At 44.2% G+C, this 144179-nt stretch overlaps 2 protein-coding genes across 5 annotated transcripts in view; both read right to left on the reverse strand.

Moving 5' to 3' along the window:
* Positions 1 to 8210: 8210 nt before the first annotated feature.
* On the reverse strand, positions 8211 to 85460 carry LOC147624662 (YbaK/aminoacyl-tRNA synthetase-associated domain-containing protein). 3 transcript variants are annotated; one of them, XM_086819682.1, is made up of 14 exons: positions 85341 to 85460; positions 85131 to 85240; positions 65930 to 65989; positions 65765 to 65818; positions 50092 to 50152; positions 49809 to 49885; positions 49674 to 49723; positions 49356 to 49438; positions 45570 to 45640; positions 45346 to 45484; positions 9221 to 9372; positions 8928 to 9026; positions 8747 to 8789; positions 8403 to 8582 (listed from the first exon to the last, which is right to left on the reverse strand). In XM_086819682.1, exons 2-14 carry the CDS (start codon positions 85170 to 85172, stop codon positions 8560 to 8562), a joined length of 954 nt encoding a protein of 317 aa, XP_086675808.1. In that variant the 5' UTR covers positions 85173 to 85240; positions 85341 to 85460; the 3' UTR covers positions 8403 to 8559. The 3 variants fall into 3 exon arrangements, with proteins under 3 accessions (XP_086675809.1, XP_086675808.1, XP_086675807.1); XM_086819683.1 differs by lacking the exon at positions 85341 to 85460 and having other exon boundaries at positions 8211 to 8613; positions 85131 to 85290; XM_086819681.1 differs by lacking the exon at positions 85341 to 85460 and having other exon boundaries at positions 85131 to 85291.
* Positions 85461 to 111350: 25890 nt separating this feature from the next.
* LOC147624663 (serine/threonine protein phosphatase 2A regulatory subunit B''beta-like) overlaps positions 111351 to 144179 on the reverse strand; it is a 44012-nt gene continuing 11183 nt past the window's right edge. Inside the window, exons 2-12 of one of the 2 annotated variants that reach the window (XM_086819685.1) lie at positions 121420 to 121671; positions 121228 to 121333; positions 120913 to 121012; positions 120596 to 120701; positions 120197 to 120287; positions 114810 to 114951; positions 112760 to 112907; positions 112465 to 112574; positions 112067 to 112223; positions 111766 to 111891; positions 111351 to 111667 (exon numbers count right to left, since the gene is read on the reverse strand). In XM_086819685.1, the coding sequence (XP_086675811.1) occupies positions 111524 to 111667; positions 111766 to 111891; positions 112067 to 112223; positions 112465 to 112574; positions 112760 to 112907; positions 114810 to 114951; positions 120197 to 120287; positions 120596 to 120701; positions 120913 to 121012; positions 121228 to 121333; positions 121420 to 121671 (1482 nt within the window). In that variant the 3' untranslated portion in view covers positions 111351 to 111523. Of the gene's footprint in view, positions 111668 to 111765; positions 111892 to 112066; positions 112224 to 112464; positions 112575 to 112759; positions 112908 to 114809; positions 114952 to 120196; positions 120288 to 120595; positions 120705 to 120912; positions 121013 to 121227; positions 121334 to 121419; positions 121672 to 144179 lie in introns of both variants that reach the window. The other variant, XM_086819684.1, reaches the window with a different exon arrangement.

The raw sequence follows: 144179 nt of genomic DNA on the forward strand, positions 1-144179 counted from the left end.
CCAAGATGTCATCAAAGAAGACAAGAACAAAATCATCCAAGTATTCTCTGAGAATATCCTGCATAAGACGATTAAACATCACCAAAGGCTGCCCAGGATAGACAAAAGCAGTATGCTGATAAGAAAAGAACGGAGAGAGTGTTTGAAGAATCAGATATGGTCTTCATTCGTGTACGATCGAAGAGAAGTTCTTTATCTCTAGGGAAGTATAAAAAACTGTCTCCTAGATACTGTGGTCCATACACCGTTACAAAGAAAATAGGAGATCTAGCCCATGAACTTCTTCTACCTCCCCATCTCAAGGTACATAATGTGTTCCACGTGGGTTTGCTTAAAAGGTATGTACCCAGCCCGAGTCATGTACTAGATGATGAACATTTGACTTCTTCGACTCAAGGTCAGATGGAACTCCAACCTAAAGAAATCCTAGATGTTCGAGAGAAGGCTCTCAGGAACAGAGTCCTTAGAGAGTTTTTGGTCAAGTGGAAGTTCTATCCTTTGGAGAGGACGCCACTTTGGGAAAAAGAAGATCAACTGCTGCTGGTAAAGGATTACCCCACTTTGCGAGATGAGGACATCTCACGTTTTTCAAGTAGGAGAGAATGTAAGGTTCTCCTTTCAGTCCCCTGTAATCATCCTCTATTTCAGAATGCAAGAAAATATTGTTTTCCTTTGTTTTTGATCTAGAGAGAGATAATATTCTAGAGAGAGATAATATTCTAGAGAGAGATAATATAATTTTGAGATATTTTTGGATATAAAGTTATCCTTTAAATTTAAGATGAATTTTTCTGAAATAGAAGTTTAAAAAGAGTTTTCCAATATGCATTAGAAATTAATTGAATATATGCATTTGGACACCTTAGCCTAAGGGTACCCATTTTCAAAAAATTATGGATTAAGATCCAAAGAGTATTCTAAAGGTCCAATGGAGTTAATTCAAGTGTTTGAATAACAAAAATTCAAGAATAAAAGAAAATCCACAAAAAATGAGCACATAAGATGAAGAGTTCTAGTATTGGCACTTAATAGTAAAAAAATGAGAATTTTGACACCTCAGGAGGGTGAGTGGAGCTCATGAAGGAGGCGCCTAGAATCCTCATCATTACCCCAATTTTTAATTCAAAAAAATGAGATATTTCATATCTCCTCTCTCCTCTTTCAAACTAGATCAGAAAAGTGAACCTAACTGGTCCAAAACTTGTCCAAATTGGATCAAACTGAAGCTGGAAGCCTCTAGATCCCAGTTGGACTTGGTTGGTGGCCTCCCTCGCCTATAAATAGAGCCCCATTCCTTTGTATTTTCATCTTAGTGTATTCACATGCTAGTGTAATTTTCAATTTAGTGTAATTCCATTATCCCTCTACCTTGCCTCTCCATTGTGAAGCTTTGGAGCTTCACTAATCCTCTTCTTCTCTTGGAGATTATCCTCTTCTTCTTGGTGGCCAAGCTTCTTCTTTGAGGGCTACACATCTCCCTAAAGAATCAAGCCAAAAACCAAGGGTAAGCTTAAAACAATGATGTTTTACTCTCTTCTTGGATGGTAATCTTCTTCGCAACCTCTCTACATGATTGGAAAGCTTTCTAATTAATGGTTTCTTCTTAAAACCATGTCCTTATTTATTTATGTTGTTTAAATGCATTAATGTTAATCTCTTATGCTTGAATGTATTATTTTTTATTTGTAATCTCTCTTTTTGAAAGAATACTCACTTTTATTGTTAAATCCTTCTTGGAAGGATAAGCTTTAATTCTAATCTCATTTTCTCTAGGCCTAACAAGCTATAGATAAAGATTAAACATTTTTATGATTTTTAATCTACTTAAAAATGAGATTAATTCATTTAACCTTGTTTTTATGTTAAGAAAATTCATATTAAGATGAAATAGAGCTTATGATAACATTCATATAATTATTTTCATATGAAAGTTATATTTGGGTATTTTTTTTTAATAAACAAGATGCTTAGATGCAATTATTCTTATAATTATGCTTAGGTTTATGCATAAAGAATTTTTATATTAAAAGAGGAAGTCCCACCATATTTTTATGTAATTATGTTTATACATAAACTTGATAATCAAAAGAGAAATTTTTATCATATTCTATGCATAAACATTTTAATACTAAAAGAATGATTTTTGTTACATTTTTAGAAAATACAATTTATAGTATGTATGCGTAAATGTCTAAATGTTAAAAAGATGAATTTTTGTTATATTTTAAAATGTATATTCATGGTAGGTATATACATGGATATTTTTATTTATCAAAAGAGATATTTTCATCGTATCTTTAAATAGAAATATGCATAATTAATTTTGGTATCAAAAAGAGAAAGTTTCATCAGATTTCTATGTAAATAATTATGGCATGTTGATGCCTAGGTTCAAAAGGAGGAGAATATTTAAGAATATTTCTATGTGAATATTTTAATAAAATGATGTATGCATATTTATTAAAGGATCATTTAGAAAAAGAAATATCCTTGTTAAATTCCATTATTCACGACGAAGTAAAATTATTTATAGTTCTTTTAGTAGAATGAATTTTCATATTATTGGATGTTTATCCTTACGATTAGAAATCACAGTTATTTTATAAGATAAATAGAGAAATATTCTTAGGAAATAAATCTAGGAATAAATTTAAGTAATTCTGTGCTAGACCATGACCACGTGAGAAAGGTGGATCAGTAAGATGCCTGCCCATCTCTTGAATCGTAAATTAAGCCAAACTTGTGACCATTTTCATTTCTTCAGTACGAAGAGGGATAACTGTCTGATTTAGAGAATTTCCCCTAAGACTTGAAATCGTCTAGAAATAAGTTAGAAATTCATTTTAAATTGTAATTTATGGATGGATCACCCGAGATACGAGATTCGTGATTTTCATTAAGGAAGTCTGGGTTTTGAAAAAAGGGTCTTGTGAAACCATACTAGAGATGTTTTCTCGTGAAATGGCTTTTCGTGTGAGAGGAAATCAAACTCAATGGAAAAATCTTACTTGCATAGAAACTCTATTTTTGTAAAGGACTGTCTTACGCCAGAATGCTAGAGGAAGCATTTGGTTTATTGTTTAAAGGAGAGTTTACATTGCAACAGTTGGCGGAGTCATCGAAGGACGTCTCTCGTGGGGCAAAGCCTACCAAGGTCTTGACCAACCTCGGTACGGTTAAAAATGGTGCGCTTCTGGTACAATGGGCCAGAGCCGAGGAAGCGGTCCCTGAGTGAAGTGTTAGGACACCTAAGGAGGATCCTAGAGGGTTCTGACTAAGCGATGCATGGGCTCGCGGGCGACTGCTAGGACACCCATGCATATTGTGAGGGAGATATTCATGGATTAGCGATAAATTATTTAAGTGAATTGGAAACTATGAAATTAGATCTCGTTGGTTGACTAGCTGGTCTTCAACGGAGAGTCCGGATGACACTTGTTTGTAAAAATAATGGAACTGGAACAGTGAGGATTATGATGAAAACACTGTGGTTTTATTCCAATTCTATCTTGAAGATAGTTGAATATGAGAAAAGGCAAATTCATATTGGGTGCGTAAGTGGTGTGTCTATTTAATATATTTGCATGAGTGCCGGCTAGGGGGCCTGGGAACTCTTTTCCTTGATACTCGAGGAAAAAAAAAAGAAACAAATTCTTATAGAGAGGGATCCCACCAATATAGTGGTTAGGCGGTTGGCTAATCCATGGACCGGTTGGCTGGATCGGTGGATTCCTACAATAAAGTTATGTTTAAATTACAATAGTTGAAGTAGGTCATAGGGTAATTCTTGTTCTATGGGAAAGAATCAACGACTGTGCCCCACTTCAGGGGAAAAAAGCGATGATCTCTATGAACCAAGTGCAAGTCCCTCCTTGATTCGGCCATGTGACCCGCGAGTTCAGTTGGAATACAAAGGATAGTTAAGGCTCTTGACCCCGTTAGATAAATTCTCGTTTTAGAAGATTTTCCTAGAGGAATCGCCCGTGCTTTTTGGGTGAGGAAAGTTTTGTCGATTTTGGTTTCGGGAGAACCGTCGGACTAGTCCCTTGCTCGGACATTCGTGGGCGAGGCCTCGAGTGCGAAGCTCTACCCTGTGCGAGAGGTTGCTACTTCCGCTACTAGCACTCCTAAGTTCGATGCACAGAGAGGGCAGGGGTCTCACACAAGGACTATCCACCTCACGTTGAGGCTTGGTTGTACCATTAGCAAGCATCATCACATGCTCCGACGGGACACCAAGTGTGCCGCAAGAGTACCATGTTGAGCCACATTTCTAGGTGCCTCCAAGGGTACAACCGATGCATGAACACGAGCTTGCCCACCACTCCCCTCATTACCATTATGCTGCCCCTCAAGACCATCTTGCACATTCAGAGGCAATTGATCTCGATTCTTAGGACAGACAAGAAATATCCCATCTCTCCACATTGGAAACAATGTCTGCAAAAGCACCGCATTTCAATTTGTACAAGAAAGTGCACATACAAACACCAACACTTGCCCAATAGATCCCATGAGCTCAGGAAGTTTGTACCACAACATGGGTGTGAAATCCACTACATCCACCCAAATAGGGCATGCTTGCCACAAAGCATCCTTATACTCTGCCACGGGCTTCCATGGAATGACATGAACCAACTAGCCATCTAGAAACAAAGGTACCCTTTGAAGGATAGCCTCGCGGGCATCAATAGAGCAAACAAAATCTCATAGAACCCACGAGGACCATCAACCTAACATCTCTGCCAGCCAAGACTTCATTCTCCACACAAAAGGCAGCTAACCAATAAAGAAAAAAACCGCAACTTGGGCATGAAACATGTTAGAGTAGTTGTTCTGCAAAAGCTCCATGTCATCCATTTCCACATCCATAACATCCGCATGATCCACTACAAACATTTTCTCTGCGGCGGTCGCCACCATCAGCATACTCTTTGAACAACTCATTCCCCAAAAGCACTTGACGCTGAATTTCTTCAGTAGAAATAGGATATGAATCCTATTTCTAAACAAATAAGAATAAAATTTTCATTTTTAATAAGGCACTTTCTTTATAAAGTTTAATAGTATAACTAGAGTTTGGAAAAATTTAACCAATTTTTTTTCCTTGACACTCACTTCAAACTTGTTAATTCAATTTCCAACTAGCCCAAGGTTAAACTAAGGAAAACAATTCTTGCACACTCGTCTCATCACCTAGCATGCCCATCTCTTCATTACGTCGCTACCGAGAGCAGTGTGAAAATGACCTAACTTCCTAATTTGGCTGAATACAACATCAAAGCAATTTTAAAAGAAGTTGCAAAATACAAATGGCAACCCCTATCGATAAAAATTAAAAATAAAGAAGATTTCAAGATAAAGTACAATTACTAGATGCATGCATGTGCATTCCACCCAGCAACCCTACAGGACTATCATGATTGGTCATACATTGGCCAAACTTTATGGCGCAGTGCTCGAGGCAGAGTTGAGCTCATATGCAGAGAAGGAGAGACTGCGAGCACCAGGGCAGGCCGGATTCTGACGAGCTTTCTCCACTATTGACCATATACACTCTGAGATGTGTGATTGACAAAGCTAGGGCGCGGGAGAAGAGATTATTCTGCTGCTTTGTGGATTTCCATAAAGCATTTGACACGGTGCCACGAGAGAGACTCTTCCAGCGCCTAAAGTCATTGGGAATCCCATCAGAGATGGTTTGGGGCATCTATGCTCTATATGAGCAGGTCTTCGGGTGCATACGATGCCCCGGGGGGCTATCTGATGTTATTACTAGCACCATAGGTGTGAAGCAAGGATGCCCACTCTCTCCTCCACTATTTGGGCTATACATCGATGAGGTGGTTGACTTCATTGGTAACGGTGGCGGGGACGGGGTAGACATCTCAGGTACCACAAACCACATTATGCTATATGCAGATGATATTATTCTGGTCTCTGAGTCGCAGATGGGACTACAGCACCATCTCCATGCACTCCATGACTTGTGCACACAAAGGGGGCTTACAGTGAACCTTGGGAAAACCGAGGCCATGATTTTCCACACCTCAAGGCCAGTTTGACGACAGGCCATCTTCACACTAGCAGGAGGACAAGTAGAGGTGGTAGACTCGTGTACCTGGGGATTACATTTACGACTCCGCCAGGAAGATTTACTATGGCACACACAGCCAAGGATACTCACACGAGAGTACGCAGCTTTGGCCATGCTAGAGAGACAGTGTCACCAGGCACACTTCCAGGAGCCCCGCATGAAGGGGTGGTTGTTTGACACACTAGTCACCCCTGCTTTGATGTATGCTGCAGCAGTATGGACAGCACCTGGGCTCGCCACCTCCACATGGTCTCAAATAGAGAGGCCTCAAATTCTCATGCTCTCACGGATGATCCGTAGCAAACCCTCCGTCCCACATGACATTGTCTGGACGGAGTTTGCTGCACCTCCTATGCTAGTAGAGGCCCTCTTCCAGACGATCTGCTTCATACAGAGGATCAGAGATGTCCCATCAGATCGACTCACATAGCTTTTGAGGCATCCAGGCAGCTCACAAAGAGTGGACATAGGAGATCATGGTATTCACAGATGATACAGTGGCTCACTTAGCATGGTCTTAACATAGATCACCTGCCACCTTTCCAGTAGGATATACATGCACCACATCCAGCTCTCTCACAGTGAGAGGAACAGAGTCCTTCGACAGGATTTATGGCAGCGATACACTCAAGAGACTTGGATTACATCCAGTCAGCCTCTACCGCCGAAGATGCTATACTACAGAGATCAGTTTATGCGTATCTCAGCGGATGGATTCATACAGAGACCCGGATACATGGATGTATACATGCCTCACAGTGCCCGAGTGGTGATTGACTAGCTCAAAGTGTCATCACACCAGCTTGAGATTAAGGCAAGTAGGGCAGCACGGATCCCTAGAGCAGCAGAGAGGATATGCAGTCCATGCCAAGAGCAGGTTGAGAGTGAGGAACATTATGTATGCAGATGCAGAGCATATAGTGTCATTAGAGAGAGATACACCACCATCTTCAGTGGACATCCCTCACTCCGCCAGATCATGGAGACCACAGACCAGCGTAAATTTGGCCAGTTCTTGCTAGAGACACAGTGCCACAGAGAGACCTTGCTACGGACTCATACCACAGGGAGAGGTGGGCGAAAGCTCTAGCTCACTGATTTCTTCCAGAGATCTATCCCAGTGCCTATTCTGACATAGGAGGGGGTTACACTTCAGCATGCTACGGACCTCCGAGCCAGATGGAGACCGAGAGCACCTGGCTATCAGACTCCCAAACTACATCAGAGGGAGATCACAGAGATACGGGCTCGACATCAGCACCATATCCAGGAGCGGCTAGCTCACTTACACACACCCAAAGATCATGCTCCGAGGTATTTTTGCCTCGCCATCGCCTATATTACATCCCCATTATGGTACTGGTTGGAGCTAGATAGATCTGCATTGCATTCTTGTATACCCTGCGCATATAGGTTGCATACTAAGCCTCTAGCAGTAGTGCTCCATCCATCACCCCCCCCCCCACTAGCTCAATACTTTCATAGTTTATTTCATGTTCATTTTGTCCTTTTTTTTTTCTGGACATCCAAAAGACATTGACAGTTGTACATTGATTTGTCTCATAGGTCGAGTTCGGCCTCTAGTAGACGTTAATACAACTTTCTTTCTCTCTCTCTCTCTCTTGGAAGTGGGTGCCAATTTCTAGTGTGCATAAAGGAAGTGGATTTTCAACAAAACCAATCCAAGAACTTGCATTTTAACTTGCTCTCTTGCCTCTCTAGCTCATGGAACAACTGACAAATGGATCCCTGACTGCTACTACCTAGCCCTTGGAATCCTACTCTTCTATTTCATGGATATCTACATGCAGAAAATTCTTTGGAGCATTTGTATCACCGACAATTTGATCAAAAGCTGATTTCTCTCAAAACCAAAAAATTCAACGGTAAGAACTTTCACAAATTCTCTCTACCTACTCTACATCCACGTATTAAGGTCTTCTATGGCAAGCTTGGCCTAGCACACACATGCTTGTGTATGGATGCCAATGGACATAGCTACTTGTGGCAAGACAGTGGGGATTGGGGAGTGAAATTCTTCGCGACAAAAACTGTGGAATCATCCTCTACTTCGACAGAACATGTTTGCAAATGTTTTCATTGCATGGATGTCATTGAAAATCTGACATGTGATTCCCATGAAGCTTGTATCTTGAGTAATCCTTGATAATACAAACATATTACAAGGGGGATCGGCCCTTTCCAACCCTATTGCAATGTCATTTAAATTTTAGCATTGCTATATCATTTGGTTTTGTGCCATTTCATCTTGTTTAATAGTATTACTAGTTTAAGTGTGACAAGATTGTGCTCACCCCTACTTGGGGCAATTACAATTGAGATAAAATTGAAACATTGAGTGTATTGACATAAAATTGAAGCATTCAAATTGCAAGCTCTTCTTACTTGGTTACTCTCTAAGCTAAAAGTAACCAAGATTTTAAATGTTGGCACTGAGCCCGCTAGTCCCCCCACGCAGCGCAACCTTTATAGCAGTTGGATTTACCTTGTCCTACCTGGACAAAGACGTAGTAAGTGCGGTCAGGTTCAATAAGATGTTTCCGCTTAACCTCTCAGCATAATTTCATATTCATCAAACACTTGCAAAAAGTGAAGAATTGGTAGAGATAAAGAGGAGGTTGAATTTACCAGCAGAAAAACCTTGTGTGTACACTGTGTTCTTGAACAACATCTGCAACATGGACATAGTTAGCTACTGCATATTTAATCCTTATCACAGCTTGAGAGGTGATAAGCTGCACAATATCTATAACAAGAAGTACAAGAGTAATAAAAATTAGAGATTCAACAGCCTGGGTTAGACACTTACAATTACGCTCTCCAAATCTGGTGCAATCTGCTCCCTTACTTTGCTTGATATGGACGACACTAAGTCCTTGCTTATTTGGTCCCCAATTTCGGCTTTGACCTACGCCCACAACTCAAAGTTTTACAATGTGATCGTGAATAGCAATCATGCATCTCCTTGAAATAATTTAAAGCTTTAAAACACCAGACTTTAGGTTAGAACTTCAAAAAAGCATATCTTTATACGATTAATTACATTTGAGTTTTTCCCATACACTTAATTTGAGCAAAACTAAAGGTAATCTTAACTCACACCTTTGCCATTGCTGTGGTTATCGTCTCATCAAGGATGTAGTTCAACAAGCTTTGAGGATCCCCTACCAATTTTCTCAAGCTTCCTCCCTCAGAAGCTCTCTCAATTGTTACGTGTTTGGGCTTTGAAACTGGCAAAGCTGCACCCACCGGTTCTGTAACATTTTTTAATGGACAAAGAAACAAGAAAATGTTAGTTTGCCGAGCCCACTTCTTTCTACTCTCAATAATGCAGAGACACAAAACAGTATGAAGTGTGTGAGTATAAAAACACAGAAAACATGGCACCCACATACAAACAGTTAGACTAATGACACTAACTAGATTGATACCCATCCTGCTGCAACACAGCTCCAACCAATAGCTGATTGTTGGTGAGCCAAAAATCACTAGAAATGGCTCGTCAGCCTACCCTTTTTTTTCCTAATAGCATTTCGGGCAGCCCTCTTTTTATTCAGCACATCCACCATTGCAGGCAGCAGGAATTGAACCCACTAAGTCACGCTTGGGACTTCAACCCTTTGACCCACTATGGGGACTTTGCCAGGCACAAGGTTAGTGTCACATACATCGAGCGTTTGATGCAAGATTCCTTTATATATGTACCTAGATGAATCCAGGAACAAGCCCAAATTCACCTTTTAGGAACGTGCATGTTATGTACTCATGGTAGTCAACCCACAAGACTACATAACTATCAACTCCATTATGCATAGTATGGACTAGATACTACGACATCCCCACTAACGTCATCAGTGCCCAATAGTGGGTGTAGAATTCTGTATCAAGATATGCTCTCACACACACACTCCACACACAAACACACACATAAGAGCATATATTCACACAAAGCCCTTCGTATTGAGTTTCTGTCAAACCTCCGGAGATGCAAGGCAGACTCAGCCATACTGGAGCCTAGCACTAAGGGAAGTAGCAAATAGAAAGAACTAGTACAGCAAGATTCATTAATGTCTGCAGAACGCCAAAGTACAGCAAATAGAAAGAATTAATACAGCAAGATTCATTAATGTATGCTGAACGCCAAAGTGGCTTAAGAGACCAAAATAATATAATGCATAGACAATCTGTAAAACAAAAATGTCAGGGCATCCCCTAGAATCAATAGACAATCAAAAATAAACTGTGATATTTGAGCCAACTGTCACATGATGAGTTAATGACTCGTGCACTAGGGTGGTTGCAAGATGAGGGTACTCACTTTCGTTCACTCTCTCCAAAATTGGGACATCCATCCATCTCGGGCGGAGTACCTCGATCGTGATAGTGCCGCGAATCAAAAGACGACACGTGGCTCCCGAGCCTAAATCGACATATCTCGATCGAGATGCCAACTAATGCCACGCTAGCAGGTCCGGCTTTCCAGGCGTCATCCATGTCACCAATACATGTCACCGCCACCACAATATCTCGATCGAGATATCTATGCCACTCGGATCCACATCAGGGCCACGCTGTATCCCCGTAGGCATATTTGACTAGCACATCTCCATCGTCCACGTATCTCGAACGAGAAATATACATCCAATCGCGACCATTCATTGTTCGAGGTAATCGGATACAATCTCCACCGTCCCCATATCTCGATCGAGATACTGAGTTCAAATCTCAGCCGTCCAAATATCTCGATCGTGATATAGAGATTCAATCTGCACCGTCCGAATATCTCGATCGAGATACGTAGATGCAATATCCACCGTCCAATTATCTCGATCGAGATAAGGAAACGCAATCTATACCGTCCATTCACGTACGCTGGAAGATGCGATCTCGGCCGTTTAAATATCTCGATCGAGGTATATAATGAATCTTGACCGTCGAGATACCTTTTCGTGGTAATGCCTCTAAATCGTGGCTGTCCAATTACCTCGATCGAGATATTAATATCAAATCTCAGCCGTCGATCCTTCCCCAACCCTAGAATTAGGTGTGTATCTTGGCCGTATGTTGCACTAACCCTAATATCCAGAGCGTTAATCTTGCAAACCCTAAATTGCATGATGTTACCGAACCTTGATCGAGGTTATAAAACCGGAAAACTTTTTTTTTTGGCTCATTTTCACAAGTCGTTTTCACTCCCTTGCTCTCTCTTGATTTGGATTAGTGTTAGTGAGCCCATTAGCTTTGTTTTTAGCTTCATTAGTGCTACTTAGCACTAAGCATTAGACCTTTCACATTAGACCCTTCACATTGGACCCTTCACATTGGGCTTAGGTTTTAGCATGGAGGGCCACGAGGAGGGCCACGAGGAGGGCCGCTCATCTATTGCGGACCTCATCGCGGAGATAGACCGTGAGCTAGCGGCTATCCGTAGGAGTGCTAGAGACACTCCGTCTACATTACATATCGTGGCAGACTTGGAGGCGATGCTTGCGTCCCTTCGTAGCCTTCACGATATTGTTTATGTAGATGAGTGGATAGCCCACCATCGCGCTGCTCCGGTGTCACATGGCCTGACATATCGTCAGGTCTGTGATCTTGCTCCTATTAGGGATGGGGCTTTCTTAGATCTTTTCCTCGATAGTCGTGGGATGAGGCCCGGGGCGGGGAAGCCCCTCACTATTTCGCGGTGTTCGCATCCTCGTATGGCGGCACATATCTATAGTCGATATGTTGCCGCATATGGGAGGATGCCGAACAACCGCCAGATCCCCATATACTTCGCAAAGCAGTTATATGCGGAGTTTGTCTTAGGGGAGGAGGTCGATTACACCAGCCATCGTCCGGGTGGTGGTGCTGGCCGAGGCCGTCTCCAGGACCAGGGTAGGCGGCCTCCACCAGCACTTCGTGTAGCACTTGCCGCCACAGATCCTTCATTTGTGTCATTGTCGACAGTAGAGGCTCTTGGCACGCAGGTCCGCATTGACGTACGGAGTACCACGGAGAGCATCCAGCACGTGGTGCGCCTATTCTCACGAGCTATACCGACGACAGATGTGGAGGTATTTACATATATATTACGTCTTAAGTTTTTTTGGTCATTTATCTTCATGTTTATATGTACTTTTCTATATTTTTACATGAGCAGCATGGTTGATTGTGTCACGCAGGTTCCCACACCTGCCACTCAGAGGCTCACTCAGGAGTTGGTAGAGGCGAGAGCGGAGATAGACCGCCTCCGAGCTGCATTACAGATGGCAGAGGCACAGCATCTGAGAGAGTCCGACATCCAGCAGGTAGGTTTCTCTTGCACGTTTAAGTTACAAATTTCTTTAAGTAATACCTAATGAGAGACTAATCAAATATTTTAATGCTTTACTTTTTTGCGTAGGCTCGGACCGAGGTAGAGAGCTCCAGAGCTGAGGCACAGCATCATCAGATCATGGAGCAGATTGCCCAGCACAGGGCAGAGCAGCTGATGCTGCATGTTCGAGAGTATCGTAGATCATCCGATGTGACAGTGCCTTACCTACCGTTATATCCACGGCCTATCACAGAGGTTTTTCGACGACCTCTCCCTCAGGATGCACCTCCCTTCCTACGGGATGCGTGCTGCTGTTTATGTATCGAGGACATTGATAGTACAGGAGGATATGCCCTAGGATGTGGACATATTTTCCACTTGTCTTGCATCACCCAGGAGCTCGTCCGGTTCTCAGCATGCCCATCCTGCCGTGCACGCGTCGACTTAGCGACGTACAGGGTATTGGGCATCGATGATCTTCACCCAGGCCTTGTACGAGTAGATGCCAGGACTGGGAGGCCTGTCGACTTTACATCAGCTATGGACTTGGGACTCGACGCCTTCGACGATAGAGCCCAGGAGCCTGAGGTGCCTCCTGAGATAGAGTGGAGCTCACATGAGTTCGACGCTTACCAGAGAGTGCTACATGAGAGCCAGGTGACAGCATTTGAGCGCGTGGGTGGTGCTGGCCCTAGTGGCACAGCGGGTGATGGTGCTAGCAGCAGTGCTGCTTCTCATGAGCAGCGTGTCCTTACAGCAGAGGAGCTTACACGAGCAGAGTGGCAGACACGCACCATTGCAGATTAAAGATTTTGGGTGTACAGACAGAGGCGTCTTGCATTAGCACGACGCAGAGAGAGAGAGAGGGCCATAGCAGCTTTTGGGACTCGTGAGCTCCCGAGTATACCGGCACCAGCTCACGATCCTTCCTTTGAGGCAGACCTCCCCGCAGACATTCGACGACCCCCGCAGCCGGCACAGCCTCCTCGACGTGCACAGCAGCCTCGACGCGCACGTCGACCGGCAGTTAGAGATGACGATTTTGATTGGGTTGCTGTTGATAGTGACTAAACTCAGACTAGCTGGGTTAGCTCACTTACATTGTACTTAGATTTTTGGGCAGTGACTAACCTCAGGCTAGCTGGGGTAGCTCATTTTCATTCTGATGTACTTATTTGATGTTTATATCATTATGAGTTTTCTCATTATTGAGTATCATTACATTTTAGTTGATGTTCTTGATTTTATTATATTTCTTAACACTTTTGCTATCATATTGTTTGTTGAAAATCTCCATGCCATCGTACCCAAACATGCTCCGATGGGGACCAAACTTTGCAAGCATGTGGGGGTGGGCCCCCCCCACATGCTTGCAAAGTTTGGTCCCCATCGGAGCATGTTTGGGTTGGCAATGGGCGCCCAGTGTGGTTTTTTCAAGTCTCTTGGTGCTTAAGAGGCCATGGAAAATCCGGGCCTTCCCCATACCATCGTACCCAAACATGCTCCGATGGGGACCAAACTTTGCAAGCGTGTGGGGGTGGGCCCCCCCCACATGCTTGCAAAGTTTGGTCACAATCAAAGCATGTTTGGGTTGGCAATCGGCGCCCAGTGCGGGTTTTTCAAGTCTCTTGGTGCTTAAGAGGCCATGGAAAATCCGGGCCTTCCCCATACCATCGTACCCAAACATGCTCCGATGGGGACCAAACTTTGCAAGCATGTGGGGGTGGACCCCCCCCACATGCTTGCAAAGTTTGGTCCCCATCGGAGCATGTTTGGATTGGCAATCGGCGCCCAGTGCGGGTTTTTCAAGTCTCTTGGTGCTTAAGAGGCCATGGAAAATCCGGGCCTTCCCCATACCATCGTACCCAAACATGCTCCGATGGAGACCAAACTTTGCAAGCATGTGGGGGTGGGCCCCCCCCACATGCTTGCAAAGTTTGGTCCCCATCGGAGCATGTTTGGGTTGGCAATCGGCGCCCAGTGCGGGTTTTTGAAGTCTCTTGGTGCCTAAGAGGCCATGGAAAATCCGGGCCTTCCCCATACCATCGTACCCAAACATTCTCCGATGGGGACCAAACTTTGCAAGGATGTGGGGGGGGGCCCACCCCCACATGCTTGCAAAGTTTGGTCACAATCAGAGCATGTTTGGGTTGGCAATGGGCGCCCAGTGCGGGTTTTTCAAGTCTCTTGGTGCTTAAGAGGCCATGGAAAATCCGGGCCTTCCCCATACCATCGTACCCAAACATTCTCCGATGGGGACCAAACTTTGCAAGGATGTGGGGGGGGCCACCCCCACATGCTTGCAAAGTTTGGTCACAATCAGAGCATGTTTGGGTTGGCAATCGGCGCCCAGTGCGGGTTTTTCAAGTCTCTTGGTGCCTAAGAGGCCATGGAAAATCCGGGCCTTCCCCATACCATCGTACCCAAACATTCTCCGATGGGGACCAAACTTTGCAAGGATGTGGGGGGGGCCCACCCCCACATGCTTGCAAAGTTTGGTCACAATCAGAGCATGTTTGGGTTGGCAATGGGCGCCCAGTGCGGGTTTTTCAAGTCTCTTGGTGCTTAAGAGGCCATGGAAAATCCGGGCCTTCCCCATACCATCGTACCCAAACATTCTCCGATGGGGACCAAACTTTGCAAGGATGTGGGGGGGGCCCACCCCCACATGCTTGCAAAGTTTGGTCACAATCAGAGCATGTTTGGGTTGGCAATGGGCGCCCAGTGCGGGTTTTTCAAGTCTCTTGGTGCTTAAGAGGCCATGGAAAATCCGGGCCTTCCCCATACCATCGTACCCAAACATGCTCCGATGGGGACCAAACTTTGCAAGCATGTGGGGGTGGGCCCCCCCCACATGCTTGCAAAGTTTGGTCCCCATCGGAGCATGTTTGGATTGGCAATCGGCGCCCAGTGCGGGTTTTTCAAGTCTCTTGGTGCCTAAGAGGCCATGGAAAATCCGGGCCTTCCCCATACCATCGTACCCAAACATTCTCCGATGGGGACCAAACTTTGCAAGCATGTGGGGGGGCCCACCCCCACATGCTTGCAAAGTTTGGTCCCCATCGGAGCATGTTTGGGTTGGCAATGGGCGCCCAGTGCGGGTTTTTCAAGTCTCTTGGTGCTTAAGAGGCCATGGAAAATCCGGGCCTTCCCCATACCATCGTACCCAAACATTCTCCGATGGGGACCAAACTTTGCAAGGATGTGGGGGGGGACCCACCCCCACATGCTTGCAAAGTTTGGTCACAATCAGAGCATGTTTGGGTTGGCAATCGGCGCCCAGTGCGGGTTTTTGAAGTCTCTTGGTGCCTAAGAGGCCATGGAAAATCCGGGCCTTCCCCATACCATCGTACCCAAACATGCTCCGATGGGGACCAAACTTTGCAAGCATGTGGGGGGGGCCCACCCCCACACGCTTGCAAAGTTTGGTCCCCATCGGAGCATGTTTGGGTACGATGGTACGGGGAAGGCCCGGATTTTCCATGGCCTCTTAAGCACCAAGAGACTTGAAAAAACCGCACTGGGCGCCCATTGCCAACCCAAACATGCTCCGATGGGGACCAAACTTTGCAAGCATGTGGGGGGGGCCCACCCCCACATGCTTGCAAAGTTTGGTCCCCATCGGAGCATGTTTGGGTACGATGGTATGGGGAAGGCCCGGATTTTCCATGGCCTCTTAAGCACCAAGAGACTTGAAAAACCCGCACTGGGCGCCCATTGCCAACCCAAACATGCTCTGATTGTGACCAAACTTTGCAAGCATGTGGGGGTGGGCCCCCCCCACATCCTTGCAAAGTTTGGTCCCCATCGGAGAATGTTTGGGTACGATGGTATGGGGAAGGCCCGGATTTTCCATGGCCTCTTAAGCACCAAGAGACTTGAAAAACCCGCACTGGGCGCCCATTGCCAACCCAAACATGCTCTGATTGTGACCAAACTTTGCAAGCATGTGGGGGTGGGCCCCCCCCACATCCTTGCAAAGTTTGGTCCCCATCGGAGAATGTTTAGGTACGATGGTATGGGGAAGGCCCGGATTTTCCATGGCCTCTTAGGCACCAAGAGACTTGAAAAACCCGCACTGGGCGCCGATTGCCAACCCAAACATGCTCCGATTGTGACCAAACTTTGCAAGCATGTGGGGGTGGGCCCCCCCCACATCCTTGCAAAGTTTGGTCCCCATCGGAGAATGTTTGGGTACGATGGTATGGGGAAGGCCCGGATTTTCCATGGCCTCTTAAGCACCAAGAGACTTGAAAAACCCGCACTGGGCGCCCATTGCCAACCCAAACATGCTCTGATTGTGACCAAACTTTGCAAGCACGTGGGGGTGGGCCCCCCCCACATGCTTGCAAAGTTTGGTCCCCATCGGAGCATGTTTGGGTACGATGGTATGGGGAAGGCCCGGATTTTCCATGGCCTCTTAAGCACCAAGAGACTGGAAAAAACCGCACTGGGCACCGATTGCCAACCCAAACATGCTCCGATGGGGACCAAACTTTGCAAGCATTTGGGGGGGGCCCACCCCCACACGCTTGCAAAGTTTGGTCCCCATCGGAGCATGTTTGGGTACGATGGTATGGGGAAGGCCCGGATTTTCCATGGCCTCTTAAGCACCAAGAGACTTGAAAAAACCGCACTGGGCGTCCATTGCCAACCCAAACATGCTCCGATGGGGACCAAACTTTGCAAGCATGTGGGGGGGGCCCACCCCCACATGCTTGCAAAGTTTGGTCCCCATCGGAGCATGTTTGGGTACGATGGCATGGAGATTTTCAACAAATAATATGATAGCCAAAGTGTTAAAAAATATAATAAAATCAAGAACATCAACTAAAATGTAATGATACTCAATAATGAGAAAACTCATAATGATATAAACATCAAATAAGTACATCAGAATGAAAATGAGCTACCCCAGCTAGTCTGAGGTTAGTCACTGCCCAAAAATCTAAGTACAATGTAAGTGAGCTAACCCAGCTAGTCTGAGTTTAGTCACTATCAAGATAGAGATCTAGTCAGCAGCACCCTCTCTAGCTCTCAACTGCTCTAGAATGCTCTCATGGTCATCCACTCGAAGCCGAAAACGAGGGTGAGAACTGTGTTTTCGGCTCTGTACTCGAACAAGAGTGAGCCTGGTAGCAACCACTAGATGAGAGAACTGAAATGCCTCTAACTCCCACTTCCACTGCTGGAACTCAAGACTCCCCCGATGAAGTCGAATCTGCTGGTAGAACCGGCCTGCCACAATCATGCTATGGGCGTCATAAGAAAACCCATGATCATCCACTGTATCCTGGTCAAGCATGCACTTTGGCCTAGTGCAACTCATCAGATAGTAGTCTACTCCCTCGCTGTTTCCCTCACTGGCAATAACAGCAAATACATCACCCTCCTGTAGCAAATCTGTCAGGTCATCATAACTGACCATGAACGCAGGACCTGTGTGCTCAACAGACACCACTGGATGTGAAGGATGCTCGGGGGAGAGGAATGTCTGTATCCATGCATCTGCCCATCCTCTCGAGGCACAATGTGACCAATCGCCATCCATACATGCTCCACAGAAGCATGCAAACCGTCGTGTGTAAATCGTGGGGGCCGCCATGCACGTGCTCCTGATGGAATGTAAGCCCAAGGTGCCAGGTACTGTGTCACAATCATGGGAGGCTCTGCGGTCAATCGTGCCACCATCCACATGCCAAAAAAATCTCCTGACAATCCGAGCATCACGTCTGGGGTACGATGATGCTGCACTCCCACACAAATGTTGGGAGCACCACTCGACTACGTGGCCCGCATCTCTAAACCGCTGAGCATCCTGTCGCAGCTGATGACGCCTCAAGGCACGTTTCACACACGCGCCTGCACCATCATGCTCACCCTTCCCGTGACCAGTCTCAAAGAATGACCAAATCACTGGGATACTAGACTGCACATGCCACCTATAAATCCATAAAAGATAGTCTTAGTTATTGTTTTCTTTAAGATGTTCTAGTGAATTTAGTTTAATTGAAAATGTAAGAAAGCCATAAGTACAACCTGTAGAGCCAATAGAATTGACGTGATGACTTGAACTGTGCGCCACAACCATCCGACCAAACCCATCGCTGGACATGTCTGATCCCACAATCTCCTAAAAAATCGTCATGGAGACGAAAGCAGTGTTGCACAAAATGTGCATCATGTGAACGATCATCACTGATATAGAAATGATACTCTCGAATAATGACACGGGTCTCGGGGGTACTCGCTATTCCATCTACATGAGCCTCTGCATGTCGATAGCTAATGTGGACCAAAATAGCAACCTGGTGAGGGAAGCAATACATACGTTTAGGACACAAAAAATCAATTAAGTAATGAAGCTCAAACATAAAACAAATAGTACAAAATATAACCATTACCTGCTCTGAGAAGTAATACTCAGATTGTATCTCCTGAAAAGGTGTGAAAGTGTAGTTCTCTGCAAAATCAATCACAGAGACGACCACACCAATAGGAAACTCTGCTAGGCATGCTCGGAACTGACGATCCTGCCACTTGGCACAATGACTGTGCCGTATGTAGGGGTAGATCTGCTCCCTAAATGTGGCTGTGAAGTGACAACGTGGTGTATGTTTGTCCACGAGCTGCAACTTCCTGGACTGTCCACCACTCTGGAGCTGGTGTGTCACATACTCATAACGTTGCCATGCCACTATCTCTTGGTCACTTGCATCAAGATCTACCATCTGTAGATGTGCAAGTGAACCACATGATGTGCAATTGCTCTCCACACAAGGCATCCTATGGAACTGGGCATCCTCCGTGCGTGCACACAAAAGAGAGTGGATGAAATCACGTGGACTACGAGGCAACTCTCTATGCCCACTAAGAGAACGGAACACATCATAAAAAAGATTGAACTCAACATGGTAGCGACAACAACATGTGTCACGCTGACGTGAGTACCTCACAAACCAAGGCTTACACCCCTCAAATGACCTTTGCCCAATTTTTTGCTCTGGATACGAAGCTACAAACTGAGAATACAACTCAGTTTGGGACATTTCAAGAAAGCAAGCACCGTGCTCAATGAACACTCCTCTTGTCACTCTCTTACGCAAAGCTTTCTTGAAAACTGGCGATGCACGACAATTCTCCTCCCAAAAACTTTCTATCAAGGTTCTAGTGGTTTCATCTAGTAGGCGATCATGCCTAGCTACACGACCACTACTCGCCCACATAGCACCAACCTCATTGGCATCTAAACTTTGTCGCCTAATAGACCCAACTCTAAGTGCGTGTGGTGCTATGGAAAGGATGCGAGATGTGGCACTAACCTTACCCTTCATTTGGGAGCTACTTATGGCTGCCACAATAGCCCGTCGAGCAGCCAAAGCGTCCGCAGAGTTCCTCTTCTTGTTAACTATATAGGAATGACGAACACTTTGTAGCACCGCCATGCCAGCTCTCCTCTCTCTTCGACCTCCAATGTCGGAAAGCGCCCTGCAGTTGGCCATGTTGGGCAGATCAATCAAAGCATCAAGCACACATGCCTGTGATGAAGATGTGAGGTCTTTGAAATAGGATTGGAAGATTGCATGGGCACGACGATGTGCCCCTGACTTTGATAGTTCTTTCCTATCCACACGAAGGGCGCCCAAAGGAGGGGGGGTGGGTTCTTGTAGAAGAGAGGACTCAAGAAGGGCGGGTTCATGTGGATTATCTAAACTAAGGGGTAGTGGGGGGGAAGAGGGCGAAGGGAGAGGAAGTGGAAGAGGAGGAGCAAGGCTTGGATCATCGCCAACGGAAGGTGTTGCTCGTTGACGTGCTCTCCACTCTCTCTTTCTCTCACGAGCTACCCTTCTCCTCTCCTCCTCTTGAACTTGGTGGATGGGGGGGAGTCTAGTCCTATCACGTTTCCGACTCCTACGGCTTTGAGAACCCATTCTCAAGGAAGCTAAGAGAGAAAATATTATAAGGGCTCAATGATGGGATAGTACTACAGATAAGTGTGGGATAGTACTAGAGATGTGTGATTATATAGGAAAAATAGGTTATCCACTTCAAATCTCACTGGATTTCCTATCTAAGATTGATTGGATAACTAAGATAAACATAAAGATATTTAAAGATAAACTATTATCCACTTAAAAATTAATATTATTTATAATATTTATTAACAAGTCTAAATATTTATCATTACCAGATATATAAATATATATAAATATATCTTTAAAGAAATCTTTTATTTTATAATTATATAACTGCTTTTTTTAAATAAAGTATTTTTTTCATATTTTATTCAAAGGTTTATTCTACATAAAAAATTTTCAAGAAATATAAAAATAAAAAATTTATTTTTTTAAAATTAATAATATGATCTTTAATAATATTTTTATTGATCTAATCCCAAAATATAATCCTTTTAAATTAGTGATTTTAAATTCTTTTATTTAATAAGTTACATATATTTTATTATTTAAATTTCTATATTCTATTTCTCTAAATTACTAAATTAACTTTTCCAAAAATATGTTTTTGAAAAAAGAGGGGAGGTGGGAAGGAGATGCCACGTGTCACAAGCGTGCATGACACGTGGCATTCTCTTGACATGTGGCACTATTATGGTTGATGTGGCAATTCCATGATGTGGCATGCCATGTCACCATGTGCGAGGTGGCATGCAAAGGTGGCAAGATGATGTGGCATTAATGATGACTAGGATGATGAGGTGGGGAGTCAACTAGGTTGACCATGTTGACATGGAAGGTGGAGGTGGCAAGCTGAGGTGGCAAGCTGCTTATGTGGATCCTCTCGATGCTCACGTGGACATAAAGTGGCATGCATGTATAAGGTTTGGGCCTACCCAAGCCTCACACATGGAATGAAACCTAAGCTGTGAAGTTTACCAAGCCTAGATTTCCAAACCTAACTAGGATTGGTTTTAGACTTGAAAAGGGGAGAGTGGACACAATATGGGAATTTTCACTTGGGAGGATTGAAAATGGACCTTCCCATACTCAAATCAAGCCAAATTTTTTTTGATAAATTCATGGCAACAAGAGTATTGATCCCATGAGTTTTTAGATTGAAAGATTCAATATTTAATTTTCTAGAATTAAATTACTATTGATTTAATGGGCCTCTGACAGTCATAATAAATTTTCCAAAGTAAATCTACAAAAATCAAACCGTTAGATTGTAATTTTATCTTATACCCACATTATACTAATCTTTCCCAATCTAATCATCACTAGATCCATACAATTTGAGCATTTTAAATGGTAGATGTGGTGGGAGGATAAAATAGTATGTTTTTTAACAATTCTAATATCTTTTAAATAATATAGAAAATAGTAGAACACATCAAAAATTACTCGATAAATCAAGTTAAGCTCTATGTTATTTGTATTTGTGAAATGCAAAGTGGGAACATCGTATGAGTAATAATGTAAAAGTTATAGGCAATTTACTCACATTCACTATACCTGTCTAAACCTAGGACAGGGCCTGTATACAAACTTGGTTCCCAAAGAAAAGGGGATTTGCAATTATTGGATATTCGATCAGATTATAGTTTTAGGTGCCCAACTTTGCATATGATGTTTCATTAGAAGACCTTGAAGTGAAACTCCTTGGCTAACTATGAGAGATTGGCTATTCTTCTTGAAAAAATGCCTGTTTTTCAGCTAAAGCCAAGGGCGCCCACGCCATGAAACTAGATAACCTCATCTTGCAACCACCCACTAGTACTCTATTACTGAGAAAGAAGAAAGAAAGTTATATTAAGATCTACAAGAGGCCAAAATGACCTATGAGACCAAAAGATTACATCATGTCCATGAAATACATCATCATGGGTACTAAAAATAAAAGAAAGGAAGAATAAAAAACAACAGAGCTGAGAGTGCCCCCACCCACCCCCCCCCCGCGCCCCCCCCGCGACCCGCGGTCCCCTTTGGCTTGTCTCTTCCTTCTCGCCTCTCCCCTTCCCTATTCAGCAGGCAGTTTTTCAGTTCGTGGGTTCCTTTATTTTCCGACAAGCTTCGGCCTCTCTTGGTCTTCGCCCCTCAGGAGGACTCCACGGCAGCCGCTCCGTCATCCCCGACTGAGGCTGCTGTCCATTGCCTATCCTTTTCATAAGCGGACCTCCAGCTCCTCACTTCGACCACAGTTGCAAGCCCCATAACAGTCAAAAACAGCCATAAACAGCCATTTTTTTCCCAAAAAAAAGGGTCAAAACAACGATAGTCAAAAGCAAAAAAGGGGGGACGAAGAGGGATAAAAATAATAATAATCGGTCTGCACGGTACCGTACGATATCGTATGGTGCCGCAACGTGAAACAATGTCGTACGACGTACGAGAGCAACTATGGCTTCGACAATCCCATCCCTAGAGACTACCACTCTAGTGTGCAAGATTGTTGGTAGTCGTCCGATGCACGGACAGCTTAGGGATCTTTTATAGGCTGGCCTCCTTGGAGCGCCTAGAAAGATTACTAATATTCACCCTTTAGGGCGTGGCTACCAAGTTGAGTTCGACTCACCAGCGGTGTCAAATAGAGTCATGCAGCTGAGCCCCGTCGCACTGCGTATAGCCCAGGCCTTCTTTGCAAGGTGGCAACACGGCTTCGACCCAGCATCCGACCCACTAGCTGGTGTTTCAGGCTTTCCCGTGACAATCTGCTTCCCAGGCCTCAGGAAGGAAAACCTTCCTCTTCTCCCGGTGATTGGTGAAGCTATAGGGAGAGTGCTGAAATGCCCCCCCCCCCCCCTGGACCCACCGCTTCGGCCCTCGCCCGGGTAGGCGAGATTCCATCTCTTCGCGTCTGTGTAGCCTCTCCAAAGACAATGCCGCACGTCATATCTCTTCCTTGTCTCCAAGGAGCCCCCATTCATTTGCAGGCAAGTGGGACATCTCGCTAGAGCTTGTCCTCATTGCCAGTCCAGGAGAGTGCCTCCGATGGTCCCCCCCTCTCGCGGTCCCAGCTCAGATCCTCCACAGGGAGTTGGGAGGGATATAGGCTCTCAGGCAGCAGAGCACCAAGATCCAGCTACTACAACCAACACTGTTGTTGGAGAGTGACGGACCGTCGGCCCCCACCAGAGCCGCCAGCCGACTTCTAGAGCTAAGTGGCACCACCGCCGTGTGCGCCAGGCTGGCAGAGCACAAGAGGATACGGTTCTATCAGAGAACTGTTTCGAGCATTTATTGCAGCAACCACTCGACGGCGATGTGTTGAAATATACAAGTGAATAGGGTGTGTGTGGGAACAAGCCCTTGGCTAGAGGCTGTAAAAGAGAAACTGTAAATGTGAGAGAACCTATGAAAAGGTGAGAAGAATCTACTGGGAGAGAATAAAGGATAGCATGAGAAGATTTAGGAAGTGTGGAGATATTCTGGGAGAGGTAGAGAGAATCAAGCAAAAGAGATGGAGTGAATCAAGGAGAAATCAGTGGGATTTGATGCTTGGATGTAAACTCTATAAATTGAGGCATTGGCCTAATGAGAATTAGCTGGTTTTTGATTATCCATGCCTACATTAAGCTATTAGTTAATTACTCACTAATCACGTCTTAATTATCGTCTAATCACTTTGTTAATGATATTCATTCTAGCATTTGATCCACCATAGCTCATCATATTGCTGTGATTTTAACATGGTATCAGAGCCGAGCCTAGAATTCATCAAGTTTATGAGCCCATTATCTAGTTAATTAGGATTAGTAGATAATTAAAAAATAATCAAATTTTTAGTTATTTTTCAACTAACCTCTGTACCCCCAGCTGGTGGAGGAGCTCTATCTCCTTGCACACATCGAATTAGGCCCATTGCTTCTAGCCACATACAGCCATCATCCCCACGATTCAGCCCATCAAGACGAAACGTTCAACCGCCGTGTAGAACTCTGAAAATTCGCTGATTTGCTGGCACCTATTTTCTGAGTGAAAAATGAGATTTCTTCATCAGTTGCAATGACTCTAATTCCTCTTAGCCCCGGGGGTTTTCAAGCATGCTCTACAAGCTGGTGAAGTCAGAATTTGATTTGATCAAGTCTACAGTGAGATCCAAGCTCTTCATCAAATCTGCAGAGCAGGTGACTTTGGTAAAACAGAGATTAAGCATTCAATGTTTGGTCAAATCTTGTGTTTCTTGGCTTAATCCTCTACTAGACTAATTGCTATTGATGGCCTTGAAAGGATTTGAGCCATGTGAAAATCTCTAAGAGAGAGAGAGAGAGAGAGAGCCCCCACAATCCAATGTAACCTGCCCCAACAAAGTAAAACCACCTCTGAGCCACGGATGATGTAGGCCACGTGGTAGATGTATGTGTGAGCACTTTAGTCAAGGTCGCGGGCACTTGTAGTAGCCTTGGACACATAGAGAGAGAGAGTGTCAAGGACTATGAGTTTAGGGACTTGAGGCACTAGTCGCGGACTATCAAGTAAGAGGGAAACTTGGTATAGGGTCCAGGTATGCTAGGAGTATTCACTTGAGGGGAGGTGTTGAAATATACAAGTGAATAGGATGTGTGCGGAAACAAGCCCTTGGCTAGAGGCTGTAAAAGAGAATCTGTAAATATGAGAGAACCTGTGAAAAGGTGAGAAGAATCTACTGGGAGAGAATAAAGGGTAGCATGAGAAGATTTAGGAAGTGTGGAAATATTCTGGGAGAGGTGGAGAGAATCAAGCAAAAGAGGTGGAGTGAATCAAGGAGAAATCAGTGGGATTTGATGCTTGGACGTAAACTCTATAAATTGAGGCATTGGCCTAATGAGAATTAGCTGGTTTTTTATTATCCATGCCTACATTAAGCTATTAGTTAATTACTCACTAATCACATCTTAATTATCGTCTAATCACTTTGTTAATGATGTTGATTCTAGCATTTGATCCACCATAGCTCATCACATTGCTGTAATTTTAACACGATGTCCCCCACCCCCCCAGGTTTGGAGGCCGTTACCCCGTCAAGATTCCTCTCAAAGTTCTCAGATTTTAGTCAGGCCAGTTGGGCCCACCGAGCCTTCGATGAGTCTCTTCTCACTCTAGAGGATTCCTCCCTCTGCTTCCCTCTCCCTCTTCCCCGTCATCCTCCGTCTCCTCCCCCACCCCCTCCGCATTCCCAACCCTCGCCGACTCTCCCCCCAAGAGCCCAATACCCCGTACGCTTCAAAGCTTGCACCCCCCTCCCTCCGCCTCTCCAGAGCATTCCTGCTGCCCTCCGACTGCATCGCGAAGACAGTCGGCAAGGTCAATCTGCCGTTTGATTCACTGCTTCTTGGAGCCGATAGAGATGACCATCGCCGCCTCCCCAGTGAGGGCTCTCCCGCCAAAGTCGCCAGGTGGCTCCCCAAGATCTTGGGGTAGCCAGTAGATTTCAGTTTCTTCCGATGTCTCCCTATCAAAGGAACTGAGATTTTTGAGGAGACGGTGGCTCCCATTCGGATCTATGTGGTGCTCCATCACTGCAAGCCATTCGTGCCAGAGAGTGGCATGATGACCTCCTTTCCCTTGCATGCAACCCCGGGGACGGATTGGGATCCGGAGTCCGTGTCTACTACCATCTAGTGGCAAGCGGTGGAGCTTTCGCACCATCTACATGATCTGCACATCACCGAGGTGCTTACACATCTTTGGCCCTTCGCTCGAATGGAGCTAAGAGGCTCAAGTCTAAAGATCAAGACAGGGAGCAAGTGTCCTCCACCTTAGAGGTGCTGCTCTTTGTGTTCCTTCATGTCTCCCCTTCCCCCCAACTACAGGTACCTGCATTGCGACAGGTGGAGTTAAGAGTATGCTTACTCTCGAGCTCGGACAGAGTGGCGACACATGGAGGACAGGATCCATGCCCACCTGGCACGCCTTCATCCTCGGACCGAATGTGACTACTCCCCGTTAAAACCTACGCCCAAGACTCTTCGCGTGGAGGGCAGTTCCGATAGCTCCGCCTCCCACAGAGATTGATATGCGGATTGCCTCATGGAACATTCAAGGTTTTTTTTGGGGGGGGGGGGGGGGCGGGGGGGGACTCGATGTTTTTAGAGGCGCGGCATCCTTAGAGGAGAGCTCCATAGAGCAACAAGGACCCATTGATATCCTTTTCCTCCAAGAGCACTATCTTTCCAAGAGCGCTATGGGGAGATTTTACCAGGCAGAGTCACACTTTCTAGTCCCCCTCTTTTGGCCCCTCCGAGACATAGGGGGGAGTTTGTATTTCTGTCAATGTACAGCTCTTCCCGGTAGTAGTAGACTCAGGTATCATAGACACTGGGCGGGCTAAGTGGGTTACCATTAGGATTGGTGAGGACTGTGTGGGCTTCCTTAATATTTATGCCCCGAAAGTCGCTTCAGGCAGAGCCACCTTCTAGAGTACAGTTCGTCAATTCCTCCCTCAAGCCGACTTTTGGTGCATGGGTGGGGACTTTAACATGATAGAGTCAACAGAGGATATACTCGGAGGAGGCATGGCTACAATTTCTGGCTTAGAGTACTCTACTTGGGAAGAGTTGATCCTCGCACTTACGGGACAGGATCCTTGGCACTTGCTAGAGTTTGGACGCAACCCCGGGAGTCTATGCTTCTTGTGGTCTGACAGGAAGAGCACCGGTCCCAATCTTTCTCGACTTAATAGATTCTATGTGGATGACTGGGCTTCCGATCACGGGGGTATGATTGGTATCTTGGCGAACACCACCCTTTGTGATCATGCTCCAGTTATTTTGTCCTTGGAGGTAGGACATACACGTGAGCACTAGGATTCCAGACAGCCTCATACAGGACTCTGAGATCTGCAGTAGGATAGAGTAGATATGGGCGGGACTAGATTTTCTCTCAGGTTTGCCCGCAAGCACCTTGAATGCAGGCCTCGGTGAGATTAGCAGTTTACTACAAGAGCCAGCACAAAGCAGATTGGCGAGATTCCGTGAGCAAGAAATGTTCGCTACAAGAGTCGGCACAGAGCAGACTGGCGGGATTCCGTGAGCAAGAAATGTTCATTCGCCACAGTCTTGCTTCTCTCTAGTGACTTCAAGATAGTTTTCCAAATAGCCCGTGGATTGAGAGTCAGCTAGCTACCGCCCATACAGAGCTCAGATCCATAGAGGAGAGGAGGGTGGGTGCAGATACCATGCCAGAGCTTCCTTCTAGACCCATGCCGAAGAGAGAGTCACTGGGGATTTTTACAAGATTGCCAACCCCCATAGGCAGAGAGAGGGTATTGGCAAGCTACGAGGCCAGGATGGAGATATCGTTTCCCCACCCCCACCCACCCCCCCCCCCCAATGTGAGAGCCATTGCCATGGATTTTTTCAAATCCCTCCTCACAGATACCCCAGTATCCTCACAGGTGGTGGATGCGCGAGAGAGAGTTTGGCGGCACATGGGAGAGGTGGTTCCCTCCACTCTCCGGACCTTCTTATTGACTCCCTTCATAGCAGAGGAGTTGACAGAGGCCTTGACGGCTCTTCCTAGGGACAAATGCCCGGGAGTAGATGGGCTTCTAGTTTCCTTTTTTCTTCACCATTGGGATCTCATGGAAGGCGGCCTTCGAGCAGCCTTCAATAACCACAAGCGACATGCCAGAGAGGCTCTCGGAGGGTTTGATTCACTTGATTCCTAAGGAGTGTGGTGGCAAATTGGAGATTTGGCAGTGGGGACTCATCACCCTCCTTGGGACCGCCTACAAGATTTTGGCCAAGGCCATCAGCCAAAGACTTTAGCCTTTCCTCTCCGATTTGATCCATGACACTCATACAAGTTTTGTTCAAGATCGGAGCATTCTTGACAACATCTTCACTTTCTCAGAGGCAACAACTTCGGCTAGGATGAGGCAACAGGATCTCATTGTGCTCCTTTTGAGCTTCGCGAAAGCCTATGATAGAGTTGACCAAGGCTTTCTAGAGGGCACGATGTACCGGATGGGTTTCCCAGTGGAGTGGATCCGAAGTGTTTCGGGACTTTACTCGGCCTCTCACACCCAAGTTCTCATTCAAGGAGAACGAGGTGATAGATTTATGTTTTCTTGCTCAGTCCGACAAGGGTGCCCACTAGCACCCTACCTCTTTCTATTTGTCGCCGAGGCCATGAGCTGTTTTCTCTCAGCTTAGGAGATTGGGCTCCAAGGATTGCGTCTCCTCATCCGTACTCACGAGGAGCTGCTAGACTCCAAGCAAATGACACAGCAGCATACTTTCCCGGAGATGTGGGGAATCTTAAGAGATTTGTAGAGGCGATAGAGATCTTATGTCGCGCATCAAGAGAGCAGATCATCTGCCACAACTCATGTGGTTTTTGGGTGGGCTCTCCACCCACCTCGACTTGGCGACCAGTTGAGGCTTTCCAGTCGATCCAAAGGGGCACTTCAATCCATTATCTAGGATGCCAGGTGGGCATCCATATCTCCCCAGAGCAACAACTAGCTCCTCTTCTTATGAGCATTCGGAAGAAGCTTCTATACTAAAGTTTAGCGAGGCTTTCCTTAGCCGGACAAGTGGTGGTGGCGAACCAAGTCCTTGCCACCATGTGATACATTACTTTTTGTTGGGCCTTCTCCCGAGCCTGCATCGGTCAGGTTCAACAATTGATCCGCAACTTTTTGTGGGCCGACAGCGATGGGAGGCCTGTCCGGGCCAAGGTGGCCTGGAGAGTAATCATACAGTCGTACCACAAAGGGGGCCTAGGCATACCTGGCATGATCCTGCAGATAGGGAGGAGACTCTAGGCACCCCTTCTTTGCATACACCGCACAGCTAGGCCGCAGGATCTAGATGCCTGAGGTTGAGGGCACCCCAACAGGACACTGGCAGTCTCAGGGCCTCTCACCGCGCGCGCTCTCAGATTTTTGGAAGAGGCCCTGGGACACTTTTCGACCTCGGAAGATCACTCTCTCTTTGTGGTTGCTGGCACACATGAGTTTGGTGGTTGGCACGTGGTTGGCCACTGGCGGTAGACCAACAGCTTGTCTAAGGTGTGGCCACCCTCAAGACTCTCAGCGACATTGTCTTTGGGATTTCCCAAAGGCTCAGCAAGTTTGGCCGCGAATTCTCTGCATTTTCAGCACAGGACCTCTACCCGTACTATTACATGGGCTTGTGCCACTGAGGCTGAGGTTGTCATGGCTCATGAGGAGGAAGGTGGGGAGCTAGCCCTTCAGGTCTCTCACGTTCGCATTTCGTCAATGTCACTCCCAGCCCCATCTACTTGTCAATCCAAGCCCCATCTACTACTAATCACTGGACTCTGGGTTCGTGCCCAAGATGGGAGATTTGTAGCAGCATTGCATCTTGGCACATCTGGAGAGCTCGATGCAGTGAAGTCATCGAAGGCGCACACACTCCGCCTGCGGAGTCCATCAAGAGCATCTGGCTCGACATCATTCATACCCTCTTCGGTCAGTGGGGGGAGCTGGAGGGTGGTTCTAAGCATATGCGGAAGCGTCGGGATGTCATCATTTGGTCCCTTCACCAATCTTGATCAATGTTTTGGGGCAAGCACCCACAGAGGAAAAGCTGAAGCATTCAGCTGGCAAAATTTGGCCTGAAAGATGGCCACACTGCATGAGCACCATGGGATTTTATTCATTAATGTGGCTTATAAGGTTTATGAGTCAATAGGTTCACACATCATTAAAGTTTGGCTAGACTTATTACTATTTGGGCATGGATTCCAATTTCCTGGACAAAAGAAGGTGCCTAGATAAAACTTGGGAAGCATGCTGGGAAAAGTAAAGTTTGGGATATTTTGGGCATACTCAGCCACTTTTGGCAAAAAGGAAAAGCACAAGGCCAAAAGAAGCTGGTCGATTCTATTTAAAAGCAGGCAGGGGGCTGTTTTTACAGATACGCGTATGCATCTTCTGGCTGTGTACAGCTGCTCTCTATCTCCTCTCAGCGCTAGCCATACAACAGTCATTCCCTGGTGGTTTTCTTGCGCTGGCTGTACACTGGACTGCAGCTGAACCCTATTCTCTCTCTTGGTTTGGGCTGCTCGACTGCAACAGTGGTGCTTTTGCTATCCTCTTTTCCGACTGGCTGCACACAGCACAGCAGCCGCCTGGAGTATCACTCTCTCTCCTTTGTGTGCTGGCCATACATAACAGCAGGAAGCCGATTTGCGTTCTCTCTCATCTCTTTCTTGTGCTGGTCGTACACTGCAGCAGTGATTCAGCAGCAGGAGTACAACAGCCGCACAGCACTACATAGTCGCCGTACAGCATCCTTACAGTCAGTCCCGTGCATGGTTTATCAGCTGCTGTTTTTCCCAGAGTCCTAGCAGGCGAAAGGCCGGTGTTTGAGGTTGATTTGTGGCCTGTCTTTTGCAAAGAGGGACAAGCTTGAGTATTGTATACGCTCTGTGAAGAGTTGATGATGCTTTGTGGAAAATCCAATGCAAGATTTGCACATGCACCTTGAGTTCTTGTAAAAGCTTCTATTGAATAAAGAAGTGGGCGTCGGCTGTTCCGGCTCAGCGCAGTATTGGATATTATTTGTGGTTCTTCCGTTATGTTTCAAAGCTCCGTTTTTTATTTGAAGTGTCTGTCTATTGTTCCAGATCCCCAGATCGGTTATAGTGGTATCACATCCTAGGCTTTCTTGGAAGCAAGAGGCTTTCTTCCAACAATGAGGAAGAGAAAAGATTAGAACTGGGGACCACAGTGACCAACGGTTTTGGCTATTAAGCTTGGTCAACTTATTATTAAGCTTATGGAAGCAATCATGTCTCAAGAGCATGAGCAGTAGACAGCTTGGTCTAAGAATTTATGGATTCACAGAATTTATCCACGAAGTATGGAGTTGGCTTTATGTGCATGTATTCACCACTCTTTTCATATGGATTATTGTGGATTATAAATCAAGTTTACAAGCAAGCTATATGGAGCTATATCTCAAGATATCTTATGTGTATGCTGGGGAGATATTTCTTTTGGCTTCATGACGGACCTAGCAAAGAAAAGCTAGGTATACTTTGAGTTTTGCAAAGTTGATGCTTTTTGCAATTTTTTTGTAGGTGTTTTGGACGCTTAACCCTTGTATACCCATTCAAGGAGAATTGTTTGTTGTTTGTTTGCCTTAAACTATTTCAAGTAAACAATATTCATGCTTGAAAAGCCTACTTTATATTGCTTTCATACGGATATGTCCAACGAATATGGACAGTTTTTGGCATACCTATGCTCAAAGATTTATACATATATGATGGTTTGGCGCATCTATATGGTTATCGTTGGCTCGGTGATTTCTTGGGCTTTATATACAACTCTATGGCTCCCTTTATTGGGATAGAGTATGTTTTTGGCTCCCTTTTATTCGGGATGCACTGGATTTATGAAATTCATGGATATCTCATGGATCGAGGATATCATCAGCCGAAATGCCTTTAATACTCTCTCTCGCAGACATGCTTATGGAGAACCAAGATCTCTATGAATGTGACTCATTCTTATCTTATCTGAACTCCTGGAAGAGTTGGTGACTCTGTCCAGTGAGTATGTAAGTAACTCATGGAAGGGTTGGTGACCCTAGTGAGTTATCTCAACTCATGTAAGAATTAGTGACTCTAGTGAGTGAGTATCTGAACTCATGGAAGAGTTGGTAACTTTGTCGAGTGAGTAGTGACTCTAATGAGTCAGAAGAGATGGTGACTCTATTCAGTAAGAAGAGTGGTAACTCTATTTACTGAGTATGTCAACTCATGATGGAAGGGTTGGTGACTCTAGTGAGTGACTAAGGGTTGGTGACCCTGTGAACTCATGTTAGAGTTGGTGACTCCAGTGAGTTAGTATCTGGACTCATGGAAGGGTTGGTGACCCTAGTGAGTGCAGTCCCACGCAAGGGGATACCCTCGCGAGCATGTATGGTTTCATCGAATGGTCCTTGCCCTGGTGAACCACATGGACATGTGAAATATGTTAAGCTTGGGCATATGTAGGGATCATAGGGGTGGTGTCCTTATGTAGTCCAATGGCATGGCAAGATGTTTTGTGGCTATGTATTCTGCTTATTTTCTTTTTGCACGTACTCAAGGCTACTTATGGATTTATAAATATTTGGGACAGAGTTGGCTCTTGTGCCTATATCTAACTTCGGATCATGGATTTGGACTTATGGCTTTGGCAGTGCATCTGCTATACTTGAAGAGTATTCCAATGGTATCAAACTTATACAATTGTGGACTACTGTTTTATAAGACACAGAGGATGTCACCATTTGGTCTCTTCACCAATCTTGATGAGTGTTTTGGGACAAGCACCCACACACACAACAGAACCAAGAAAAGAATGGGGATTTTCCACAGAAGAAAAGCTGAAGCATTATGTAACTTGGTTGAACATAATGCTACTCAATACACTTAAATACACGAAGATTCGATGGACACATGCTCAATACAAGAAGTAATTTGCTGAATTGACAAGAGACACACAATGAGCCGAAACGGCCGGCCCCTCCCTCAAATAAAGTATACTAATCTTGGGAGAATCAAGTACATAGTGTCATGGGCATTTCTCACCAAATTTCCATACCAATGCATAGGAATACAGAATGGCAAACAAGTGGTTTTCGGTGTAGACTTGCAACTCACTCTATCCTCTCAAGTGCCCATGTTCCCTACCATCTGCTCTCTATTGTTCCACTGACACATGGTAGCAATAATCTCCAAGAGAGCACGTAGGACAAGAGAACACTACACAGGATATGTGATCTTGTAATCCAGTTTCTCCCTCCTGCTACTTGCTTCCATATTTAATCATAAAAGCTTACCAATTGCGAGTAGAGTCGATGACAGCGGAAGTCTTTGCGATGGAAGTGCTTGGAGTGTTGAAATCTTCAATTTGTCACAATTCTTCACGACAAAAGTCTTCAAGAGAATGAAGGGAATCGTGGGAAAGCTTCCCCTATGGTTCAACTTGAGAAAGGAGGGCTGAAATCAGGGTTTTCAGCAAAAAGATCAGAAATTGCTGAATTTCAATCATTGGGAGTGTGTAGGAGAGTGATTAGCACCCGGAAACACTCTTGGAAGCTTGGGAAACACCTTCGCAAGCTTGGATATGGAGTTGGGAAGGAGAAAGTGCAAAAAATACAGCCCAAATGGCCTCATGATGGAGGCGCCTTCTTCTAGAGAGAGAGCGAAGAGTGAGGTGGTGAGTTGTCTACTCTAGGTGATAGACAGGTGCTTTGTGGAGCAAGCTAGAAAGGACACATGGCTGGTTACTCCCTTTGTACAAAGGGAATAAGGTCTAGGCGGTGGACATTTGGTTTTATCCACCTCGGGGCATCATTGGGTCATAATTTATAAGCGAGTTTTGGTCACCCAAAACTTAATGAAGTGTGTACACACTCACTTATAAATTAGTGTTAACTCCTAGGTTTATGACCAATACTTACCACATGTCACATGCCACATAACCATGTCAATAGAGAGTTTCACACGCACGGTTCGCGGGCGGGCGTCCCGGAACTACACATCGGTCAAGCAAGCATGAAAACAACATGCAATTTCAATTGCAAGCAAGCACATAAAGATGCTATGCAATGTAGCATGCAATTTCAATTGCAAGCGAGCACATAAAGATGCTATGCAATGCAGCATTGGTATGGACAATCCCCGTTCATAAGACTACCAAAATAGACGTGCTCCAGGCAAGTACACGAGGTACCAGACCCAATGAAACATCAATCCACCAGGCATTTCCGAGCATGTACACAGAGACAAGTCCCAACAGAAAGCCAAGTCCACAATATATACAACTGCCATGGACACCAGGCCAATGTACATACATGATGAGAAAGCACGGGTGGACCAATTGGGTGGCCAAATGGTGACATCCCCCCTCGGCTTCTAAACAATTGTCCGCACAGCTGAAAAGCATCCAAATATGTCTAAAGCACATGCGGGCAATCTCTGAAGAACTCTTCATCTACCCATTAAGCATCAATGGGAAGATAGTTCTTAAACTTCACAAGGTAACACCTAATAACTTTGCCTGCAGCAGCAGACAGCAAGCTTGCGTTCCTTGTGATACACAATTTGCTATGGCTACATGATCTCCTCAAGCTCATCCACTTCTGGTGGATCCTCAATGACCGTTTCACTAGGCTCCAATCATACATACTTGCGAAGGAGACTCACATGAAAAGCATTGTGTATGTGCCAATGACTAGGCAATGCCAATCTAAAAACCACTTCATTGATCTTCTCGATAACTCCAAAAGGCCCATAGAACCTGGTTGCAAGCTTAGAATATGCACCCTCTTTGCCATGCCTCTTTGCAAGTCTTGTTTTCTCAAATTTCAGCAATACCCAATCATTCTCTTTAACATCCAATTGCCTTCTATGCTTATTGGCAGCCTTTTTATGCTTGTCTTGTGACCTTGCAATGGCTGTCCGCACCTGAGCAAAAGCAAATATCCAAGTCTCTTACATACTCATCAGTTGCAAATATCTCATCCTTTGTGCTAAGGATGGATGGCAAAACCACCTTACCATAAACAATCTCAAAAGGGGCCTTTCCCATAGATGCATGCACCGTGTTGTTGTATGCAAATTCCACAAGAGATAAGTACTTCTCCCAAGAAGACTTCTGATCCGCCACATAACATTTCAAGAGATCCAATACGGTTGAATTTGCAGCCTCACTTTACCCATCCGTTTGAGGGTGATAAGCTAATGAGAAGTCCAATTTGGTGCCCATGTTATCAAATAACACCCGCCAAAAGAGACTTGTAGTCCTGGGATCTCTATCCCCAACAATGGACTTCGGCATTCCATGAGGCTTGAACACTTGTGCAAGATATATTTTAACCATATGCTCAAATGATGGTCTTTTTGATTGGCAAGAAATGAGCTTGCTTGCTAATCCTATCCACAATTGTCCAAATTGCATCATTATCCTGTTAGGTCCGTAGCAAGTCCATAATGAAATCCATTGTAATAGTTTCCCATGGCTGCGTGGGAATAGGCAATGGCTGAAGCAAACCTAGTGCCTTTTGCCTATAAAATTTCACCTTTTGACAGGTGATATACGCACGTACATGTGCCTCTATGTCCTTCCGCATACCTGGCCAAAAGAAATACCGCTTAATCATGTGCATAGTAGGCATTATGCCTCTATGACCAGCATATGGAGCAACATGGCACTCATCCAAAACCTTTTGCCTCATGTCAGACACCACACATAGGCAATTATCTTTCATGAGATAACCCTCTTTGATCACATAAGAGGCATGTGCATGACCAGCCCAAATAGTGGCAAAATCAGCATCCATCTGATACAAATCACGCATGGCAGACAAGTCCCCATGAGAGGCAAATGAGATAGCTGCTACATACGGCTTTCGTGACAATGCATCTGCCACTACATTCTTCTTTCCTGGGGTGAGCAAGATCTGAAAATGAAACATAGAGAGGAAATTGGCCATCCTCATATGCTTCTCTAATAATTTAGTTTGGGTAAGAAAATACCTCGAACTCTGGTGATCTGTTTTCACAGTGAAATCAACCCCAAGAAGGTAATGTTTCCATATAGTAAGTGTATGAATTACAGCAAAGAGCTCTTTCTCATAAATGCCAAGAGATAGCTCTGCATCATGCAATCTACGGCTCTCATAAGCCACGGCATGTCCCTCTTGATTTAGGACAGCTCCTATGCAATTTCCAGATGCATCACATTCCACACTAAAAGGCTTTTGTAAATCCAGAATTATCAACAGTGGACCATGAGTAGTTGCATCTTTCAATTTGAGGAATGCATCCCTCTCTACATTAGTCCATTTGAATGCGGCCTTCTTCTTTGTCAAATCATGCAAAGGAGAAGCAATCCATGCAAAGTGCCGTATGAACCTACAGTAGTAAGAGCATAATCCAAGAAAACTACGGATCTCATACACCGAACTCAATTCGGGCCAATTCTGAATTGCATTAATCTTTGCAGGATCCATCCGCACTCCATCTTTGGACACAATATGCCCAAGATAATGTATCTCTGACAAGAAGAACTCACTCTTCTTTGCATTTATGAAGAGTTTATGCTTACGGAGTTCTTCAAAAACAATAGCCAAATGAGCTCTATGCTCTTCTTCGGTCTTCGAGAAGACTATGATGTCATCAAAGAAGACACCTCAAAATTTCCTGTTCCCACGGAATATGCTATCCATCATTCTATTGAATGTAGTCGGGGCATTCGTAAGACCAAAAGGCATAACAAGATACTCATAAAGCCCAAATGCTGTCCTAAAAGCAGTTTTATGTACATCCTCAGACACTACATGCACTTGATGGCATAGAACCTTTCCTAACTCTTCCCATGATCTGACAAGATTCGGTGAGAGCTTCTCCATGAGCCACCAATGGGCAACAGTGCCTTTCATGAACATGCTTACATGCCGGATCATGGATTTCTGAGTGAAATCCTCTTCATTGAAAGCAATATCAAACTGGGCAATAAAAGCAAGTGCCTTTGATGCATCATATTTCCCATGATATGCGTCGAACTTCACAGATTTGTCTCAGGCTTTGAAGTCACGAGACTTTGATGCATGTGTATGCATCTCAACATGTTTCCCCCATGTTTATCCATTGGGACAACCCCTGTGACTAGTATCATTTTAGGACCAAAAGGTGGTGCATAAGGCATAGATACCACTCGAAGGCATGAGTGGCATGAGAGAGATGCGGAATACCTGCACCAACAGAAAATTGTAGCCCATGTTGCATGTGTTGTGAATACACATTTTCAACCGGCAATGGCATTTGACATACATTTTGACCACTACCATAAACATTGTGTCCTTCACGGGCTACATAAGGTACTCCTGCATGGCGTGAAGTCGCCAATTGTTTCTCTCCCATAGCATGGAGATTCATCCTCTTAGACATAAGTTCTTGTTCAGGTACATGTGGGGATTCCAAGACATGTGGGATGGTTGCCTTTTTTGCATAGGCATCCTCGGTACGAGCCAAGTATGCACGTGTTGCATCCCTCAGTTGCATGTGCAACTCTTGAGCAATCATTTCCGTTGCATGATCCATATAAGATTCAGCTTTCTTAGCTTTCAAACGGTCATGTACCAATGGATCCTTGCAACGGTAGAGATTCAATTCCTCTTGCTGTGCATAGAGGAGAGCCTCCATACAAGTAAGTTCAACCCTCAAGACTATGGACTCTTCTTCTTGCATCTTCTCTTTGTCACGGGACAGTTGTCCCACATATTCATGTTCCCTATTGTGCACCACATGAGTTTGCTCATCCTGTAAAGCATTGGAGGTATGCATTTCATTGTCTCCGTCTCGTGTTAGCATCTCCAACATTCACTGTATGCCTGTCCATAGTGTTCTAAGTATAGAGATAGCTAGTGTTCACGGTGATCGTCTCTCACGATAGAAGTGAAAGAGAACCGTATGCTCTGATACCAATGTAACTTGGTTGAACACAATGCTTCTCAATACACTTCAATACACTAAGATTTTATGGACACATGCTCAATACAAGAAGTAATTTGTTGAATTGACAAGAGACACATAATGAGCCGGCACGGCCGGCCCCTCCCTCAAATAAAGTATATTGATCTTGGGAGAATCAAGTACATAGTGTCATGGGCATTTCTAACCAGATTTCCATATCAATGCATATGAATTCAGTTTTGCAAACAAGTGGTTGTCGGTGTAGACTTGCAACTCACTCTACACTCTCAAGTGTCCATGTTCCCTACCATCTGCTCTCTAGTGTTCCACCGACACATGGTAGAAACAATATGCAAGAGAGCACGTAGGACAAGAGAACACTACACAGGGTATGTGATCTTGTAATCCGGTTTCTCCCTCCTGCTACTTGCTTCCATATTCAAGCATAAAAGCTTACCAATTGCAAGTAGAGTCGATGGAAGTGCTTGGAGTGTTGAAATCTTTGATTTGTCGCAATTCTCCGCGACAAAAGTCTTCAAGAGGATGAAGGGAACCCTAAGAAAGCTTCCCCTATGGTTCAACTTGAGAAAGAAGGGCTGAAATTAGGGTTTTCAGCAAAAAGACCAGAAATTACAGCAAGAAAGAGAGCTGTTTTGCTATATTTCAGTCATGAGTGTGTAGGAGAGTGATTAGCACTCGGAAACACTCTTGGAAGCTTGGGAAACACGTTGGCAAGCTTGGATATGGAGTTGGGAAGGAGAAAGAGCAAAAAATACAACCTAAATGGCCTCATGATGGAGACGCCTTCTTCTAGAGAGAGAGGGAAGAATGAGGTGGTGAGTTGTCCACTCTAGGTGGCAGGCAGGTGCTTTGTGGAGCACGCTGAAAGGACACATGGCTGGTTACTCCCTTTGTACAAAGAGGATAAGGTCTGGGCGATGGACATTGGGTTTTGTCCACCTTGGGACATCAGTGTGTGTCAACACCGGGCTGGTCATAATTTATAAGTGAGTTTTGGTCGCCCAAAACTTAATGAAGTGTGTACACACTCACTTATAAATTAGTGTTAACTCCTAAGGCTAGGTTTATGACCAATACTTACCACTTGTCACATGCCACATAACCATGTCAGCAGTTAGTTTTACACGCATGGTTCGCAAGCAAGCGCCTCCTTACCCAGAACTACACATTGATTAAGCAAGCATGAAAACAGCATACAATTTCAATTGCAAGCAAGCACATAAAGATGCTATGCAATGCAACATTAGTACGGACAATCCCCGTTCATGAGACTATACCAAAATAGACGTGCTCCACGCAAGTACACGAGGTACCAGACCCAATGGAACACCAATCCACCAAGCATTTTCGGGCATGTACACAGAGGCACAAGTTCCAACGGAAAGCCAAGTCCACAGTATCACATGAGTGGCATCAATCCCCAGCATATACAACTGCTATGGACACTAGTCCAATGTACATACATGATGAGAAAGCACGGGTGGCCAAATGGTGACACATTCACTGGCAAAATTTGGCCTGAAAGATGGCCACATTACAGGAGCACCATGGGACTTTATTCATTAATGTGGCTTATAAGGTTTATAAGTCAACAGGTTCACACATCATCAAAGTTTGGTTGGACTCTGGCATGTCCTAAAGATGAGACCGCCAACCCACTCCCTGAGTAACCCGCATGATCATATCTCCGTCGTTCCCTTCAAACCTGATTTGCGGGCCCGACTATGTCAACCAAACAATATCACCAAAACAAATGTAAGCATCCCTCCTCATCCTTCCAAAAAGGTGTACTATTGTGCAATCCAAATCCTCTATGCCTGCCTGCACTCCCATAAGCAATGGTAAACCGTCTCTGAAGCTCCTCCACATCTCAAACAAGCTAGGCTAGCACCAATGACCGATCTCCATTGGTTGGTGGCAAGTCCACCATGTAGAGAAAGCCAAATAAAAGGGGAAATCTTGGTTTCCTTGTATAAATGCCACAACCTCCACCAAAAAGCTCCCTGAATGTCAAGGGTGATCCCATAGGCCTCCAAATGCAGTCTAGAAGTAGGGGCTCTTTGGATTTATCCCAAAACCAAGTGTCAGTCGTTCCCCACAATGTAACTGAAGAGGGGCATGCTTTTGATGGGGTTAAAAGCATCCCTCCACTCCCACTGACTAGGGTCCTAGTGCAAGTATCTGATAGGACACCCATCATATAACCAGAGGCTCCAAGAGTCCATAATCATCCCTTAAGTTGGATCAATATAGATGTGCTTCCCTGCCCTACCCACCACTCTCACCAACCGGACCGTTGGACCCTCAATGATTTCCTACTCAAGACTTCTCTCCAAGAGCCATCTATCCTTAATGGAGTAAAAGACCAATACATCATCCTCACCCGAAGTGGGAAGGCACATTACCTTAATAGGGTATCCTTGTCCCTAAGAATACCCCAAACCATAAGTGATGAGGCCCTTCCACGAAGTTCCCTGTGATCCAGTGGTTAGGAATGGATGCATTCTTCTGCGTAATCCTTTGACTAGTGCCTCTCAAGTGCTAGGCAAGAAGCATTCTCTCATCCTCCATAAGACTCATGAGCCTCTTCAAATCCAACATTGAGAGAAGAACAGTCACCGATGCAGCCCACTGGATATGTGTAGCTGCTCCAAGAGGTCTACCAAATTCATTCAAGATCAAGTCATTCCACACAATGGGTTGCCTATAAGCCTCCTCAACTGTCCGTGGAGGAATATGAACCAAGAAGCTCCTCATGCAATCCCAAGCTCACAAAAGAGATCTCACCAAGGGCAAAGAAGGTGGTCGTGCTTTGCATCTGAGAAGATAAAATGTGGGCTGTAAATCCAATCACCACCCCTAATCAAAATGCACCTTGTAATCTATTGGCAGAAGAAAGTCTTTCCAAGGCTCAGTACCGAGAAGAAATCCTCCGACTACCAGCTTACAAAGTAAAGCCCTACACTGCAAGTGGTTGTTGGCTAGATTTAGCCACTCCACAGCTTCCCATAATGAAAAGATGTTACTAAAAATACTCCTTCCTTGGAGGAAACCATTCTGTGTATTATGAATAACTCTCTGAAGGACAGGCTGAAGACTCATACTCACTGCCTTCGCTAAAATTTTGTAAGCAAACCCAAGCAAAGTTATGGGCCTCCACTGTCTAATATTGGTCTTGTCCCCACCTTTCGGGACAACTTGGATAAGACCCTCCACGATAAAAAGGGGTCATCATACCAATACACCACATCTCCTACAATGCAGTGTAGTAGTGACATGATGAATCAACAATGTAATCAAAAGACTACAAAAAGAAGGATGGAGAGAGGTCATCATTCTTTGGGCATTTTCCTTTTGAAAGGGCGTGCAAAGCATGTCTCGGCTCATCCTTCGAAAAGGGGGCATCCAATGAAGCACACATATCATCTCTAATAAGCCTAGGCATGCACTCCCAAACTTCCTGTTGTGCAACATCTCTATCCAAAGAGTTGGCCTCGGCAGAGAGCAAGGTCTAATAAAATTCTGAGGCAATACTCCTCACCTTATTTGGATCGGTATGAAATTCTCCTTTAGAATCCTGCAAGCATCTCAAATTGTCCCTATTGTCCATAGGTCCATGTCCTGAGAAAAACGATTTGTTGCATCTGCCGCTCATTTGTGTCCAAAATGCCTGATTAGCATGAAATGCATACTCAGCCCACTTGTCCATGGCCACCTATAACTCAGCTCTAATAGTGGACAAGAGGTCTGGGATCCAAGAGGACGCAAGATGCTTCTCGTTTTCCCTCTAAAGCACAGCCAACCTGTGTCTGATAGTTCGCTCCTTGTCTAGAGCCTCCTCTTTCTTGGCCAAGGCAATAGAATGATAGAGCTGGCTAGAGGAGGTCTCTGCATCCTAATATAAAGAGTTTGGGGTGCGGGCACGGGGTACACCCTTCTCGCTCCCAAGTTCCTTGATGCACAAGACAACCGGGCAATGATCTGATTTGGTAGTACCTGGCAAGATGGCAATAGAGCCTCCTCTATCCACGCCCCAGTCATCCACATAAAATCTGTCCAGCCGTGCAAAGATGCATCCATCCCTGCTTCTACGATTATGCCATGAGTAAGATAAAGAATCAGGCCTTCTTTGGAAATCATCCTCTATCCAACAATCCCCACCATAGAAGGAAAGTATAAATCTTTCCCAGGAGGCTCTCTCCAAGGGGTGGGTTTCATATGGGCTATCTGACTCCGTCTTGCTCAAGGATCTCTTGGATCTGGAGCTGCTCCATGGAAGGCCGCCTGAACACAGTGGGTCTCGGGCATGAGAGAGAGAAAGAGAGACCATTGTGAGCCCTGTTCATAAGGGGACAAGATCATTATACGACACACTATGGATTAGGATTTGCAAAGGGTTAAGTGTAGGGTGCATAGTGTAGGGTGCATTATGAAGGGATATCCAATGTTTGGATGCAAAAAGGCCCATGAGAATGAGCAAACCAGGAATAAAAGAGCAACAAAAGACTCTTGGCCCCGTATCCCAGCAAGGTGTCTAGCAAGGTGTCTATCCAATGTCTCTCGAAGGAGCCTCCTCAACATGGCCCACTCTCAAAGACTGAGTGGGTCCTATACTAAGGGGGGCCCATGCAATGTTAGAGCGAGGTCCACTGTTCTAGATATACTTGTGACACACCTTACCTACAGGTACACATGAGCACATCACCGACTTCCTCATGCGTTTCTGGAAGCTTCTACTCGTGCTCCTGAGGACCGTCCGATGGTCAGTGCATGTTGAGCATTTTGTGGATAGTTTGAAACCATCCTTGCACCAGATGTTCGTGTACATCGGCCCCATGACCTTTCGAACGCAGTTCGTCTTGCTTGACCCCCCCCCCCCCCCCCCCCCCCCCCCCACCAGACGTGCTCTATCTTTGTAGTGTTATCTTGTGCAGTGTTGTGTACTTCTTTCAGTTATCTGTTGCATTGTTGCTGGTTCATATTTAAGTGTTGGCGAGCTTGTTTTTGTTCACAAGATAGTGCCCAAGAACATTCACACCTAACCGGTGTTATTACACTGAGTCCCAAGCTTGGAACTCTCAGGGGCCATGAACGGAGTATTTGATCTGTGTAAAAAGTTCCAAGGGATTTCCAACAAGGTATTCCATGCAATGAATACATGTTATCCAAACAAAAGTGTGTCGGAGTAGAATGTCAATGCAGGACTCGTTGAAAGAGTCAAAGTGACCAGACCGCCAACCTCATACACCTAAAGTGGAGTGAATGCGAAACTGTTGTTCCGAGAACACGCACGAATAGGCACTCTCATACTAGAGCCAAGCTCACTCACTCACAGAGGAGGGTGTAGATCCTAGTAGCACGAAAAGGTACTCATACTATGACTAGTATGCGAACAAGTACTTGTAGAAGAGCAGGTACTCAAGCAAGTACACGGGAGTCCATGCAGGTACTCAAACAGATATCATGTGCTGCACGTAGGAGCAGGTACTGTAGTAAACACAATAGGTTCAGCCAGTACAACAAGTACTGCAGGAACAGCAAGTACACATACAACAGGTACCATAGATACAAGTATGGCCGTCGGTGGCTACAGCAAGTTCACTAAGTATTGCAACAAGTACAGCAAGTACAGGTGTGTATGGCCGCAAGTACACAGGTGGCTGCACGTACACAATCGGCCGGAGAGCTGTACGGCAGCTGTTACATATCCGGCTGCAGATGCAATAAGTACAGCGGTTCAGCACAGTAGTGGAGTGCTCGATACAAGCAGGTACACGTGCAAGTACAATAGGTGGCAACACAGGTACATGCACAGGTGCAGGGTACAACAGCTCAGTACAGCAGCCAGCAAACTCCTGGGAATGAGTCAACTAGCCAAAAGGAGAGAGAGAGATGAATGCTTTTCTTTCCTCATACGTGAGAGAGGAGCCAGAGTGAGTGGTGGGAAAGTTGGTGGAGAGGAGATGGAATGGGGTCCAACCCCCTTATGCCATGTGGCATAGCCCACCAAGATTAATGGTGGGCACCTCCATTAAGTGCCCACACATTAAAGTGGCCACAAAGTGGGTTTAAATGACCCAAGAGGGTGCCCAAAGTTTGGGCTGCCCACACATGGCTCTTGGACCCAGGACACAACCCAATGGCCAGTCCAGCCTTTGATTAAGTCTGAACGTCCAAAAATTATAAAACCTTTGCCCAATATTTAAAGGGTTAAACAAGATACTTACCACCTATTCACATGCCACAAACCATGGCAGAATACAGAGCATTCCCACGTTCTTCATGGGTGGGCATCCCTGCCCGTGAACTTGACACATCATACCAGGCAGTCACACGAAATCAAGTCACGCGAAATGCAATGGATATATCTCCTATTCCTGCAATGGGTGGGCGTCCCTTGCTTGTGAACTAGACACATTATCGCAGGCAGTAACACGAAAATAAGTCATGCGAAAACGGTTTCAAGCAAGAAGAGGTGCATGCACATGCATTATGTATATCACATGTTCTTGGAACCTATAGATAGCAAGTCTTCCCGAGCACGGAATTGGCTCAATGGGAAGCCTAAAACTGGGACCAGTGGGTTCCACGTCCTGGCCACACTACGGGTGACACGAGGCCTAGCCTCCGGTAGATCACACGAGTCTTGGCCTCACTATGGGCGACGCGAAACTCCCGGGCCTCCCGTACCCTAGCACGAAATAGGGAAGAGCCACTTGGGCGGCCAAATGGTGACATCCCCCCCGGCTTCTAAACAGTTGTCCTCAACCGAAAAGCCTCCAAATATCCCTGAAGAAGCTGTGGGTAATCTTTGAAGTAGCCTTCATCAACCCATTTTGCATCAATAGACAAGTAGTTCTTGAACTTCGCAAGGTATCGCTTGGAAAAAAAAAGGAAGGATTCTCAGCTTGTAGATTTAGCCCTCGGGCTACTATTTTTTAACAAATAGAAGGATCTCTTTTCTGGTAAAAAAGAAAAGAAAGGGGTCGCGTTCTGTGAACGCTGGCAAGCGAAGGTTCTTTTTCCAGAAAAACGATGGAGTGGGTGTGGTGAGGTTTGGCTGGTCAAGAGCCCCCACCCCCATGCATCTACACCCCATTTTAAAAGAGGCACCCAGGTTATTGATTGTCCGCCCATATTTTGATGAAGTAGCACACATTAGACATACAACCTTGCAAAAATGAAATGGGCATTGGGGTAAAATTTGCCACTTGCAAAACCCATGAAAAAACATGTTACGCTTTAAACACATTCATGCACACACACCCATGGAGTTCTCAAGCGTCCCCTACTCCGTGACATTCACACCCATTGAAAACCATGCAATATCCACACTGGAAACAAGTTCACGCAAGTACACAAATCTTATTCACATGCATTGCCCATTCAGACACCCCCAAACAGGCACCCATGCTAAAAATCAACACAATCCAAATAAGAGGTTATATCCCTCTCCAAGTATCTACCTTTAAAAACTACCCTTTGAATTTTTTATTATTTTAAGAAGACAAAAACCGTCTTACGCTTCAAGGTTGAAGAATTGTGCACAGCATTAGCTGATTCCTCTGCACCAGGTCTTGTTGGTTTTGCACTCTGGTCAGTTGTGGCGGTCACAAACATTGCAAGGTCTGGTGGCTGGTCTTTCCCAACTGCAACTGCAGCCTGCAAAATAAGCATCCATGCCACAAGCTAGATACATGCTTGAAATCACAGTTGTCGTTCAATCTGAGTAGGTGGTACCACATACCTCTAAATCTACATATGACGGTTCTCTGTCTATTGACTTCAAAAATGTGTCGAGTTCAGCACTTGTCATTGCTGTCACAACAGAATGAATCTTAGAGCGTGACATAGAAGCAGCAACCTGTTCTTGGATCTACTGAAACAAGTAAATGTTGACAAAGAAGCAGCAACCTGTCCTTGGTTCTAACAAAAAAAGAAAATGTAATCTAATTTCTAGAAGTGACACCTTGTAGGCTGGCCAGTTGGAAGGGAGTCAAACTGCAGGTCAATTTCACATGCTATACAAATCTCCATTTCATTATATAAATTTAAATTTATTTGTATAAGAAAGAGTTTAAAGGTAAACTTCAAACTCCATTTTGTTAATACTTGTAATGCAAATCCTTAAGAAAAGGGTTCTAAAAAGAAGCCCCGGGCACTAGAGGGGGTTTTTTGTTGGGGTGGGGGGGACCAACCCTCGGTCACCAACCAAGGGCACAGCAGTTGGTGACTGTTGTCCCATGAAACCAAGCCCTTGGTCACCAACATGGGCTTAACAGTCACCAATTGTTCCTTAGTTTCACGGCTGTCCACATGATTGTGCAATTTCAGCAGCTCCAAACAAGCCCAAAACAACACTTAGACCAATCATTGTGCATCCCATGAAGCTGGCTTGAAGCCTGGCACAACCTGTATCTATTCCATCTCAAGAAAACCCATGAAATATTGCTGAAATTTGCTGTAATTCAGCACAGCCAGCCAAAAGAGAAGTAGTAGAGGGAGTTGACCAACCCTAGGGAGCATGTGTGCAACTTGACTGGCTCTTGTGGCTTGTGAGAAACTCGACCAGCAAAAGAAGAGAGAGAGAGCACTATCGGCCAACCCTGCAACCAGTTTTTCAGCAGTCGACCAACCCTATTGCCCCTGTTCCATGAGTCGACCAGCCCTGTAGCTCTTGTACATAGAGTCAGCCAGCTTAGCCACTCTCCTTCTTGCTGCCCACAGCCCATATGCCCTCTACAGAAGAAGTCGACCAGCTCTTGTGGCTACCCTAACTTGCTCAACACCCCAAAAACCACAGAAAAGCAACTTGTGGATGTCAAAAATAACCCCTATGGTCACTTTTAGCAATTCGTGGGTTTTTGGTCGATGCCCAAGCCTAATAATTGGTCCCAGCTCATTAAAATAGTCCAGCCAGATGTGAACTCCCTTATAAATTATAAGTTTGTCCGCCCAAACTGTAATGAATATGAACCTACAACCATAGACTTTAGTAAACAAAGAAATAATAATTAAATAGGGTTGAGTGTGCACACTTACCACCTACAAAACACATAAAATTTACTGCCTTAGTCCCAAACAGGTGTGCACACACGCGTCCACGGGGTGTTCAAGCATCCCCGATGCCCATGGACATTCACAGACAAAATACCATGCAATGTCCAGGCAAACAAAACAAGTCACACATGCAAGTGTATTTCACAGGCAAATGCTTATGCGCAATGATTTGGATTAAATCTCCCAACTTGCCTTTCTCCTTCCCAACTCCATATCCAAGCTTGCTAGTGTGTTTTTCAAGCTTCCAAGAGTGTTTCCAAGTGGTGTTCACTCTCCAACACACTCCCAATGACTAAAATTCAGTAAAACAACTCTTATATTTGCTGTAATTTCTGGTCTTTTGCTGAAAAACCTAATTCCAACCTTCCTTTCTCATGTTGAACCATAGGAGAAGCTTTCCCAAGGTTCCCTTCATTCTCTTGAAGACTTTTTTCGCGAACGATCGCGACAGATTGAAGATTTTAACACTCCAAACACTAGCCGGACTCCATGCTCACATACCCTGGTAGTATTCTCTTGTGCTACATACTCTCTTGCAAATTGTTGCTACCATGTGCTAGTGGAACAATAGAGAGCACATAGTAGGGAACATGGGCACTTGAGAGGGTAGTGTGAGTTGCAAGTCTACACCAACAACCACATTGTTTGCAATATTGTATTCATATGCATTAGTATCGAAATCTGGTCAGAAATGCCCATGACACTACGTACTTGATTCTCCCAAGATCAATATACTTTATTTGAAGGAGGGGTCGGCCGTTCCGGCTCATCGTGCGTCTCTTGTCAATTCAACAAATTACTTCTTGTATTGGGCATGTTGTCCATTAAATCTTGGTGTATTAAAGTGTATTGATTAGCATTGTGTTCAACCAAGTTACAAATGTGGTGGCAACACATGTATACATCTTGTAAAGGGGGCTCTCTCCCATAAAAGGACCATCATGATAATGTTACGAGTATGCCCAATCATTTCATGATTATCTCATGTCCTCTCTTAATCACTCTTATTTAACTCGTGATTATCCCTAATCTCCAACAATTGTGGATGCAAAAATGCAAACCATAGTTTGGCTTCCTATGTAAAAATCCAAACCCCAACTTGCTATACAAGTAGAAACGAGAGATGAAAATACTAATCAAAAACAAGAAATCCTACTATTTTCAAATACTAATGAAACAGGGGAACCTACGAGAGATGAAAATACTAATACTTGAAGGAGTTGCCCAAGCATCAATTGCCCATATAAAAACGGTCTACTATGACAGGTAGCCATAGAGATTTGGCTTAGGACTATGTCGTAGAGTTGTTAAGGTCTCTAGAGAGCACTTGAGTTAGTGTGTGGGAGTTTCCCTACATAAAACCCAAGCAAAGCACCGTTATGAAGGTCTCTAGTGAATACTTGGGCCGGCATGTGAAAGTTACCCTACAAGGCTAAGGAAATTTGAGTTATGACAATTAGATCCTAAGCTGTTTCGAAATTGAAACAAATAAGCATTGTCCTATGTTGGGACAAGAAAGGTTTTGCTCCTATGTAAAAGAAAATTGTTTCTCTGTTGAAATACTAAGCTTGTTTCTAAGTTGAAACAAGAGTGGTCCAATCCTAAATTGGATCAGAAAGGTTAAGCTGAGGCAAGATGATTTCCATTTTGGACGCTTCTTCGCTTTGGTCAACTGTTTAGAATCTAGGGTGAATGTCACCAGCAATGAAATTTCCAAGAAATTCCCACATGAAAATTCGGTACAAAGCTTTGAAGGAAGATTTTCTTGATAAATTGTTTTACATTATATTGTATTTTCCGGTTGCTTGCTGCATACTTGTGTGGGAGAATTGTATTTGTGCTTGGACATGGTCCGGATTTGATGCATTAATTTTTATTATTGAATCTTATGTGTTATCACCTTGCAATGTGTAGGTAGCAAGGTGGCAAGGACCAAATATGGGAATGTGAACATACCAAACATTATTGAAGGTCGCAAGGGTTATGAAGACCAGGGACCTTAGAAAATAAAATGATAGCATTAAATGCCAAGTGTGTGGCCCACTTGGCCACATGGGGGTATTGGCATGCGAAATGGGTGAAGGTGGAAAATAGTTGACCAACCAAGGGAAGGAGGGCACCAACTTCAAGAGAAGAAACCCCATGCAATGTATGCTTTATGGAAGCCCATGGACTGTACAGCCTATCCCACAATTTCAGACTCAATACATAGAAGGACCTCAAGATCACGTGGAGATACATATAACTCCACCTATAAAGATTAGAAGGCAGGCCCTTTTTCCTAATCAAACAAACTTCTGAAAGTCTCAAAATTTACGAGATCTGCTAACTGCCGAGATTGGACTCTAGCCTAATTGTAATCACATAGGGATGTTTCTTTCAGGGAAAGCAAAACTGCTAGCAATATCAGCTATCCATATGCAATGCAGACATCATACCATCAATGAGCCTCTCAAACACTAACAGAACTTACCGAGGGTTGAGTTATTGATTAGCGGGTGGAAGAAGAGCTTTGAATGATTTTTGAACTGATGATCCAGAAGCAATATGACAGATCTTCAAACATTGATCCAACCAGTAAAATAACAATCTTCGTAAGTCTTGACATAAACATACAAATTTTCAGGTAATCAATGCTTGCAGCCTTTGTTGTTTTTCTTGTGTGACTATGCACATACATGGATGGGGAGTGAGTAGGTGGCTGGGTGGGCAGGCATGCACACACACACACAAAATTTGAAATACAATAGATAATGGCAAAAGCAGCCCAGCAGCTCGTACAAAATAATACCTTGCTGATGGATTGATTAATGCAAGCGGTGTAACGCTACCAAGAGGAACCTTTTGATGAAAAAAAGCAGTAAAATTAAATCAGGAATGACCTCCCTCCCTCTCTATGATTTGAAGCCATACAAAACTCTGATACCTTGAGCACTTCTTGCAAAGCATCCTCTGGTGCCATGCGCAATCCACCTTTTCCAAGACCTAAACGTTGTGAAAGCGCTGCTCAAATAACCAAGTAATGAGTCCTTGATTAATTACTCAACTCAACTCCAAAGATTCGAATATGGACTCAAGATATAGGATTTCTACTTGACTTTATGAAGAAACTTGTTAGCTTTAAAAAATATATAAAAGGTTGCTCCTAATGTAATCGATTGATTTTATCTAAACAAAGAGAAAAATCTGAACTGGTTTGCCATTCATACCCTTCAAATCCACATTGGTTGTTGCCAACGCAGATACCAAATATAACCGGCCTTTCTTATCCTGCTTGTCACAACCACAAGATTCAGCACATTATAACAAGCATCTCATAAGATAGCTCATAGGCTATTGGATATCTTATCAAGAGTTGGAGATACATATAACTTTTGATAAGTCTATCTTATATTGCACAAAAGATAGCGACAAGCTCTTCAGCTTGTTGGTTCTGTCAAGCTTTGGTGCGTACAGAGCACAACTCACAAGCAAGGAAGCGACAGGCATGTAGCCCAGTGGCAGCCACAAGTTGTAGCGCCTTCAAGTGGAAAGACCAAGCTGCCTCCACACGGGTACCAAATTGAGACTACTGTCACATGCACTCTGCACTGAAGTGCATGGGTGACAAATTGGCTCATCATCAACAATGCAACATTTGTACAGTATTAGTTCCATTCAGGATGATATTTGTCGTATGCCGTGACCCCTTTGTATATCCTTAGTCCAGGATAAGTCAGGCACGAGCTACGTAGGTCATTCTCAGCCATAGTCAGTCAGTCAATCAATCTAAGTCCCTTAACCCACTTAAAGAGACGCATTCATGCATATACAGTCAATAGAAACCTAGGGTTTGCATCAGAAAGCATCCTACATATTGCACATCATTCATGCGTAACATCTAGACCATTGCAGGAACCTCAGATAGCATCCAAGATTTATCTAGTATTTTTTTGGTAATTTTTCCATCATTTTCAGCATTTTTCACATCATTTATGCATTATTTATGGACATGAGCAGTCGGCCAGCTCTGTAGCCAGCCGACTGGCTCATGCAACCCATAAAAATAGAGCCCTTGCATAATCATTTAGTCATTCCTCATATTCAGCAAGAGAGTCATCAAGCGCTTACCATCCTCAGCCCCATGACAACTAGTGCCTCACACAGAAACATGTGCTTTGCACACAAACTGGTGCCATTCAAGAGCACAAACCATGGTGACAGAAAAGCTGGTTCTCCATAGTTCTGGCAATCCTTTCTCCCAATCCCAGCAGTTCCCATGTTCTCCCATACAATCCCAACTCTAATCAACAAGCATGGTGTGGAAACAATGAAACACTCACTCCACAATCGCAACACAAATCCATGTGTATGGTGGAGTGTTCATTGAATTGCCCTCTCATAATCCCAACATGAATCCACTATATGGTGAGATGAACAATGAACCTCTTGGCCTCTGTATGATTCTAATATGGCATAAAGATAAATAAATCCATGTCCCAAATAAATGGGCGAGACAAAACAGTCCCATAAGTCCAGATATCATAATCCAAGCTCAAAGCACACAAACATGTGCCAATCCACATGATCCTTGGCGTACACAAAGTCCCTTGCCAACCAGGTATCATGTCCACTTTTACCACTTGCACTCCGTGTTGGTACTCTGACCACACACCTTGGATGAGAGGTGGGCTCAAGTAACAAGATAAAACAATCACTCGCAGGCATAAATAGCCTAGTGTTCCATAAGCATTTCTGCTGACATAGTTTATAGGCATTTCGGCCACCAATAGTTTGTAGGCATTTCTGCCACTAACTCACACTACCCTCTCAAGTGCCCATGTTCCCTTCCATCTGCTCTCTATTGTTCCACCCAGATATGGTAGAAACAATCTTCAAGAGAGCACGTAGGACAAGAGAACACTACACACGGCATGTTGTGCTCGACACTACCCTCTGAAGTGCCCATGTTCCCTTCCATCTGCCCTGTATTGTTCCACCCACACATGGTAGAAACAATCCTCAAGAGAGCACGTAGGACAAGAAGGGTATGTGAACCATGAGTTTCATAAGTCCAATGCATCCCAAATAAAGGGAGCCAAAAAGAATAAACCATAAACCTGAGGATAGATCCAAATCCCTAGAAAAGAAGTCCAGGAATCCATAGACCTGTATACCATAATTCTTGTATACTATAACTCTTGCCACATACTCCGTGCTAACCACTACTCTGCGGCCAAGGGCCCCCATAGGCTCGGAGTGCGGGCTGAAATCCGGGCCAAGAGGAAGTCCTTCCAAGGCTCACCACCAGGAAGGAGTCCTCTAACAATCAGCTTGCCCAACAGGGCACGGCTTTCAATAGCAGGGTCAATTATGCCTAGCCCCCCTCTACGTCGTGGCTGAATGATCACTCTCCATGCCACCTTGGCCCTGGCAGGCCTCCCATCACTACCGGCCCATAAGAAGTTCCGGATCAAGCGCTGAACCTAGCCAATACATGCTCGAGAGAAGGCCCAACAAGAAGTAATGTACCACAGGGTAGCAAGAAGGACGTGGTTCACCACCACCACTCTACCAACTAGGGAGAGCCTCGCAGAACTCCACTACAAAAGCTTCTTCTGAATGCTCAGAAGAAGAGGGGCGAGCTGCTGCTCCGGAGAGGTGTCTATGCCCATCTTGGCACCCAAGATAGCACACTTCAATGCCACTCAAGATCCACTAGAAAACCTCAACTGGGCGCCAAGTCATGGCGGATGCATAGCCTACCCAAAAACTACACGACTTGTGCTCGTTGATATGTGCTCCTAATGCACAACAAAAGATCTCCATCGCCTCAACGAATCTTTGGAGATTCCCACCATCTCCACAAGAAAAGCAGCTGTGTCATCTGCAAACTCTGAGTCCTGCAGCTCCTCCTGTGAACGGACAGGAAGACCCAATTCCTGAAGCCCTATCTCTTGGACTGCGAGGAAACTGCCCATGGCCTCAACGACGAATAGGAAAAGGTAAGGTGCCATAGGGAAGCCCTGCCAAACCGAATGGTAAAGGAAAAATCTCTCACCACGGGCTCCTTGAATGAGAACTTGGCTGTGAGAGGCTGAGTAAAGTCCTGAAACACCATGGATCCACTCCACACGGAATCCCATCAAGCTCATAGTGCCCTCCAAAAAGCTCCAATCCACCCTATCATAAGCTTTCTCAAAGTCAAGGGTAGCACAATGAGGTCCTACTGTCGCATCCTGGCCATAGCAGTTGCCTCCCAGAAGGTGAAGATGTTATCAAGAATGCTTCGATTCTGAACAAAACCTGTCTAAGCATCATGGATCAAATCAGGGAGGAAAGGCTGAAGTCTCTAGCTAATGGCTTTTGGCCAAGATCTTGTAGGCCGTCCCAAGAAGGGTGATGGGTCTCCACAGCCAGATCTTCAATCTGTCACCAACCTCCTTAGGGATCAAGTGTATCCAACCCTTTGAAAGCCTCTCTAGCATGACACCTGTGGACATAATCTCATCGAAGGCAGCACGAAGGCTGCCTTCCATGAGGTCCCAGCGGCGAAGAAAAAAGGAAACTGGAAGCCCGCCCCAGGGCCTTTGCCTCTAGGAAGAGCAGTCAATGTCTCCACCAACTCCTCTGCAAAAAAAAGAGTCAGTAAGAAGGACCGAAGAGCGAGGGGAACCACCTCTATCGTGTGCCACCAAACTCTCTCGTGCACGTCCATCACCCGTGGGGATAATGGGGCACCCAAAAGAAGAGATCAGAAAAAATCAATGGCGATGGCATGGAGGGGAACAATGTCTCCATCCTGGCCGCACAACCTACGAACTTCTCTCCTCCTATGGGGATGAAACCGATCCCGTCGAGTGGCAATAGACTCCGTTGGACACCCACACGCGTAATTGCACAACTTAAATATCACAATATAAATGGACAACTCAATAACAACTGAAAACTGAAATGAAATGAAATGATGATCAATGGACACCAGCACTAGGGCCGGAACGGGCCAACCCCCCCCCCCCCTCAATATATGATATATTATTGGGAGTATTTAAGTGATACAATGCTTCATGGGTTCAATGAACCAGATGATGTCACCAATTGGCCGACCATTTGGTCCATCTCCAGATTTGTGTCGTAATACAATGCTCCATGGGTTCAATGAACCAGATGATGTCACCAATTGGCCGACCATTTGGTCCATCTCCAGATTTGTGTCTTGTTCACTTGAGGCCAGGCCGGTGTCTCATGTGAAGGGGCCAGTATTTTACATAACATGGACGGGAGCCAGATTGGTGCCACCCGTGTCAGCAGGATGGTGTCGTATGGACGGGAGCAAGACTGGTGCCACCCGTGTATGACCTGGACTGTGTTCTATCCATGGGATTGTCACACCATGGAAGAGCCAGTATTTGTGCCGTGTCTTGCCTATGGGACTGTCACTCCATAGGGAGGCTCGTGCCTGGATCTGTGTCTTACCTATGGGACTGTCACTCCATAGGAAGACCGGGATTTATGTTTTCTGTCGTGCCATCATTGTGCCCGACAGAAATGTTTAGTACTTGTTCCATGAATGGGAGATATGTCCATGATACTGTTTGCACATGCATTCATGTTTGCATGCCTGGATTTGTCTTCGCATGACTTGTATTCTTGTGTTTGCATGCCTGGATTTGTCTTCGCATGACTTGTATTCTTGTGTTTGCCTGTTTGACGTGCCATTTACAGAGCGAAGACGCCTGCCAGTGAGTCGTGAAGTTTACTCTGTCTTCTGACGAGTTTTGTTGCGTGTGAACAGGTGGTAAGTGTATTGCATTTGTTTATTTTATAGCATTCTTTTTTTAACCTTTGTTTTTATAAGGTTGCACGTTCACACTCATTAATGAGTGGGCACCCTCCCCAATATCTCATAGTGCCCTTGGTAGGGTGGGCACCCATTATGGGCACCCACGTATGGGCCATGGTGGGGAGGGAACCCCTCACTTAATCATGTGTGTGGGGGTGGGTGCATGGCCACCTACCCACCCCCCCTTGGGACTTTGGAACTGGCCGCCTCCATGCAATTCAGGTGGGCCGGCCAGCTGTTCGTCGTGTGCCCCTCCATGCAAATCAGGCGTGATACTCCTCTTGTATATAGGCGGATGTGCATGACCACCTTCTGGGATCCGATGCTGGCCCACACGCGACTCTGCTTGCTCTTGCGCACAGGTCTCTCTTCATTTTGCTCTGCAGGCGGCTGCGCACAGGCCACCATCCTCTTGCCTTGCAGGTGACTATGCACAGGTTCTTCTCCCATCTCTCTCCTTGCTTTGCAAGCAGCTGCACATAGGCGACTGCGCCTAGCCATCTCTTCATCCTGCCAGAGACGACTGCGCACAGGCAGCTGCACGCAAGTGGCTTGCCCACAGGCGGCTGCCTGGCTGCGTACAAGTTCCCATCTCTCACCACAATCCATGGGTGCTGAGATCGGGAGAGCCAGGCGTTAGTACGGGAGCGCCTGTTTGTGCGTGGTCCTGGAACACCAGTGGGGCGCTCTCTGCGGATTCCAATGAAGGCACGGGACCGTAGAGGCTAGACTTCTTCAAGTGGATCGCTCTCCTTCGAACGTCTACTTCAAGTCTCTTGTTTGGTAACTATATTCATTTCAATTGTACATGGACATCATCTGGTTCATTGAACCCATGGAACATTGTATCACTTAAATACTCCCAATAATATATCATATATTGAGGGGGGGGGGTCGGCACGTTCCGGCCCCAGTGCTGGTGTCCATTGATCATCATTTCAGTTTTCAGTTGTTATTGAGTTGTCCATTTATATTGTGATATTTAAGTTGTGTAATTACGCATGTGGGTGTCCAACAGAGTCTATTCCCAATGAACCTGAGAATCAGATGCATGTGACCTTCCTGCATAAGGCAATGTCTCTCCATGAGACAACTCAGTAGGCAAAGCTCTTCTAGTGGCAGACCTGTCACCCCCTCCATGGGATACATGCCTTGAATACATGTGACCATCATGCCCTCCATGAGCATTAGCATACATATACCTCTCACCCTTTGTGCCTTGTGGAGAAGATGCATGACGAGAGGTGGCTGTCACCTCTTCCATCTGCATAAATGACCTCAACCTTTGAGATACGGGATCGCCATGCTTCAAGCGAGGTGGATTTCTGAATTTCAGCTCTCCATCTTCCCCCTCTTTGATGTCACCTTTTGCGGAGGAGGTAGGAAAGTGCCAACTCTATTGGCTTCTTGCCCACTTCTCGTGCCATGGACTCAAAAGTCATGTCCACCATTGCATCGGCTTTCCTTGCTTCAATGGCACTTTGCACATGGGGATCTTCATGCAAAAATTTCAGCTCTTGCTCTTGTGCCTGCAAAAGCTTTCTCATATGCTCCAATTCAGCCCTCATTGCATTAGGCTCCTCTTCTTGCATAACTGTCTTTCCACGAGACGGATGTCCCCTCGAATCACTATCATTCACCCTCTCAAGGGGCTTGTGCCTTCCCTGCAAAGCATCAGAACCACGCGAGGCACTTGATGGGCCCCTCGAATTAGGCACTTCCAAAGCATTGCATTGGCTGTCCATTGCATTGGCTGTCCATTGTGTTAAGTGTGCTAGAAGCGGGGTGTCCAATACACAGGTTCGTTTCCCCACTAAGAAGAGGGAAATAACCGTGCTCTGATACCAATGAAACCGATCCCGCAAGTGAGAATAGACTCCGTTGGACACCCACATGCGTAATTGCACAACTTAAATATCACAATATAAATGGACAACTCAATAACAACTGAAAACTGAAATGAAATGAAATGATGATAAATGGACACCAGCACTGGGGCCGGAACGGGCTGACCCCCCCCCTCAATATATGATATATTATTGGGAGAGTTTAAGTGATACAATGCTCCATGGGTTCAATGAACCAGATGATGTCCATGTACAATTGAAATGAATACAGTTACCAAACAAGAGACTTAAAGTAGACGTTCGAAGGAGAGCAGTCCACTTAAAGAAGTCTCGTCTCTACGGTCCCGTGCCTTCACTGGAATCCGCAGAGAGCGCCCCACTGGTGTTCCAAGACCACGCACAAACAGGCGCTCCCGTACTAACGCCTGGCTTTCCCGATCTCAGCACCCATGGACCGTGGTTCTCCAGAAGCTTGGACTACCCGGCACCGAACAGGTGTTAGTAGCAGAGAGTATCCGTATGAAAAGAGAAAAGCCTTTATTACTGCTGTTGCTGCCAGCTTGAGAGTGGGGGAATGAACTGTCAACAGCTGCCCGACAGTACGGGGAGCTAGAGTCGCCTGTGCGCAAACTAGATAGAAATCCTGTGTGTGCAGCCGCCTGCAAGGTGAGAGATGGGAACCTGTACGCAGCCACGCAGCCGCCTCTGGGCAAGCGACAGAGGAGACCTGCGCAGCCACCTGCGTGCAGCCGCCTGTGCGCAGTCGTCTCTAGCAGGATGAAGAGATGGCTAGGCGCAGTCGCCTATGTGCGGCCGCTTGCAAAGCAAGGAGAGAGATGGGAGAAGAACCTGTGCACAGTCACCTGCAAGGCAAGAGGATGGTGGCCTGTGTGCAGCCGCCTGCAGAGCAAAATGAAGAGAGACCTGTGCGCAAGAGCAAGCAGAGTCGCGTGTGGGCCAGCGTCAAATCCCAGAAGGTGGTCATGCACAGCCGCCTGTATACAAGAGGAGTATCACGCCTGATTTGCATGGAGGGCCACACGACGAACAGCTGGCCGGTCCACCTGAATCACATGGAGGCGGCCAGTTCCAAAGTCCCAAGGGGGGGTGGGTAGGTGGCCATGCACCCACCCCCACACACATGATTAAGTGAGGGGTTCCCTCCCCACCATGGCCCATACGTGGGTGCCCATAATGGGTGCCCACCCTACCAAGGGCACTATGAGATATTGGAAGGGACATGGCTCTGCAAGCTTTTTCTGTCACCTCATCTCTAATGTTTTCATACTCAGCCCCATTGGAGTTGTAACAACTTTTCTTCAGCATGGCGTCTAGGGGCATCTTCTCGTAATTGTGAGAATGGCATTTTTCACATCCATTTGATGCATTTTCCAACCATTTGCTGCAACTACTCTCACTGTTCCCATCTTTGCAACTGGACTAAATGTTTCATCATAGTCCAAGCCTTGGGTTTGTGCATAACCCTTAGCTACCAATCGTGCTTTATGTCGCTCAATGGAACCATCTGACTTGCATTTCACCTTGTAAACCCGTATTTTAGGAGGTGGTGGTAATCGGAGAGCCTCCCGTATTAAATCTTTTGAGAGTAATACTTGTTATGTGGTTCCATCTACTTCAGTCACCTTTCCCCTCTTAGTGGCCTTGTCGTAGGACTTGAGGTACTTCGCACAGAGAGAGATTTGTACACCTTATTGGGTCCCAACTGCCCATATACGACCTCTAAATTTGCCCTTAAGGCGGCTGTAAGGAATAATCATGTCTACGTGGCACCGGATTAAGGTGTGCACGTGACAAGAAGGGCTCACAAAACAGGCCATGTGAGCGACCACACGATCTTGCAATTTTCTTATACAATCATGTCCACGTCATCCAAGTATGGGATGTAAGTGGAATCCCCTCCTGCTTAGCTTGACAAAAGCTGCATAGCCTCCTGGTAATCCGTCAATATAGCCGAATAGTTCTTGTCAACCCAAACCGCTTCGTGCGTCCCTTGGTTTAGGAATTTAGTCCGGTATCGACTATCCTTAAGGCTAGAGACATTGCTGTAATCTGTTCCAATATCATGACTTCGCATCTTCGTGATTACATCCGGCTTGAGTTCATCTTGAAAGTTGGTCAGTGATGGACCCGCATAGTGTTTCAACCAACCGATGTGGAATATGTCGTGCATGGTCCAACTAGACAAACGCCGAAGTTTCATGGAGACTCTATTGATTTTCTTGACGATCCAGAACGGTTCGAAACTCCTAAATGAGAGCTTTACGCATCGCTTTAGCCTTTCCCACATGCTTTAAACTCTACTCCATAAATCAGAGACACCCTAATCAGAATTCACACATACGCCCAGTCGCCTTCATGTCTCTCGAGTCTTTGTTGGCCTACTGTGTGTAGCCATCATGTGCTTTTGCCAAGCCATCTTTTACTAACTCCAATATCTCTTGGTATGAGTCCAGTATTGGGCACTAGAGATGCTGTCCTATTCAAAAGAGACTGGAATGGTCTCCCAAAAGCCGCTTTGTAAGGGGTCTACCACTTAGACCAAAGGCAAAAATAACTCCCAATTACATCGATGTTCGTGGACATAACATTTGAGCACATCGAGCGCTAGTTGATTGTAAATCTCTGTCTAGCCATCCTATTGTGGGTGAAAGATACTAGAAAAATTAGCTTAGAACCAAATTTGTCAAATAGCACTTGCCAAGAATGACTTGTAAACTTACCATCCCTATCTGACACAATGGTACAAGGTATACCTCCTATGGGATACCAGTGCCAAACAAACAACCTAGCAACATCCTCCACAGTTACATATAGCGATCTACAATCATCACGCATTGTGTGTTCCGCTTTCCCGTGCTAGGAGGCAGAGGTTTGCAACAAAATCCATAGACATATCCTAAAAAGGTCCATGAGGAATCAGCAAGGGCTGTAACAACCCTGCTTTCTTCCTATGCAACACTTTTATTTTTTGACAAACCAAACAATGTTGCACATAAGTGAACATCTCGCCTCATCCTTGGCCAATAGAAATGAGTTTGCAACTTCTCCAAAGTGGAGTTTGTGCCCCTATGGCATTGTGGGCATCGTGGAGAAGAGCTGCCCTTAAGGTCTTCAAGGTACATCCCGACTTGATCCAAACTGGGTTCATTCAGAACAAGAGCATCCTAGATAACATCTTCACCTTCTATAAGGTGACTCTCATATCCTCCGCTAGGAGGATATGACAGTTCAGCTCTTGGCTTTCGAGAAAGCCTATGACAGAGTAGATTGGGCTTTCCTTGAGGGCACCATGCTTTGGATGGGATTCTTGATGGCTGGATTAGAGGAGTCTCAGCACTTTATTCTGCCACCCCCAGCCATGTCTTCATCCAGGAGGCCAAAGGGGACAGATTTCCGATTTCTACATCAGTTCGACCAAGGTGCCCCCTTGCCCCCTTCCTCTTCCTTTTTGCCACAAAGGTGATGAGCAGCTTTCTGTTCCGTAGGGGACAGACCTCTAGGGTTTTTGTCATCCCCATCAAGTCCCGCAGGGGACAGGCCTCCAAGGTTTTTGTCTCCCCATTGAATCCTAGGAGGAACTACTTGACTTGGAGTTTGCAGCTGATACAGCCGCTTACCTTTCAGCAGGGGAAGGGAATCTTCACAGATTTGTGCTCGCCATTGAGAACTTGTGCCTAGCTTCAGGTGCTCAGATCAACTAGGACAAGTCATGGATCCGCACCCACCCCGGCTTGGTGAGACCATTTGAGTCTTTTTAGTGGATTACCGGTGGCACCCCTATCAGGTATGTGGGATGGATCCGCACCCACCCCGGCTTGGTGAGACCATTTGAGTCCTTTCAGTGGATTACTGGTGGCACCCCTATCAGGTACGTGGGATGTCATGTGGGGATAGATATTTTACCCGAGTAACACTTGGCCCCCCTTCTTCTAAGCATTCAGAAGAAGCTCCTCTATTGGAGCACCGCCTAGCTTTACCTCCCTCGCCGAGTAGTGGTGGCCAAACAGGTGCTTCTAGCCACCATGTAGTAGATTTCTTACTGGTCGTTCTTTAAAGCATGCCTGGGACAGGTGCAGAGGCTGATCCGAAACTTTCTCTCGGCAAGGACTGAGGGTCAGACCGCGAGGGCCAAGGTGGCCTGGAGAGTGATTATACAGCCTCAACATAGTGATCCAGCTATTTAGAGCAAGGCCTTGTTTGGCAAGTTGCTCATTCGAGGCCTTGAACCACGTGAGGAGCCTTCGAAGGATTTTCTTATCGCACAAATTTTGGCCTGCACCCGCTCTCTTGGTAGCCTCTGGACCCCTAGTGTGCAGTGGATCTTCAACGAGGCCAATTCTCGCGGTCTCAGCTCCTTCTTTAAGGACCACGTTGCAGCCAACTTAATCGAAGCTTGGGGTCACCTCAAGCCTACCCTCTCCCAATTGCCCCCCACTACAGATGAGGAAAGACTCCGCAAGCCCATGATTTGGAAACCCATCTTCAGGATGCCCAGTGGCCAACCCTTGGGCGCTCTCTCCCATTGCCTGGGGCCCCCCTCTTCACTTGGTCAACTTCAAGAGACTCCATCCACAGACGCTTCCTCCTCACTGTTGGGATCCAGAGCAAAGATAAGATTACCCTCAGCCATCTCCCCTCCCCTTCTCTAGTGGCCAAACAGGTGTTCCTAGCCACCATGTAGTACATTACTTCTTGCTGGTTATTCTTTAAAGCATGCCTGGGACAGGTGTTGTCACCAGCCTGGACATTTCCCAGTCTGAAAGGGGTCTGGTGGACTCCAGGATGTTTAAATATTTGGAAAGTACAAGCTTTGGGAATGGGGGATTATCCTAGAATACAAAGGACCACACTCCTAAAATTTAGGAGAGTTGCTATTTTTGGCCCGACACCGATGGAAATTCTGTTCGCGTCATTATATCTGGAATTGAGCAGATACCAAGAGTTGGCAAAGTGCCTATGACAGAATGTCTACCAGTTGGGATATTTTTAGAGATGAAGTTTATGGAAGGACCCATCTCTTAGATTGGGACATGTGGCAAGAAAGTGGACCAAAGTGAGACAAGTGGCTTGACACTTGTTAGAAAATGGATCAAAGTGAGACAAGTGGCCTCACACTTGTCACTTCAGCTATTGTGTGGCTCTCCACTTGTCATCGTAGCCTTCTCTTGCCATTTTAGCTCATGGGAGGCCCAAATCTATAAATTGGAGCCCTCTCTCTTCATTAATAGAGGCTCTCTTGCTGCACACTAGCCTCTACCACCGTTACAGGCTGCCCTAATGATGGCTACTCTCTTTCTCTCTCTCTTGAAGGCTGCCCATGAAGAATACCGACTGTTGGGGACTGTTTTGGAGGCTTCCATCGCGAAGAAATACTGAAGGCAAGGGTATTTAATCATTTATTATGATTTCTAGCCATTGTACTTGTTGCACCAGCATTTGTACTTGCTGTACCTGCTGTACCAGCCATCATACCGGCTATACCAGCTATTGTACCTGCTCTACTAGTCATTGTACCTACTGTACCAACATTTGTACTTGCTGTACCTGCTGTACCAACCACCATACCGACTGTACCAGCCACTATACTTGCTGTACCAGCCATTGTACCTGCTGTACCGGCTGAATGGAGAGTTGTACTTGCTGTACCAGCTCTATTGCATGAAGACCCGTGGTTTTTGGGGAAGAATCAGTACCCACACGGAGGTATATGGATTATATTGTTGGCTCGGCATTTCTACAACCTATGTTCCGGCTTGGTAGCCTTGTGTTGGGCTGTGTTATGGCATTTGTATGTGGATAATCCGGCATCTCCCGTGGGGAGAGTAAGGCCCTCAAAGCTTGTACATGATATTATTCTCCTTGGGTAATAAATACTCCAAGGGGGGGGGTCGGCCCATTCCGGCCTCTATGCGGCGTCACACGTGTAAGCTCCATTTTCAGCATTTGTGGATGTTTGTCCATCTTTATGTTTTATGCAAAGTGATGATGGATATGTGTTAAGGCTGTGGCCATGTTTAAATGTTTTAATATGCATTGATAGTATCAACAAGTGTGTCAAAGGCCCTAGTCCCCCGGGCACCCGCCACCCGCCGCGAGTTACATTGGTATCAGAGCATAGGCTTTCTTGGAAGCGGAGGCTTCCTTCTATCAATAAGGAAGAGAAAAGATCTCAAGTGGGGACCACACTTACCATCATTGCTGTTAAGCATGGCCAGCCGCTTCATAGCTTATGAAGCAAGAGCATGAGCAGTAGATAGCTTGTTGATCTAAGGATTTATGAATTCACAGAATTTTATCGTGGAAGTGTGAAGTTGGCTTTATGTGCACACGTTTAGCACTCTTTCCATATGGATATTGTGGATTATATTATCAAGCTTACAGACAAGCTATATGGAGATATATCTCAGGATATCTCAAGGATATGGTGACGAGATATTTTGGCTTCATGACCAACCCGGCAAAGAAAAGCTAAGTATACTTTGAGTTTGCAAAGTTGGTGCTTTGGCTATTTACTATGAAGTGTTTTTGATGTTCACTAACCCTTGTATAGCTATGCAAGGAGAAAGGTGTTGTTGTTTGCCTTGAGATGGTTTCAGGGAAACATTGTTTATGGCTCCCTTTAATGGGATGAATTCTTTTCATGGCTCCCTTTATTGGAATGGATTATATCTATGGAGATTTCTTTCTTGGACAAGATTTATATAGATATTGGGCTTCACAAGCAATTTCTATAGACGAATCTGTCCGAGTTTATAGAGAAGAAATCTTTGGATATCTCATGGATATGATGCCTTTATGGATAAAGTCCACCTCTACTCCAAGGTGTGTGGTTAGCACAGAGTATGTGGTAAGAGTTATGGTATACAAGGATTATGGTATACAGGTCTATGGATTCCTGGACTTCTTCTCTAGGGATTTGGATCCATCCTCAGGTTTATGGATTATGTTTATGGCTCCCTTTTACTGGGATGGATTATTCTTTTTGGCTCCCTTTATTTGGGATGCATTGGACTTATGAAACTCATGATTCACATACCCTGTGTAGTGTTCTCTTGTCCTACGTGCTCTCTTGAAGATTGTTTCTACCATGTGAGGGTGCAACAATAGAGAGCAGATGGAAGGGAACATGGGCACTTCAAAGGGTAGTGACAAGCACAACATACCCTGTGTAGTGTTCTCTTGTCCTACGTGCTCTCTTGAAGATTGTTTCTACCATGTGAGGGTGGAACAATAGAGAGCAGATGGAAGGGAACATGGGCACTTCAAAGGGTAGTGACAAGCACAACATACCCTGTGTAGTGTTCTCTTGTCCTACGTGCTCTCTTGAAGATTGTTTCTACATGTGTGGGTGGAACAATAGAGAGCAGATGGAAGGGAACATGGGCACTTGAGAGGGTAGTGTGAGTTGGTGGCCGAAATGCCTACAAACTATTGGTGGCCGAAATGCCTATAAACTATGTGTAGCAGAAATGCTTATGGAACATCACGTTATCTATGCCTGTGAGTGATTGTTTTATCTTGTTACTTGAGCCCACCTCTCATCCAGGGTGTGTGGTCAGAGTATCAACACGGAGTGCAAGTGGTAAAGTGGACATGACGGGACTTATGTCTATGCCAACGGTCATATGGATCGATGTCTTGTTGGCAGGAGACTTATTTTGTCTCGCCCATTTACTTGGGACATGGATTATGATATCTGGACTTATGGGACTGTTTTGTCTTGCCCATTTACTTGGGACATGGATTATGATATCTGGACTTATGGGACTGTTTTGTCTCGCCCATTTACTTGGGACATGGATTATGATATCTGGACTTATGGGACTGTTTTGTCTCGCCCATTTACTTGGGACATAGATTATGATATTTGGACTTATGGGGCTGATTTGTCTCGCCCATTTATCTTGGGACATGATTATGATATCTGGACTTATGGGACTGTTTTTGTCTCGCCCATTTATCTTGGGACATGATTTTGATATTGGTATTATGGAGACTTATTTAGTCTCGCCCATTTCTTTGGGACATGGATTCTTCAGTTATATTGGATTTTTGAGACTGTCTCGTCTCGCCCAATCAATGGGACATGATTATATCTTGAATATATGGCTTCAAGCTTAAAGTTGCGGACAACTTTTAAGAAGCTGGGGAGGATGTCACCAGCCTGGACATTTCCCAGTCTGAAAGAGGTCTGGTGGACTCCGGGATGTTTAAATATTTGGAAAGTACAAGCTTTGGGAATGGGGGATTATCCTAGAATACAAAGGACCACACTCCTAAAATTTAGGAGAGTTGCTATTTTTGGCCCCACTCCGATGGAAATTCTGTTCGCGTCATTACATCTGGAATTGAGCAGATACCAAGAGTTGGCAAAGTGCCTATGACAGAATGTCTACCAGTTGGGATATTTTTAGAGATCAACCGAGGAGGCGGGGATGACCAAAATCCAAAAAATGAATAAGCTGAAGGGCAAGGCCGGTGCTATCGTCCTCATAAAATAGATCCGTTCCCATCGTTGTGGCCCAAGGAATCAATCCCCAGGAAGTGTCCTGGCTCGGAGTGAAAAGTCAAGAATCCTCCATGCATATTTGGGCAATCTCGAAGGCAATGACACCGTGGTTCCTTGAGAGCGCCACAACGGTTGCATGTAACTGGGCGACCTGCATTGGATACCCACATGTCCCATGGCTCTCCTGTGAGCTAGATATGAAAGGAAGAAAGTAATCTTCTGATGCAGGAAGCTCTCCCAAAGCCCATGCCAAAAGCCTGAGAGGAACAAGAGAGAAAGGTCCTAAGCCCACCAGTGAGCGGCCAGCAATTGATGTGTAGTCAATCCGAGAGGAACAAGAGAGAAAGGTCCTAAGCCCACCAGTGGGCGGCCAGCAACCGATGTGTAGTAAATCTCGTGTTACATGCATGCAGAAGCTGAGTCGTGATAAAAGCTAAGCACAAGAGAGATTAAGGCTGATCTACCTTGCAAGGCATAATAGAAAAGGAGATTCCTGAGGTTAACTCAAGCTTACCATATGCACGGAGACCTTCCATAGTTATAACTAAATCAGATATTCAATACTAGCAAAAGCCCAAAAATTACAGAGCCATTTGACATATTTACAAAGCCACCCACAAGCGCTATGCATGCACATGCCTTAAACCAAGTTGAAACAAAAGAGAACACTTGCTTAAACACACCTTTAGAAATAAATTTTTGCTGAGGGCGGCCTCCAAATGGCCAATGTGTATAGCCTGTGAAATAAAGGAGCAGTACTGTCAGATAGAACTAAAGGTACCATGAAAAAAGCAACTACCGCAAGAGAAACTATCGGACCAAACAACTGGTCAAGATCAAAACAGTGCCTGTTCCTCAACTGTCATTACAACAGGATGCTCGTATGCCCGAATTGTAATTCCAAGCCCCTGAAAACAACCAGTTCACATTTTAGTCAACAAAACAGTTTTATGGTGCAGGCTTGCCCCTCACTCTCAAAATATTGATACCTGCATATTGAGGTCTTGAGATCTAAAGTTAGAATAAAACAGAACAATCTTATAAGGAGGTAGCATGTGGCTAAACCACAGGTGATCAAGAAGGATACACATGAATGGGTATCTCATAGGTTACAATCATCATTCTCTCAACAATCAAAGAGATCCCAAGAGTAGGCCAAGGAGTCCTCTTCAATGGTGTGAACACCGTGAGATTTCTAGAGCTCCTTTAGAAAACAAGCTAAATTAAATATAAATTTCATATATTTCCTACTCTTTGTCCCACTTACCACATTTTTTCTAAAATGCATGACCTCTTAATGAAGTTATATACGGACTCTTTAGGAGGAAAGTGTGCTTCTGTTTGCTCATCATTTTGATCTGTTCCCCCTCTTGCACTAGCATAGAGGGAGGTCCTAAATGCTTCCAAAGTAGAGAATCTCTCTACTAGAGATATATGAGACATGTTCTGCATCGGTGAACAACCTAGTAACTCCAGATCCTTTTTCACATCATCAACCACCTCAGTAATAGGAGAAGACTGCAGAATAGAACACTTAAATGATTTTGATGTAAGAGAGAGGAGAAAGAAAGTAATATTAAAGTCTACAAAAGAGTAATATTAAAGTCTACAAAAGGCCCAAAGGGTCTGTGAGACCATAAGCGATACAATGATATCATGGATATACTGAACCATGGAAAACGTAACCCAGAGAGAAGGAAAAACGACTATCACTAGTGTATACAGATGTGATATCACCATGTGACCTCGTATGGAAGAAACTAGCCATGATCAAGTTCCAAGGTCACCGCGAAACGTTTCACTATCGAAACAAAACGATGCTGAAACGATTTATTTTGGAACAACACGTTTCAACACCAGGTAGGTGGACAATAAAACACTGGACCGAAACGATCATATACATAAATTGTGAAGGTGTTGGCCAATAGTTATAAGGTGATATTAGCATATTTATCATCAGTAAACAAAGAAGACATACAAAAAGAGAAGAGAAAAGAACAAATAGGATGAAAGAAGGAAAGAGAAAGAATTATGAAAGCTAAAAAGTGCACAAAATCACAACCTTTTTCCCCACATGAAATGATATGGTTTCAATGTGCACATGAAACGTTTCAACACTGAAACGTGAAACGAGTTTCATGGTGACCAACTAATAATGATGCCTCCCCGGCCAATAGGGATCTAATGGCCGAGAGAATATCTGGTCTCTGTGATGGAAGCATGTCATGGCGTCAAAGAACCTCGTGGATCTGCATGTGTCCGGTGGAGGATCGTGATCGTGATACTCTGGGCCGGGACACTTGGCCCACAAAATGGATCGAGCTCTATCACTAAGGACCCCTTTATGACCCGACAGCTTGTATTGATGGTGGACCCTGATGTGCATGCATGACAATTGAAGAAATCTGTAATGTCCCTCTCGGAAGTATCATGTTGGGTTTGCCTATCCGTATGCTGTCTCAATAATGCATCCCTATGACATCTGAACTCCAGTTAAGTACATGCTCAACCATCTCTGATGATTGATCATCAAACTACATCACCAATGCAAGTCCTGAACCCCTCATGGAAAAGGCAATGGAATCTCCCCTATATCTGGTCAAATCTCCTTTGCCTACACACCCACACTACATCGCTTGCCCCATTGTAAGATACCCCCAAGATCTCCCTAAGCACAAGCAGCACCAAATAGAAAGGGTGCAAACTAGCTCATCTCCCAACCATAGGTCCGCGTCCAGATACCACCCTCAAGCCCCTTGGAGTAAGGCATCTATTGACCATATCCTAAGCCTAGGCATAGGCTTCCCATTCTCCACCACACTAGTAGGATACAAAACAATATGGTAGTCCACACAATAGACTCACCCCACTTATATAGCCTCAATCAACCTATAAATAGCCATTGACTCATAAATAGCTATAACTTATGGAATAACACTAATAAACCTTAACCCAAGTAATCACAGCTTGGTCCCCTAACCCAAAATTAGGCCCCACTAACCATGTGGTTAGCTTCAGGTACGTAACATACTTTCCCACCCAAGGCATTTCCACTCTCGAGAATGAATTCGGGAAAGTCCGGCCACATCAAGCAACTGACTCGAAAATCAAGTTCACACATGTCTAATCTTTCCACATAGTTACCTATACAGGAACCAACATAATCATAAGCAATTGCTCCTATAGTATCATTTTACACATCATCTAGCATGGCGTGTATTACCACTTGTTACACTTCAATTAGCGTGGCACATCATTTGCATAAACCACTTGTTACGCTTCGACCATGTGTAGTTGTCTAGCGTAGTCCACTTGTTTCACTTCAACCACACAGAGTCGTCAAGCATGGCACTACTTGTTACACCTCAACAACATACATCCGTCAAGCATGGTCTCAAGCTATACCAATAATACTACGAAAACTTAGTATTTAATGCGGGGTCATCCATGATACTAATTCACTAGCATGGCACACTAGCGTCCGAGCGTCCCCGTTCAGCTAAAGGGTGGATATTATATAACATCCCTCCTGCCTAGATAAGCAACAAACCTTAGTTACGTGTTTGCTTATTGCGAGCAAAGGAGATCAATGTCTTAGAATATACAAATTCTAGTATCTTCACTAATTATAATAAAAAGGCATTCTATCAAGGAATTCTATGTGGACACGATTATGTATCTACGGAGACTCGCCTAGTCTCGCCCATTTATTTAGGACATGATTATATCTTGGACCACTTGAAGAGTATCTTTGTGGTATGAGACTTCTACAGTTGTGGACAATTGCTTATATAAGGCGGAGGGAATGTCACCATTTGGTCCCTTCACCAGCCTTGATCAGTGTTTTGGTGCAAGCCCACATACAAAACGAAACCAAGGTGAGAACGGGGTTTTTCCACAGAAGGAGTTAAGGATTCACTGGCAAGGATTGGTGTCACCATTTGGTCCCTTCACCAGCGTTGATCAGTGTTTTGGGGCAAGCCCACACACAGAACGGAACCAAGGTGAGAATGGGGATTTTCCACATGAGGAATTAGGCTGAAGGATTCACTGGCAAGGATTGGCCTAAAGATAGCCACAAAGCATGAGTAGCATAATCATTTATGTGACTTACAAGGTTTATAAGTCAATGTGTTCAAACATCATTAAAGTTCGGCTGGACATAATGTTGTTTGGGCATGGATCCCTGAACAAAAGAAGGCGCCTAAGGCTGAGGGCCAAGTCTGGCATACAAATATTGGGTAGGGAGTTAATGGATGCTAAAAGTGACTTCTACATGCATATATAGCTGGTCGAGTTGCTTTTGGAGGCCTGAGCCATATTTTAGGCTGGCCAACTCTATCTTAAGGGGAAAGGCTGAATCGTGAAAAGCAGCAGGAGGGGCTGTCCTTTTTAGTGCATGTGCACAAGCACACAGGTCGGCAGTAGCTCTTGGACTCTCACTCTACTCAGCGCTGGCCGTACAGGGCCTGTTTACTCCGTCTTCACCCGGTTTAGAGCAGGCCGACAGCTTTATGTCTCTTTCTTTCTCTTGCTTGATTGGTGGTTGCAGTGGTGTGCTGGCCATACAGCAACAAGCCGATTTCACCAGCTTGTTCCCTCTCTTCTTTCACCTCTGATCTGGCCATACAGCTGCTGTGCAGTAGTTTTTCTCCCTATTGGCCGACAGCGGTGGTGTTACTGCTTCTACTGGCTGCCTTCGAGCTAGTTGTTCAGCAGTTGTGCTCTCTTCTATAGACCGACAGCAGGCTGTAAAGTTCTCTCCCGTGTTGTTGTGGCAGAAACTGGCCAGTGCAATCAGGCCAACTGTGCACAGGCTGTAGATAGTTGTCCACTAAGTTCCCTCGCGTGGAACAGGCTATGAACAGAGGGCTGTTTTGGGACTGTTTTGGGACTGATTTGAAGACTGTTTGGGACTCTTCCGTAGCACAGACTTGGCCTGGCTTTGTCAGAGTCTCATGTATGCATTGTGGAAAGCTGCCCGGGATTTGTGTGGAAAATCTGGTGCATCCTGCACCCTCACCTTGGATTCTTTGTAAAGCTTCTATGTAATAAAGAAGTTCCCACGGGGGGCCAGCCGTTCCGGCTCAGTGTGCTGATATATATATTTTGTGGCTTCCTGCTGTGCTCTCTCTGTTTGCACTTGAAGTGTTTCTCCTTTTTGTTCCAGGTCCCCCTTATCCCCTTATCGGTTATAGAGATAGCTCAGTTTCAGTATATTCATAGTGTACAAAAAGGAAGTACAGTCTGGACTCTGGCTAGCCATAGGCTGCCCTTCAAAAGGCTTGGGAAGAATTATTATCTTGCTGACGACAGCCTCTTGATAGGTCCTTTAACTGCTGGCCAACAACCACCTCGTCCCACCATAATATCTTCTCTGCCAATATTAGCTACAGTAGCTCCTGAATCTGGTTCTAAATCTAATCTTCATGTGTTGCCCTCTAGGGATTAGCTATGAGATTAGCATGTACATGTCATGCACATGACATGCCCTCCTGCTAAACTTGATGACAGGATTCCAACTTCGGACCCTGGATGAAACGAGACCCAAGCAGGGGTCACCCCTTCCTGGACTCACTTCTCCAATTAGCACTTTAATATACACTCTTAAAAGACAATAGCACAAGACAAAATAGCAATAAAAAGTAATTAACAACTCTGAGCATAGATAGATGACACCACACTGAGGCCGGAACGGCCGGCCCCCCCCCCAAGGAATGATATTATTACTTGGGAGAATTTGTTACAAGTACACGGGCCCAAGGCCAGATTTCCAATAAGCAATGCACAATGAAAAACAAAGTATCAAACCCAAATATGTTTGTTGATGCCGAGTCTGCAATCACCAAGGGCTGCCCCGTCCATAGCACCTTCCAGAGTCACACTCTGCGTGCAATCCACCCGTCCCTGGCACTACGGATCACGCCGTGCCAGTCCTAGCGATGGGGCACCCTCACGGAGTTGACTCGGTGAATGGAAGAGGAGTCCAGACATAGGAGAGCAGGAGAATTCCTCATTCTTCGCGATGAAAATCTTCTGGAGCCACCGTACAGCCAGTAGGAAGAGTGAAACAACCTGGGCCACTTGTAGGAAATGCGTATGACCTAAATCCACGCGGATAACCCCACTGGTTTGACCTGCTGTACCTGCTGTACCTGCTGTACGACCAGAATCAGCAAATAATGATGGTACTGTACCTGCTGTACGACCAGAATCAGCAAATAATGATGGTATTGTACCTGCTGTACCTGCTGTACGTGCTGTACGACCAGAATCAGCAAATAATGATGGTACTGTACCTGCTGTACCTGCTGCTGTACCTGCTGTACGACCAGAATCAGCAAATAATGAGTGCTCCAGCCTGTTTTCTCTAAATCCCAGCCAGCAGTTGTGTTTTCTTTCTCCAAAATGCAAGGGAGAGGGCCTGAAAGTGAGGCGCCTTCCTCCCATGCAAAGGATTGGGTGTGGTAGGTGGGGTAGGTGGCCAACCCCCACCCCACATGCTATAAAAGGGTGCCCAGGCCAAAAGAAGGTGCCCACACTTATAAAGTGTCCACCTACTTTTAATGAAGTATGAAACCTGTAAGTTATAAGACTTATAACTTAAAACTCTTATTAAAATAAGGATTTCCCACCTGTTCACACGCCACAAAACCTGTCAGAAGACAAGGCATTCCACGGCTCACGGGAGGGCGTCCCCGACCCCTGAGCTAGACACACATGTCAAGCATGCAAACGAAACCAGTTCACGCGAAAACATTTCAAAGGCAGGCAAACATGAGTGCACAATGCAACATTGTTAAAGGATAATCTCCGTTCATGTACTTGCACAATACTTGACATTTCAGGGCACAAACAGGCCCACCGGAAAGTCAATTCCAGGTACACACACAATGTACAATCCACCCGTCCCTGGCACTACAAATCACGCCGTGCCAGTCCTAGCGGTGGTAATCCAGAAACATACACCGTGTGCAATCCACCCGTCCCTGGCACTACGAATCACGCCGTGCCAGTCCTAGCGATGGAGCACCACTACGGAGTATGCTCATCCAGAGCCCAAAGCTCACACAAGAAGATAAGAGGACCATTAGATAGCTCAATGGTGACACTGGAAGACTGTCATCGTCCCCTTGTCTCCTCATGGACTCCCCAACTTGTCATCCTGCCCTTCCTGGCAATCTTTTCACTAAAAATTCAGCCCTGTTCTCCAATTCCACTCCAATTCTAATGAAGATCCGTGCATCTGTTCCACTTTGTCCCCTTGCCTTCTTGCCCTATCCCTAAACACTTTCTGTGGTCTTCTTTTCTTCCTAAGTATTGAGTATGGCACTCTCACTCCACCCCTTAGAGGATCACCATCCCGTGGAACCGCTGCCTAAAAGCCTTTCCTAGTAAGCCCCAAGTCCGTTCCCCCCCTCTGAGTGAAGAAAACTCCTGTGGGAAGCAAAACGCAGCCAAAACACTGCTATCCAGCAAAAAAAAGCACTCCACCGCCAATAGAAGGCAAGGAACATGTAGAAACCGGGAAACCATGTAGGCCAGGAACAAAACACAGGTAGAGATGCTCCAAAATCAGCAAAATGCTAACTGAAATCTGAAATTCAAAATCCTCCTCAAGTACCAAACTGCCTCCAAAGCCACAATCCAAACAAGAAACCCCCTCTGCAAGTGATCTGTGTCCACTGGAGAAGAAAACACAGCCAAACAAGGGCTACATGTAGCACGTGGAAGCTCTGGGGGTCTTCTTTCAGCCCTAAACACTCTTGGAAACCATCTGATGCAAAACGCAGATATAGAGAGAGAGTAGAGAGAGTAGAGAGAGAGATGTGCTGGAAATTCAGTATATTCATATAGTACAAAAAGGTACTCTTCTACAGCCCTAGGCTGTCTTCATAAAAAGGGTGATAAACACCAAAATCTGCCCTAGACTAAGGACCCTAAGGATCCACCCCATAAAGGAATGAATGACTCAATCTATGAGCACCCTTGGCTATTTACATGGGTCTTGGACACTTGGTATGCTGGCCGACTGCTCCTCTTCACTTGGGGGTCTTCTTTCAGCCCTAAACACTCTTGGAAACCATCTGATGCAAAATGCAGATATAGAGAGAGAGTAGAGAGATCTTCTTTCAGCCCTAAACACTCTTGGAAACCATCTGATGCAAAACGCAGATATAGAGAGAGAGAGATGTGCTGGAAATTCAGTATATTCATATAGTACAAAAAGGTACTCTTCTACAACCCTAGGCTGTCTTCATAAAAAGGGTGATAAACACCAAAATCTGCCCTAGACTAAGGACCCTAAGGATCCACCCCATAAAGGAATGAATGACTCAATCTATGAGCACCCTTGGCTATTTATATGGGTCTTGGACACTTGGTATGCTGGCCGACTGCTCCTCTTCACTTGGTGATGCGCCTGCAGTCCGCCCCTTGTCCTCTGGTTCAGTTGACCACATTCTGTGAGCTGCCGACAGCATCCCTTTTCTTCTAACGCACTGACAGGACATGCCCTCCAGGCCTTGTTCCAAGTCCATGCTGTCCACTTCTGTATCTTGTGCTCCAAACCCCTGTCTCTATCTGATTCATACTATTTATCTGGCTGCCTCTTCTGGACCAGCACCTGAGAATGTCCATGGCATTTATCATGCACATGACATCCCCTCTGCTAAACTTGATGACGGGAATCCAACCTGCTCTTGGATGACTGTCATCATCCCAATCTTTTCCCGAAGTCCCTCTGTCATCATCCATCCCTGGCAACCCTTTTCTCTAAAAGCCCGGCCCGGTCTCCAAACTACTCTGTCACATACTAAGATCTATGCATCTGGTTCCATCAAGTCCACAATCCATTCTTGCCCTGACTCTGAACACCGTCTTGGTCTTCATTCCTGAGAAATGAGTCTGGCACTCACATCGCCCTTGGAGGATAAACCTCCCTTGGGACCGTTGCCCGTGAACCTATCTGGCTCATAGGACTACCATCCCCTTTGGCTTTGTGGAACACCACCAACAAACCTCCTGGGAGTTCTGTGAGGATTATGTTGTTAATCCTGCATATTGTGTACTAATTACTACTTAAGAAATTAACTTAGAACAAGAACCTTCAGGAGAACACTTGAGACAAGATTGAATTGACTTGTTGTTATTAAACTGAGTACAATAGGTCTCTTATATAAGAGATGAAGAGACACATTTGAAGAGGCATGTCCTTTGATGAAAGGACATGACCTTAGAAGAAAGGGTACAACTTTTAGGCTAAGGGATGTGTCTAGTCGATGTAGAGGCACAACCATTCATTAAGGGGTACAACTATTCGTCGAAGAGATGTGGCTATTCGATGAGGAGGTACATCCTTTGACGAAGAGTCGCAACCAGTCGAGGGTAGGGGTTCCCTTTGGCTGGTAACTCTTTGCATCTGCAACAGTAATCAGCAATGAAGAGAGAATCTGATGTATAAACACGTCACAATCGTGACATTCCCTCCCATTTAAAATAAAACCCATGTGTCAAATGATAGACATCCGTTTGTCGAAGAACTCCTGAAGAAGGTTAGGGTACTGCTGCATTTCTTCATCTGTTTGCCAAGTGGAATCAGACTCATCCAAGTCCATCCACTTCACAAGAAATTCTGTAGTCAACTTTCTTCTTGTTTCCTTCTGTCTTACGTCAAGTATTACTTCTGGAACAAGGATAATATGGTCATCTTCAATTTCTGGTACATAAGAAGATAAGTCTGGAACAGGCGAATCTCCTTGAATATACTGTTTGAGCCAAGAGATGTGAAAAGTCGGATGAATCTTTCTCCATGACGGTGGAAGTTCCAACTTATAACTGACAGTTGAATTTTTCTTAAGAATCTTGAAAGGCCCATAGAAGCGAGGTCGTAACTTTGGAAAAACTGACTTCACTGTTTTGTAGCGGTGAGGTGCCACATATAATAAGACCAAGTCTCCTTCTTGAAATTCTGCATGTCGACGATGCTTGTTGGCCTGTTTTTGATATTTTTGTTGCACATGGACCAATTTATCTCGAACTTGTACAAGCACATCTTGCATCTCCTGAACCAACTGATCTGCCAACGCCACTTTGTGTTGTAAAACAAAGTTTGTAGGCACAAGAGGAGTATGTCCATATGCTGCTTGAAATGGAGTTAATCCAATTGCTGAATGATGGGAGTTATTATAAGCAAATTCCACGAGTGGTAAATAATCTTCCCATGATGCCAGACGGAATTGAATGTAATGTCGAATCATTTCTTCCAAAATCTGATTGACTCTTTCAGTCTGTCCATCTGTTTGAGGATGATAGGCTGAACTGAATAACAAATTTGTGCCAAGAGATTTGAACAAAGACGTCCAAAAATGTCCAGTGAACTTTGGATCTCTGTCAGAGATGATGGTCTTTGGTAAACCATGCAATTTGAAGACATGTTGCACGAATAAGGACGCTATGTCTGGGGCTGAAGCAGCTTTCTTGCAAGGAATGAAATGTGCCATTTTGGAAAATCGATCAACCACCACAAGAATCTGAGCATTGCCTTTGGATGAACGAGGCAAGGTGGTGATAAAATCCATACTGATACTTTCCCATCTCTCATTGGGAACTGGCAATGGTTGAAGTAACCCTTGAGGAAGTTGTCGAGAGGATTTCATTGTTTGACATGAATGACAAGCTTTGACAAATTTGATAACATCTTGCTGCATCTGAGGCCAGAAGTATGTAGCAGACAAAAGTCGATATGTCTTGTTGATACCAGGGTGAGCAGCATAAGGGACTTCATGATGTTCTTGAATAAGAATCTTCCGCAATGAAGTATTGTGAGGCACACAAATGCGGTCAGAGAAGAACAGCAACTCATCTATGATAATATAGGCTGCAAACATGTTCATTTCTGCAGGACTGGGATTAGAAGATTTGAGAGCACGAAACGCATCTCCAAAATCTCTATCCGTCAAATATTCATTTTTGAAACAAGCAAGGATTTCCATTTGCACATCTGTGATGGCAAAATTGATGGCTCGAGGCATGCGACTTAAGGCATCTGCAACCACATTCTGAAGACCAAGAACATACTGAATAATCATGTGGAAATTAGCCAAGAATTCAACCCATCTGCCTTGTCGAGAGTTGAGAGTTCATAACAGGCTGAGTGAAAATATACGTCAGAGATTGATGATCTGTACGTACAACTGAATCTGCTCCAAGAAGATAATGTCTCCATGTTCGATAAGCATGCACGATTGCCAAAAACTCCTTATCATACACAGGATACCTGCTTTGAATGGCTGAAAACTTTCTGCTGTCAAAAGCAATGACACGATCATTCTGCATCAAAACTCCACCAGAAGCACGATCTGAGGCATCTGTCATTACATCAAAGGGCTGAGTGGGATCTACATCAAAGGGCTGAGTGGGATCTGCAATGGCCAAGACCGGGGTTGTCGTCAAGGCATGCTTGAGATCATTGAAGGATTGCTCAGCTTCTGAAGACCACTGAAGTTTGTCCAGCTTTGTCAGTTCTGTCAAAGGGGCAGCAATCTCCGAAAATCTATGCACCTTGTTGTGATAGAAATTAGCAACATTCATCAAGGTCATGAAAGTGGCCGGGGCATTGGTTAACCCAAAAGGTATGACCAAGAATTCATAATGGCCATATTTTGTTCGAAAGGCTGTCTTGTATTCATCACCATTACGGATACGAATTTGATGATAGCCGGACTTTAAATCAATCTTAGAAAACACCTTAGCACCAAGCAGTTGGTCGAACAATTCATCGATGCGAGGTAAAGGAAATTTGTTCTTGATTGTCAGCTTGTTGAGAGCTCGGTAATCAATGCAAAGTCGCATTGATCCATCCTTCTTCTTGACAAGTAAAACCGGGGCTCCGAAAGGACTTTTGCTGGGACGGATGTGACCTTTGTCCAGCAACTCCTGTAATTGCTTTTGTATCTCCTGAGATTCAGAGTAAGAAACACGGTAAGGAGCTCGGGTTGGAGGAGGTTGACCTGGGATAAGATCAATCGGGTGATCCACAGGACGACGAGGAGGCAATGTCGTCGGAAGATCATTCGGAAACAAATCCTGAAAAGGCCTGAAGAAGGGTTGCTCCAAGTAAGCAGTCGTTGATGACGAGGCTTGAGATTGCTCACTGGTTTCTGCTTCAATCTCCCGTAACATGACCAAGGATGTTGCACTGTCACGTTTGCGAACGAGACGTTTGACTTGCAGGGCAGAAACAATGGTGATGGGTTTGGCACTGAAAAGGCCATGAAGTTCCAGCTCTCGACCATTATGATATAATTGGATTGAATGGGAACGAAAGCTGATCACCGGATCATATCGATACAGCCAAGATTGTCCCAATATCATGTCATAATGTGACAACGGCATCACTGAAAAATTAAGGTGATCCTGGTAATCTTGAATCTGGAACTGGAGCTGTTGCACCTTTTGGTTACAATTAAGGAAGGAACCATCAGCAAGCTCCACTTGAAAAGCATCCACAAAATGTCGGGTCTGTAGGCGAAGCTTATGAACCAAAGAAGTGCCCACAAAATTAGTGGAACAGCCACTGTCCACCAGCACATTGATGGGATGGTCGCCAATGAAGCCAAGAAGACTAAGGACCTGTTTGGAAAGATTCACCAGAGCAGGGTTGGTACTTTGGCCATTAAGCATCAGGGTACTGACAAACTCCGAAACGCGAACAGAACAAGCCATCTGTTTGTGCTTGTCTTTCACAGGAGGCGGGTCATGATCAGCATGGTGACAACCGTCCACCTGAGAATTGCGCCGAGTGTTGGAGGGTTTAGGACGTTGAGGGCATTCATACCACCGGTGATCGCCAGAACAAATTGTGCAGAGGCCTGGGCGACCAGGTTGGGATGAAGGGGCAGTTGATGAAGAGGTTTGCTGTCCTGAAGAGGGTTCTCGCTTGAAATTGCGCCGATCATTGTTGCGACGGTCCTGTCGAGACCGATCTCGGTTTCTGCTGCTGCCAGAGGATTCGGTCTGAAAGGATCCTGCATTTGACGCGGAAGTTTGCCCGGAAAAGCGCGGCTGGAAGGACTGTTGTCCAGAATATGGTCGCCGAGAGTTGGGTTGTCCAGAATTAGGACGCTGGGGTTGGCTAGTCCCATTGGATCGATTCCGCTGGAAGGAACGGGCGCCGAAGGAAAAGTTCCTGGAAGGACGCCGGTAATCACTAATGCGCTCGACATACGAGATTGCTTCATCCAGGGTGGATGGATTATACTTATGGACTTCGTCTTGGATTGTGGGTTCAAGCCCGTCAATGAAGCTGTGAAGCTGGTCAGAGGGACTGAGTGTCTCGATCTCCAGAGCCAATTTTTGAAACTCTGAGATGTACGCGGCCACAGAGCCAGTTTGACTCAGGCGGCGGAGAGAAGACCTGGCATGAAAATTCGCATTTGCAGGCTCAAAAGCCTTGCGAAGAGCACGCCGGAATTTATCCCACGTTGGAGTAGACTTGCCATCTGCAATCCTGCGTCGCCACCAGAGGAAGGCGGTATCCTTCAAAAGGGTACTGGCCAATGCTACTTTTTTGTTCTCGGGCAATTCAGTATTCGAGAAGTAAACCTCCATTTTGTAGAGCCAATGATTGATTAACCGCTTATCACACGGCGGCCATTGTAGGGCTCAGGTAACTTGATGTCCATCTTCCGTGTTTGTGCTGTGGTCATTAATTTATATAAAAGTTTAAGTTCAGCATTGTCTACCTCGGCAGTCGGATCGGGAGGAGGTAAGGGATCGTCCTGCTGGCCCACCGAGGATGATGATGATGACTGTGGAGAATGCGAACGATGCGCTCGCTGGGACTTCCTGGATCCCTCGCGCTGATGTTGGTGCCGCTGCTGCATGTCTTCCATCTGGGATCTCATTGATGCCATTCCGTCGAAAAATGCCTTTTGCAAATCCTCCATCTGTTGTTGGAGAGTAGTCATCAGCAAGGCTTCCAGCTGAGGATCGGCGGGTGGCACGTTGTCGTGCGACGTCGACATCTGAAGCACTCAGAGAGAGTACTGTGGTGAAGCAGGAAAGGTCCACCCGAAATGGAGAATGGAAGGAACAGCTGCTGGAGAGGCAGTAATAGGGTCCTCGTACGCGAAGTCGGGATCTTCCACTTCGTCGGGATCGTCCTCCGAAGTTACTGCATTGGCTTCCTCCAAAGAACTGGGTACTGGAGATAGTGGAGTATAGTCGGGGACGAAGATCTCGCAGTAAAATGTCACAGGAGGGCGCGTGGAGGAGACATTGCGTAAGCCATCCACACTGCACTCTGGGAGAAAGTGTGCCAATTGCGGGTACCGTGATAAAAAATACTCGAAATGAGTAAGATGCAGTGGCTCGCAGGTGAGGAAAATAGTCCAAATCGCCCAAATGTCGGGTTCGGTCACATGCGGGCTGCTGACATGAATGCGGTACACTTGAGAGGCCGGGGATGCTGGGATAGGAGAGGCTGAAAGACTTGGAATCCACCCAACATTGGCGGGTAGTGGCACTGAATCCGGAGTGAGGGCACGAGGAGGGCTGTGTTCGGGAAGAACAGCCTCGGGGATCTCGTCGATGTAACTTAGGTAAGAGATGTGCATGTCGGGTTCCTCCGGGAAGTTGTCCATGACGCATGCACGTAGGGGGCGAGAGCACACAAGGTATGTGGTGTGGGCAAAGCCAGGAAAACCCACGAACAGCCAGGAAGAAGGGCGCGAGTAAGAACTAGGCGACATCCTGACAGCCGGGTGGTGGTTTTCTAGTCGCCCACGTTGGCTGTTCACACCAGCAAATCCCAAACGACGGCCAGCACACGCCCAGCCGGTTACGCACGCCTGTTGGCTTTGTTGGAGTTTTTTTTTTTTTTAAATTCCACGTGGCAGTACACTTAGTAATGTTGTGTATTGGTGTGTTTTTGTTTTTTTTTTTTTTTTTGAAGGTTGACGCTTCGAAGGCCGTCGCCGGGTGGAGGCGACGCTTCGAAAGCTGAATCGCCGAGTGGAGGTGACGCTTCGAAGGCTGATCGCCGAATGGGTTGCTGCGAACAGTGTTAAACCAGCAGTCGCTGCATATGGTAGCACACTAGGTATGAGTGGAGGTGACGCTTCGCCACGCTCAGCATATAGTAGGCAGCCACGCTCAGCAAACAAGAGCGCCGGTTGGCAGCAACCAAGGCGAAGAGAGGGGGGCTCCATAGTCAGCAGCGAAGGGGGCAGTTCCTGCCATGTTGCGAACGCCACCGGCAGCAGGGAGGGAGGGCATTCCGGAAATATTGTCGGGGGTCCCTCTCTGCTATACACACAATACGTGTATATGGGTGTGAGACCCTGTGTACTTGTTTACATTACTACAAGCAAGGATTCACGCCAAGTCCACCATCGCTCTGCTTCTTCCATACAACACCGAAAGGAGAGGTGGATGAGGGAGTGCCGCGGAGAGGGTGAGGGCTTCACAACCCACGGGTAGGAAAAAAATTTGCTCTGATACCACTGTGAGGGTTATGTTGTTAATCCTGCATATTGTGTACTAATTACTACTTAAGTAATTAACTTAGAACAAGAACCTTCAGGAGAACACTTCAGACAAGATTGAATTGACTTGTTGTTATTAAACTGAGTACAATAGGTCTCTTATATAAGAGATGAAGAGACACATTTGAAGAGGCATGTCCTTTGATGAAAGGACATGACCTTAGACGAAAGGGTACAACTTTTAGGCTAAGGGATGTGTCTAGTCGATGTAGAGGCACAACCATTCATTAAGGGGTACAACTATTCGTCGAAGAGATGTGGCTATTCGATGAGGAGGTACATCCTTTGACGAAGAGTCGCAACCAGTCGAGGGTAGGGGTTCCCTTTGGCTGGTAACTCTTTGCATCTGCAACAGTAATCAGCAATGAAGAGAGAATCTGATGTATAAACATGTCACAATCGTGACAAGTTCTTCCCGCTTCTGTGCTCCTTGCCTTGGGCTTCGTATCCGTGTACTTTCCTGTACCTTGGACCTGTACACCATCATATAGGATTGAATCAGTGTTTAGCTTTGCTGAGCCTGATGCTCTGATACCAATGCAACACATGGAAGCTCTGGGGGTCTTCTTTCAGCCCTAAACACTCTTGGAAACCATCTGATGCAAAACGCAGATATATAGAGAGAGTAGAGAGAGAGAGAGGTGCTGGAAATTCAGTATATTCATATAGTACAAAAAGGTACTCTTCTACAACCCTAGGCTATCTTCATAAAAAGGGTGATAAACACCAAAATCTGCCCTAGACTAAGGACCCTAAGGATCCACCCCATAAAGGAATGAATGACTCAATCTATGAGCACCCTTGGCTATAAATATGGATCTTGGACACTTGGTATGCTGGCCGACTGCTCCTCTTCACTTGGTGATGCGCCTGCAGTCCGCCCCTTGTCCTCTGGTTCAACCGACCACATTCAATGAGCAACCGACAGCATCCCTTTTCTTCTAACACACTGACAGGACATGCCCTCCAGGCCTTGCTCCTGTCAGAATACGCATGTCAGAATACGCAGCAGAGATGATGACCAGATCTGGGAACACGAGCAAAACGCATGCAGAAAAAAATAAAGCACGAGAGAGAGATGTAGGCGTGTAACTCTGCTCTAATATACACAAGAAGATCCCGGTATGATACACAAGTGGCAAGGGGGCTGGGGGCCTATTTATATGCTCCCAGATGAGCAGTCGGCCTGCTGAAAAAGGCTCCACGACTGCATCATCAGTCGGCCAGCACCATGCAGCCAGTCGGCCAGCACTGAGGATCCACGACTGCATCAAGTACAGTCGGCCAGCTCCAGTACACACATCTGATGTAGTCGGCCAACAAATGGATCCTCCTGCCAACTCAGGGCTGCCTCCCAAGCCACAAAAAAAAAATGGGAAAAATAGGGGAAAAATGCAGGGAGTGAGGAAAAAGGCGGGCACACCCACAACAAAGGCCCTGGTGTATAAAACTGGACAGGAGATGACTCCTAACAGCTCCAAGTCCATGCTGTCCACTCTTGTATCTTGTGCTCCAAACCCCTGTCTCTATCTGATTCATACTATTTATCTGGCTGCCTCTTCTCGACCAGCACCTGAGAATGTCCATGGCATTTATCATGCACATGACACTACAAACCTGAAAATTCGGGCCAACCAGTGTCCACACCTCCTATGAGGAAAAACGCTGAAGAGAAGGTACCTTCAGGTCCAACCAATGAAGCCCAAGTGAAGGTAGAGCTACCAACAAAATCGGTTTAGAAAAACGCAGCAACCATGGCTGCAAATCTGAAAACGCAGAGGTATAAGGGACTGAATATGGAAACGCTAAAGCCTCAGATCAAGAACTGCTGCAGAGAACAATCAGGGGGTGGGAGGGATGGCACAAGATAACCAGAAAGGATAGGCAAAAGGAAGCCCAGAGAGCTCCAAGATCAAGGCTGGGAAAGCAAGCCCAAACAGGCCAAAAACGCAGCCTGTTTGGGACAGCTATGTTGCTGTCCAGACCTGAAAAAAAAATGCCTGAGAACCCCTGGAAGGTGCCGCCAAGATGGGTAGGTATGCTGTCCAGAAAAAAACACCCCTGTCAGGCTGCAAACTGACGCCCTGAAGAGAAGAAACTGCAGCCCACTGAAGTGGTGATGAATCAGCCCTTGAAAATTTGAAACGCAAGCTTCAACTGGAGAAAAAACGCAGATCTGTCCATGGGCGGAAAAACGCAGATATGAAGAGGTAGAGGAGGGAGCATCCAACGCTGAAAATCACCGGCGCTCTAATACCATGATAGAATGTGCAGCCGAAGAGGGGAAAGTGGAAACACGGGAGAGAGAGTGAGAGAGAAAGATTAGCTTGTCTAGCTGCAATCCCTCACTTACGAGGTTCTCCCCTCTTGCTCGGGACAAGTATTCCTTTTGGTGATGATATTGAGAGCAGGTTCTAACCTGTGTTTCCTCTCCAGGCAAGCAATGAATTATGAGGGAGGCATGCCGGCTATATATACCTCTACATGAAGGCAGCCGACTGGTGATAAATATCTCCACGACTGGGAAAAATACCCAGGACCATAAATGGAGAATAAATATGGGTAAAATACATGTGAGGGGTGACCAGCCCCTCAGACTAACATGGTCAGCCCTAGAGGCTAAAATAGGACACCAAATAGGAAGCCAGCAAGTAGGGGATGATATCTAACAACCGCGTCCAGTCCAAAAGGTTGTTTTTGGAATGTAAGCCATAAAGATCCAAACTTGATAATAGCCACTTTTGAGATCTATCTTCGAAAAGAACTTTGCACCATTGAGTTGCTCAAGAATATACTTCTCAATCCTGGACATTGGAAACCTGTTTTTAACTGTGAGCTTATTGAGTGTCCTATAGTCCATGCATAATCGTGCAAACTTGTCTTTCTTTTCCACAAATGAAATAGGTGCGACGAAGAGCAAGGATGAGGGTCGGATAAATCTAGCTCGGAGTACCTGGAAAAGTTGCTACTTCAGTTCGCCCTCCAATGCCTTAGAAAGGTGATAGAAAAACTAACCGGGCAGTTATATCCCGCATAATGACTCGATGGGAGCTAATGCAGGAGATAATCCTTTGGCATAATATCTTGAAACTGTGCGAGAAGACCATCCATCCTAGTGGTTGTTGGTTGAACGATAGACTACCGGCTACGGACAAAAATCAAGGCACGTTCAACTCCTTTTTCTGATGGCTCGTTGGGCCTAGATATGGGAGATGAGTGGAATGCCAAGAATGCTCCTATCCCCGCGATATCAAGACAAGCTCAAGAACAACATCAATGTCCTACCTCCAATCAGAAATGGGTGCATACTCCCCAAACCACTGAATGTCAAGAATCATATCACACCCTAAGAAAGGTGAGACAATGAAGTCCCACTCCTCTTGCACCTTGAATTCAAACTGCTGAGCTTTGTGAAAAATGTGAGTGCGAAGACCAGGTGTGAACCCATCTACGTCCAAATGATGGGGTACAAGTGTACAACTCATCTTTTTAGTCAATTGAGGAGAAATAGCATCCTCAGAGCTGCCCATATTGAAGAGAACAATGAGGTGATAGCTCAAGTGGTAAGGGTGTTTGCCTAGGACCAAGAGGTCCTGGGTTCAAAACCCTGTTTCCTTGGTGGCATCGCCTACGCTTAAAAAGCGCCTACGGGCAAGTACCTACAGGCAATGAAAAACGATAACTATGTGAGGATCTTGGGCCTAAGGCCAGTTGGAAAAGAAAACAAAAAACAAAACAAAACAAAAGAATGTTCCACGCCTAGCTGCAAACTTGAATCAGAAGGTGATCAATTGCTGATGCAGCCCAAATTGATGAAAAATACTATGCTTTTCCCAAATGCTGGTTGTCTTCTACTGAACCCTACCTTCAGAACGCACGCTTAAGCTCTCTTAGGCTGCTCAGTTCCCAAAGGACAAGAGCTCATGATGGATGACTGAAGTGGGGAGGGGAAGCCCCTATTTACAGGACCCCTCAATCCTCTTTTACACAGGTTTAGCTGCTTGGACGCACTGCCAACCTGCCTGTCCTACCCGACCAGGCTGCCATCTTCACATTTGGGCACTTGCCCACCGGCACGTCCACAGGTAAGCGCCCACCACACGGAAAGGCCATTTAAAGCCATCCATAGTAATTCAGACCTTCTGTGTGCCTTTTCTTTCACTGAAGACATGGACCGAAACTCTTGTTTTGGTTTTCGATGCGGTGGTAGATTATTCTCTGGCTGTTTTTTTTTGTGAAAAGGAAGGAGAGGGACCGGGGCAAGAGGGCGGGGTGGGGGAGGGGGGAGGGGGAGGGGGAGGGGGGGGCGCGCATAAAAGAAGCTGCTGGATTATTGAATCTCTACATGCATCAAACAGTAACAATCTACAGGATCCCAATCATACAGTCCTGATACAATCGGATCTTGGTAATTTACTTTCTCAGAGCTTCTCCCTCTCCCCCCCCCCCCCCCCCCCTCCCTCTCTCTCTCTCTCTCTCTCTCTCTCTCTCGGGGGCATACCTGGAGGTGAGACAGCAGCACCTCCTTCGAAACTGCAGCCATTCCTGCAACACTTTGGAACGTCGCCGACCCTAGAAGCGAGCTTAAACCCAAGGCGGTTCCTTCGACCTCTACCCAGCTCCAAAAACAAAACAAAAAATGTGTTATAGTTTGTTAATAGGCCGCCCCCATAACCCTCTGTATAGGGACACTAGCTAGATGAGTACTCACCATGTAACAGCTTTCTAATCGGCTGCCCTCTTCACACCCTCAAATAGAGGGTTATGGGGGCAGCCTCTAACTTCACCGGTTAGTGCTATTGATGCTCAGGTAGCAGGGGACAAGTCTCCAACATGCCATGGAGACGAAGGTAGCAGGGGACAAGTCTCCAACATGCCATGGAGACGACCGCCGCACATTGAACTTGCCCTCTTGCTTCTCATGCATTAGGCCAGCGGTGTTTCCCACGTCCTTCGACCACAATGCACTTGTGTCGGTCACCATTGCTCGGCTTGTCGCTTGGGGGCCTCCCTTGGGTCTACAAAGCCTGCTCTTTCTTGTAACTACACGTGTGCTCACATGGAACATCAACCTCCTATTGCTATTACCAACAATCCTCCAACTTCATTTGACGTCAATCTGCTCTTACTGTGTATGCACTCTATTGACTCTTATCCTACTTCATTGACATCAAATCTACTCAAATTGTGCATGTGCCCTATCGACTTTGATCCTACATAGGTACCTAGGTGTGTTCACGCATTCCGTACATCTCGAATCCCCACCTCTGGCCCAAGAGCATTTCACAATATGTATGGCCATGGACCCCTATGACGTAGCAAAAGCTATCCATAAGTCTTGTATGGCCATGGGTCCCTATGATATAGCAAAAGATAGCCATAAGCCTTGTATATATGAGTAGAGACAGGCAATGGGCACCCACTTAAGTTCGGTGGGCTAAGCAAGTGCAAAACTTTCTTCTCTTGTTCTTGCTTACTTATGGTGTGCATACTTATGTGATTGCTTGTGGTGTGCATACTTGTGTGATTGTTTGGAGTGTGATGGAGTGCACATGCACGCTAGCTTGACTAAGGGAGTGATTGAGCTAGAGTGGAGAGGAGAGTGGTTTAAGCTTTATAGCTTAACCATTGCCTTTTAGTTTTACCTTAGAGGATTGAGAGTAAAAGGAAGGACTCAAACAAGAGAGAGTGATTGAGCTAGAGTTGGAGAGGAGAGTGGTTCAAGCTTTCTAGCTTAACCATTGCCTTTTTGAATTACCTTAGAGGATTGAGAGAGTAGAGGAAGGACTCAAACAAGAGGGATTGATACACTTTTGGCCTCTTTTGCCTCTCCTATTGAGACTTTCACAATCCAAGATAAGTGGTTTGGCCACTATCACTATGAGTTCATTTGAGTGATTATGTGTGTGATTTGTGAGTGATTGTGTGTGATTTGTGAGTGATTATGTGTGATTTGTGTGTTTATGAGTAAATTTTTATGATTTGAGTATGCTTTTTTTCTAACCTTAACCCTTTTTGTTTCATATTGATTGATTTGATCTTTTCTTTGTCTTGTGGAATGAATAGCAAGCTCTCCCGAGTGTGATCAAGGTAAGTTATCTCTCCACTTGGTTGCTTTCATCATTACCATAAGTATTAGCCCTAGATAAATTAAAAAATTAGTGTATGTTAGTAATTTTATACTTTTTGCCATGATTACTTAATTTAGGCATTAATCTTTATGGTGGTTGTTTGTAGAAAAAATGAGTGTAAAATCATGGCATTACAGTGTTGTTGAGCATCACTATCAAAGACTTCAAGAAAAACCTTGAAACAAAATCCTGAAAAGACTATGTTTTTTGCTCGCTGGAACTTTTGGGATCGTCGAGCAGGCTTCGGATCATCTAACTTTCAGATTGTCGAATCCAAATGCAAATCGTTGGACCAAAGTCAAAATGGGTAACGAGGGATTGTTAGTGGTAAACGATCTTCATTTCCACATGCTTGAGTTGTAAAAAAGGGGGCTATCAAGGTAATTAAATATTGTCTTATAGGTGGATATAAAGTTGTGTAAAGACCCATGTTGTACAGTATAAGTCCATATTGGGGAATTTGGAAAAATCCATGCATTTTGGAAAAAATAAAATTGACATCTTTAAATTAATTTTGGTAATTTCAATGACTTTGGTAATTTCACTAAATCTGAAAGAGAAAGTGTTGCTACTCAAGGTTGATAATAACACATATGGGGTATTTACAAACACTGTTTAAGCTACAATGTAGCTAAGAAAATATCCATAAAATTTGAAAGAAAAGTAAAATAATAATAAAATTCTAAATAGTAGTGGACTAACATGCACTAACTCATACTATTGCATGGTTGGAACCTTTTCCTGCATAAAGAATTTACGACCTTCACCGCTTGATCATCTTCTCTTGAAACTTCAAAACCTATGCAAAGACTCTCTAACTCTCATATATTGAAATTCCATCATATGGCACTACTCTTGAATCATCACCACCATCCATGGACCTTCTTGAATGCCAGGTGGTACACCCAAGCTCTTTAGAGAATTCTTACACCACTTTGCAATGCTATCAACTGCATCAACTAATTTGCTTGCATCTAAAGTTAGGAATGGTAGTGTAATGTCATGGTTGAAGCATTTGTCAATGTGCACAGAGACATGGTCTTTCCCAAGTGTTTCTCCATGGCACACATCTTCTCTCTAGCATGGATTTCTAACAAGGCCCTAGTTTTAGCCAAGTATCCAAATCAATGGCTAATCTCAATTTCTAACAAGGCCCTAGTTTTGACCAAGTGTCAAAATCAATGGCTACCATGGATTTCTAACAAGGCCCAAGTTTTGGCAAAGTGTCTAAGTCAATGGGCTACCATGGATTTCTAACAAGGCCCTAGTTTTGGCCAAGTGTCCAAATCAACCTCTAACATGGAATTCTAAGAAGGCCCTAGTTTTTGTGACCAAGTGTCCAAATCAACCTCTAACATGGATTTCTAAGAAGGCCCTAGTTTTGGCCAAGTGTCCAAGTCAACCTCTAAGATGGATTTCTAAAGCAAGGTCCTAGTTTTTGCCAAGTGTCCAAATCTACCTCTAACATGGATTTCTAACAAGGCCCTAGTTTTGGTCAAGTGTCCAAATCAACCTCTAACATGGAATTCTAACAAGGCTGTGGTTTTGGCTAATTGTATATTTACATATATGTACAAATGTATGTATGTCTATACACACACCATAGAAAGAGCGGACTAGCAGCCACCTTGACCCCCTACCACCAGGGAGGACAGGGGACCATCCGCCACCAGGGGATTAGCAACCCTCGGGATTCCTTGCCCTCGATAATTCTCAACAAATTGGGTTTCCCCCACCACCTCCAAAGACATACGAATTACCAACAAGGATTAAACCCATAACTTCTTGTGTTGGAGATATTCAAGAGCAGGATGGAAAGCCCTCACTTACACACACACACACACACACACACATATATATCTACATATATTCAAGAGCAGGATGGAAAGCCCTCACTTACACACACACACACACACACACATATATATATCTACATATATTCAAGAGCAGGATGGAAAGCCCTCACTTACACACACACACACACACACACACACACACACACACATATATATATCTACATATATTCAAGAGCAGGATGGAAAGCCCTCACACACACACACACACACATATATCCACATATATATAAGTGGATATATATATGTGTGTGTGTGTGTGTGTGTGTGTGTAAGTGAGGGCACACACACACACACACATATATATCCACATATATATATGTGGATATATGTGTGTGTGTGTGTGTGTGTGTGTGTGTGAGGGTAAGTGAGGGCACACACACACACACACACACACACACACACACACACATATATATATGTGGATATATGTGTGTGTGTGTGTGTGTGTGTGTGTGTGTGTAAGTGAGGGCACACACACACACACACACACATATATATCCACATATATATATGTGGATATATGTGTGTGTGTGTGTGTGTGTGTGTGTGTGTGTGTGTAAGTGAGGGCTTTCCATCCTGTATATATGTGGATATATATATGTGTGTGTGTGTGTGTGTGTGTGTGTGTGTGTGTAAGTGAGGGCTTTCCATCCTGCTCTTGAATATCTCCAACACAAGAAGTTCGTGCATGGGTAAGAGCATCATCATCTCTTTCCCTTCTTGGTTTAGTTACAACACCCCTCGATAGCTCCAAGAGATACACATTTCCAATTGAGGAGCTGTCTTTGCAAGCTTGGAGGTGCCTGTATGCTACACAATACTTTGTACTACGATTTAGGAGCTTGGCATTATGTCTATGGTTATTCTTGGTGTAAGGAGAACCAAGGTTGTTTTGAGGACACCTAGCAGTGATCCAGGTGTACGCAGGGGTCAACGAGGGTTAGGTACCCTATTCACAGGTTGAGATATGATGGATATACAACCTATCATTATGCTTACATGGTTAAAGCAATACAAGGATTGGAGCCCACTTATTTTGAGTAGGAACTTGGAAATAAGAAATGGGAAAATGCCATGAATGAGGAGATGGTAGCATTGAATGCAAATGCAACATGGGAGTTAGTGCCTTTTGTTGAAATATATGATGTACAAGTGATAAAGGGTGAGAGAAAGAGGTCATGTAGGTGTGAGCACACCCCAAATAAAGTGGGCATGTGGGTGGAAAAAGGACTTAGGGTTGGCAACCCTAGCCCTTGGTGGACCCTATATAAAGGGCAACAGGCCTCACTTTCTGTAACACAATCAAGACATTCACAACAAGGAGAAGGTCAAGCCATCTTTGGAGTGGTTTAAATAGAAGATAATATAGAAGCTTTATATACATCTTGTGTTCTTTCTCTCTCTCATATATGTTGTTCTATCTTGCCATCAACTATTGCTTCCGTTGTGTATACGCCCCATAATTTTGACATGGTATTAGAGCCTTGCAAAGGCTAAGTTCCCCCTTAATCCCCTTTTACCTTTCTCTCACTATCATAAGCAATTCACATACTCATCAAGAAGGACGGTGGTAGAAGAAGGTAAGAAGCAACTAAAGGTGTCAATAAGGAAGGCAACAAAAGAGTTTCATCAAAGAGGAGATTCCGTCATCATACAAGCTCTTGAAGCTTGGACGAAGAAGAAGAAGAATACAATCCTCATCATCAAGAAGAAGAAGAAGAAAATACAAGCAAATTGGTGGAAGATAAAGGAAAGAGAGAGAAAAAAGTTATGAAATTCCATCCATCCCTGCGTTTTCCGGCCATTTTTCCAGTCTCTGCAAGTCCATCGCCGCACATCTGTCGTGTCACTATCGATTATTTCAGTTGTCGTCCGTCGCTTGTGCCCCTGCCGCCTTGTATGGTGGTTATGCAAGAGCATTGAAAGCACTGCTACTACAACACAAGCCTCACTCTTGGCTTGGCTACAACACAACACAGCCAGCAACGGTGCATCAACGCAGCGAAATGAAACAAAACATAGTTTTTTTGCAAAGTGAAGAAAAAAAACGCTATACTTAGGTTTTTTTTTTTACTCGCATTTTTTTTTCTTCAAAGGTTTCTTTTAAACCTTTTTTTCTAAGTTTTTTCTTGCTTCCAAGGTTTCTTTTAAATCCTTATGTAAGGTTTCAAACCTTTCTCTCCAAGGTTTTACAAAGGTTTATTCCCTCATTTCTTTCAAGCTCGAGGTAAGCGTGGGAAGAAATTATTTTTTGTTGTTATCGATTGAGAAGTGCAATGTATGCACAATTTATGAAACCAAGCAAATCAAAGCATCAAGCATGAAATATGACCCTAAAATTTTTTGATGAACTCATGTGCATGGAAGTCGTCTACTGTATTGTAATGGAGTTAGACACTGCCCTTGTGTTGATAAACAAGTGGCAAGACCTCTCCTAAATCAATGTTCACATTGGTGTATGTATTTTTGCATCATTATGAAGTGAAAGGTGGAAGCAAGAAGCATATTGGGAAGCACATGCATAAGCTATTAAAACATGGGTGGCAGCCATATGTTGGTCTATGTGGCAGTTGGACTAAGGAAGCTAGCATGATTAAAAGGAGACATGTATGCATGAAGCATGTCTACCACAAGAAAGGAAGGAGAAGCACAAAGATGCAACCAATGAAGCCAATGTAATGAAGAGTGGTACATCCAAATCCCACTTGAAGATTTTCTTTTACGAGAAGATGGTACACGAAGCCACTATGAAAGAGATGGCACCAAAGATGTTACTAAGGTTGAGAGGAATTACGTGAATTCCTCAAATATTCTAGATAAGAAACTCTTCTTAGAATCATGTTTGCTAGAATTGGGATTGAACCACATTTCTCTATAACTCGTCACTTTTCTAAAAGCCTAACTTATAAAGGCTACCTACCTTGTCGTCTATCCTATGGTTGAGAGGGGGTCATTTTGTTCTTGTATGTCCAATGCTCACCTTGCTCCTTGTTTGGCATTGTCCCATGGTGGAATTGAGAGGGGGTGTTGAAAAATATGATGTACAAGCGATAAAGGGTGAAAGAAAGAGGTCATGTAAGTGTGAACACACCCCAAATAAAGTGGGATGTGGGTAGAAAAGGGTTTTAAGGTTGGCCCAACCCTAGCCCTTGGGGGTGGACCCTAGATAAAGGGTAGGAGGCCTCACTTTTGTAACATAATCAAGACATTCACAAAGGAGAAGGTCAAGCCAACTTTGGAGTGGCTGAAATAGAAGATAATATAGAAGCTTTCTATACACCTCATGTTCTTGTTTTCTCTCATATATGTTGCTCTATCTTGCCATCAACTATTGCTTCCATTGTGCATACTCCCCATAATTTTGACACCTTTGCCTAAGGAAAAGAAGGAAATCGGATACAAGTGGGTGTATAAAGTCAAGAATAACGCTGATGGTTCAGAGTGAGCAGGTAATAAGGCAAGATTGGTTGCCCCAAAGGCTATGCATAGACTTATGGCATTGACTATGAGGAGACATTTAGCCCAGTTGTAAGAATGGTAACCCGTGAGAGCTATCATTGCTATGGTTGGTAGCAAAGGGTTGGTCTTTACATCAGATGGATGTAAAGAATGCCTTTTTGCATGGTGAATTACAAGAAGAAGTATACATAATGTAGCCACCAAGTTATGAGAGTGATGCACACCCAGATTTTGTGTATGAGTTACACAAAGCCTTGTATGGCTTGAAGCCGGTACCTAGAGCATGGTCAAACAAGATCACGGAGTATCTTGTTACCATTGGATTTTAGATATCCAATGGAGATTCTTCACTTTATGTGAAAAAGATAGATAGAGGGATCATGCTATTAGTCATCTATGTGGATGACTTGATTATCACTGGTGATAGTGATGCTGACATACATGGTGTCAGGAGGCTTTCGAAGAAAAAGTTTGAGATGAAGGATTTGGGAGAGCTGCGGTCTTTCTTGAGCATAGAGGTGGTGAGATTGCCTCATGGCATTTTGTTATTGGGAAAGGCAGTATGGCTTGGACATGTTGTCCAAGTATGGTATGACAAGCTGTAAGCCTATTTCAGTGCCATTGGAACAAAATACAAAGCTTCCCACAGATATAGGTGAGCTTTTGGAGAACCCCAGTATATATAGGTGCATAGTGGGTGGCTCAATCTACATGACCATTACTAGGTCAGACTTGAGCTATGTTGTTGGACTTGTGACTCAGTTTATGCAGGCCCCTAGGAAGCCACACTTGGATGCAGCTAGATGGATTCTCGGGTACATAAAGTCCGCTCACTCCTATTGGCGACTTGTTGCCTAGGGACTTGCGGAATGCTCCTCTAACTACACCTTAACCCTGTTAGAGACTTTCCTTATGCTAACCATTACCACGAACTTGCCTAATGCTCCTCTCATTATACTTGACTAGCAAGACAATTGTCCAAATCTGTATGCAATTCATAGTTCACTCCTATTAGGGACTTGCCTAATGCTCTTCTCAATAATTTTAGCCAACCATTAAATGTAGATTTGGGTAGTTGTCCAAATTTATATACAATCTATACCGTACCCAAATTAGGGACTTGCCTAATGCTCCTATCACTATATTTGGTCAACCATTCAATACAAATTTGGACAACCCAAATTTATCTATAATTCATAGCTCACTCCTATTGGGGACTTGCCTAATGTTCCTCTCACTAGACCTCACGTCCCTATTGGGGGCTTGGCTAATACTTATCCTTATTGGGGATTTACCTAATGCTTCTCTCACTATTCTAATTCATAGCTCACTCCAATTGGCAACTTGCCTAATGCTCATCTCACTAGATGTGGCTAACCATTCAATATAGATTTGGACAATTGTCTTAATCTTTCTACAATTCATAGCTCACTCCTATTGGGGATTTCCATAATGCTCCTCTCACTTCACATCACCCCTATTGGAGACTTGCCTAAGGCTAACCCTTTTCGAGGACTTGCCTAATGCTCATATTACTAAATTTGGCTAGCCATTAAATATAGTTTTGGACAGTTATATAAATCTAACTACAATTATCTAAATCTAAATATAGTTTTGGACAGTTATCTAAATCTAACTACAATTTATAGCTCACTCCTATTGGTGACCTTCAAAATGCTCCTCTCACTAGACCTCACCCCTATTGGAGACTTGCCTAAGGTTAACCTTATTGGGGATTTGTCTAATGTCCTTCTCGCTGAACCATTCAATATAAATTTGGACAATTGTTCAAATCTATATGCAATTCATAGCTCACTCCTACTAGAGACTAACCTAATCCTCCTATCACCAACCGTTCAATATAGATTTAGAAAACTCTCCAAATCTATAAACAATTAATGTCTCACTCCTATTAAGGGCTTGCCTAATGCTTTTCTCAATAGATTTGGCTAACCATTCAATACAAATTTGGACAATTATCCAAATCTATTTATAATTCATAGCTCACTCCTATTAGGGCTTGCGTAATGCTCTTTTGACTAGACCTCACCCCCATTAGAGAATTTCCTAATGCTAACCATGACCACGAACTTGTCTAATGCTTCTCTCACTATATTTGACCAACCACTTAATCTATATATAATTCATAGCTCACTCTTATAACTAATTCTCTTCTGAACGCCTTTGGCGAACGATTAAATGTAGATACCTACAATCCATACATCACCCCTATTGGGGACGTGCCTAATGCTCCTATCCATTATATTTAGTCAACCATTCAATACAAATTTGGACAATCCAAATCTATCTATAATTCATAGCTTACTCCTATTAGTAGGAACATGCCTAATGCTCCTCTCACTAGACCTCGCGTCCCTATTAGGGCGCTTACCTAATATTAACCCTTATTGGGGATTTGCCTAATGCTTCTCTCACTATTTTCAATTCATAGCTTACCCCAATTGGGGACTTAACTAATGCCATCTCACTAGATGTGGCCAACCATTCAATATAGATTTGGACAATTGTCTAAATCTATCTACAATTCATAGCTCACTTTAATTAGGACTTCCATAATGCTCCTCTCACTACACATCACCTCTATTAGAGACTTGCTTAAGGTTGATCCTTTTGGGGACTTGCCTAATGATTATATTACTAGATTAAGCCACAACCATTTAATATAGATTTGGACAATTGTCCAAATCTAATTACAATTCATAGTTCACTCCTATTTCAGACTTCCAAAACGCTCCTCTCACTAGACCTTACTGCTATTGGACTTGCCTAAGAATAACCCTTATTGAGGATTTGTCTAATGCTCCTCTTGTTGTATCTAACCATTAAATATAGTTTTAGACAATTGTCCAAATCTATGTAAAATTCACAAGTCACTCCTACTAGGGACTTACCTAATATCTCACTAGATTTGACCAACTCTTCAATATAGATTTGGATAATTCTCCAAATCTATAAACAATTCATATCTCACTCTTATGAGGGACTTGCTTAATGCTCTTCTCAATAGATTTGGGTACCATTCTATATAGATTTGGACAGTTGTCCAAATTTGGGGACTTGCCTAATGCTCCTTTGATTAGACCTCATCCCCATTACAGAATTTCCTAATGCTAACCCTCACCATAAATTTGCCTAATAATCTTGTCACTATATTTGACCAACCACCTAGTGTAGATTTGGAGAATTGTTTAAATCTATATACAATTCACACCTCACTCCTACTAATGCTCTTCTCAATAGTGTTGGCCAACCATTAAATGTAGATTTGTCCAAATCTACCTATAATCCATACCTCACCCCTATTGGAGAGTTGTCCAAATCTACCTATAATCCATACCTCACCCCTATTGGAGACTTACCTCTTATCATTCTATTTGGACAATCCACATCTATCTATAATTCATAGCTTACTCTTGGGGACTTTCCTAATGCTTCTCTTATTAGACCTCATGTCGCTATCGGCGGGGGGCTTGCCTAATATTAACCCTTATTGGGGATTTGCCTAAATCTTCTCACTTGCTCTTTGTTTGGCATTGTCCCATGGTGGAATTGAAAGGGGGTGTTGAAAAATATGATGTACAAGCGATAAAGGGTGAGAGAAAGAGGTCATGTAGGTGTGAACACATCCCAAAAAAAGTGAGCATGTGGGTGGAAAAGGGTTTTAAGGTTGGCCCAACCCTAGCCCTTGGTGGACCCTACATAAAGGGTAGGAGGCCTCACTTTTGTAACATAATCAACGCATTCACAAGGAGAAGGTCAAGCCAACTTTGGAGTGGCTAAAATAGAAGATAATATAGAAGCTTTCTATATACCTCGTGTTTTTGTTTTCTCTCATATACGTTGCTCTATCTTGCCATCAACTATTGCTTCCATTGTCCATACTCCCCATAATTTTACACCTTTTCCTAAGAAAAAGAAGGAAATTGGATACAAGTGGGTGTATAAAGTCAAGCATACCGTTGATGGTTCAATGAGCAAGTATAAGGCAAGACTGGTTGCCAACGGCTATGTATAGACTTATGGCATTGACTATGAGGAGACATTCAGCCCGGTTGTAAGAATGGTAACCATGAGAGCTATCATTGCTATGGCTCCCAGCAAAGGGTTGGTCTCTACATCAGATAGATGTAAACAATGTCTTTTTGCATGGTGATTTGCAAGAAGAAGTATACATAATGCAGCCACCAGGTTATGAGAGTGATGCACACCCAGATTTTGTATGCGAGTTACGCAAAGCCTTGTATGGCTTGAAGCAGGTACCTAGAGCATGGTCAAACAAGATCACAGAGTATCTTGTTACCATTAGATTTCAGATATCCAATGCAGATTCTTCACTTTATGTGAAAAAGATAGATAGAGGGATCATGCTAATAGTCATCTGTGGATGACTTGATTATCACTGGTGATAGTGATGTTGACATACATGGTATCAGGAGGCTTTTGAAGAAAAAGTTTGAGATGAAGGATTTGGGAGAGCTGCGGTATTTCTTGAGCATAGAGGTGGTGAGATCGCCTCATGGCATTTTGTTATTTTGGGTAAGGCAGTACGGCTTGGACATGTTGTCCGAGTATGGTATGACAAGCTGTAAGCCTATTTCAGTGCCATTGGAATAGAACACAAAGCTTCCCACAGATATAGGTGAGCTTTTGGAGAACCCCAGTACATATAGGTGCATAGTGGGTGGCTCGATCTACACGACTATTACTAGGTCAGACTTGAACTATGTTGTTGGACTTGTGAGTCAGTTTATGCAGGCCCCCACCACAAAGCCACACTTGGATGCAACTAGATGGATTCTTGGGTACATAAAATCCACAATTGATTATGAAATTTTCTATGACGCTGGTATAGAGATAGAGCTACATGGGTACACAGATGGTGATTGAACTGATAGTGTTGCATACAGGAGATCTACCATTGGTTTTGTGTTCTCATTTGGGAGTGCTGCTGTGAGTTGGAGCAGTAAGAAGTAGCCAACAATTACATTGTCGAGTACAGAGTTAGAGTACAGGGGTGCTGCTCTATGACAGCTTATGAGGTAGCTTGGTTTCAAAAGCTACTTGGTGATATGGGTGAGCCCGTGGTGGATAGGGCAGTTGTCATTTATTGTGACAACATGAGTAGCATAGTAATCCAGTATACCATGCTAGAACAAAGCACATTGAGGTGCATTATCACTTTGTGAGGAAGAAGGTTCTAGCAGGTGATGTAGATTTGGTATATGTTAGCACAGAGGATCAGGTGGTTGACATCTCATGAAGGCATTGGACATAGAGAAGCTCCAAAGGTTTTGGAGCTTACTTGGAGTGTAGTGTGTGGAGTTGAGCTCGAGGGGGAGTGTTGAGATATCGAGCTCAACTAGTGCTACGGTCTCTCTCTCTCTCTCTCTCTCTCTCTCTCTCTCTCTCTCTCTCTCTCTCTCATCTTTCCATATCAAATCGTCTCAATCGTCTCTCTCTCTCTCATCTTTCCATATCAAGTTGTCTCAACACTCTCTCTCTCTCTCTCTCTCTCTCTCTCTCTCTCTCTCTCTCTCTCTCTCTCTCTCTCTCTCTCTCTCTCTCTCTCTCCACCCCCAGAAAATCGTCTCACCCTAGCAGAGCCTTGTGAAAATGACTTGTATGATGGTGATGGTGACAACTTAAACCAAAATTAATCTTTCCCTCCCTAGAAAATCGTCTCACCCTAGCAGAGTCTTGTGAAAATGACTTATATGATGGTGATGGTGATACCTTAAACCAAAATCAATCTTTTCCTCCATCTTTCTCCACCAAGCATAATCTAAAAAATAGCTTGTTGTGTAGAGATTTGGTAGAAGGAGAGGTTATCTCCTCTCTCTCTCTCTCTCTCTCTCTCTCTCTCTTAACTAATCTTTATTAACTATTCTTGATTCATATATTTAATCGATAATCACTACATTGATTATACTAATTTATCATTCACAGTCACTAATTAGACTAACTTGTGAGATTAATGCATTTAATAATTAAACTATCTTATTTAATTAAACTAATTTATTATTCACAGTCACCACGAATTAGACTAACTTGTGAGATTAATGCATTTAATTAAACTATCTTATTTAATTAAACTATCTTAATCTATTACAAGTCATTTAATCTAAGATTAGGCTTATATTAACATGCTTTCTTTGTTTTGAGAGACGAGTTAGTCCTTTAAATAAGAAAGACATATTGCATACCTATATGTGGATTCCCTTTGGCTCTTTTGCTCTTTTAATGGATTTCCTTTGTCAAAATCCATATTTAATTCATAGTTTACTCCTATTAGAGACTTGCCTACCTAATCCTCTTCTCACCACATTTGGCTAACCATTAAATGTAGATTTAGCCAACCATTAAATGTAGATTTTGATAATTATCTAAATCTACCTACAATCCATACCTTAACCCTATTAGGGACTTACCTATTGCTCCTATCACTACATTTAGCTAACAATATATATTTGGATAATCCAAATCTATCTACAATTTATAGCTCACCCCAATTAGGAACTTGACTAATTCTCATCTCACTAGATTTGGCTAACCATTCCATACAGATTTGGACAATTGCCTAGATCTATCTATAGTTCATAGCTCACTCCTATTGGCGACTTGCCTAGGGACTTGCAAAATGCTCCTCTAACTACACCTTAACCATGTGACTTGCCTTATGCTAACCATTACCACAAACTTGCCTAATGCTCCTCTCATTATAATTGACTAACAACTCAATGTAGATTAGGACAATTGTCCAAATCTGTATACAATTCATAGTTCACTCCTATTAGGGACTTGCCTAATGCTCTTCTCAATAATTTTAGCCAACCATTAAATGTAGATTTGGACAATTGTCCAAATTTATCTATAATCTATACCTTACCCCTATTGGGGACTTGCCTAATGCTCCAATCACTATATTTGGTCAACCATTCAATACAAATTTGGAAAACCCAAATTTATCTATAATTCATAGCTCACTCCTATTGGGGACTTGCCTAATGCTCCTATCACTATATTTGGTCAATCATTCAATACGAATTTGGAGAACCCAAATTTATCTATAATTCATAGCTCACTCATATTGGGGACTTGCCTAATGCTCCTCTCACTAAACCTCATGTCCCTATTGGGCGCTTGCCTAATACTAACCCTTATTGGGGATTTGCCTAATGCTCCTCTCACTAGACCTCATGTCCCTATTGGGCGCTTGCCTAATCTATAATTCATAGCTCACTCATATTGGGGACTTGCCTAATGCTCCTCTCACTAGACCTCATGTCCCTATTGGGCGCTTGCCTAATACTAACCCTTATTGGGGATTTGCCTAATGCTTCTCTCACTATTCTAATTCATAGCTCACTCCAATTGGCAACTTGCCTAATCCTCATCTCACTAGATGTGGCTAACCATTCAATATAGATTTGGACAATTGTCTAAATCTATCTAAAATTCATAGCTCACTCCTATTGGGGACTTCCATAATGCTTCTCTCACTTCACATCACCCCTATTGGAGACTTGCCTAAGGCTAACCCTTTTTAAGGACTTGCCTAATGCTCATATTACTAAATTTGGCCAGCCATTAAATATAGATTTGGATAGTTATCTAAATCTAACTACAATTTATAGCTCACTCCTATTTGTGACTTCCAAAATGCTCCTCTCACTAGACCTCACCCCTATTTGCCTAAGGCTAACCTTATTGGGGATTTGTCTAATGCCCCTCTCGTTGCGCTGCTGGACCATTCAATATAAATTTGGACAATTGTTTAAATCTATATACAATTCATAGCTCACTCTCGTTGTCTAATGCCCCTCTCGTTGCGCTGCTGGACCATTCAATATAAATTTGGACAATTTGTCTAATGCCCCTCTCGTTGCGCTGCTGGACCATTCAATATAAATTTGGACAATTGTTTAAATCTATATACAATTCATAGCTCACTCCTATGAGAGACTAATCTAATCCTCCTCTCACTAACTGTTTAATATAGATTTAGAAAACTCTCCAAATCTATAAACAATTAATATCTCACTCCTATTAAGGGCTTGCCTAATGCTTTTCTCAATAGATTTGGCTAACCATTCAATACACATTTGGACAATTATCCAAATCGATTTATAATTCATAGCTCACTCCTATTAGGGCTTGCCTAATGCTCTTTTGACCTCTCACTATATTTGACCAACCACTCAATCTATATATAGTTCATAGCTCACTCTTATAACTAATTCTCTTCTCAACGGCTTTGGCAAACCATTAAATGTAGATACCTACAATGCATACATCACCCCTATTGGGGATGTGCCTGATACTCCTATCCATTGTAATTAGTCAACCATTCAATACAAAATTGGACAATCCAAATCTATCTATAATTCATAGCTTACTCCTATTGGGAACTTGCCTAATGCTCCTCTCACTAGACCTCGCGTCCCTATTGGGGGGCTTACCTAATATTAACCCTTATTGGGGATTTGCCTAATGCTTCTCTCACTTTTTTCAATTCATAGCTTACCCCAATTGGGGACTTAACTAATGCCATCTCACTAGATGTGGTGAACCATTCAATATAAATTTGGACAATTGTCTAAATCTATCTACAATTCATAGCTCACTTTTATTAGGACTTCCATAATGCTCCTCTCACTACACATCACCTCTATTAGAGACTCGCTTAAGGTTGATCTTTTTGGAGACTTGCCTAATGCTTATATTACTAGATTTAGCCACAACCATTTAATATAAATTTGGACAATTGTCCAAATCTAACTACAATTGTCCAAATATAACTACAATTCATAGTTCGCTCCTATTTGAGACTTCCAAAATGCTCCTCTCACTAGACCTTACCGCCGCTATTGGAGACTTGCCTAAGGATAACACTTATTCAGGATTTGTCTAATGCTCCTCTCGTTGTATTTAACTAACCATTCAATATAGTTTTGGACAATTGTCCAAATCTATGTAAAATTCACAAGTCACTCCTACTAGGGACTCACCTAATGCCTCACTAGATTTCACCAATTGTTCAATATAGATTTGGAAAATTCTCCAAATCTATAAACAATTCATATCTCACTATTATTAAGGACTTGCCTAATGCTCTTCTCAATAGATCTCGGTACCATTCTATATAGATTTGGACAATTGTCCAAATTTGGGGACTTGCCTAATGCTCCTTTGACTAGACCTCATTCCTATTACAGAATTTCCTAATGCTAATCCTCATCATAAACTTGTCTAATAATGCTATCACTATATTTGACCAACCACCTACTAGTGTAGATTTGGACAATTGTCCAAATCTATATACAATTCACACCTCACTCCTACTAATGCTCTTCTCAATAGTGTTGACCAGCCATTAAATGTAGATTTGGAGAATTGTCCAAATCTACCTCTATAATCCATACCTCACCCCTATTGGAGACTTACCTCTTATCATTCTATTTTGGACAATCCACATCTATCTACAATTTATAGCTTACTCTTGGGGACTTGCCTAATGCTTCTCTTATTAGACCTCATGTCGCCTATCGAGGGGCTTGCCTAATATTAACCCTTATTGGGGATTTGCCTAATTCTTCTCACTATTTTCAATTCATAGCTCACCCCAACTAGGGACTTCCCTAATGCTCATCTCACTAGATGTGGTCAACCATTCAATATAGATTTGGATAATTGGATAAATCTATCTGCAATTCATAGCTAATGCTCCTCTCAGTGCATATCACCCCTATTTGGATAATTGGATAAATCTATCTGCAATTCATAGCTAATGCTCCTCTCAGTGCATATCACCCCTATTGGAGACTTGCCTAAGGCTAACTCTTTTTGGGGACTTTCCTAATGCTCATATCAAACCATTCAATATAGATTTGGACAATTGTTCAAATCTAACTACAATTCATAGCTCACTCCTATTAGGGACTTCCAAAAGGCTCCTCTCACTAGACCTCACCCCTATTGGAGACTTGCCTAAGTTCAACTCTTATCGGGGATTTGTCTGATGCTCCTCTCGCTAGATTTGACCAACCATTCAATATAGATTTGGAAAATTATCCAAATCTATATACAATAATGCTCATGTCACACTAGATTTGACTAACTGTTAAATATATATTTGGACAATTGTCCAAATCTACCTACAATCCGTACCTCACCCCTGTTGGATGCTCTTATGACTATATTTGGCCAACCATTTAATACACATTTGGACAATCCAAATCTATCTACAATTTATAGCTCACTCTTAATGAACCTGGCTAATGCTCTTCTCACTAGAATTAACCCTTATTGGAGACTTTTCTAATGCTAACTCTTATTGGGAACTTGCCTAATGCTCCTCTCACTAGATTTGACCGCAACCATAGCTTACTCCCTCTCATATCTCTCTAAAGTATTTAACTAAGTTTAATTTTTTAACTTCATCCCTCTAGAGTACTTCATCATGATTTGATTAATAGATTGTTTTCTTTATGTAAATGTTAAATGATTAAAAATAATAAAGATCTACAAAATTTATGGAACTAAGTTGATGACATCAAACTTTGAATAGGTTCAAAATGTCACAGAGGAAGACATCATCCCCACTACTCTACTAAAAGGTAAAAGGGAAGCTCAAGACTTGAGATTTTTGATGGCATTAATGATGAAAAGGCATGGACTTGGTACCTTGACTTCTATAATGAAGAGGAGAAGCCAATGAAACATGTGCAATTATTTGTATTACATCCCAAGAAAGAGGCATACAAAAAGCTTGGTGTAGTACAAGCATTATCTAAGGGGATTGCAAGAAAAGGAGGAGTTCCATGCATTCTTATGGATATTAGAGACTCCAATAAATCATACTTACTGGATGCATTTTCTTATAATGATGCAAAGATAAAGATCAATGGTGCTCAATCTGTGTTAATAATGGGTTGGTGTATAGAGGAGGAGGATGATGAGCTTATGATAAAACAATACATAGATGGATTTCACAAGGTCCAAGCTAATCTTTCAAAGGATGAGGCTAGAGGTAAAACACAAATAGTGAATTAGAAACCACAAACATCATCTACTTTGGTGACAAACATAGCTGAATGTCTTACCATTGTTACATTTGATGATACTACTATTGCGATGGACTATGATCAAGAAAAGAAGAAGCTTGCAAAAAAAGGGTAAAAAAGGAAGTTCTGCATTGGTCACTTATGAGCAATACTACCCATTTAGATTACAAGAGAATTTCCACATTCCCAATGAGAAATTATGTTCAAACTCCTGTAATATATGTCTACAAAAAATTGAGTAAGAAGCTTGTCAAAAAATTAGCTCTCGACTCTGGATTTAATTCTAGACCACTTGTATCATGCGAATTGATCTAATGCCTTTTGATGAGGCCACTCTCGCAGACCTTTAGAGACGGTGAGGAGAGATTGTCTTCATAAATACAAATATTGGATACTTTCTGGTCAGCACAATTCGCAAAGAGAAACCATGGAAAACTTGGAGCTAGCATTTACAATAAGAGTCCGCAAGATAGGTGTATAGCTATATAACTCAACTATATTAATTCAAGCAACTTGAACATGAAACAATGAGAGATTTCATATCAATTGTCTCAAGAACTTGAACATTAGGTGTGTTGTTAAGGAAAATTTGAGCCAAACTAGGCTAATTTCATTGTTCTTAAAAAGATTAAGTAGACAACTACATGATACATTATATGCTAAGAGGCATCAAATGCTAGTGGAATGTTACTTGGATGCTATAGACTTTGATGACAACTTTATGGGCATCCCATCCACATACAGTTTTAGGCTGGAATTGTTGACCAAATCCAAGCCTAGCATCAAGAGCCATGATTCAAAGATGGCTATCCTCATTTAGCTCCTAGATGCAAAATGACCTGGTGCAATGTTAGTAGAAGCAACCACATAGCTCATGAATGTCCAGTTCTAAGAGCTAGAATAAATCAATGGTGTCGGTATTGTAGAAGATATGAAATCATGAATCAACCAACAACTACCATGGCCAAAGAATGATAAGAATGGTGGGAGTGCCACCTTTTCCACAACCTCCTCTCAAACATTAGCTTTTCGAGTGCCACCTCCCAAAGGTGCAGATGCAACTTACGCTAGCAAGAATCCATTAGGAATCCTTAAGGGATATGGAGATTCCACCACAACCGACCACATTTCTATGTTGAATACCTTGATTCAACGGTTGGAAGCCCACCAAGAGGTGAACACCACATGGCCTAACCAGGATTTTGATACTAGATACACATCAACAACTAACAACTTTAATGTAAATAACATTAAGGGCTTACCGACCAAGAGACATCAATGCACCAAAAGGTGAGCTTCCTCATCATGCTTTAGATGTCAACGCCATTATAAAGTGGCCGACTATCCAATCAGAGATAACCTAGAAAGTAGAAACTGCTATAGCCTACCACCATTAGATAGATGGTGTATGAATTGTGGCATTGATCAGTCTGACTACCCTCTCAGGCTAACAAAGCTAAACCTATCCATGAATACATCATCTTGCACCACTGGGTTGGGAATTGTTAGCATGATGTGTCCATCATCTTCCTTGGATGATAAAAAGGAAGTTTCTTCGAGGATCATGAGAGGAGGGCCATAGCCAAGATTTCAAGATTAGGCAGCGTTGTCCATGAGATCTCATGCTTCAGAACCTCCTAAGAGTATAAAAGGGGAAAAAAAAGCAAGGGCCGTAACAAGGGGAAGGTAACAACATTGCTAAACAAGGGGAAGGTAACAACGTTGCTAAACAAGCTTATAAGAGAATCTCTCTGACTAAGAATTTCCCAAAGTCCCAAGGTTATGAATGAAACCAAAGAGAAATATCAAAGTGAACTACCAAGATACATTGAAATTGAGGATTTTTCGTATTATTCCACTCAAATTACCCTAGAATAAGAACGGGGAGTAGAAAACCTTGATGTATAAATTCTCGCGGGTAGAACAAAGAACTTAGGAAAAAAGCTCAAAAAGTGTTAGAAGCCCATACAGATAAGAGGCGACGAGATGATCCATGTTATATTAAAATTAAAGATGTTATGGAACCTCTAATTCAAATCACTAATGTGGATCTCATGAATTTATTTAGAAGGTATGTATAAGCAATATATTATCAAGGTAGATAGATTATTTCTGGAAAGGTACATAGATTATTGCTAGATATATTCAAGGTATATAGATTGCTGGGAAAGAAACTCTAAATTTTTGTATGATCATTTTGGTTACATTGAATATTTGTCTTCTATATTTTCCCTCATAAATCTAGTACCTTTTCAATGATTGAATAGTGTATCCTAGTATTTCTTAACCATCTCTAGCTTCTCTCTCTCTCTCTCTCTCTCTCTCTCTCTCTCTCTCTCTCTCTCTCTCTCTCTCTCTCTCTCTCTCTCTCTCTCTCTCTCTCTCTCTCTCTCTCTCTCTCTGTGATTGAATAGTGTATCCTAGTATTTCTTAACCATCTCTAGCTTCTCTCTCTCTCTCTCTCTCTCTCTCTCTCTCTCTCTCTCTCTCTCTCTCTCTCAGAGGATGCAGAACATGCAATAATTGAGTTCAATAGTTCACCTTTCACTTGATGTGTGTGTGTGTGTGTGAGAGAGAGAGAGAGAGAGAGAGAGAGAGAGAGGAGTTTGTGTATGTGTGTGTTTATGGTATTTTTTCAAATTAATGGTATGTCCAAACCAAAAAATTGCTTTATTTGCACAACCCAAATCCTAGAAAAAATCATTATATTGATGTTAAGTCCTTAGCTTCCATTTTCTCCCCTCCCTAACTCTAGTACACTTTAATGATTAAATGAAGAGAGAGGAGTGTGTATGTGTATATGTGTATGTGATACTTTTTCAAATCAAGTAGGTATAGACCAAACAGTTGCTTTATTTGCATAACCCGAATCCTAACAGAATCATTTTAAGTCAACTTCCATTTTTCTTCCCTCCTTAACTCTAGTACTCTTCCAGTGAATAATGTTTGGGAACCTCTTGTAACCCATGTTCTATAACTATTTTTATATACTTACTTCTTGTACCTTAGATGTTGCACTAAGAGCATTTTTCTACTTTGCAAGTTGATGTTTGTTTGAGGTGTAGCCCTTTGAGGTGCGATAGAATCACAAAAAATCTCTTCCTATGCATTGCTTCCACCTCCATGGCTTATGCACTTAAAAAATGCACCACAAGCTCTCCAATGAGATTTCACCATCCTTTATGCACTCCATCTTGAGATGCATATCTACGCTTTAACATACTAGTAGGAGTTGTATGTGTTGAAAAAAGAAAAAAGAAAAAAGAAAAAAGCAAACACTTCTTCTTAGTTATATTGTATTTAAGAGAGAGAGAGAGAGAGAGAGAGAGAGAGAGAGAGAGAGAGAGAGAGAGAGAGAGAGAGAGAGAGAGAGAGAGAGAGAGAGAGAACACTATAATTTCAATAATCACCATGTAGAATGTAAAGCATTATTCCCCCCAAACTTTGATGAATTCTTTTGAGAAATTTGTGCACACTTATTGAAACTCCATAACTTCCTTTAGTACAATGACATGCTTTCTCAAGAACTTTACTAACTTGTCAAACTCTACAAAGGTGCCTCACTTGCAATCTTGGTTAGCATCACATGGCTTCCAATACTCATATTTTGCATGTAACTGTGGTGAAAGGAATCTCCTTCCCTTTGAGCCACCTATGGACACCTTATTAAGAGCATTTGTTGACTTCCCTAAAAGTTGAATATCTTTACCTATTTTTGTGTTTCCACCATGAATCTTATTAAGTATATCTTCTATGTTTCTGGAAGCCTTATTAATTATACTTGCATAATATATATGAAGGTGTAAGAGTTTATCTAGAATTCACAACTCTATAGGTAAATATGAATGTGTATACTTCTTCTCTCTATTGGTAAGATAGGTTACAATTTGGATTGTACATGGGCATTATCTTGTCTAGGTCTAGTGGGTTCTCATAATCATGATCATCATTAACCCACATTATTTCTTGATTATTTTTCTATATTATGTACTCTCTTGCAAAATGGACATTAAAATTTGGCCCTCGCTCATTGCTTACAACTGTAAAGACATTTGATAATCTTAAGGTATGGTGAAGAGCATCTTTTGCCATGTAATATTAAAGAAATTCATCTCAAACTACATTTGTATGGAGTTTCTTTTGCTTTTGAATCTATAACACTAAAATTGTTTAAGACAAAGAAATCCATATGAATTTGACAAATTTGATAAGGAGACATACACAGCTCTTTTGGCATTAGAAGAAGATATTTATAATATTCCTTAGAATGTAATGTATCTCCTATGATCAAATAAATAGCATCATTTTTCTTTCTACTATCCAAGATCTATCACACACGTAAATAAAATCTACATTCTACATTCTCTGCAAAATAGTTTAGCATTTCATTCACCACAACTCCTTTTCTCCTTGGGTCTCTGTGAATTTGTTGAGCAAAAAATTGTGAAAGAAGATTCGGCTTAACAATCTTACTCTCCATCTTTAAAAGAAGAGGATGCTATTATCCTACAAAAAGAAACAAGATCAATGTCACAATGAATATTCAACTTACTTTATTGCTACAATTATTTTCTTTCATCTTGCCTTTTTTGGTTCTACATGCGAAGTACCTATTCTCATGTTAGTTAAACATTAAAATATATTTTAAGAATGAATCAATACTCGCTTGGATTATTTGTGATTCTACAATGTATATTTTTCTTCATAACAAGGGGACAATGAGATAGGTAGGAGAGAATTTTTCCCCTCATCAAATTTTACCTTTTGAGTTTTTAAGAGAAATCAATTTATTATTGAATGATTCGTTTATGGTTTCAAATGTCTATTAGTGAGAATATCCACAACAACGATTTCTGTTAAGTGTCATTAATATATAGTTTTATCTAGAGGCTACTAGTAACCAAGATATGGCAAACCTATGTTTTGAGTCAAAAATATATACTTAGAATTTCCACGTTGGCATCAAATTATATAAAATTCCTTAGGAGGCCCTTTTGAGCACCTCCTAGGCCCCCTAATATCATGAGTCTGTAGGAAGTAGTTTACTAGCTTTAATATAGGAAGAGGGAGGCTAGAAGGGGGAAAGGGAGGAGGGGGGCAAGGGTAGGGGTAGGGGTAGGAGGTGTGTATGGGGCATGTGGGAAAGGAACTTATTTATTTATCTTTAAAGTTATTTTTATTTGTATTATAACACGTTATAAAAACCCCATGACCCTATGATACCCAAGTGATGCATCTCAAGTGTCTATCATGCACAATGGCATGAAAAACATTTAAAAGAAACTTTTTCCATGGACAATGGCATGGGAAAAAATGCAAAAAAGAAACTATGTATTTGATTCACTAAAACTTAACTTGTAAAGTGCCTAGCTGGGAAGGTAGCAACTAAGTGAAGCACAACGAGTGTTATGTGTAACAAGAACACCTCCATCTCTATAATTAGTATGCTTGGGCAACAATTTTTTGTAAGATAAAAATTGAAGCTAAGTCAACCAAAATATAAGTGTATCACACATGTAAATAGTGCAAAAACCATTACACTAGCACAATAGATTACATGTAATAAAAGCATGAAAGAAGGAACACCTAGTCTTCTGAAAATTTTTCATAGAGACTTCTATTTTTAGTGATTCAACGATAGAGAGACATTGGGAGTTCAACACATGGTAAGAAGGGATAAAGTCCCTCTCTTACAAGAGAAAATGTTTCTTATATTGCATAGCTAGATTCATCGGGTGGGCTTACCCGTAGGAGAACATAAACACAAAAAGAAACATGTTAGAAAAATCTAAAGCCTACCATATTTTGACTCTTAAATATGCCAAAATGCCATGTTATGTGATCGTTGCCCTCTCAGCTCAGTAAACCATGTAGCATGCATCTTTCATTGTTAACGTACACCTTTAGACTCCTTGCATAACAAAAACCAAACCAATGTAAGGCTTAAACAACATAAAAAAGGTCAACATGATGACATGACGCATGTGAATAAAGTTAAGATGCAAAGGAATAGGAAATTGTATAGGGCAAAGATGTGCCAACATGTACATACATAGCATGGATGTATGCATCAAACCAAACAAGATTCACACATGATATACAAATTGAGATCATGAGGAGGAGGAGCAACAACCAAGTAAGATATCATAAGTATAAACAATACAAGTAAACATACATGGTTCATGTATACTATGGATTTAATACACATGTAGACACATAGTAGCAAGAAACAAGGGTGATGGGAAGATTTTGCCTATGTAGATGGAGGTGGCTGCGTTATCTCCCTGCAGAGCAGCCATTATCTCCTTACAGCAGCGTCGCTAGCAGACCCAGATTTAGCCCAGCTATTGAAATGGCTGGACATATTGCTGTGTAGACACGGAGCGTGCTTTGGCTTCTTCTTTTTTTTAAACCAAGCGCAGGGGTTCTTTTGATCAACACACCACATGCTGCTACATGGCTCACTCTACTTGCAACCTTTTTCCAGGCGTTCCTACGCTACCCAAGTAACATATACGAATGGCTTCACCCACAACATGCACACTGGCTTGCCACTCTGAAATAGATCCAACCTCACAGGATGAAGTTGTTGGCACGCTGGTGGAACAAAAAAGTCAAGTAAACTATAATCACAACTACAATTTCGTCCAGGATGGCCTGGCTCCTCCACATCATGTAGGCACTGCCACTGTTGGGATTGGCATTGTCTGCTGTTCTCCATGGCAATGTGGGCACCACAGTCGCATCACAGTGCTTTTGAAGACAGTCCTGCCACTCTCCAGCTCAAGAACGTAAGCCCTCACAGTTGGAAACCATGGGCCTCACCATGATGAAGTGTGAGATTTCTTCTACCCGCCCGAGGAAGAAAACGCCCACAAAACGCGACCAAACCAACCTAACCCCTGCAACGAATGGCAAAAATAATGAGAGTTCTTTCTGATAGAGGATCGACTATGGCAACTCCTCACTGTTACTGAGAGGGAACCCTTTCCCCAGAGGAGAGGAGGGCGACCCAAGCCCTTCTCCTCCAAGGAAACAATTCCCTCTTTCCCTTCTCGTCCATCAAGGTTGCAAGGAATTAAAGCTGACGGAGACGGGCAGAATCACATTCGTGTGCCAAATCAGTTGCAGCAAAAATACTTGGGATGATGATAACCCAATGAATCAATGCTTCTGCACCATCAACATAGCATTTCCACCATTCATCTGCTCCCCTCATTTCTCTCTAGCTTGCATGGGGGTTGTAGCACACCTCGTTGCCTCCATATCACAAGAGGCAATCTCTAGTGATAATCAAGAATATCTTAATGAGTTTTAGAGTACATAAAAAACATTCAGCAAGATTAACTTTATCTAGTATAGTGAGGATTGGAGAGGAAAACACGATAATAAAGATGGATTGCACGAATGAAAAACATGGTGTGCATGACCAAGTAATATAATCAATTGTATCTGGTATGTCCACAAAAATCATTGATTGTCCTCTGTAACTCCGCAAGCAGAAAGCAAAAACCTTTCTAGAAAGGCAGCCTAATATGCTTGCCACCAGGAGTGGCATGCTTCTCAATCATAAGCTCATGCATGTCACTTACTTGGCACTCACAGTTGGCTGACTGAGATTGTGAGTGCATGCAACATAAGTCTCTGTTGCCTTGGTGGGAAGGGCATTGGTACCTCACGGTTTACTAAAATTGTGATGATGCATTTATGCCCCCGTAACGTCATCGATCTCATTGCCTTTGCGTACTAGCAGATTCTACCCCTTGAGATGCTAGATGCAAGGAGTGGCCAAGGTAACACAAAGAAGCCAATGTCTTCAATTTGTTGCTTCTCCAAATGGGATTGCAATTCACAAATTTACACCTTTGCTAAAATTTACTCTTTTGCCAACAAAGAGCGTGAACACATGACCCAACTCTGTCAGACTTTAGACATAGCCAATCTCTATTACCATGTCCATGCATGCTACCTGAAAATCCTTACACTGCGTAATCAATCATCCTAGCATCAATCATGCATGCCACAATTCAATTACAGTATTCAATCACCAGTCAGAAGGGAAAAATAATCATATGGCCTCTCAAAGTGACAACCATTGAAAACGCTTTCTAAGAGGGGGGAAAATATCTATTTTTGTTTTAAAAAATTACAAGAAAAGCAGACAAACACCTCACAGAAGAAGAAAAGACACCATGCAGTATGATGTTTTTAATATACACCAGGACATAATTATTATTTAATGAAGAAACTACGCAGTTACAAAGAAATGAATCACTTCACACCAGAATGATCACATTAAGCATGCATGGCCCGCCCCGTACAAGGTGGGGAGAATGTGTGCCCACTTAAGAACACATTTTGGTCTCAAAACGGTGCTTCAAGGGGGGGTTCATCCCAGACTTCTGCACTGCCATTGGAGGCATCCTCACCGTTCTCCTCCATCGACAACCGTATATATTCATGGTGGGCGAACCGATCCCACTCAGTAAGACTTGGTTCCTCCCGCTCCTGCAGTTGTTAGAAACAGGTTTCATACATAAACTTGCTGCTGTTCATGTTCACACATTGACAAACATCAAATGACGAAGGGACAATATAGACTGTACCTGCCGGACAAGTATAGGGTCCCTTGTCTCAAAAGCCACAAATTTGTTGAGGTTGAAAAGGATATTGAAAAAATTGCCTGAGAGTTTGCATCTCTTCAAGTCTCGCAAGGTCAATACGCCTTCCTTCTGCAACAAATCATCCATAATAAGGATCACAAAACAGAACAAGAGCTTACTATGGCCACTTTATGTAGTGAATCACATCATGTACTACCACCCTTTTAATGCCATCGATATTCCATACAGTCATACCAAGATACTTCCAGGTTGGTGATTATCAATTCACAATTAGAGGGAGAACCTGTGGGCTAATCATGTCAATCATTTGGCAAACAATATCCTCAAACAAGACGGGTTCATGAGCCATGCACTCCATCCGATGCAGCTGCTCCTCATAAAAGTAGAGCATCTCCTTTCGGGTGATAATTCCATCAGAATCCAAGTCAATGCTTTTAAACCTGTAAACTGAGCCAGCTCTATCAATAAATCTCATAAAATCAACAGGAAATCGTAGCACCTTTGCAAGCTGGTCTGCTAGCATATAAATCATGAGAACCTTCTGACGCCAGAAGAGGAACCTCAGGATTCAAATACCCATACAAATGTCCTCTGTGCTGTTTTCTCACATTCTCAAGGGAACCCAAGTGACTTACAGAAAAATAAAAGGCTTTTGATATTTAAAGGAGACGGTCACTGTACCAATACTCGAGGCTTGGTTCTGATGTTTTATCTTCTTCGGATAGTATAAACCAGACAAAGTCCTCGTAACCCATCTTTCCTGGTACTTTGCTTGTAAACTTTTTAGGAGCCTGAAGAAAAATATCAGAGGGGTTTTTTAGCACATCCTCCCCGACAAAACACGCATGCACACATGCGAACATGAGGGCGCACAAGACCGTGTGTGCGCAGGAAGGGGAAGGAGGGAGGGGAAGTAGTAAAATAAAGGAAGAAATTCAGGTCTTCACGTGACATATAAGAAACTTGTCGGACATACCTGAGAGAAAATCCTGTCCACAATGCGGTAAGTCAGAGAATGGTTTCCATACCGCAGAAGATCATCTTTGTCTATCAGAAAATCATGATCGTTGTCAAGCTCCCAAAATTTGCAGTAGATCACATAGAAATGCTCGTAGGAAAAGTATCTGTTAATGCACCAGCTGAACTCAGAACTTCGAATGATGGCAGCTAGTATGCTTAAATCGATCAAATTACCAATACATGCATGCATGCTAGTAGTTAGCCACGAGCCACCTTCACCAACTGATATACAAAAAACTTACACGTTCACAAGCTTATTGAGTTCCCTTCTATGCACCCACAAGCCTTCAACCATGCAGAAGTCAAACTCTAAACCAAACCTCCTTCCCTCCAAAATGTGTAGTTGCCAAACTATCGGGAAAAGAGTATTCTCTCATGGCAGATCTCAAGCAAAGCAATTGAGAGAGAATTTACAAGGTATATACATCAGATAACCATTCATGGTTCTTCTCAAATCTTGTGATTCCAAGATTCCTAATCCCTTTAATTGAATCTTATAACAAAAGAGGAGAACAACTGGCTCTTTTATGATCAATAAAGATATTATGGACATTTGGCATCGACTCCAATCATAAGCCAGCAAACCAACCATATGATCCCAGTGTCCACTTTACTACTAAAAGCAGCCAACACACGCATCTCATACTACGTATGCCTCCACAGTCATGAGACTCCTCGCAGATGCTTCCCACACATGCATTTTCTATGAAGGTGACATTGCTCAAAGTCCTCAGTCATGCCCTTATACCCATTGCTAGCAGATTCTTAAGTACAACTATACATCCACTTCTCATGATCAATAGGCCTTTTTGGTCCAAACCCACTCTACAAGTCTTACACAATGCAACACCTCAAGATAAACGCTCTTGAGAGACTATAGTTCACTACCTACATTTGCTTCTCAACCAATACGTTGTATCTTGCTTTGGAGACTTGATACCATGGTACTGTTTATATTCTTGCCAAATTTGGATCTTCACAAATGTCATACAAGAGGTTGCATGAGTTTTGCTTTCCTCAAAACAGTAATTCAGGTGTTGCTTTGGAGACTTGATACCACGGTACTGTTTATCTTCTTGCCAAATTTGGATCTTCAAATGTCATACAAGAGGTAGCACGAGTTTTGCTTTCCTCAAAGCAGCAATTCAGGTGTTGCAATATACCCGAAGTAACTGTTTCATTTGTTTTTATTTTATTTTTTTGGTGTTTGGAACAAATGAGCTAAAGAAACAAGATAGCTTTGTGAATGTCAATGTTACCAAGACAGAGAGGACTATTTGTGCTGTCTTTACATTGCATTTTCAACTATGCAAGCAAGGGCACACGTGGGCATGTTCTTAAACACAAAAGTCAGGTCAAAAATGAAAGTATTTGAGCATTCTAGCCTCTAGGATGTGCTTGCACTGTTGACTTTCTATAAGTAATGTAAAAGCCCCCTTCAATGTTCCCAAGAGAGAGAGGACTACTTGTGCTGTCTTTACATTGCATTTTCAACTATGCAAGCAAGGGGACACGTGGGCATGTTCTTAAAGACAAAAATCAGGTCAAAAAATGAAGAGTATTTGAGCATTCTAGCCTCTAGGATGTGCTTGCACTGTTGACTTTCTATAAGTAATGTAAAAGTCCCCTTCAGGAAAACCAAAACATCTCTGAGAGAAGCTTGACCTTTCACACAAGATTGTTGCATGATCTCTCTGACAACAGGAAGAAGAAAGGTGGACCGTTGGCATCCACCGAAATTTTCACATAAGTTAGCATGTGAAAAAGGACGTTTGCAGCCCACCAGCTCTATATAGAACCTCACACATCTGCACACAAATATGGATATCCATCGATAATACCGATAGGCACAAAGCCATATAATGCTTGTACAGTGGCTATCAACAACCGTAGTAGCAGCATGTGTTAAAATCATCAGCATCCACACAGTTTGCATAGAGCAAGGACCACATCCAAAACAAATCATTTTACAATAAAAGTGAGCTATCCAATGGGTAGTAACTCACCTCAACACTTTGTTGATATCATCCTCTGCCTCTACTTGTTGCAATGCAGCAATTAGATTGCTGCGTTTAAGTTCCCTAAGCTGTAAGCAACCATTTCCTGATCTATTTACATGGTAGAAAATTCTGTAGATGACAGTTTCAGCTGCTCAACAACCAGGAAAAAGAGAGCATTAGTCTCTCTCTCTCTCTCTCTCTCTCTCTCTCTCTCTCTCTCTCCACATGTATTTTCATATGTACTCACATGCTCACCATAGTGCACGCCATGCTCATGCTGATAATGATGACGATGACAAGATAGACATACAACTAGTATATTTTTTTATATGAGTTTTTGTTAGTCTTTTCCATGGCCCAGTACTGCATGGAACTCTTGTACCACTTTTGGTGTCATAGACCCTTTGGGTCTTTTGAAGACGTTTAATATGAAAACCATCACCTACATCCAGCATGTATACACTCTTTGATAGGGATCACCTTCTGAAGCTAGCACTAGAGTCATCTGAGCAGTTACATCAGGAGAAGGAGAGGGAGAGGGAGAGGGAGCAGGAGCAGGTTAGGTTGGCTGGACTGCCCTTCACCTCATCAGCATATCATTAAACTCACCAAGGTTAAGTCTTACAAGTTAATAAAGTAACTTATAAGTTGATAACCCCCTAAGTATAGCTTGTATTGGAGAAAGCTAGATTCGCATCCTCACCCCGCCTTGTCTACCTCCCTCTCCACAGCCTCATCCCCCTTCCTTGCCTCTCTGCCACCTTACTCCCCGTCATCTCCTCCAACCTCCCCTCCCCCAACATCAAGAGAGTGCGGCCTGTCCTCCTGCAGCTCCAGACCCTCTTGCGAACCCAATATCAATCTTGGTAGACCCAGTGGAGATCCTCGTTTGCTCCTCCCCAACCTCATCTCTCCTCCCTAACTCCAAGGGTGCCCCTTCCCATCTCTTGGGTCACCCAATGGATTACTCCTTTTTTGTTGCCTCCCCTTCAACACCACTTCACTCGAGGAGGTGGTGGCGCCTCTCCGGGTTTGTGTGGTCCCACCCAACACACCCACACTATTGGAGCTGATGTGTTCTCTTTCCCTCGAAATTTCAAGATTGACAAGATTTGGTCCACAGCACTAATCGAGCTCGTGACCCCCAGGAGAACCTAGGGATTCACACTGTGTCTTCTTTCACGTCAGCTTTGCGACTGAGAGAGGGTGCTTCACGTACCTTCACAACTTCCCCATGGTGCGTAACATGACCACTATGTGGAAGCGTGATTAATTATGATTAATACTAAGCTACCAAGATTAATGTTAATCACATGATGCAAAGAAGTAGCGAGAGAGAGAGAGAGAGAGAGAGAGAGAGAGAGAGAGAAAGAAAGATATATTAAGCGTCTACTAAAGACCCAATGGGCCCATGAGACCAAAGTGGTACAATAATGTCCATGGCATATCTCATCATGGAATGGAAAATAAAACAGAATGAAAACATAAATATAGCTATCTCACTGGGGTGATACAAAACTGTCCATGGAAACTCGTCATGGAAAACTAAGAACATAAAAACATACGAGCAACATCAGCTCCGAGTAGATGGTATACCACTCTCCAAAATGTCAAGCATGGGGTTGACGAGTATGGCCGAGAGGTCTCCCTCAGCTATGTCACGTGGAAAGGTAGCTCGATGGCAGTGGAGCATGTCCTGGATCTGGAGCTGATGAGGTGATCGTGGCCGAGGGAGGGGGGGGGGTCGAGGGCGTTGGGCACACTGGAGTGCAGAAGCTTGGTCCGAGGTAACTCCTCTCGAGCAAGGTAGGTCCAAAGCAGCTCGTGGAGGGTCCACAAGATCCACTATGTCGGTTTCCTCCACCTCCTGGGTCCGGAAGAAACTGGTGATGGTTGGTTGCTGAGGGAGGGGGCGGGGTGGCTAGGGGCTATGTCTCAAGAAGGTGTCCCTGTGTCTGCAGAGCTCAAGCAGGAAGAGGCCCAGGCAACGCTGGTCCTGGAAGTCAATGATCCTGGAGAGTGGACCAAATCCCTTACGAAATAGACAGTGAAACCTCCCGCACATCTCATAGTATACTAGGCAGCGGCATATGTAATGCTCCTCCGTCTCAACCTCTGTGTGGCATAGTTGGCGGATCCTCTCCTCTGGGTGTCCGTACGAGCTTCCCAGCTCTGAAGATGCGCTCAGCTCTACCTACCTCCACTCTGAGGCGGTGGGAAGAAACCCGTATCTGGTCAATCGCAATCCGCATGGCATGGGACATGTGAACACTCAAGTAGCCCGGCTGCTGGATGAATCCATCCTCAATGAGTGAGGAAGTGGTCTCTGTAAAAGTGCATCTTCGTGGGGAGCTCCGGGGGTGTGGTCCATGTGCAATGTGTGTAGAGGCTAAGAAGATCTGACCGGATAACCCGGTTGGTATCCTCATGAGACAGCCGGAAAAAAGGGAAGTCCAAACTGTACTGAAGGGGGGGTTGGCGGTCCATGCATAGCCCGTATACTGAGAACCAAGTGGAAACCAGTGCATACCATACTCCAGAGTGCCCCTCAAGTGCTACATGTCTGGAGGACTCCAGGGCAAGCCTCGGGTACCTGTGGGGATCCATGTGACTGATGCGATGAAGGTACGTGACTATCTCGAAGAGTGCCTCGACTACCATCCGGGTAGCAACAAACTCTGCCTAGATAATCTGGGGTGGGACTGATGGTTTGTTACGGATCATATGGGAGAACATCATGACCTGGGGCCTCTCAACTCGCCTGCCAATCCTCATCGGATAAATCTAGCCCCTAGAAAGCTGCTCCATACATCAAGGCTGGTGTGACGAGGGTGTCAAAAAGCCAGCCCTTCGTCCTGGGCTCCTGGAAATGTGCCTGGAAGCACTGCCGCTCAAGTAAGCTCAAGGCTGCATATCCCTGCGTCACTCTGGCATGTGCTGCGGGAAGCATGGTAAAGCGTGGGCCACTGAGATGAAAGTGACACCAAGGTAGACATAGGATGAGACAATCTCCACAGGATCCCCTCTATATGTGAAGCTCAATCTAGATGTGATGGGGCGGGAGGTATTAAAGACCATTACCTTGGTTTTACCAAGGTTAACAGAGAGGTCCCGCTGAGTGCAAAAGTCATGTAAGGCATCTGAAGCCCTCAGCTGAGTCTGAGAGGAGGACGGGGATCAATATGCCTGCCCAGCCCTACCTAATCCATCAATGAAGCTCGAGATCTCGTCAATGTAGAAGCCGAAAAGAGTGGGTGATAGAGGGCAGCCCTGTTTCACCCCAATGGTGCTGGAAATCTCCTGTGATGTACCTCCTGGGGCTCTCACTCGTCCAATGACGGACTCATAGAGGGCGATGATGCTCCAAACCATGTCTGATGGGATTCCGATCTCCTGTAGACAGTGTAAGAGGTGGGCTCGGGGTTTAGTATCAAAAGCTTTGCGGAAATCCACAAAGCAGCAGTAAATCCTCTGGTGTCGTGCTTTGCCCTCCTCGATGATGGCACGGAGGGTGAAGATGTGGTTAAGGGTAGAGTAGCTCCTCCAAAAGCCAGCCTGTCCCGAGGCTCTGCATCCCTGGCTCTCTGCAAATGAACTGAGCTCCGCCTCTTCCATAGTGCTTGGCCAATGTGTGGCCAATCATGATCGTCCTGTAGTTATTAAGATCAAGTGGATCTCCGGCTTTGAGGATGGGGGTGATGGTGTTGGTGGACCAAGAGGGTGGAAATCCTTCACAAAGGGCTCTATTGAACATGTAGGCTAGTAGGGACGCTAGGGTATCATGGGCATGCGAGATGTACTCGGCAGTGAGGATCTTGGGCTCGCCCATTGCGTAGTCTATGAATGGCCTTGAGGACCATGCCCTTTGTGAAGAACGTGGAGGTGGTGGGGCGGGGGTCTGGTGGTAGGGGTAGGGGTGGCTGATAGGGGATATGATAGAGGGAGCATGCATAGGAGTGCCATGTGTCTGGGCAGGTGATAGGTGTGGGAGGGCGATGTTCTCGGACTTTCCTCCATGCCTCTTTTGCAGTTCGGCCCTAAGAAAAGTCGGTGTACTCATCCTCTTTCCGAGCATAGAACTCCCGTTTCTTGCGTGAGGTGAGCCGTTGAGAAATCCGTTGCGTTTGGCGCTTCGTGATTTGCCCAATCCGTACCTCATGCTTAAGACGGGAGCGTGTGGCCCGACATTCGTCATCATACCAACAGTTTTGGGGCATGGAACCGCAAGGTGGCTTGGCGGTAGACCATCGTGTGCATATGAAAGACGCTGCGGCAGATGTGTGGAGTATGGTGGTGAGTTGTGTTGTGAGGGTGGATAGGGGGGAGAGAGAGAGAGAGAGAGAAAGACTCTTTACCTAGCCCACTCCTACTGAATACTGAATGAGTAAGTATTTACAATGAATGGCAAAGATCTAAATCAGCTCTCAGCCCTGAATGATGTGAAGGAATTGATGTTATGCATAACCTAATGCTTATTTCCCTCCTCTATGTTTATGGAAAACTCCGACATGGAGGTGTGCTCTACTTGTCCAGGTGTTGCAGATGCATGCCCTTAGCCTTGGCTCTCTTGCCTTTAGTATTGGCTCTGCAACCTCTGAATGCTCATGAATGACCCTTGACTTGTGTTTATATAGAGATTTGGCTTGGCTCTGCAATCTCTGTCTCTGAATGCTCATGAATGACCCTTGACCTGCGTTTATATAGAGATTTGGATAGCAAGTCGTATTCAAGTCGGCCAGCCCTTCTCAAGCCATAAGACATCATCAGAAATGCCATAACTTGTATTCATATTGTGCCCAAAATATGTCCAAACCTTTGGTGCATGTCCTAGGCACCTCCACGCGCCTATTGGGCTACCAAATCTGCCCCAAACCGTCCCAATTCTGTCTCTCAATCTACCCTTTAGGCAGCTACGAATGCCTACATGGCAACCAATTACAATGTGCATGTGACATCCCCTCCTAAACTTGGAGCACTCAAGCAAACCATGCACCTTTGCCCCTTTTTAGACTTGGTCTATCCGTAAGCTCATCTCCCAACTCTTTAGCTCCTTTACCACTGCTGCCTCCATGCTCTCACTCACCCAGAGTGACTCCAAAGATTTTTGACTCCACTGCTTGAAAGGAGAACAACCTCATCCCCCCCCCCAACTCTGCTCTTGGCAAGCCTACTCGAACACTCCTCTCTGTAGCCAACCGGTGGAGTGAGAACATTAATCTTGAAAGCTCAATCTTCAGATAGCTGCTGTGCCAAAAAATGGCCCAGACCCACGAGTATTTTAAAAGCGCTTTGGTTTGCAACACAATAGTTCAAGTCAAAAGGCTTCTTGAAGGTTCAAGAATTTATGACAATCATCAGAAACCTCTCAAGCAATATGCAACATGACACATTACCATATCTTTCTTGGAATTCTGGAGTGTCTTGTAGAAATTCTAGGCCACGATGAGTTGCAAGCAGCTCCCTTAAAACCGGTCGAAAATCATCCTGTAAAAGAAATAAAAAGAAAAGCTATTTGTGAATACATATAGAATGCATACGAACGTTACATAGATACATACATCCATATGCATGTGTAGATATGTGTAATGTACACATACATATTTATGTACATATATATAACATAAATATGTATTAGATATTTTAAATTATATGTACACACATATACATAGATACATACATGTGTGTGTGTGTGTGTGTGTGTGCGCGCGCGCGCGTGCGCACATGTACATGCATGTGTGTTTGAAGAAGGCATCCACAAAAAGCTGTTACACATAAAGAACAAGGAAAATCACTTGTGTCAAATATGATTTCTCAGGTTGTTTCAGCACTGCAAAAATCCTTGTTGCCATATCTGCCGATATCATATTGTCTCGCATCCAATAATCAACAAATGCATTCCTGCTAATCAAAAAATTCAGTTTCAAAACCGATACAGCTTTTGAATCAAGTGTACATGTCACATGAGACTACGAAGTGCATTTTAAATCATAGAACTGAAGTACTACTATGATTTTCAGCTAAGATTTCCAAAACCACAGAAACATGAGAAACCCATGATGTAAAAGGAAAGCAAGACCACAACCATATAATCCATCTTTAAGGGACCCACCTTGTGACCATGCCTGTGTTGTTGACATCGATTTTCTTGAACAAAGAAGTTGAAAAAAAAGATGGTAGTTTGCAGATTTCCTTTGTGATTGGTACAAATGCTGCACACAACACGGGCGATTAGCAGAGCATGAAATCAAAGATAGCTTATAATTATACATACATGCATGCATGTATATACATGCGCACACACGCACACACACATACATAATATAACATACATGCACACAAATAAAACTTCTTATTACACATACATACTTACATACATATACAAAAATACATGCATACACGTTTAAACTTAAAGGACAACCATTACCAGGAAGTGGCAGACCATCTGGATGGCCAGAAAAGAGTTGGTCAATTTTATATAGACACTGTTCAGAAATTTCTTTCCGAGCAGGCGGGCCATTTGGAAAGTAAAACTGCACGCCATAGAAGAAACTAAGTACAGCCACAGAAAAATAAGATTTGTTTTTCTTTTTAGTTCAAAGTTTCAAGCAAGTATTACCTGTGGTATAATCTCTCTAACTGGTTCACTAGCCTTCTTTAGAGGCGATCCTAAGGCACTAAGCCCGGACCCAGCACGGCGCATTGGTGATTTTGGAGACAAAGGTGAGCCTGATGTACTCCTGGGGGAAAGAGGGGGTGTACTGCCAGATGAAAACATGGAGGGCAAAATTGAACCAGACAATGTTGCGCTTCCATTCCCAGGTATAGATAGCGCCACCCCAGCTTTAGCATCTTCAAGCAATGACAAAACCTGCATATCAATTTCATATGTAAGAGCCATATATATGAGTCTCCTTTGAGCAGAGAAAAAAGTGTGGCACATGGAATGCAGCAGAACCTTTTTGCTAGTGTCATACACGGTCTTTTGGAAATCACCTTAAATATGTGCCTTGAGCCTCAGAGCTTGAGGACTACACACACTGAGACTAGATAACCTTATAGGTTTGTAAAAGTTACATAATTTTCTAAGCTGTAAGTCATTACCCACCTAAGAAGGTGCACGCAAATGCATTTGGTAACCTTTGATGTAAACGATGTGTCCTGCACATGCAACATTGGCACAGCCCACCTTTGACTCACCATCCTCAACAAAAAAAGATGGTACTTAAACAATATGTGTGCACCACAATCAGATTCCCATTCCTACAATAATTGATGCCACCTTGACTTAATTGGACAGCTCGACCAGTGGATATCATCAAATACACGAGGAACCAAGGGGTGTTCAATCCCACTTTATAAGGGCTCGCTGCCTTGTGTTAGTAACTTAGGATCTTTTCCTATGTATAGGCCTTTAATCCCATAATCTTCGACTTCAACCCCCAAAACAGCAGACTACAATCACCCAATCCCACCCGGAGGAGTTGCAAAGCAGGTCAACATCCCTCATTGGCAGATTTCATCAAATCTGGTGCTGGAACTGTAGGAGTGTAAGAGACACTTGTCCCAATCAACATAACTTCGTAATTTTCAGCCACAGCCTTCTATACTTTTATCCCCATATCAATAAATCAAAGACACGGGAAAAGACGGCACGGGATGTGGCCTGGCGGGCGCCGCCGGTGCGCACAGGCGCCCGGGGGGGGGGGGGGGGGGGGGTCACCATTTGGTCCATCTCCATTTTTGGAGCCACTTCTATGGGATTGTCACTCCATAGAGCGGCCAAATTTGTGCCATGTTCACATGGGGCCAGGCCAGTGTTCCATGTGAAAGGGCCAGTTTTATGGTGTCACATGGACGGGAGCCAGATCAGTGCCACCCGTGTGTGACCAGTGCAGCGTCACATGGACGGGAACCAGCTTCGTGTCACCCGTGTGTGATTTGCTTTGTGCTGTATGGACGGGAGCCTGTTGGTGCCACCCGTGTATGGCCAAGATGGTGTCTTACCTATGGGACTGTCACTCCATAGGAAGACCAGGACATATTTATTTTTATCTGTCGCGCCAGTTTTGTGCCCGACAGGAACCTCTTGTACAAGTTTCAATGAAAGGGAGATTTCGTCCATTATTTGTGCACATGCATTTATGCCTGCATACATAAATTTGTTTTTGCATGACTTATTTGCGTGTGCCTACCTGTTATGACGTGCCAGTACACCGGACGAGGACGCCCCCAGTGTACCGTGGAGTGCTGTTTGCTGACTTAGTGATGTGGCGTGTGAACAGGTGGTAAGTATTTTTCGTTTTGGCCTTTTTAAATGGTAAAATCCATAAACTAGAGTGAACCTTAATAGGAGCATCATTGCTCTCTATGAGTTCGTCACCAAGGAGTGAGAGCCTAAGGAGGTACATCGCAAGAGTTTTCTTGCACTATTGGTGGCAAACAAGGCTGTCCTCTATCACCCACTCTTTTTGGCCTCCTCTACATTGATGAGATCTCGAGCTTCGCTGACAGATTACGTGGGGCTGGTTCCACACTGGCAAGCATACTAATCCCCCTACTACTCTATGCAGATGACATCGTCCTACTTTCAGATTCAACGGAGGGGCTTCAGAGAGATTTGGATGCCTTACAGGATTTTTGCATTGAGCGAGACCTCACTATTAACCTTGGTAAAACCAAGGTAATGGTCTTCAATACCTCTCGCCCCTTCACATCCAGATTGAGCTTCACATATAGAGGGGATCCTGTGGAGGTTGTGTCATCCTAAGTCTACCTTGGTGTTACTTTCAATGGCCCACACTTCACCACGGTTCCCACAGCACATGCCAAAGTGACACGAGGATACGCAACCTTGAGCTTACTCGAGCAGCAGTGCTTCCAAGCACATTTCTGGGAGCCCAAGACGAAGGATTGGCTCTTTGACACCCTCATCACACCAGGCTCAATGTATGGAGCAACTTTTTGGGGGCCAGATTTAGGCTATGATGATCGGCAACGGGTTGAGAGAGACCCGCATCATGATGTTCTCCCGTATGATCAGCAGCAAACGATTAGTCCCACACGAGACTATCCAGCCCTGATGGTAGTGGATGCACTCTTCCAAACAGTCACATACCTCCAATGTATCAGTGACATGGATCCCCATAGGTACCGGAGGCTTGCCCTAGAGTCTTTGAGACAGCTAGCACACAAGGGTTGAGTATGGTACGCCCTAGTTTCTACTTGGTACTACATAGGATACGCGCTCCACATGGACCGCCTCTCTTAGTGAGGCGCTAACAAATCTGTTGCACTTGGCGCTTTGTGATGTGCCCAATGCGTACCTCACGCTTAAGACGAGTGCGCTTTGTGATGTGCCCAATGCGTACCTCATGCTTAAGACGAGTATGTGGCTCACCATTCGTGATCATACAAACACTTCTGGGGCATACAACCGCACGATGGCTTGGCAGTAAATCGCCACGTGCATATGAAAGAAGTGGTGGCAGATGTATGGAGAATATTGGTGACTTGTGATGTGAGGGCGGGTAGGGGGACATCCACATTCTGGAGGTGGTGTTAGATGTGGTCGGAGTAAACAAGGTCAAGCTTGTGATCAATGAAACCGGCCTTTGGTAGAAACCAAGGTGTGGTAGACTAGCAATCACCAAACATAGTTGTAGTCCAGCAAATAAGACGGACAAAAGAGAGCTAGAGTGCTCCTACACAAAAAGAACGACACCTGTTGGCCCCAAAGCCTGGCGCCCCTTTCGGTATTTCTTTATTCAAATTCAATGGAAGAGTTTAACTGAATACATCATGCCACTCATGGCTTACACATATGCATGTCCAATCTGCCAATCCTTTGGTCCTCTTCGCATAGAGGTTTCACACAACCCTGTCCCCAAAACACCACATGGTTATTCACCTCTGATCAGCCAAAATACTACATCCACGAGGCCTTAAATACGCATCTAACTAGCCCATGCACATAGTCAAAAACACAGCCATACATCAGTTCGTAGACTCTTCCAAAAACATGCTAAAGATACTCCTGTTTCTGCCCTCTTAGGTTGCAAATCCCTCCTCTCACAAGAGCCCAAGAGTGTAGCACTCCCAAACAACCTACTAGCCGGAAGAAAGAGGAGTTTGAACCCGTGTGTGTCTTACACCACCCACAAGCCTGTAAAAAGAGATAGAGAAAGAGAAAACAGTAGTCGACTGCCCCTGTTCAGTGGTGTGTCTCTAAGTCTCCTGCAATATCCCCTCCGCCCTTCACAAAAGAGTGAGAGAGAGAGTCTTGCCTGACTGTTTGCAAGGGAGAGAGAGAGAGAGAGAGAGAGAGAGAGAGAGAGAGAGAGAGAAAGAAAGATTTTATTAACGTCTTCCAAAAGACCGAACTCGGCCTATGAGACAAATCGGAGTACCTATATGGGGTATCCTCTGTCATCCCAACAAAATGAAAAAGTATTGAACAAAAAAAAGCTGAATCTGGGTGTGCAGGGGATGGAGCTCTACTACTAGGAGAATGCAAAGCTATATGCATGGAGTATACAATCATGATATGCAACCTAGCTAGCTCCATCCTATACCATACTGGGCAACTCTATACACGAGAGACATGGATATCGCCTACACAGCCTCTTCCACCAAAGATGCTATACTACAGAGATCACTTCATGAGTATCACTGATGATGGATTTATAGAGAGGCCTAGATACATGGAGGGCTTTTTACCACACGGCTCCCGAGTGGCTATTGGTCAGCTTAGAGTTTCATCACACCGATTGGAGATTGAGACTGGCAGAGCAGCACGGATCCCCCGAGAGGAGAGGGTATGCAGATTGTGCAGAGAGGAGGTGGAGAGTGAGGAGCATTATGTATGCAGATGCATAGCATATACAGCCATCAGAGAGAGATATCCCATTTTATTCAGAGAGCCACATTCCCTACGCCAGATCTTTGAGGCAGCAGACCAGCGCATACTCGGGAGATTCATTCTAGACATACAGCGCCACAGAGAGACATTATTACAGGCTCGGACGGCTCCAGAGGGGGGGGGGGACAGACACAGATTACTACATTTTTTCAGAGATCCATCCCCCTCCCAACCCCTACACGGCAGGGAATTACTCTCCAGAGAGCAGAGACACTTAGAGCCCGCAGGAGACAGAGGACACCTGGCTTTCGGACACCACGCCTATACCAGAGAGAGATGACAGAGATCAGAGCTCAGTTTCACAAAGAGGGTGCGGAGCGACTGGCTCGCTTCAGAGCACACCCAGGCATGTTCTTCAGGGAGCTGTGGACACCCCCTTCACTGATGTATACCATTTTATACCCCCATAGATCCTGTCTCAATACTCTGTTCCTCTCACTATGAGAGAGACGGATATGTGGTGCATCCCTGTCATACTGGAATGGTGGTAGATGATCCATGTCTAGGCCATGCTGTGAGAACCAATGTGTGACTTGTGCATACCATGATCCTCTGTCTCCTGCCTTAGCCAGCTGTCTAGATGCCTCAAAAGCTCTGTATGACAATCTGTCCTGTGGCATCTCTCTGAATCTGTCTAGCAGGCATATAGTCTAAAATATGGCCTCTACCATCATAGGAGGCACAGCAAACTCTGCTCGGATAATGTCATGAGGTACTGACGGTTTGTTGCGTATCATGCGTGCCATCATGAGGGCCTGTGGTCTCTCTATCTGTGTCCACCAATGGGTAGCAAGGCCTGGCGCCCATACCGCTGCTCCATACATCAATGCGGGTGTGACTAATGTGTCAAATAGCCACCCCTTCGTCCGGGGCTCCTGAAAATGCGCCTGGTGGCACTGTCTCTCTAGCATAGCCAATGCTGCATATCCCCGTGTCAATCTAGCTCTGGCTGCTGAACCCATGGTGAAGCGTGTGGCTGCTGCTGCAGAGAAGGTAACCCCTAGGTACACGTATGACGTCACCACCTCCACCTGGCATCCTGCGAGGGTGAATGTCAGCTGACTCCTGCCCTGTCTCGATGTATGAAAGACCATAAACTTGGTTTTCCCAAGGTTCACAGTAAGACCCCTCTGTGTGCAGAAATCATCAAGTGCATGTAGATGCTGTTGTAGACCACCTGGAGACTCAGAAACTAATACAATATCATCAGCATAGAGCATAATATGTACTGAGGTACCTGCAAATCAACTCCATCTCCGCCTCCCCGTGTAATGAAGTCAGCCACCTCATCAATGTATAACCCAAATAGCGTGGGGGAAAGTGGTCATCCTTGCTTCACACCAATGGTGCTAGCAATAGTCTCTCGGACATACCTCCTCGACATCTGACTCGCCCAAAAACCTACTTATATAATGCATAGATGCCCCATGTCATATCTGCTGGTATGCCAAGAGACTGCAGGCGCTGAAAGAGCCTCTCTTGTGGTACTGTGTCAAATGCCTTGCGGAAATCCACAAAGCAGCAATAGAGCTTTCTCTTCCTCACTCTGGCCTGATCAATCATACATCTCAAAGTGAATACATGGTCAGTGGTAGAGAGAGCTCTCCTGAAGCCTGCCTGCCCTGATGAGCGTAAACCTGCTCGCTCAGCATATAAGCTAAGCTCTTGCTCTAGCACTGCACCATAGAGTTTGGCCAACACGTGGCGAACCATAACCGTCCTGTAGTTGCTCGGATCGAGCATATCCCCTGTTTTGTGAATCGGCACAATGGTGTGCATCGTCCACTCCGAAGGCAAACCCTCTGCTAGTGCCCTGTTAAACAGGTGTGCAAGAAAAGGAGCTAAAGAATCTACTGCATATATGAGATGCTCACCCTGCATGCCCATATGGTCGGCGGCCCGTCCATGCTGTAGGCGGCGGATAGCTTCCTGTACCATCGAGTGGGTAAAGAAGCTAGCTGTGGTAGGTCGAGGCTCCTGTGGTGGCTGTTGTGGGGCATGGTATAGGCCCTCTGCATATGTGTGCCATGTCTATGAGTCTGCAATAGGTGTCGGGGTCCGGGGCTCTCTGAAGTGCCGCCATGAGACAGGGCTATCTCTACTCATGAAGAAATGAAAGATCTCTAGCTCCTGTATCTTTGCCCGATTGATTGTACCTCTTGCGCCCTACTGTTTGCACTTGCGCAACCTGCTAATAGTCTGTTAGAAGTCATCTCCTGTCTATTTTTATACACCAGGGCCTTTGTTGTGGGTGTGCCTGCCCTGTATAGGTGTTTTATCATTTTTCCTCACTCCTTGTATTTTTTCCCCATTTTTTCATGGTGTGGATGGATGCCACATGTTGGCAAGAGCACCTGGTACTGGCCGACTGCACCTCATGTGCTCCTCGTGGCTGGCCGACTGCTTATGATGCAGTCGTGGAGGTGCTGATGCTGGCCGACCTGTTTTACACAGTCGTGGAGATATTCTCTGCTGGCCGACTGCTTTATGCAATCAGGGAGAGCCCTCTAGCGCTGGCCGACTGCATCCATGGGGCATATAAATAGGCCCCATGCTCCTCACCATTTGATCATTCAGTTTTGTACGGGATCTTGTGTATAGAGAAGAGTTTACACGCCTATCTCTCAGTGTCTCTTGTGCTGTCTATTTTCTGCACTCTACTTGCTCTTGTGGACCCAAGTTTGGTTATCATTTCCGCTGCATATTTTGACATGGTATCAGAGCCTTAGGCTCTTGATAGATCTTGGGAGTTTTCTGAGCAAGAGGGGGATAGTTAAGTTGCTGATTGGTGGACTGTTTTGGACTGTTCGGGAAGAGAAATTGCAAGAGTAAGGCGGGCTCAGGTGCTGGACAGCCACTTGTAGGTTTAGAGTTTTTTTCCCCACCCACCCACCCTTTTTCAGTTTAATCCCCGCGATGGCAGATTTGTTAGAGATGGCTGAGAAGCACGTGAAGATCCCAACACTCCCCACGTTCCCGGTGAACCGTTAGTTGGACGGGAACAACTATAGCATATGGAACGTTATGATGGAATCTGTTCTGGAGTCTTACGACCTCGCTGATTTCGTCGTTGTTGGTTTGCTTTCAGCACTCTCTCTCCCAGGTCCTCAGGTTTGTGATGAGTGGCAGTCTGGTAATGGCCACTTAAGTGTGGATATGCTGCAGGTGCAGGCTTTCCGGGACCAGATGGTGGATAGCTTGCCAGTAGATGGCAGCAGTTGGCAGGAACTCTCCAATACTGATGTTGGTAGTTCTTGTGTTCGTCAGTCAGAGGAAACTGAACAGGTAACTTATGCTCTGATGTCTCGTAGTATTCGGGACAAAGAGCCTCCTATAGATGAGGATGTTCTTTCCACGGGGACCTTTCGGAAAGCCAGGCAGGTGGCAGTTAATTACTTGCAGAAGAAGGTGCATACTCCAGGCTTTGTGGTTCCGGATTCAGAAGGGGTGGTTGACAGGTTTCCGAAGGCCTTGCGTGGTCTTCAACAGGTTTCCAGGACTTGTTTTTTGCACCGTAACAGGTGTTGATCCTTGTGAGCAGTGTGCTGCCTCTTTGACTCAGAAGCAGAATGGTTCATTGATCTGGTTGCTGGACACCAGATTGGACGGGAGCTTCCTGTTGAGGCAGTTGAGCTCATGGTTGCGGATGACTCTTTGGGAGGCAGGATTGCGTTTCCTGTGGTTTCTGCAGCATGCGAAGGATCATGGACTCTTGTACACAGGAGGGGGATTGTTGGATGGAGTCCGACTCCACGGTTGGAGTGACTCAGTTTGGGGAGGAGATCCGGACACGAGGAGATCTACTTCAAGCACAGGAGTAGTTTTACGGAGCAGTAAGAGGCAGTCATCTTTTGCCTTATCGAGGACAGAGGTAGAGTACCGGGCTGCTTGTGATGCTGCTTGTGAGGTGGTGAGGAGCATTGCAGGTTTGGGCTTCCACTGGAGGAACCCATGGTCATCCAGAGGCACTTTGTTCGTGAACAAATCGTTGTTGATGACATCTTGCTAGAGTTCTGTTCGACAGGGGACAATACGATGGACCTCTTCACGAAGTCACTATCTCAGGATTTGCTCAGGCGGCACCCCAGCTCCCTGTGGTTGGTTTCACAGCCAGGAGCTGAGAGGGGGTGTTAGAAGTCATCTCCTGTCTATTTTTACACAACAGGGCCTTTGTTGTGGGTGTGCCCGCCCTATATAGGTGTTTTATCATTTTTCCTCACTCCTTGTATTTTTTCCCCATTTTTTCATGGTGTGGATGGATGCCACATGTTGGCAGGAGCACCTGGTACTGGCCGACTGCACCTCATGTGCTCCTGGTGGCTGGCCGACTGCCTATGATGCAGTCGTGGAGGTGCTGATGCTGGCCGACCTGTTTTACACAGTCGTGGAGATATTCTCTGCTAGCCGACTGCTTTATGCAGTTGTGGAGAGCCCTCTAGCGCTGGCCGACTGCATCCATGGGGCATATAAATAGACCCCATGCTCCTCACCATTTGATCAATCAGTTTTGTACGGGATCTTGTGTATAGAGAAGAGTTTACATGCCTATCTCTCAGTGTCTCTTGTGCTGTCTATTTTCTGCACTCTTCTTGCTCTTGTGGACCCAAGTTTGGTTATCATTTCCGCTACATATTTTGACATAGTCCTGCCGACAGTATGCAGAAGAGAGAGAAAGGAAAGTACAGTCCCTTCTGCGCTTCCTGCAACCACCTGCAAACCTACGCGCCTCCTATAGTCCTATCCGCCTGCAGCCCAACTTGGTAAGCATGTCCCGATTGTGACTTAATTACCCTTAATTACTCTTAACCATTGAAAGGACACCAGTGAAGGGTCACACCTTGTCACATGGGTCATCATCAAAGGACACGTCTCTTCAAAGGGACACATCTATTGATTAAAGGACACACCTCTACGTCCAAAAGACATAACTATTCATTCAAGAGTCACACCCTTTCATCAGGGATGTGCCTCTTCATTTGTACCTTTTCGGGCCCTATTTAACAAGGCCTTGTGTCTCAATGCAAACAACTCAGCTTTCCACTCTCTAATTATCTTTAGTTCTTGTATTCAATTTTAATTGTCTTAATAGACTCGGAAGTCCTCACAGTGGTATCAGAGCAAACAAGATCCAACCTGTAGAATGCCCACATCCAAAAAAAACCCTAACCCTAACCTTAAAAAACCAGCCGACGATAGCCCGACCAGCGCACAAAATTAAAAAAAAAAACGAACGGCCAGCCTGACCAGCGCATTTTTTAAAAAAAAAAAGAAACCCGGCCAAGAAAACAAGAGCACCAAAAAAAAAAACCAACCTGGCGTGCCCGTTTTCGTAACGACCAGCCGACTTTGCATTCTGTTTGCTCCAATGTGGTTCATGGTCATTTTCCTCCTCGGCACACACTACTTCCGTACTTGTTGATCATCATGGCCTCTGCAATTCTCAATGGCAATATTCTCCACACAGTTCTCAGGTGTGATCTTTCCTTGTGCCTATAAACATTAATATGTGGCATCTTTATACTTCAGAAACCCGCCACTTCATTATTTTTCGGGCACAACATATATCCGGGGCCAATATCACTTGTTACGCGCTGAAAACACCAACTCGTATTTGTTGGACACACTTCATCATCTTTTAGTAAATTTTCCTACGGTGGTGGCTTATGGCCGAGGGACCATACGAGTTCAGCTATATTCAGGACACACCCTCTCCCGTACCTGTAACCTCTCCTACTCCAGTGCTAGCTCCTGCTCCTCCAGCCTATTTCTGAATCCAAGCTGCCACACCCACATCCCGTGACCGGGAATTTGACGTGTGGATTTTCAAGATACATACCTCGCCCCGAGACCTGCATCATTACAGTTTCCTTTTGGAGCGGCACCCTTATCTTGGCCTCGCCATTCCGGAGGCATCTCTCGTCTACCACGAGATTGATACTTACCCTGAGCAGGCTCCTTTGGAATTCAGTGTTCGACCTTCCACACCCACATATATTCCTCAGACACCCACTCCTTCGCCACCAGCTGCCAGTCCCAGTCCCAGTCCCAATCCTAGCCCCTTACTCTCTCCTCCTGATCGACCACACTACACCAGGTGGTCTATTCCTACTCCTCCATTGACAACCTCGCCTCAACCTTCCTCCATGGCACCCACTCGCTCTTTTGGTGATGGTTCTCACTAGGGCACAACAACGCCAGCAAGAGCTTCAGCAAAGTAATCAAGTTGCATCCCTTACCATGGTGGATGAACCAATCATTAAAGACGAACCTGCTCTCACCCAATGGCAGCAAGAGATGCAGAACCAAATGGCAACTATGCAAAGTCAACTCCAAAAGACTTTGGAGCCTCTTACGTCACAGATGTAGCAGATGCAGTCCCGACACTCTCAACCTGCGAGTTCAACGGCTTTGATCGACGTACCAGTTCCAGACACCGACATTGTACCCCCAGAGGTAGAAGCCGATGACTTTTAAGTAATTTATTGCTTGTTACAAGCATCTGAAACTAAGAAGCTGTACATAAAACCTCCTAAACCCTTTTTCGACCAACGCAATAAGCGTACACTTGATCGATGGCTGTACAAGCTCCGCTTGTACTTCGATTCCATGGACCTCACAGATGCACGAAAGATTACCTTCGTCGTGTCTTTATTAAAAGACAATGCATTTTTATGGTGGCAACGATGACTGTCTGATGGGAAGACCGTCAACACGTGGGACAAATTCGAGCGTGTCATCCGTAAGCAGTTTGTACCTACCAATGCCGATTTTCAACCACGATCTCGCTTACGCCATTTGACCCAAACTGGATCATTGGCCTCTTATATCTCACAATTTACCAGCTTGGTACTAGAGATTTCCACATTGTCCCCAGAAGACAAGCTACACGCTTTTGTCGAGGGACTTACTCCCACGTTGCGCACCGATCTTCACAAATATGACCCAGTCGACCTTGCAGCTGCTATTCGCTATGCTGAATGCATAGCCGACATCCCAGCCACACAACGGGGATCTTCGTCACAAGGTCGCCCAGGCTCTTCTACTTTCGACAACGACAAAAAATTTGTTCATAATGGTTCTAAATCCTTTGGCGGTTCTCAACCTCGCCCCAGTTCTCAGCAGTAGCAGTCCTTCCAAAAGCCTCGACAACGAGAGGGGTCCTTTTCTAACCGACCATGGCGCCAACAATCTTATCAACCACGAGGATCAAACCGTGGCCGTGACTCTGGACGCGACCATTCACGAAACCCAAAGCAGTCTACTGCTACTACCGATCAACAGAAGACAGGTCTCTGCACCATTTGTTCCAAAAACCACCGATGGTTTAAATGTCCTAAACAATCCAATAATCGGCAGAACTTCAATGTCGAACCTTCCACCTCCGAAGACAAGTCTCAGGTCCAGTCTACAAAAACTTCCAAAAGCAAGCGTGTTATGGTTATATCCCAGTATGCGCAAGCTTGCATTATTACTCCTGCCTCTCCAATTCCAGCCTCCGTGTCTACTCACGTATTGACACTAATTGGCTCTATTTTTGGCTGTCCCATCACCATCCTAATTGACAGCAGATGTTCTCACAATTTTGTGGCCACAGCTATGGTGCAACGCTTGAAGATACGCACCACTCGCAGTACCCACACTTACGAGATTGAGTTGGCAGATGGATCGGGTTTTAATTGCAATACGACGGCTCCTCGACTTTCCTTTCGCATTCACCAATACCGTGATAAGATGGATTTTGAGGTTATGCCTTTGTCTCGATATGATATGATCTTGGGTCCACAATGGCTATATCAGTATGATCCTATCATCAGTTTCCGCAGCCACACTTTACAGTTTGTCAAAGATGGTATGGACATCGATCTCCAAGGTGTTCGCGATCAACCCTGTACACCAACCTTGTCTGCATTACAGGCAAAGCGGTGGGTTCGTAAGGCCCATTGCTCTTCAACACTCCTAATGGTTTTCTTTGCTACGGAGACAGTACCTGACCAGAATTCCAAAGTGGCATATTTGGCTCAACCCTTCTTTGCCCCGCATTTGGATTTGTTTCCTGCAGCACTACCTCTAGTTTTGCCTCCTCGACATCCTGTGGATCATCCGATTGATTTACTTCCTAGCAATTCGCCACCAACTCGTGCTCCGTATCAGGTCTCTTTTGCTGAATCCCAAGAAATTCAACGCCAATTAACAGAACTCTTGGACAAGGGTCATATTTGTCCTAGTCAGAGTCTTTTTGGTGCACCAATTTTATTCGCGAAAAAGAAAGATAAGTCAATGCGACTTTGCATTGATTATCGTGCCCTCAACAAACTGACCATCAAAAATAAATATCCTCTTCCTCGGATTGATGAATTATTTGATCAATTGCTTCATGCCAAAGTATTTTCCAAGATTGATCTCAAGTCCGGATATCATCAGATCCGTATTCGTAAAGGAGATGAGCACAAGACTACCTTCCACACGAAGTATGGACATTATGAGTATTTGGTCATGCCTTTCGGGTTAACCAATGCCCCGGCAACTTTTATGAATCTCATGAATGACATCTTTTGACCATTTCTGGACAAGTTCGTGATTATTTATCTGGATGATATTCTGGTATTTAGTGCTTCAATCGATGAGCACAAAAAGCATCTACATGTAGTTTTTCAAGTTTTACGAGATAATGCACTTTTTATCAACCCAGAAAAGAGTGAATTTTTCAAGGCATCACTAGAGTACCTCGGGCACATTATTTCAGTTGAAGGCATTTCTGTTGATCCTAAGAAGATACAAGTTATTCAGGATTGGCCGACACCACAAAATATCCATAATGTCATATCGTTCTTGGGTCTTGCCAATTTTTATCACACGAAGGTCGTTAAGTTTTCAAAAATTGCAACACCTTTGACAGAGGTTTTGAAATCAACACCTGCTTTCTGATGGACAGATGATGCTTCTCATGCCTTTGATAAGCTAAAGGTGGCATTGACAACAACTCCGGTGATGGCAATCACAGACCCCAATCTTCCTTTTGAAGTTATGACACATGCTTTTGATCTTGCAATTGGCGCAGTTCTCATCATGGTCACCATGAAACTCGTTTCGGTGGCTTTGAAAGTCGTTTCACGTTTCAATGTTGAAACGTTTCATGTGGACATTGAAACCATATCGTTTCATGTGGGAAAAAAGGTTGTGATTTTGTGTGCTTTTTAGCTTTTATAATTCTTTCTCTTTCCTTCTTTTATCCTATTTGTTCTTTTCTCTTCTCTTTTGTGTCTTCTTTGTTTACTAATGATAAATATGCTAATATCATCTTATAACTATTGGCCACTATCTTCACATTTTATGTATATGATTATTTCAGTCCAACGTTTCATTGTCCACCTACCTGGTGTTGAAACGTTTTGTTTTGAAATAAATCGTTTCAGCATCGTTTCGTTTCGATAGTGAAACGTTTCGCGGTGACCTTGGTTCTCATGCAACAAGGCCGAGCCATCACCTTTGACAGTCATAAGCATTCAGCAATTCAAAAACATTATCCAGTGTATGATAAGGAATTCTTGGCAATTGTTCATGCTTATCAAGCTTGGAAACATTATCTTTTGGGAGTAGATTCTGTTGTGAAGACAGATCATCGTTCTTTAAAGTATATTTTCACCCAACCAGTTATGAATGCACGACGAGGCAGATGGATGGAGTATTTGGCAAACTTCCATATGACTACTCAATATGTTCCTGGCCTTTCTAATATGGTTGCCGATACTCTTAGCCGAATGCCTCAAGCCTTAGCAATGGCAATTTCTAGAGTTCAAATCGACATTCCAGCAGCTTTTATCGATCATTATGCAGTCGATCCAGATTTTGCAAATGCTTTTCGAGTGATTACGACTCCACACTCTAGTCGTTCTAATTTGAAGATTTATGCAGCTTATTCTCTTGTCCATGGCTTATTATATTATCAGAATTGCATTTGTGTCCCTCATAACACAAGTATGCATAAACTCTTGGTAAAGGAACATCATGAGGTTTCTTATGCAGCTCATCCTGGTATCAACAAGACATATCGGTTGCTAACAGCTTCTTATTATTGGCCTCAAATGAAGCAAGATGTTATAAAGTTTGTTACAGCATGTTTTTCTTGTCAACAAATGAAAGCCAATAGACAAGCTCCAGCTGGTCCTCTACAACCACTTCCAGTACCAAATGAACGTTGGGAAAGTATCAGTATGGATTTCATTACATCTTTACCTCGTTCTTCGAAAGGTAATACACAAATAATGGTGGTGGTCGACAGATTGTCCAAGATGGCACATTTTACACCATGCAAGAAGACAGCTCAAGCTCCGGATATTGCTTCATTATTTCTTCAATACGTTTTCAAGATACATGGGTTGCCAAAGTCCATTATTTCAGATCGAGATCCTAAGTTTACAGGACATTTTGGACTTCACTTTTTAAGTCACTTGGCACAAATTTATTGTTCAGTTCAGCCTATCATCCACAGACACATGGCCAAACTGAAAGAGTTAATCAAATTCTTAAAGAGATGCTTCGACCTTATATTCAGTCTCGCTTAGTAGCTTGGGAAGATTATCTACCATTGATGGAATTTGCTTATAATAATTATCATCACACAGCAATAGGAATGAGTCCTTTTCAAGCCACTTATGGTCATACACCAGTTGTACCATCAAACTTTGTTCTTCAACACAAGGTGGCATTAGCAAATCAGTTAGTTCAAGAAATGCAAGATGTTCTTCTTCAAGTTCGAGATCAGATGATTCGAGTTCAAGAACAATATCAACAAGCATCTAACCGACGTCGCCGACATGATGAATTCAAAGAAGGTGACAGGGTTCTTTTGTTCGTGGCTCCTAATCAATATAAAACAGTGAAATCACTTTTTCCAAAATTGTGATCACGTTACTATGGTCTCGGATTATTAAGAAGAATTCTCCTTTGAGTTATAAGTTGGAGTTACCACTTTCATGGGGAAAGATTCATCCGACTTTTCACATATCATGGATCAAGAAGTTTGTACAAGGAGATTCTCCCATTCTAGATATTTCAGATTATGTTCTAGAGATTGAAGATGAGCATATGATCTTAATCCCACAAAAGATTCTTGATGTACGACAGAAAGAAACTCGACAGAAGATTATTACAGAATTCTTAATACAATGGAAAGACTTGGATGATTCAGATTCAACTGGGCAAAGTAATGAAGATCTACAACAATACCCAGAATTACTTCAAGAGTTCTTTCGCCAACAACAGTCACTTATATAACCATGGATCTTATTTTAAGTGGGAGGGAATGTCACGATTGTGACTTAATTACCCTTAATTACTCTTAATCATTGAAGGGACACCAATGAAGGGTCACACCTTGTCACATGGGTCATCATCAAAGGACACGTCTCTTCAAAGGGACACATCTATTGATTAGAGGACACAACTCTACGTCCAAAAGAAGAGTCACACCCTTTCGTCAGGGATGTGCCTAGGCTTCATTTGTACCTCTTTGGGCCCTATTTAACAAGGCCTTGTGTCTCAATGCAAACAACTCAGCTTTCCGCTCTCTAATTATCTTTAGTTCTTGTATTCAATTTTAATTATGTCTTAATAGACTAGGAAGTCCTCACAAAGCACCTGTGCAGCCTGCCAACTCCAAGGGAGTGAAGCCCTACGAGCGCATGATCTTCTGTCCAGCCTACCTGCAACCTGTTCTCAGTCCTCTCTTCGTTCCTGCTGTAGCCGCCAATATGCAAGATAAGAAAAAGCAACCATGTCAAGCTATAGCCCGACTTTTCCCCAAGAGTAAGCTTCCTCCAAAAATAACATGGGCTCCCCTAAGCCACGATTCACTTTTAAAAAGAGGCATTCTTTTAGTTAAAAGGTTTTTAAAACCTTTGACCTCTCAAAACATTTACACCCCCCCTCCCCCCCCCACATGGGGTAATAAAAAGAATCCTTAATAAGTGTCCAAGTGTGAACATATAACCATTGTCCTACACACTTGTGTCTTGCGCACTCTCCACCATGCTCACACCTACGCTGCACAAATTCTGCAAATGATTAATGCGGCTTGGCATACAGGAGTACTCCCCCAATCATGGAAGCATAGCATAGGTAAACTCATCCCCAAGCGGAATTTGTGTGAGCATCTCATGGATTGGAGGCCCATCATATTGATGCCTGTTGTTGCAAGTGCTTTATGAGGGTCTGCATCCCTTGCAATATGGCTTTGTTCCTAGGCGGCAGATCCATGATAATATTGGCAATGCTCTCATGGCTATTGAATATGCAAAATATTCTGACCAAGATGTTTTTATTATGCAAGTGGACTTTGCTAAAGCTTTTGACACGGTCAAAACTGGGATTTTATCTCACAGACAATGGCTCAGATGGGATTCGGGCCAAAAATGGCTAATGTCATCTACTGCTTGTATGCTGACTCTACAACCCAATGCATCCTTGGCAATCATCTTTCTCAATCTTGGTCCTTGGGTCGTTCAGTCAGACAAGGGTGTCCACTCAGTGCCCTCTTATATGCCATTGCCACTCTCCCACTTCTCAGATACTTGGATCATCTTACCGCGCAGGACCTTCTCATTGGTCTTCAGATTCCTGGAGCCCCTCCCTTTATGGCTCAGGCATATGCAGATGACTCCTTCTTTATGCAGCATAATTCTCCACAGCAGTTGAAGACTCTTATGGACACTCTCTCTATATATGGCATGGCTGCTGGCCTGCATGTCAATTTTGACAAATCTAGCCTCATACCTCTGCATTTATATGATTGGCATGTTCTTTTATGGCCCGGACACATTATGCAACCCTATGATGTGGTCCGCCATCTTGGTTACCCTATTGGCTGGTACATCACTAGGAAACAACAGTTAAAGTGGATTTTTGACAAACTTCATGCCAAGCTCCACTACCGGAAGCTCTCCACCTAGCCACTCCATGTTAGGCTCCGGATTGTCCAGTCGATTATCATGGCCTATGTTCAGTACTATTTGCCTTTGATACATTGGACCTCTCAGGACACTTCTGCTTTCATGTCTCAGGCTATGGAGCTGTTATGGAAAACAAAGTCTTCTGTGCTAAAGCTTTAAGACTTATGCGGATGGCAAAAGTTTGTTCCCTGAGGATGCATGGCGGATTGAATGTGCTGAATATTGCGCATCATGTCTTGGCAAGGAAAATTCCTCTCCTACTCACCTTTTTTCGTCAGACGACGCAGCCATGGAGTCATATGCTTGCAACCATGTGCACGGCCTTATGCACTTTTGGACATGGTGCATGGATCACTGATCACTGTGGGAGGTCATTTTGGGCAGATTTGTAGGTTCTATCCCGGGCTTCCCTTTTGCCACTTCACTTATTTTGCGATTGGAAACAGGTCCTTTCGCATGCTCATTGGGAACCCTTCCTTTTGTCTCATGCCAATTGCCATCGGCAGGAAAGCATTTACTGGAGTGCTGTTTTTGATTCTCCATTGGCCCTGCAAGAGCCGATTCGGACATACAATCTCAGCAAATTGGGGATTAGGTGCATAAATGATGTTGTTGATGCTACTGGTCAAATGCTTTCCTTCCCTTGGGCTTTGGCTTCCTATCCACTAGCCATGCATCACAGGTTCATTTGGAGGAAAATTGCTGACTTGCTATAGCCTTTTCTTCCCATCCCTCCTTTATCTAACAGGGACAGATTACAGGATTGGCAGTTACACCCGGTGGGCTCAAATTCTCGTCCTGTTATTCTTTCTAACCTAACGGTTAGGATGACATACTCTTTCCTCCAGCCATCACCATGGATTCATTCACATGCTAATTCTCTTTGGCTATTTTGGGGGCTATGATATCCACTATGCAGGTACTAAGCATTTCTCGGGTCTTTGCATATTGGTCAGACATGAACTGCAGCCCTAGCTTGCCTTCAATGATCGTGATGGTAGATGGATGGTAATTCAATGTGATGTCAATGGTGATTCAATGTGATGTCAATGGTGATATTTGGGAGTTTGCCTCTCTTTATGCCTCGCAAACTTCTGCTTCCAGAGCTTCCATGTGGCATGCCATTGCTGTCACGTGCACACCATTCAGGTGTAGAGTGACATGGCATTATTTTATGGCATGGCATCATCAGGCATTTAATCAGGATTTATCAAGCATTTTATGCACATTTAAATGAATGTTTTCAGCATGTACCACATGGTATGGGTTGGATTCAGCATTGTAGCATCATATTAACCATCTAGACAAAAGCATTGGGGCTTGTGGAGGCAGCCGACAGCATTCAAGTCAGTCGACCAGCCTTTAACATAAACAATGTTTCCGTGAAACCATCTCAAGGCAAACAACACCACCTTTCTCCTTGCATAGCTATACAAGGGTTAGTGATCATCAAAAACACTTCATGGTAAATAGCAAAAGCACCAACTTTGCAAACTCAAAGTATACTTAGCTTTTCTTTGCCAGGTTGGTCATGAAGCCAAAAGAAATATCTCCTCACCATATCCTTAAGATATCCCGAGATATATCTCCATATAGCTTGCCTGTAAGCTTGATAATATAATCCACAATATCCATATGGAAAGAGTGCTAAACGTGTGCACATAAAGCCAACTTCACACTTCCACGATAAAATTCCGTGAATTCATAAATCCTTATATCAACAAGCTGTCTACTGCTCATGCTCTTGCTTCATAAGCTATGAAGCGGCTGGCCATGCTTAACAGCAATGATGGTAAGTGTGGTCCCCACTTGAGATCTTTTCTCTTCCTTATTGATAGAAGGAAGCCTCCGCTTCCAAGAAAGCCTATGCTCTGATACCAATGTAACTCGCCGCTGCGGTGCCCGGGGGACTAGGGCCTTTGACACACTTGTTGATACCATCAATGCATATTAAAACATTTAAACATGGCCACAGCCTTAACACATATCCATCATCACTTTGCATAAAATATAAAGCTGGACAAAACATCCACAAATGCTGAAAATGGATCTTGCACATGTGACACCACATAGAGGCCGGAATGGGCCGACCCCCCCCTTGGAGTATTTTATTACCCAAGGAGAATAATATCATGTACAAGCTTTGAGGGCCTTACTCTCCCCACGGGAGATGCCGGATTATCCATATACAAATGCCATAACACAGCCCAACACGAGGCAACCAAGCCGGAACATAGGCTGTAGAAATGCCGAGCCAACAATATAATCCATATACCTCCGTGTGGGTACTGATTCTTCCCCAAAAACCACGGGTCTTCATGCAATAGAAAGGGTACAGCAAGTACAACTCTCCATTCAGCCGGTACAGCAGGTACAATGGCTGGTACAGCCGGTACAGTGGCTGGTACAGCAAGTACAGTGGCTGGTACAGCAAGTACGGTGGCTGGTACAGCCGGTACGGCAAGTACAAAAGTTGGTACAGCAAGTACAGTGGCATGTACAGCCGGTACGGTGGCTGGTACAGCAGGTACAGCAATTACAAATGCCGCCTCCAAAACAGTCCCCAACAGCCGGTATTCTTCATGGTCAGCCTTCAAGAGAGAGAGAAAGAGAGTAGCCATCATTAGGGAAACCTTCAACGGTGGTAGAGGCTAGGGTGCAGCAAGAGAGCCTCCATTAATGAAGAGAGGGGGCTCCAATTTATAGATTTGGGCCTCCCATGAGCTAAAATGGCAAGAGAAGGCTACAATGACAAGTGGAGAGCCACACAATAGCTGAAGTGACAAGTGTGAGCCCACTTGTCTCACTTTGATCCATTTTCTAACAAGTGTCAGGCCACTTGTCTCACTTTGATCCACCTCCTTGCCACATGTCCCAATCTAAGAGATGGGTCCTTCCATAAACTTTATCTCTAAAAATATCCCAACTGGTAGACATTCTGTCATAGGCACTTTGCCAACTCTTGGTATTTGCTCAATTCCAGATGTAATGACGCGAACAGAATTTCCATCGGAGTCGGGCCAAAAATAGCAACTCTCCTAAATTTTAGGAGTGTGGTCCTTTGTATTCTAGGATAGTCCCCCATTCCCAAAGCTTGTACTTTCCAAATATTTAAACATCCTGGAGTCCACCAGACCCCTTTCAGACTGGGAAATGTCCAGGCTGGTGACATGACCTCAACTGAAAAGCCTCAAGATATGCCTGCAACAATTGTGGATAATCTGCAAAATAATCCTCATTTACCCACTTGGCATCAATAGGCAAATAATTCTTAAACTTCACAAGGTATCTCCTGGAAAGCTTTCCTGCAGGTAGCTTTCTCTCCTTGTGAAAAACAATCTGTTCTGGCTGGAGAATCTCCTCAAGCTCTTCAATCTCTGGCGGATCTTTTGTGACAGGCTCATCAGGATGTGGCCCCACATATTTCCGAAATAGACTCACATGAAAAGCATTGTGAATCTTCCAATGACTAGGTAAAGCAAGCCTGTAGGACACGTCATTGATTTTGTGAATCACCTTGAAGGGTCCATAATAGCGAGGAGAAAGCTTAGGATATGATCCTTCTCGTCCTGGCCTCTTCCGAAGCCTAGCCTTCTCAAATTTCAGCAATACCCAATCACCTTCTTTGACTTCCATGTCCCTTCTATGCTTGTCAGCAGCCATTTTATGCTTATCCTGAGATCTTGCTATGGCTGTCCGCACCTGACCAAAGGCAACATCTAAGTCTTGAACATATTCATCAGCTGCAAATATCTCATCCTTTGTACGAAGGATGGGTGGCAAGACCACTCTGCCATAAATAATCTCAAAGGGAGCCTTTCCTGTGGAAGCATGGATCGTATTGTTGTAGGCAGACTCAACAAGGGTAAGATACTTCTCCCATGCACTTTTTTGATCTGCCACATAACATTTCAATAAATCCAACACGGCTGAATTTGCAGCTTCACTTTGGCCATCCGTTTGGGGATGATAAGTTGTGCTGTTAAGCGTGTGGGTGTCCAACGGAGTCTTTCCCACTTGACGGGATCGGTTTCATTGGTATCAGAGCACGGTTGTTTCCCTCTTCCTAGTGGGGAAACGAACCTGTGTACTGGACATCCCGCTTTTAGCAAACTTTGAACACAATGGACAGCCAAGGCAACCCTTTGGAAGTGCCTAATTCAAGGGGTCCCTCTAGTGCCTCTCGTGGGTCTGATGCCCTGCGTGGTAGACACAAGCCCCTTGAAAGGGTTATGGATAGTGAATCAAAGGGTTAACTGTCTCCAGGAAAGACAGTTATGCTTGAACAAGAGCCTGATGCTATGAGGGCTGAAATGGAACATATGAGAAAACTTTTGCAGGCTCAAGAGCAAGAGTTAAAGTTCTTGCATGAAGATCCCCATCTACAAAGTGCTATTGAAGCCAGGAAGGCTGATGCTATGGTTGATGTATACTTCTCTTTCTGCTGTTGTATTCCTCCCTTGCAAGTGGGCACTCCTACTCTCACAGCACGTGGCTGTGCCTTTTGCGGTGGTACTTGCCTTGGTGGTTCACCACGGGGCGACTGAGTCTTCATCAAAGGGACTTCGCATCTCCTGGGTGACTTCATCATACCACAAGTATTGGTTTTCTATCAACCATCTACAAGTAAGTGAACTTCAGATTTCAATAAAGTATTTTATGTTTAAATCTGATAAGGGATTCATCCCGCTCGGCCAACACCCGTTCGGTGCCGGGTTGTCCAAGCTATATTGGCGAACCTCGGTCCAAAGGTGCTGAGATCGGGAGAGCCAGGCGTTAGTACGAGAGCGCCTGTTTGTGCGTGGTCTCGAAACACCAGTGAGGCGCTCTCCACGGAGTCCAGTGAAAGCACAGGACCGTAGAGATTGGATCACACTAGTGGTCGTACTGCTTCAAGCTTCTACATCAAGTTTCGACCTCGAGCCTATTTGTTTGGTACTGTTTTCATATGTACATGGACACTATCTGGTTCTTGGAACCCATGGAGCATTGTATTCATTAAATACTCCCAATAAATATATCATATATTGAGGGGGGGGTCGGCCCGTTCCGGCCCCAGTGCTGGTGTCCATCTTTCCATTTCATTTCATTTAAATTTCAAGTTGTATTAAGTTCCATTTCAAATTTGTGGTTTTAAAGTTGTGCTATTAAGCGTGTGGGTGTCCAACAGAGTCTTTCCCACTTGACGCGATCGGTTTCATTGGTATCAGAGCAGACTTCACCTGAATTAGGCACTTCCAAAGGGTTGCCTTGGCTGTCCATTGTGTTCAAAGTTTGCTAAAAGCGGGATGTCCAGTACACAGGTTCGTTTCCTCACTAGGAAGAGGGAAACAACCGTGCTCTGATACCAATGAAACCGATCCCGTCAAGTGGGAAAGACTCCGTTGGACACCCACACGCTTAACAGCACAACTTATCATCCCCAAACGGCAAAGTGAAGCTGCAAATTCAGCCGTGTTGGATTTATTGAAATGTTATGTGGCAGATCAAAAAAGTGCATGGGAGAAGTAT

The sequence above is a fragment of the Cibotium barometz genome, chromosome 25, assembly GCF_041138505.1.
Source record: "Cibotium barometz isolate CiBa-2024 chromosome 25, ASM4113850v1, whole genome shotgun sequence".
NCBI lineage: Eukaryota > Viridiplantae > Streptophyta > Polypodiopsida > Cyatheales > Cibotiaceae > Cibotium > Cibotium barometz.

Excerpts from the sequence above, each read along its gene's own strand:
- LOC147624662 (XM_086819682.1), bottom strand. The coding sequence starts at position 85,172 with ATGGCTGCAGTTTCGAAGGAGGTGCTGCTGTCTCACCTCCAG. Across the intron at positions 49,886-50,091 it reads AACCAATGTGGATTTGAAGG|CGCTTTCACAACGTTTAGGT; the intron begins GTATGAATGGCA and ends TTATTTGAGCAG. Across the intron at positions 45,641-49,355 it reads AATCAATAACTCAACCCTCG|CAATGACAAGTGCTGAACTC; the intron begins GTAAGTTCTGTT and ends CTGTTGTGACAG.